This window comes from Paramisgurnus dabryanus, chromosome 12 (assembly GCF_030506205.2).
Source record: "Paramisgurnus dabryanus chromosome 12, PD_genome_1.1, whole genome shotgun sequence".
Lineage (NCBI taxonomy): Eukaryota > Metazoa > Chordata > Actinopteri > Cypriniformes > Cobitidae > Paramisgurnus > Paramisgurnus dabryanus.
In genome coordinates this window covers 1403558-1547736 of record NC_133348.1, presented here as the reverse complement: position 1 = coordinate 1547736, position 144179 = coordinate 1403558, and the positions used below count along the sequence as shown (strand labels likewise).

General features: G+C 35.8%; 1 protein-coding gene and 2 long non-coding RNA genes across 3 annotated transcripts; 2 read left to right on the top strand and 1 right to left on the bottom strand.

Annotated features, from left to right (window-relative positions):
• The first annotated feature begins 59852 nt into the window (after positions 1-59852).
• On the top strand, positions 59853-60363 carry LOC135749739 (uncharacterized). Its single transcript, XR_010532466.2, has 3 exons — positions 59853-59914; positions 60006-60085; positions 60272-60363. It is a non-coding gene; the product is annotated as an uncharacterized lncRNA (long non-coding RNA).
• A 6672-nt stretch (positions 60364-67035) lies between these two features.
• Positions 67036-70546, bottom strand: LOC135749698 (uncharacterized). Its single transcript, XR_010532460.2, has 4 exons — positions 70265-70546; positions 69916-70058; positions 69728-69824; positions 67036-67629 (listed from the first exon to the last, which is right to left on the bottom strand). It is a non-coding gene; the product is annotated as an uncharacterized lncRNA (long non-coding RNA).
• A 19084-nt stretch (positions 70547-89630) lies between these two features.
• Positions 89631-131935, top strand: ptchd4 (patched domain containing 4). The gene is made up of 3 exons (XM_065256102.2): positions 89631-91290; positions 93306-93786; positions 126255-131935. The coding sequence occupies exons 1-3, from the start codon at positions 90685-90687 to the stop codon at positions 127904-127906; spliced, it is 2739 nt and encodes a 912-aa protein (XP_065112174.2). The 5' UTR covers positions 89631-90684; the 3' UTR covers positions 127907-131935.
• The last annotated feature ends 12244 nt before the right edge of the window (positions 131936-144179 follow it).

Here is a 144179-nt window from a genome sequence, read left to right as displayed (position 1 = left end):
GCGCCATGTTTCAATTATTCAAAGCCCCCAATTTTCTGAAGTCTGAATAAATGAGACATTTTACACACGGCTAGATGGAACAAACAGAAATGTCAACAAAAACTTGTATCCTAAGTGGCTAGCATTGTTCCAAACAGTCTCACCTCACCTTCTTATTATCGGACAACAGCACCTTCAGGGATAAGTGACTTAAATCAAAACATCTCTGTAATGCAACGAAATTGGGGCTAATCTCAAAGAGGCCTGTTTGCTGCTGCCTTAGAATAAAAAATAGCCTGTGGACGTTTGGCAGCAGTGATAAAAGCAAATGAGAAAATCAAAGAAAGACAGTGGCGGCCTGGCTTTGGGTCCAGTATCCTTCGCCCTGTTGTTTTTGTTTTGTAAATGCATTTTTTGCAAATTGCCCTTTGCAGAAAAAATATTGCATTTATCATAATTGCGTAAGTTCATGGAGATAGAAAGTGAATTATAGATCCTCCATCTTGCTGAAGGGTTCTCCTCGCTTATTTGCTCGCGCACCTGCGCTCCTCTTTGGTAATGGCTTTTGAGAGAGGACAGCTGAGATATAGAGCGAGGTTTGTGAGCTGAATGATGCGACCCACCACAGATCCAGGGCCAGGGTGGAAATTACCAGTTTATAAGGTTAGCATTAGGTAAATATGGAGCATTTTCTTACTTTATTGACAAAGCACACTGACCTTCCATTTGGTGTCACTTGTAAGTGCCTCACAATTTGCATACTTATGCAAAATCTTACACAATATTTGTGTGAGTAATGTATTCACACCAAAATTGCAAAAGTAACATATAAGTTCCCAAATGATGCACTGCTCAACTGAAAAAAAGATTGATTTCTTAACATAAAGAGATGGGTCTAAATATAGTTTGTAAGCTATTCATCACATACATAACTGAACACTTTTCAGTTCACTTTTCAATTTCTGTGTAGTAAAACAACATTACATTTTCCATTTAGAATGACACTTTAGCTGTGTCTGAAATTGTGTACTGTACATACTGAATAATATAAAGTACCAACAGCTTTATTATTAAAACAGTATGTACAGTACAGTATGTGTGGGTGCAGTATGATTTTATGTCAGACATACTGCATCCCCCATCTTTTCATTGTCATGTAACCATCATTTACGTATGTGTTGTTAAACAAGTACATCAGGAGGAATTCATAATTTGTTACCTAAAACACTTAAAGGGGACATATGAAATCTGACTTTATTCAATTAAGTGCAATAATTGGGTCCCCAGTGCTTCTATCAAAATAAAATTGTAAAAAAAACAGTTACTTAGTTTTGGTAATCCATTCTCTGCAAGCATGTGAAAAAATTTGGCTCCCCTTGTGATGTCAGAAGGGGATAATACTGCCTCTTAATCTGCACTATCCAACCACGGCCATTTAGAAAGACGCACCCAAAAACGGCACATTTTTGCACACATCTACAAAGTAGCATTTTTAACATGCTACAATAAATTATCTATATGGTATTCTGAGATAACACTTCACATACGTAATCTGGGGACACCAAAGACTTATTTGACATCTAAAAAAGGCTTGTGAAATGTTTAAAGAGCTGCCTGGTTCATAGATTTTCTTTATTTTTATAAAATTCACTTTTTTGGCAGTGGCTCACCTGAGGTGGCCTCATGGGATAGTAAAGTGTCTATCGAATGCACACTTATAAATCGGAAGTAGTAGGTTATCTGGGTTTTTCTGCCTACTGTTTATCAAATTTTATGAATTCGCACATACACATACACAAAAATGATGTTGAATAGCACTAAAACTCATGCTATAGCATCACTTATGGTTCTGCATGAGTGCTACTTAAAGTGGTTCCCCTATGATTACGAGCCAGTGCTAACCACTTTTAGTGCTATTTTGAACTTTTTTATTTTACAGTGTACTACTCGCATACAGACTTTTGCCTAGTAGTATGGAAGTAGGCGAATTTGGACGCAATGTATCCTTTTAAAATTCCTGCACTAGACCGCTGAGTGCATACTGTATTGTACTGTTGTATAGGGGAAAGCGGGGCATAACGCCTTTTGGTTTTGGCTCAATCATTAAAAAACCCTAACCCTAACGTTAGTTTTTCCCCATCCACCCCTACTCTTAAAATGAAGGTGCAATGAGAGATAGAAGAACCATTTTTGATTCCTTAAAGAGTCATTCAGTCAAGGGTTTCCTTCTTACCTTTTTATAGTTTAAAGAATCGTTTTCCACTACAAAGAAGCTTTGAAACAAAAACGTTTCTGTGATGTTAAATTGGTTCTTTATGGAGCAAAGTTTAGTCTTCTATGGCACAGTGTACAGCAAGTGCGAAGTGTACAGTACATCATTTAGCACACATCTTTTTATTCATTGTGTAACTTTTTCAGCATTCCATAATCAGTAATGTTATATTCAATGACTGTTACATTTTATGTTGTCTTCTCTTAAGTCGGGACAGTGATATATGTAGGTAGAAATAGATGGAGAAATCTGTTCTCATTTCCACTGGTGAATTGCTAATCCTTAGTTGACATGCTCTGTGGACGTCTGCTCAGCGCTGATGCATCTTCAGAGTGTCAGAAATCCTATTTCACACACTCTTACTATACTTTATTATGTATGACATGCCCAAGAGATAAAAATGGATGGTGTGGAGCCATTTAGCCGTTCTGTCTCTTCCGTGAAGCATTGCTGAGAAAAAAAACTGAAGAAAATGTCAATATTGTTGAGAATAGCTTTGCACTTTCCTTGGGGGAAAATTGGTGTTGCATTACACAGAGGCACAAATTCAACTTTTTAACTACCTAGACCCTGTTGAGGAGCACATTCAGGTAATCCACCAAATTTTATATGTGGCCCTGGACTACAAAAAACAGCCAAATAGTAAGTCGCACGGATGGGTGATTCTCACGAAATCCAGACTTAGGTGTCCAGCATTAGATTTTTATGCAGCCAATTGTTTTTGCACATACTGTATAAGATTAAGGTCTGAACTTACTATAAAACCGCTAATGTTAATGTTTCAAACACTGTTTCGGGTGCGCCTACGGTAACGCGTAGTACACATAGCTCGGTTTCGGCAACTGAGTTAACACGGCCGACTAACTGGGTGACTATCAGGCGGCGTAGTCATATTCGATGCCCATCGAAGTCCCCCCTAGTAATTTCTAATAGATTCGACATCCTAAGCAATACACCGGCTGAGACATCTGTTAAAGGTGCTCTTGTTATTGGAGACTCGATACTAAAGAACGTTAACATTGAGGCACCAGCCACCATAGTTGACTGTATACCGGGAGCCAGATCGTCAGACATTAGATCCAAACTTAAAATGCTGGCTAATGCTAAGCGTAAGTTTTCAAAAATTGTTATTCATGCCGGCGCAAATGACACCAGACTACGCCAGTCGGAGATCACCAAAGATACTATTAAAGAGGTGTGTGAAATTGCAAAAACAATGTCAGATAATGTAATATGCTCTGGTCCCCTCCCCGCCTACCGGGGTGATGAAACTTATAGCAGATTAGTGTCTCTTCACCACTGGATGTCAAAATGGTGCCCTCAGCATAACGTAGTGTTTATAGACAATTGGAAGCACTTCAGGGGGAGACCTGACCTGCTAAAGAGAGATGGCCTTCATCCGTCATCGGAAGGAAATGCTATACTCTCTAGAAATCTGACCAATACTCTTAATTCTAATACAGTCTGACTACCCAGGGCCCAGGTCAGGAAACAGATAGATCGGCCTACCCGTCCATCTGTTAGCTGCTCTGACATGTCAAGATCACATATATCGCAGAACTTAGAGTCTATCTTACCAGAGTATCAACACATTTCAACTGTGTGCGTTCCTCGAACAAACGAATACAGAGCACCGTTTACCTCGTCTCGTACAAATCTTACTAACATAAAATTAGAAAACAATACGTTTACAGATGAACCTCGAATGTTAAAATTCGGCCTTCTTAACATTAGATCGCTTACCAATAAGGAACCCATTGTCAATGAAATAATTACTGACCAAAACTTAGATGCACTCTCTTTAACAGAAACCTGGCTTAAAGCAGACGATTACATTAGTTTAAACGAATCCACCCCACAAGACTACTATTACAAACATGAACCGCGATTAAAGGGGAGAGGGGGTGGTGTAGCTACAATATACAACAACATTTTTAAAGTTAACCAAAAATCAGAACTAAAATTTAATTCATTTGAAATAATGCTATTAAATATGGAAATAACTGATCGTAACCATAAACAGCTCTCTTTTGTCCTTGCTACAATCTATAGACCTCCGGGCCATCATGCAGATTTTCTTAATGAAATATCAAATTTCCTGTCTGACCTCGTAGTCACTGTAGATAAAGCTCTTATCGTTGGTGACTTTAATATACACGTTGATAACCCAACAGATACATTAGGATTAGCGTTTATAGATATTCTAAATTCTCTCGATATTAGACAAAACGTGACAGGGCCCACGCATACCCGTAGGCACACATTAGACTTAATTCTGTCACTCGGGCTCAATATTAATGAAATCGAGATATCACCTCAGAGCGATGCAGTTTCAGACCATTGCCTTGTCTCATACACGGTACTTCTAGATAGGATCACTCGAACCACAAAATGCTACCGACTAGCCAGAACAATAATTTCAACCACTAAATATAACTTTATTAGCACTCTTCCAGACCTGTCCCAAATGAAACATGTAGCAGATAATCCTGAAGATCTAGATATTGTAATAGAAAACCTGAACAGTATTTGTTCTAACACATTGGATGCCATAGCTCCAATTCGAAAAAAGAGAATCAAAGAAAAAACGCCAGCTCCATGGTACGACCATCATACCGCATCCCTTAAAAAGGCTGCTAGAAAAATGGAAAGAAACTATAGAAGCACAAAGTTAGAGGTATGGCGTGCAGCATGGAAAGAGAGTGTTAAACACTACAGACAGGCTATAAAAATTGCCAGATCTACGTATCTCAGCAATCTTATTAAAGAAAATCATAATAACCCTCGCTTCCTCTTTAGCACAGTTGCGAAACTGACTAGAAATAAAGAACAAACAGAACCCACTAATAAACTCCCACACAATAGTAACGACTTCATGAACTTCTTTACTAAGAAAATTATGATTATTAGGGAAAACATTGTAGGTACCCAAGCAGCCACCACTCTACGCAGTAATATATTTAACGCTAGCTTACCATACCAACATCTTGAGTCATTTAAACCTACTACAATAGAAGAGCTATCTAAATTGGTAGCGTCATCCAAATCATCATCCTGTATATTGGACCCTGTTCCCACAAAATTACTCAAAGAGGTATTCCCTGTAGTGTCTGACCCAGTACTAAATGTATTTAACTCATCACTAGAATTAGGCTACGTTCCCACAGCTTTCAAACTAGCAGTTATTAGACCGCTCATTAAAAAACCAAACCTTGACCAGGGAGATCTAAATAACTTTAGACCAATCTCAAATCTCCCTTTTCTTTCCAAAATATTAGAAAAAGTAGTGGCAAGCCAGCTACGTACATTCATAGCAAATAATAGTACATATGAAAAGTTCCAATCAGGATTCAGGCCCCACCATAGCACAGAGACAGCGCTGCTTAGAGTTACAAATGACCTTCTCCTAACATCCGATCGTGGCGAAATATCACTCCTTATATTATTAGACCTTAGTGCAGCCTTTGACACAATAGATCACACAATCTTACTTAATAGGCTAGAAAACTATGTTGGCATCAGTGGTCAAGCGCTAGCCTGGTTCAGATCGTATCTAACCAATCGCTATCACTTTGTTTATGTAAACGAGGAGGAGTCACATCACTCCCTGGTTAAATACGGCGTACCGCAGGGATCAGTTTTAGGTCCTATCCTGTTCTCGTTATATATGTTACCTCTGGGAGATATTATTAGGAATCATAACATACAGTTTCACTGCTACGCCGATGACACACAGCTTTACATCTCCTCACATCCTAGCGAAACACACAATTTTTCTAAGCTATCAGACTGCATCAGTGATATAAGTGACTGGATGGCACATAACTTTCTTATGCTAAACTCCAATAAGACAGAGATACTTGTTATTGAACCGAATCGCTACAAATATAATATGACAGACTACAAGTTGCCCATAGATGGCTGCACTGTGGTGCCAACCTCCACGGTTAAGAATTTAGGTGTGATGTTCGACAGAAATTTATCCTTCGACAGCCATATCTCCAATGTCTGCCGCACCGCATTCTTCCACCTTAGAAATATCTCAAAAATACGCCATATGTTGTCTGCATCAGATGCAGAGAAGCTTATCCACGCTTTTATGACCTCTAGAATAGACTATTGTAACTCGTTACTCGGAGGATGCCATGCAAATCAGGTAAACAAGCTTCAGCTAGTTCAAAACGCTTCTGCGAGAGTTCTTACTCGATCTAAGAAGTATGACCGCATAAGCCCAATTCTGGCATCTTTACACTGGCTACCAGTTAAATATCGTATACAATTTAAAATATTACTAATCACCTACAAAGCCTTAAATGGCCTAGCACCCTCATATCTTAGAGAATTATTATCAGAATACAATCCATCACGTGCATTGCGGTCACAAAATTCTGGCCTCTTAATAATCCCTAAAATATCAAAAGTGTCTAAAGGTGGCAGATCCTTTTCCTACTTAGCCCCTAAGCTATGGAATGATTTACCAACCGACGTCCGAAAATCAGAGACGGTAGATAACTTTAAATCTAGACTTAAAACTTTTCTCTTTAACAAGGCATTCGCATAGTTTGTTTTAGCAATAGTACTTATCTCCCAATAGCTAGCTTGTACAACCTAATAAATAAATAAATTAATGAATAAATTAAAACCTTTCTTTCGTCAACACTCCAAAGCATGGTAAATGTCATTAATACTCTTTAGTAATATGCTGAAACTTTGAATTGGTTGTCGATTGAGTCTTAATTGCCAAATATGGTCGGTTTGCAATTTTGGCCTTTTTCCCATGGCCTTAAAATAGTATGTCATACAGAACCGTTTGCCACTGTACGTTAGTATTAACGACGGCAGTGGGGCCTCTGGGCTTAGTCAAACGAGTTCTGTTTCTGTTTCTAAAATCATCAACTATATGTAATACACTTATTTCCCAATAGCTAGCTTGTACAACCTAATAAATAAATAAATTAATGAATAAATTAAAACCTTTTTTTCGTCAACATTCCAAAACATGGTAAATGTCATTAATACTCTTTAGTAATATGCTGAGACTTTGCATTGGTTGTCGATTGAGTCTTAATTGCCAAATATGGTCGGTTTGCAATTTTTGGCCTTTTCCCCTGGCCTTAAAAATAGTATGTCATACAGAACCGCTTGCCACTGTACGTTAGTATTAACGACGGCAGTGGGGCCTCTGGCCTTAGTCAAACGAGCTCTGTTTCTAAAATCATCAACTATATGTAATACACTTAACCAGCAATAGTTAGCCTGCCCGGAACCGAGCTGACTAAAATCCACATTACTGTGTGACACTTGCTTTTATGTGAACGGCCCCTACGCTAATAAGATTTTGTTTCTCTCTCCCTGTCTCGTCCTCGATCACGAGGACAATAAGACAAACAGATCCAGTTCCGGTAAATGTGAAAGTCGGCCGACTTCTGATCTACTGGCTGTTCTTCAACGTGATGTCCAGCTGATGCCTGACCAAAGACCACCGGCAGAACCCGCTTAATCTCCGCTTAATCTCCTTCCGTTTCAATGTGTATATATATATATCTCCCAAGGGTTTTTTCCTCCTAGGACTTTTTTTTACTTCCCCGGAAAAAAATCCGGGGTTTTTTTTCTCCTAGGGGGTTTTTCAACCCGGGGAGGCAGCCTTTTTGGGCTTAACTTCTATACGTTACATTAGTAATACGTTTGATTATAATGTTGATTTATAGCCACAGCAAATTTAGCTGCTTGTGCTATCGTGTATTATGTTATGCTATCTGTCGATTTTCTGTGCTTTTCACTACATCTATTATGTAAAGCTGCTTTGATACAATTACCAAATTGTGAAAAGCGCTATATAAATAAAATTGAATTGAATTGAATTGAATTGAATATAACCATTATTTTTTTGAGGATTTAAAAAATATTTCCTATAGAATTTTTTACATTTTTTAGATTATCATTATAAAAAAATGATCATTACCGCAACATGATATTACATTAAATATGCATTTACAAACTCATGTTTCGGTAATGAGAACTAAAAAGTTGTCTAGGTACTATGACAAACAAAATATCAACTTTTATCTGTAGAGGAAAAATAAGAACTGCTCACCTGGTAGCCATCTTGAGTGTCACAGTCAATTATGTCATTTCCAACAATTTTTTTTTTTGAAAATGTTAGTTCCTTGAGGGCTTAAACAATGATTGAAAATTGTTGCGGAGGATGAGAAATTTATTTTCCTTATTATTGTCTCTACATTTACCAATGATCACCAAATACCACATGTTTCCTTACTGTAAATGTTTATAGTTTAACATGCACTGAAGCTTTTTATGTTTTAGATTTTTTTATTATAAATATTTCCATGTCAAAGAACCCAAATCCAGTCATGGACACATTGCGGTAATGAAAAATTTCCCCTTAAATGTGGAAAAAACAACAAAATTGGTTTGTATGATGTCATTTGAAATCTTGTGCAAAATAGTATGTGAAGAGATGTTTATAACTGTATGCTTCTTATTTTGATACTCTTACTTTGCATTTACTTTTTTTATCAAAATGTTTCATAACACCTCACAAGTCTAATTTCGCAGGAATCACCCGGGTGTATTTCAATAGCCAACAATACATTGTATGGTTCAATTATAGATTTTATTATGCCACAAATCGTTAGAATATTAAGTAAATATCATGTTTCATGAAGATATTTTGTAAATTTCTTACTGTAAATATATAAAAATTGTATTTATCATTAGTAATATGTGTTGCTAAGCACTTTATGTGTTCAAGCATTTTGTCTGCACTTCGGCAAACACACAGAAAAGTTGCCTCTGTTTTTTTAACCTCACTAGTGGTTTCTAAGCAAATGTTAATTTAGTTTTGTTGAAACCAAGCTTTAGGGTATTCCACTGTGACTCAGTGCTGTTCTGGTAAATAAGGACATCCAAAGAGAAAATCAACACTCTTTGATCTATTCAGAGCCAAAGCAAGTGTGGGAGTTTGTGTCTGCTGCAGAACAGCGTAGGCATTGCGTTTACTTAAAACCATTGACTTGATCCAATTGAATTCTCTAAACACTTTCTAGATCAAATTTCACATTCATATTAAAGATCTTTATTGTCAAAATGATTCCCATTCCAAACCATTGTCTGGACAACCAGGCCACTCAAATAAACTGATTTAAAAAATCCAACGCATTTATATTCTTCATGGATTCATGACATTACATAAATGCATTTGGCAGAAAAGGGAGTTACAGTGCATTATAAGGTATACTTTTAATCAGTATGTGTGTCTCTAGGATCAAACCCACAACATTTTGCGCTACAGGAACTCTAATCAGCTTACGAAATCTTACAAAAGCCTATTTATAATTGCTTTTGCACGTCAAACTAGGAAAGAAGTAAAAAAATATTGCAGATTAACAAACATTTTATAGCTTACCCACTTTTAAAAACTGATGTAATTGGCAAACAAAATTACTTGCAGTATCTAAGGCTACAAATAAAGCGTTTGGCTTAAATTTGCTGCTACAGTAAAAATGTCACCGCTGTAGATGTTGTATAAATTCTGACAGCCAATTCCAGTCACTAAATGTGCTTTGTCATTGGAAATGGTCTGTTACTCATGCATGTAATTGTTCACCTTCACACCCGTGTCCACCTGGATGGTTAAAGAGCAGCTCAGGCCTTCTCTGATACGTTTATTTACCATTATACTCATGCTGTCACAACCATCTGTCAGCTAACGGTGCAACAAGGAGCCATATTCAGAGATTCTCTTTGGAATAGAAAAAGCTTTTACAATGCCTGTGAATAATGAAAAATGTCATTATCATTGGCTTTGTGAATTTATTTGGGAGGTAAAAGAAATCAATGCTCTGTTGATCGATCAATGGAATGATGTCATTTTGTGATATTTTTCTTACAGACTGTTAGAAAAGCAAACATGGGAAACTGCATAACTAACATGTACCCCAGGGAAATTTCTTCTTCCACTATGTTGTAATGGTGCGTATTTCATTCAGGGTTCCCACGGGTCCTTGAAATCCTTGAAAGTTTGTGAATCTGGGGGAAAAAATCAATGCTCTGGGAAGTTTCTGAAAATATACATACATAGATACAGGTCATTGAAAGTGCTTAAATCTATTTTATACAAGACGTTATCTGGAAAAAAATCCATATTATTCCTTGTGTAGTGGAGGATAATATCAAAAAAATTCAATACTTTTTAAAAAAAAAAAGGTGATAAACTGTTCGCTCGAAAATGCTTATTTCTTCTGTATGCGAATGTTAATTCACACCAAAATTTTTGCATAGTTGTGTTTGACACATGAAAAAATCTCGGATTACGTGTGTTACTGTTGTTCCATAAAAAGGGAACGAGACGCTGCGTCTCCCTTGCCATACTTCCAATGCCGTCTTTGGCAATATTTCAGATAGCGATATACTTCCTGGCTCTTGTGTCACCCTGTCTTGTCGTTAAGCCTCACCATTGGTTGAATTTGATATACACATTCAGACGCACTAACCCTTGGAGTCGTCCCCAAAGTGTTACCGCAGTGACGCAGCGCGAGTTCCCTCGAAAGGGAACTGTAACAATTGATCTTAAAAGGTAACACGATGTAACCTTGCTCTCATTTGAAATGGCTCCCCACATTTAGTCCTTGAATTTGAGGGTATTGGATCTGGAAAGTCCTTGAAAGGTCCTTAAATTTGAAGTTAACTAAGGTGTGGGAACCCTGTTAATTATTAAACATAAACTATTATTAATTTGTCTGGTCCTACATATTTCTTAAAGAGCACCTATTTTATTGCTAAAAAACAATGTTATTTTGTATATTTGGTATAAAACAATATGTTTGTGTGGTTTATGGATAAAAAACACATTATTTTCCATATAACGTACGTTTTCGTGGCTCCAGATTTCACTCTCTTTCTGAAACGCATGGATTTGAAATACACAGTGTGTCCCAGATTGGCCAGCTAATCTGTACGTTGTGAATGGCCTGAATACCTCTGAGGTCAGCTGGAAATGTGACGCTCCTTACCATGTTTGAAAGATTCGGTCACAGTGCAATCCCTACAGGAGTTAACTTACATAATGTCGGTCTTGTCTACATCACCAATCCCAGGAAGTAAACAATCAGTGTTTGTTGTAGTCCAAGAAAAGAGATTTACGTTAGAGACCATTAACTCACGTCATCGTTTACTTTGGGGAATGCATATCGTTAACATGTACTAATATACACTTATACACCAAAGGAAATGTAAAACGTGAATCGAACAATGGGTGCTCTTTAAGACTTAGGCTGGTGACACACTGGATGCGTGGCGTATCTGTTGCGTGTCAGTTGCGTGGCGGCTGCGTCGCGTTTTCTGTGTCTGTTCATACCAGAAGCATGCCTGACTCGGCGCTGACGCGCTGCTGTTGCTATAGGTGACATATATTTTGGCTGGAAACGCTTCCAAGACGCTTGCGTGTGGCGTGAAAAATAGGCGTCGGTTCTATTTCTAGTAAGCACGCGTTTTTACGCGCGTCTCATGCAGGCAGTCTGCAAGCTCTTACCTGTTAACATGGAAGCCGAATTAAAAACGGACACGCCAAATATTATAGTAACAAAAATCAGCATTATAGGATCTTTATGATTTGCAAAGCTTTATTCAAAGTCTGTGGTATGTATTAGTATTTTCTTATTACGTATTATTGAACGTTTAAGGAAGTTAAATTCTGTTGTAGATTAGCCTTCTTTGGGTAATCGATGTGTTTTGTAAGAAAAATAACCATATTTCAATCTTTATAAACTATTATAACTAGCTTCTGGTAACGACGCCATCTTGGAGATTTTAAGCGTAGTGCGCATTTGTTGACATGGGTACGTTGCGCAATGACTATTGTGATTTGCGTGAGTCCAAGATGGCATCAAGGACAGTCACTAAAATAACTCCAAATGTGTTCATCTGAAAGATGATGGACATATGTATCTCGGATGGCTTGAGGGTGAGTAAATCATTGGGTAATTTTGATATTTGGCTGGAGTATCACTTTAAAGCTAAGGGCATCCTTACACATGTGTTTTGTGTATTTACAACCCCGCCATATAACTATAAATCACAGTTTATCCAGTAAGCCATAATCTAACTTTGCTGTTAATAGCTGTATATTTCAAATTGCACCTGCAGTGTTTGTGTGCTGTAATTTCTGAAAGAATCCCTTATGAATAATGCAATGCGGTCTCCCTCATAATTTGTGAAACATTTGCATACCGTAGTCCCCAAAGACGACCGGGTGATCTCCGACGAAGATCGTGTGCCACAACTAATACATTTCTTAATAGCCGTAATTATGACAGACAGTTTTATCAATACATTTCTATTACAAAGCCACAGTCGTTCTTGGATTACACCAGATACCAAAGTGGATATCAGCATGTCACGTTGCAGCAGAGTTTTTTGTGGATTTATTTACAGCCTTCTAAGGTTTTTTCCTGATTAATTATTTAACGTGGCTTCCTCCAGATCCACCTCCTGCTTTGCTGAATTGGGGATTTTCTCCACCTGCGAATGCTGCAGTGCTGTCATGGTTTGCATTTTTCGGGTACTTTTAGGAAGTGAACTATCACCAGCTTATTAAATGTTTCCACTAGAAAGCGTCCAACCGCGTGTATACATGCATCACAGGTGAATTTCTTTTTTGTAAATGTTATGAAATTTTCATGGCATTTTAGAAAACATAATTTCTGTCACATCTCAAATTATGTGTCATGTTTGATAGCATTCTGTGATTAAAAGAATTACAATTTTAGATCGAGATTTCCAAATATACAAGGATAATGTGTCCTGTTTGTTCTAGTATTGTTAGATTTTTCTGGAATTTGTGCGTGCATTCACAGACATCCCGTAAAGATCCCATGAAGTAATGTGACATTGTAAAAATTCAAAATAATATTTTCTGCAGCGTCATAACTTCTTATTATCTGCAATTATTACTCTCTTGAAAAGCTTGTGTATTTCTTTTTTGTTTTGAGGATAAACTAGCATTTACCCTGGATAGTGAGGAGCTCCCTGATCTCTGCTTCATTCCAGTTTGCAGATAATGTAAATGTTGATCTGCATTTAAAACCCCTAGTAAAAACATTGCGTCTTTGCTACGACGCATGCGTCATCATTAACACACACCCTTAAAGCGATAGTTCACCCAAAAATGAAAATGATGTCATTAATGACTCACCCTCATGTCCTTCCAAACCCGTAAGACCTCAGTTCATCTTTGGAAACACAGTTTAAGATGTTTTAGATTTAGTCCGAGAGATTTCTGACCCTCCATTGAAAATGTATGTATGGTATATGGTCTATGTACAGAAATGTAATAACATCATCAAAGTAGTCCATGTGACATGAGTGGGTCAGTTAGAATTTGTTGAAGCATCGAAAATACAGTTTGGTCCAAAAATTGCGACTTTATTAAGCATTGTCTTCTCTTCCGGGTCTGTTGCGAATCCGCATGACACTGCAGTGAGGCTGTTGACGTACGACGCTGCTGACGTGTTATCTGGTGCGCCCAAACTTTGTTTACAATCTGAGGGATTAGGGCAACCGCAACATGCACACTTACGAACCATTAAAAAATATACCAATACCAAAATACAAACAATTTACAGTAGAATAGCTTGAATACAGCGCGCGTCTCCTTCAGATTGTAAATGTCGTAATTTTTTTTGGACCGAAATGTATTTTCGATTACAAATTCTAACTGACCCACTGATGTCACATGGACTACTTTGATGATGTTTTTATTACATTTCTGATCATGGACAGTATACTGCATGTACATACATTTTCAGAAAGCTCTTAAACTGTTTCCGAAGATGAACAGAGGTCTTACGAGTTTGGAACCACATGAGCGTGAGTCTTTAATGAACTAACCCTTAAAGGCACCGCACAAGTGGCCGCCGGTGAGTTCCTTTTTGAGGGCGCACGATGCGAAGTTCGTCACAACATGTATTTAGCCCATCATGTGTGTGGCTCGTCATTTCAAAATATGTGATCGGCGTGTCATGTAAACACGTGGCATGTCAAAATAAGTGCCTGCTGCACACGCGTCGAAGGGGTAAATGATAAAAGAGAAGCTCACGTTTGCCAGATACTCGCTTAATCTCCGTAATTAGAGTTTACTGTTAAATTAGTGTTTTGCGGGTATTTTGTAAACGTCTTTTTTATCATAAACCATTTTGACACGTATGCAACAGGCAGGTATTTTGAAATAACGCATGAAGCACATGGTTCACATGACGCAACAAACACATATTTTGACATGACAAGCAACACACATAACAGTCCGAGTACATATTTTAAATTTGCGCCACTCAAAAGAGAAGTCACCGTCCGCCACTACATTCCACCTCCCAGCAATGTTACTAGGTCCCCATCCCTGAATTCGATCCCAGGACATGTTTGCATTCACACGCTCGAACTGATTTTGCCAAGTGGTTGATGTCCTCAGGGCAACATATTGTGTTGACCCAAGGACAACATTTTTCTAAATAAAACCTAAACTCACCCCAAACCCAACCCTTACCATAAACATGATAAGTGAAAAACAATGATCTAAAAACAGCTAATCCTGGTTGTAAGCTTAAACTTAAAACAAACTGTAAACTTATTTCTGAAATCTGATCGGTTGATTGAAATGTTGTCCCACGGTCAACATAATGTTGCCCTGAGGACATCAACAACTTGGCAAAATCAGGAGAGCCTCATTCACACTTAAGGCACTCGATCAATTCTATTACCAATTTTCTGGGATCAGCGCTCTGTGTGAAAGAGGTTATAGCGTCTAGTTGAAGAAAAACACTTTAATATTCCTTTCTAGATCACCTTTTAAAAGACTCATGTATGGTGATATACGACAGACAAAGGTGGAAAATTTGAGATTTAACTATGAGAACATACAGCATGGCCACCAGCAGACGACTTATAGCCTGCTGAATTCGAGACAATTCAGCAGAGATTTTAAAAACTGCAGTCATTGAAGTTGTGATCGAGAGCACAGCTGACAGTGATGTATGAGCAGGCAGAACAGAAATACATGGAGCTTATAAAGCCCGTGGATGAATGGAGCAATATTTCAATATGTAATAGTGGCCTGTCACAGCCTCTTACTATGTCGCACATGCATCTGTCTCACTGTTTCTCTTAAAGTCTCTCGTCTGAGCATGTATGAAAGCAATATTAGACTTGATTTCCTATCAGCATTAAAAATGTAGCACTATATTTTCCTGTCAATAGGCAGTAGTGCATAAAGTGCTATTTAATGGCTTAATTGCAAGCAGTGATAAATTAGTTAGGCATTCTGATGCTGTCTGGGTCATTTGTGTTCCTGCAGCATTGCATTAGCAACACAATGGTCATGGGTTTGATCATAGGGAATACAAGAGTGATGTATACGTTAAATGCAATATAAGACGCTTTGGATAAAAGCATCTTAAAAATGCATAAATGTTAATTTGTCTGAGATGAGTATTATGTGTACCTATAATTGCTTGTGTAAAAGCATTGCATTAAGGTCATGAATTTGGACCCAGGGAACACACGTGCTGATAAAAAATTGTGTACCTTGTAATGCACTGTTTAAGTCATTTTGGATAAAAGCATCTGCCCATTGCATAACTGTAAAATAGGATAAAAAGTACTGTAAAATGACTAAATGGGTTATAGAGAAATCACTGACGTGACACATTTTTATAATTTATTTGTGCTCTTTAATGTATACCACAAGACACACTTCACATACTGCACAATTAAAATAAATTAGTTAAGGGAATTGTTTTCTCTGAACTCTTGCAATTCTTAAGATGGGTGTTATGCTTTATTAAATGCACAAATCTCATCTAGGGCTTTTCTCTGCAATGCGGGATTCCCCTGATGGATGGGCTTTCCCTGTTCTTGCAGTAGTAACACACAATGTGAGGTTTGCTCTCGTCTGTATCTGCTTGACTTCATCTTTTCTCGTGTCGTTTTATCAGCTGAAGGCCTTTAAGAATACATGACCCAGAAGGTTTGGTTAAGTCAGGTCAGCAATTCCAGCTACGTGCTTGTAGAAGTCTTCTCTCTAACCATTTTCCATCTGTTATGTTTTAAAGGGATAGTTCACCCCAAAATGAAAAGTCTGTTATCATTTACTTACCCTCATGTTTATTTATTCTGTTGAACACAAACTTAAGGATGGTAACCACACAATTGATGGTACCCACTGACTTCCATAGTATTTGTTATTCCTACCATGGAAGTCAGTGTGTACCGTCAAATGTGTGCTTATACCATCTTATCAAAATATCTTCTTTTGTATTTAAAATGGGTTTAAAACAACATGAGGGTGAGGAAATAATGGCAGCATTTTTATTTTTGGGGGAACTACGGTATCCCTTTAACCTCCAGCTAACTACAGTATTGCTCTCTTAAAAATAAAGGTTCCTAAAATGTATTTATTTTGCAGGCTGTATTTATTAGTAGTGCCAAAAGTCATGAATTCGAACTGTAAAGGTTCTGTAAAGAACCTTTAACCTTCAAATAATTTTTAGTTGCACAAAAGGTTATTTTTAGTGTATAAAGGGTCAAAGATAATAAAGTAGTGGTTGTTTCAAGAACCTTTGATCTAAAATGTTTATTTCGACAACCGACATTTTTCCTCATATGGCATTGCCGTGAAAAAACGTTTTAGAAACCATTGTTCAAATGAACATTCGCAAGCTGCATTGCAAACTTGTGGTTTGAACGACAGCTATGTGGTTAGGAGCATAGTTCCTTGTTATTATGATATATATATATATATATATATATATATATATATATATATATATATATATATATATATATATATATATATATATAACTACACATGAGTCTTGTTCACTACACAAGTAATTAATAATAAGCCACTTACATTTTAGACGCAACGTTGACTGTTTTTGTTGTTTCAGCAGCGAAAATAGTTGAAAGATAACAGCAAAACCATAACGTGTCAGTTTCACTGGAGCACTCAATCGTGTCTTAACGTTAAGCGGTGGCGCGCAAACAACTAAACATTTCCGCGCTCACTATTGACAAACCAATCAAATACGTTTAAAATGTAAATTTTGTAAATCAGACCAAACACATTTTTTTTTATTCAGAAGTTATATATGTACAAAACAATAAAAAACAAACCTTAGACTCACAGGGCGGGCCCGGCCCCCTAAAGCCCGCCCATGGCGCTGGGACTGATTATAGGTTTTTTTTGTAGAGAGCAATTTTGCAAGGTGCAGGTGTGTCACACCTGATCACATTCTCATTTGTTTAATTGCCTTGTCTCCGCCCACTTCCCATGCACCAATGAGATTAACCGAGGATTCATTGCTTCCAGCTGCGCTGACGTAGAGGAGAGATTATAAAAGCTTAGCATCACAATTGGCTTTGGTGAAACACAAAAGTGGCTGGTCAAAAGGGTAAAACGTTTTTATTAAGTCTCTTCCTTTCTGGGGTTTTGCAGTATATACAGTAATATTTTTCTGAGGGTTTTATTTAGTTTGAGACCATTCCTGTCTCTTAAGTGGGTGTTGTGTCCTCAAAACTTTTGAGACAACCCATTTCTTTAAATGGGTTTTGCTACTCTTATCCTTTGCTTATCCTCTCCTCAAATGATCCTGGTGCATGTTGCAATGTGTGACGCTGACTGTGAAATACCGGCTATATATATTTTAAATTTATTTAAATCGTTAACATGACCTTACTAAGTCAATATTAAAGATATCAAGGTTATATTTTCACACAATGTTCTTTAAATTATGTCGGATGATTTATCATACAATAAATTGCAAAAAATGACTTCATCTGGGTTTTACAGACCGACATATTGTATATCATGCATTTATACCACAGGGCTGTTGAATGCTTTATTGGTTTAGAAATGTTCCATGGGTATCCATTATTTTTCAATTAATACACACCTGTCTTAAAATGACCACCAGAGCAATGTCTGTGGTAAGCGAAATAATTGACTCTGGTCCTTTGAATTATTTTAAAATAATGCACACCCGCGGTGTAATGGATTACCACCTTGGGTGTGCATATTTTTTTAATAATTCAACGGCTCGTCGTCAGTATTTCCTTACATAAAACATGGTTTCCGATGAACTGTTGAACGTTTAGCAAGATGTCACAATTTTGCAATGAATGTGACTAATGTGTCTGCGAATAATGAAACACTAACATCATTTGATGTGACCTTGATGCGCAGCTGTCGTTGCAGACACTGCAGACCTGCTCCAGGCGTCTGTCACACTCTGTTGCTGTATGTATGACATGAGTGAAAGATTGTTTTCTATTCATATAATCTTAGCCTTGGGGAACGTTCTAGAAGGTTGATCCACAACAGAATTCAAGAAGGAGATCTCACTGACTGCAACTGCATGATTATACCAAAACCTTGAAAATCCTCATTTTCTTATTTTAACATCTAGTTTTTCAGTAGTTAAAATGTATGTGCAAAATAGTATTTAAAGCACGTAATCATAGGGGAACCATTTTTAGCACTATATAGCCCCTCTGTAGAACCATAAGTGGTGCTAAAGCGTGACTATAGCACCAAGTATGGTTCAACATAACACAATATGGTTCTCCACCGGTGCCACACAGGCAGGGCCGCATTAACACTGTAAGGGGCCCCTGGGCTTTACCCTTTTGTGGGGCCCTTCATCCACCAGAATTACAGCCTACATTCACACAATCTTTGTAATAACCCTGCTGAAAAAAACAGCATCAAACCAGCATGAGAATTATGCTGGTCTATGCTGGTTTAGCTGGTGGTCACCAGCATACCAGCACCAAAACACAACATATGCCGGTCTTGCTGGTATGACCAGCATGGGATGCTGGTGCTAATGCTGGTTTGGTGCTGGTATAGCTGGTGCTTACGCTGGTTTGGTCCTTGTTTAGCTGGTGCTAATGCTGGTGCTAATGCTGGTTTAGCTGGTGTTCACTAGCAAACCAGCACCAAAACACAACATATACTGGTCTTGCTGGTATGCTGTTTTTTAGCAGGGCACTAAGTGCAAGTTGTCAGGCTTTTATTTTGCTGGAATAAATGCAATAACAAAATATTAAAACCATATCAGAATGCTCACAATATACACAAATATCACTGCATAACACATGCACATAGTCCTAGCTAGAGGTGACCCGAATTCTAAGATTCGATGCTTTGACAGGAGAAGCCTGATTCGACTACTGCACAGTCGAATCGTCGCAGATGTGTTATAAAATGAGGATCATTTAATTTTGGCTGTATAAGAGTGCACATTATCTGATTTCACATATAACAGCTTTCTCCCAATATAAAAAATATACAGCCTATTATGATAATACTAAGTAAATGATATGTGAAAAAGTAGCTTTCAATAAATATTTTTAAAGTCTGTTAATTGCCTAAATCCCGTGACAGGGCTACACGTCTATATCCAGAAACCATTGCAAAGTCTCTTTGTTTCTGCAATTTAAAAGACAAAACAGGCAATTCTATACTTTTGTTATTTTAAAATTTATTTTAATATTTCTTTGTTTTTATTCAATTTATAGATTATTTAGTGTTATCTGATTAAACTATTTGTGGCTTGTGTTTTATTCCCCTGCGCATTTAGGCATTTTGCACCCATGTTCTGCACCTTATTGATTCTGACTTCATTTTGTTTTTATTTTTTATTAATTATAAAGGTAAATTCTGATCTAATTTAAGTTCTGTAAGTTTTGGATTGCTTTCCGTTGTGTCGATGTTACGCTGCTGCATGCTGTCACATTAAATTAAGCCGAACGCGCTAGGTGTTCTGCGTGATCATACTTAGGCATTCATCAAACTAAACATCAAAAAACAGATTTTTTCGACAAGTATAAGTTTTAAAATTTTCTCAAAAGTTGAGATACAAAACAGGTAAGCCGTTTTTTTTCGGTGATGACACCGAATATCTCTACCGAATCTGACACAATTGTCTCTCTTGTGATTTTATAATATGGTCGGTGTTAACTATCAAATGATAGAAAAGAGATCCCTGAAACAAATGTTATAAGAAACATCAGATGTTTCAAGTGAATACAGAGATGATCAAAGTGAAAGTAAGCAATCAGATATTTCTGTGCAAAATAATAAAGCATATATACTGTAGTGTCTATGAAATTATTAATTTCAGTGTTTTCTTGTTATAAATGAACCGTTTAAGGAATTGTATATAAAGCTTGTTTTTTTTATAATTTACAGTAACAAATTATATGTAATTTCTCGTCTTTTATTTTCTTGCCACGCTAAATCTCAAAATGAAATAATATTGCTGAACTTAGCCTTGGCTTCCGAGGCAGAATCTAATTTGTTATTTATTAGATTTAGTTATCAAAAATGTTTTGTGTAATATCTTTGTGTGCTGTTCTGTACATCTTGGCTTTAAAAATGTTACGAGGAATTATTTAATGAATGTTTACACGTTGTCTTTCATATTAAGATAAAAACGCGTCCTCAGTTTCGTCTTTGTTCATCAGAAATGCAATAATGGATATTTCAGACAGAAATTTTAAAAAGCTCACTAATGATTGCAGGGTAGCCTACAGTAAGTGAGAGATTTTCTTGCGCAGGAACTGCATTCACGCACGGACATTCAAAGCAAAGCGATTAAGCATCATTTTAAAGGGTATCAACTTTTTATAAAATGCGGTTGTTATTTTTTTCCGGCATCTCGGGGCCCTTTCCAGCCCGAGGCCCTGGGCTTAAGCCCAGGTAAGCCCATGCATTAATGCGGCCCTGCACACAGGTTCTACATTGGTGCAGTTTGACACTAAAAATAGTTCTCCTATATGATTATGAGCCAGTAAACCACTTTTAGTGCTATTTAGCACCATTTGTTTTGTGTAGAAAATCTATACTTTAGGAAAAATACCCTTATTATGTAATGCTTGATATCAATATATTTTTTTACTGATTTATTATGCATTACTTTACACTGTGGGGTGGGACCCTAAGGTTCTGTTTTGTACCTTTACAGGTATACTAAACATAATACAATGTAGTAACTTTTGGGGTACATTACTGTACCTTAAGGATCTATTGTGTACCTTTAAAGGTGCAGTTAACCTTTTTGTACCCCTACAATTTAATTGGTACAAAATTGCTCCTTTGGGTGCACAATAGGTCTTTAGGGTCTAATATTATACACCAAAAGGTACAACATTTTAATATGTATTCTATACTCATAAAGGTACAAAAATGAAACTTTTGGTACTACCCCAGTGGCAGTGTAGCAGTTAAATATGATATTAGTTTCCGTGTACAAACAAAAGGTAAAACTTCACTATTTCTATAAATGTATTTTTAGGAAAGATTTATCTGCAATAAAAAATTGCATCAAATAAAGGCGGGGTGCACGATCTCTGAAAGCCAATGTTGACATTCACCTAAACAAACACGCCCCACCCCAGTAGAATCTGGACCTTCTTTTGATAGACCCGCCCCACACATACGCAACCCAGGCAATGATGTCTGTTAGTAGACACGCCCCTTACTGCTGATTGGCTACAAGTGTGTTTTGGTACTCTGAATGACTCCCTTTTCCAAAGCGTTTCTCAAAAATCGTTTAATCCTAAAGGACGCCTTTAGGATTAAACAGAAGTCATCACTGAAAAAATTGATTCATTGAATTTACTCAATTTTTTAAGGTAAGTGGTCGCAATCAATTTATTTAAGCTAAAAAAAAAAAAAATTAGAAAACAAAACAAAAAACTTTTGTTTAAATGTAGCTTAAATAAATTGATTGCGACCACTTAGCCTACCTTAAAAAAATTGAGTAAATTCAATGAATAATTTTTTTTTCAGTGTAGGTAGAAGCTGAGATCTTCATCTCTAACTGCTTTCCACATAAAAGAGTACAGAGATCAACAAACCGTGCCTATTTTATACCCGATTTAAAAAAATACCCCAGTCAAGCACATGCATATTGATTGTGATGTTAAATTCTGCTTAACATGTTTTATGTCTCCGAGCGTTTCAGTGTTTTCAGTTTTGTGATTATGCATTCAGGTTACGTCTGAACTTCACTCCACAGTAGTTCACAATGTTTTCCCATTTTCACTCCCACCTCTCTAAAGCACTCACAATAGAAAGGGAGTCAGTATTGATGTTTTGGTTTGATAAATTGCTTGGTAGGAATTTATTCCATTGTAGCAGAAAGAAGACAACAGAAGATCTGCTGTTTCACAAAGCAAAAAACTGTGTGGTTAAAGGAATGTTCCTAGGTGTCCCAGGTGTTCGCTTCAGAAAAGCCACTTTGACTCTTTATTCTTGAATATGCAGTAATATTCTTTTGTTGTAAAGTGTCTTACACAATGGCACGTCTTGGCAGAGTTAATTCAGGTTATTTCTGGAGGTGTGGCTAAAATTACAAAGGAAAATAGTATTAACTTTTGTCCAAATAACTGCATGGGTTTTTCCACATGTGCTGCTATATTCTTCAGGTGCCTTACAGTTTGTCACCGAGTGCAGAAATGTGTTTGTTCTCTTGGAAGTATTTTGGAGTAAATAGAGGTGGGAAAGTCAAGTCATTAAAAAGAACACAAATCTTGAATGTGGCATTTAGCATGCTCCTGTATAGCCTAGTGGTACAGCATTGCGTTAGCAGCACAAAAGTTCATGGTTTGAAAAATGTAGTATACCTTGTAATGCACTGTCGATTGGATAAACGTGTCTGCCAAATGCATAAATAAAACAAACATTTTCCACACGGGTCTGACAATTTTAATATAAGAACCAAAGCATGTCTTATATATTAATTTTTCAAAGTATATTAATTTATTATATACACAAATTCTGCTTAACCAAGCAAGGCTTCTTTTACTTTTGAAAAGACAAATGCATTTGCATCTTTAGTCAAATAGCAAATTTGATTTAATGCAATTGCATTTTTTATGAAAATTTTAGTATTTTATAAATGAAAAGTTTTTTTCTTTATGTGGACTAGTATTTATTTTGCATTGGCATTATGAACTGAGACTTGGATGCACATGGATAAGCCCTCATGAGAGTACAGATTAATAGGAAATTTTAATGACCTCGGCATTGAAGGGAGCACATGTAATGTCCTTACCATGTAATAAGAAATTATGAGCTCAGGTTCAGTTCCTATAGGAGAATTTTACACTAATGCTTATAAGTCAGCAATGCTCCATTTTCTGCATGATGGATTTATTAAGTACAACATAAAATGTGTAATATTAGATTTCTGCATTTACATTCTTGATTGGCTAACTAAATGTTAAATTAATAGCAAATTGTATAATAAATATATAGTGAAACAACCATATATGAAATTAATTATTATTTTGTTTCATATTTTTAAGAAATATTGTAAAAATTATGTTTTATGCTTTATAGTTTCAAGAAATTAGTTATAAAAAAATGAAAATGCTAATGAAACAATATTTACATTTTTATTGCATTTTTTTAAATATACAAAAATATTTTTAACTATTTTCATTACTGTAAGTGCAAATTTCAGTTCCATAATGTTGTTTCTTCCTCAAAAGTGTGCATAAAAAATTAAATTAATATAAATATTATTTGTTCTTTAAAGAGCCGTCCCTTCAGGACTCTATCATTAAGAGTATAGCAAAATATGTTGGTAATAAATTAATTCTCTGGAAATTTAAATTTCAATATATTTCAATAACGCTGGAAGTGCTATTATGAATTATTAGCATATCATTTGATTTGTACCAAATAGTTTAACTTGATTCAAAATGAAATAAAATGTTGCCTTGGATTGTACTGTATTGCCTCTATTTCCCTTTAGTGATGAACACCCTGACAGCATTTTGGGGAGAAGTGAATGTGTGATACAAGGAGATAGCAGAGGACAAATGTTTTTACTATTCTCAATAAAACTCCCGTATGAGCACAGGTAGCCTGTCCTTGGGAATCAAGTAGCTGCAAGATAAATGACAACAGATTGCTGAGGGAATCCAGCATCGACTGAACCAAATAATAAAATCAATCTTCTGGAGACTCTAGAGCCAAAATGGGTCAGATCAGGGCACAGTTTATCACGTTCATAAAGTTACAAAAACAGGCATATCTTTCAGAATTTAGAAAACAGCCAGCAGCAAAGCAACTTGAGTCTATGCCAAATGTAGATATTCATGCCAAATGTAGATATTCATTTAACGTCAATACAAATTAATATAATGAACAGAGATGCTGTAGATGAATACATTTTTTGCATTTATATTACAATTATAAATTGTGTGTGCGTTCGCGTGTGTATGCACGCACATGCATGTGTTAATACCTATTTATTTTTATGTCTTGAAGGGGAGACATAAAATATTTTATTCTTATTTATAATTATACAATTTTAATTTATTGGTGCCTGATCATAAAATCCATAAAATGTATGTTTACCCAATTATTCAGTATACAGTATTGGAGAAAAAAGTGAAAAAAGTGCAATTTTTGCTTTAGTGCCCTCTTACTGCCTGGTTGCTGTAGATTAAATCTGAAATTGAGTTTGACACCTCTGATCTAGGACAAGATACTGCAATAATGCTATATATATTTTCAAATAGTGCATGTCTTCAGATCCAGTGGGAATAGGATCCCACCGGGGAACAGAATCTTGCACAACATCGGCAGTGATAAATATAGTTTGATAGCATTCAAGTAATTAAGAGACAGGTGTTATAGTCGAGCTTAGTGTAGTTTCCATGATCATCTTAACTGTTTACAATTAGTCAAAAGCCTGGGTTACAAAAGTGGGCCACTTTTTCCCATAATGCCTCACTCATGAGACCACTTCTTTTCATGCAGTCAAGAAACATGCATTTGCTTATTTGGCAGTTCCCTAGCTGGTGACTGTGGTACAAAATAGCTTCTCTTTAACCAGTGGAACAAACTAGATTAGTTCTGCCGCAGCCTCTAGACTTTCCTCTCTGCAATATCTCCTCCAACACACCGCTTTCCTTCTGCAGAGAGAAGATATCTGAATAGTTTACATAATGCGTTTTACAGTTGTAGCCAATGGATGTTTGCATCTATAAATGACTGCTAAGTGCACAAGGAACCTACTGTTTAAATGCTCCTTGTGGAATACATACATTTTTGTCCCTGAGATGAAGTTCATGCAGTAGGAGGTATTAGATGCATTATTTCTTGCATACATTAATTACCAGACTTGCAGGCATGAAAGAGAGCTTAATGTGTGCAGGGATGATGTCCTGCTTATGGTGCCATGCATGCAATAACGCAAGACTAAATTGTCTCATAAAAGACGAACATGCGACTCTTCCCTTGATTTATCTTTTCGGTTAAGAATGCCGCAAATGCAATTAGGCCGGGTTTCTTTTTCAAAAAAAGGATACAGCCGTTGTGCTTTGCATTTTTCTGCACAATTAAAAATCGTACCCTAACAGTTAAAAATGCATGATTAACTATTCATCTTTTTTTTGGTTGTGTGTTTAATCAATAGAAAATAATATGGAATTCCCATTACATACCATGCATGCACTTTACGAATATTGCTTTTGACGGGCAAATACATTTAATGACAGGGCACTGCACTGTGCTGTAATTGCATGCAGTACAAACCCTGTTGTCTCACCACTGCTTGGAGCAAATAACCTGTCATAACATTGGGCGACTCTGGTGTAACTATATTTTTGTTTTCTAAATAATATTTGCTACTGAACCGACAGTATTGTCTGCTCTGCTACGTTTTTACCATTCACTTTGTACCCTTAAAGCGGCAAGCTGATGTTGTACTGTATTTTTTAATCTTAATGCCATTGTTGCCCCCCAAACAGAGGGACCCAAAATAAACAAATCCCAATTTAACCTTTGGTTAAAAAACCCAACATTTTTCTTTTAAGAGAATACAGCTGTGTTAAAGGCTTGGCAAAAGAAATACTTCTCAAATAAGTGCTTTTCAATACAGTACTTACCTAAAAAGATTTAGATTAATAGCCTGCCTGACAAAGCAACTGAAAGGGCAGTACTGTAGTAGTCTTAATTTGAGACCAAAAAGTGGGTCATCATCATGTATTATTAATTCACTCAGGAGAGATGTGATTTCAAGAGCTGTTGATTTGAGGCCACTTCTCCACAAAAAACATTTTAATCATTTATCACTTTTATCTGATTTGAACACTGAATTTTTACTCAGAGCAACATCAATGATTTAAAGAGGGTTAGGAAAGAATTCCACAAGGGGCAAATTCCCAATGACTCATACATCGGGTTGTCCTGCAGAAGGTCTATGGCATAAGTGTTCCATAACCAGCTCTCAGCTGTTTTGCTTTTCCTCTCTCATCTCATCCTATTTTTGAGGATGCTTTGCACAGTCTGACAACATCATTTTAAGAACCCATTAGAAATTCTTTGAGCAGAGAATTCTACTGATGCCTGTAGATAGTATATTTTTCCAGCATGGTCTCGTGGGGAAACATAAAATGGCAATTTTGTATGAATTTGTCTGATGTACAAAAACGTATGCTTATAAGGAAAAACCAAGCATCAAGATTAGAAATGCACCAATTTTACATTTTCCACCGATAGCTGATTACTGTATCTGATATCTGCCGATACCGAGAGTTTGGTGGTTGCATTAACTTAATTCTGAAGATTACATTTTTTAAATGTTATTCATTCAAATAATGACCATTAATATTGAACATTAAACTAGTTATGTTTCATTACATTTTTATACACAGAGTTCAAATTCACTGCATTTTCCTGTTCTCTTTTGATTGACAGGATGTATTGGCCATGTCTATTGGCTGTTTTTTATTGAAAATATTGTTTTTAAATTATCATGTCTAATGAAAGTGTGAAAAATTGCTTTTATCGACTGATACCAATTATCACTCAAAATTCCGCTGGATTATTTTGAACCTAATTCTGAATAAATATTGACCAGAAAACATTTTGGGTTAATCAATAAATCTATTCTGGGTTGTTTAACGAACAAACAACCCATAATAACTTTTATTATTTTTATATATAATAACAAATAACTTACAGTAATACAGTATTTTCTTGTGCTTTTAAAATATGGTCAATTTGTATCACACAAAACAATGTTAAACAACTGCTCTGGATGCACAAACACACAAACCTTTTATAGTACATTTTGTTTCTAAAAACAAGTTACGTTAAGCCTATTTTCTAGCAATATCTGAGCATTTTGAAAATTAATTTAACGTTTGTTTAAACAAAGCAATGATGGCTTAAAATTAATTGGTGGATAATTAATTTGCATAAGCCAAGTGAACAAAATGGATTCACTAAAATGAGTCAGACTTTCCAAACCATTCCCAAAAACAGAGCGCATTTTATAATTATGCCTTTAGCTCGTTCTCCTGTAAAATTGCAGGCACAAAAATGTATTCAAAATGAAGCGTAACATAACATTTTGTCATGGTAGACTGCCACTCATTAGAGAATGTGGCTTGTTAAGTTTTTGACTAAAGCAAAAATACCACAATACATTGTTTCTCAACCGGGGGACAGATTTCCAAGGGGGCTTCTAAAATGATTAAACAACCAAAAATCAAGATTTCTTATTGTTTGAATATTTATTGTAACAAATTTACATTGTTTAGCCACACAGAACTCTATTTAATTTAGGAGAAGAGTGAAGGAATGGGTCTTTAAATATTGGGGGTGGGGGGCTGAAATGAAAAAGGTTGAGTTCCATTGCCATAATATGTTTGTAGATGTTAAGGAAACCTGGTAAGTTCACATACCTGTTTCTCCAAAAACCAATTATTCTTTGTGAAATGTGCATTCTGTGTAGGAATGTCTGTTTCTTGTTATGGTTGGTGTGATCCCACCCATTGCCAATTTACCCTGTAGTGCATTTCGACATAGTTTCCACTTGGCAGCCATGGAAGCAAGCAAACAATCTGAGTCAGAGATTGTAGATTCCACCCTTCCCATAAGCCTAGGTATCCATCTAAAAAACTTTATGACAAGAAGTACAATAAATCCTGGAGGTGCGTTTGAGGGGTGGAGACAGCAATATGGCCCATAAATGCGACCTCCGGAGGTGCAACCTTTGAAATGAGCTCCAGTTTGAGTCAATAAAATCCAAACAAGCTTTGTATTTGCAATAAAAAAAATTGCAAATGTATAGCAGATAAACTTATACGGCTTGATGCTTTGCATTGTCATGTAGGTGTCTGGCAACGCAAGTGTGCATGAATAAAACCTCTCTTATATTTTACATTTGGACTGCTGTACCTAGTTTATATCTCAATATCACAAACAGCACCTTTAAGTTACAGAAGTAGTGTCTCAACTGTATTCCCCAACACTGCGAGATATACTGGCAAAGTGAAGCACACTTTACGTAGCCTACATCCACCAAATGTCCCACAGAAAAGCATTAATCGAGTAAAAGTTAATAGATTGACATATTTTTAATGTACATGAACAATATGAACACAGCAAACCATTCCAGATGGCCCGGTCTTAATGAGAGCAAAGTCATTTTGTTGACAATAAGAACCAAAGATTTCCCAGTTCTGCAATAACCGTAAAATAAAGCTGCCACATTAAACCCCTAAACACCAATAGTCGAAGAATAGTCACTCTACTTAAGTCCAATACTCTTTGTATGGAATGCAGTATGTGCAATCTGCATCGTACTGTATACATTAAACAATATGTAACAGTCAAATTTAAGTGACATTCTGCCCTTAATTCAGAATCTTCAGTTTAATGTCTTACTCAACTGTAAAAATACAAAAACTTGCATTGCTGTGCATTTACACCATTGTACTTTTTTACTCTACATATTTATAGTGTTAATATAATTCATATGTCATGTTGAATGCTTTGACCATTAAACTTACAATTTTTAAAGCTTTTTAAAGCACAGTATGAAGAGAATTACATGGCATATGGATAACAATGTTTAATGCATCTAATTTTGTCCTTGACTTAGCAGCTCTGCAAGCCTGCGAAGAGGCATTAACATATTCCTTGCGTTAATGAGGAAACGGCAGATGGTGATGCATTATTGCGCAACTCAACACTTTCACTAGGACTTTGTGAAGAAGGCGTATTTATCTAGAACTGAGGAAAAACCCTCTGCTTAAGAATAGTTTACATTTGGCACGCATCATTAGTATTCATAAAGCTCGGTTTGCATTTCCTGGGAAGTTTGTGAGGTTTGTTGCCTCCCCGGCGAGACATGTGCTCAATATTTAGCTACATTGGTCACTGTCATTATCTTTTTTCTTCTCAGCATACACGAGTGGCTTTTTTCTTCCTGAGACTTAATGTAGATCGGTATAATATTCTGATTTTAAATATACCATTTCAACTTTTAACACCTATCGGTAACCCATTCACACACAGCACTTTGGTCTCAGAAATTTTTTTGCAGACAGAGGCTTCTGTGTAGGGATGCTCTGATGCGTCTTGTAAATGTTCAGGGATCTCTCCCTTAAAAAAGATCTAGTAAAAATGTCAAACAACAAAGAAACAGAAACGATGCCATAAGGGGCGTGCCGTAGTGAGGATGCGCGTCATCGCAACAAGAAGTTATGGTTCGGCTCTTTGACACAGGGATTTAAACGCAAATCAACATTCACAACGAGAAATGTCAGCAAACTGAAATGAATCCGAGATAAGGGAGCTCGTCACCAAATGCGCTGAAGCTGAGATCATTCACCAGCATGACAGCACATCACACGCTCCTTGTAATCTTGTCATAAACAAAAATTATTATTAGTGAATTTCAAAAGCTACCAAAGGCAGGACTTTAAATACATCACGTGTCTTAAGGGGATCTTTACGTTATGTGTGTGAATGCATGCACAGATTCTGAAAAATCATTGGCAAATGAACCAAAAATTAAACGATCTCGGACAAATCTGGACGCATTTTCTGTGTATTTTCCCTAATCTCTGCATGAAAAGGGCTTGTGTGATATTGGTTTTATTCTAGCATTAGATAAAGACTTACACACAGATGTTATCTGAACCTACAGGGATTAGGGTATTAGAGCAAAAGTAGCAATGTGATTTTTCTAAGACAGGCAATCGTTTCACGTTAAGCCATACAGGGCAAAATAGATTGAAACAGACTGGACTTAATGTCTTAAGGAGGCAGGCTTATTGTTCTTTTAACGCTTAAAAAACATCTAAAGTACTGTATGATTCATCAGACCCAATCCACCCAACCCCATCACACCTTTAATTCTTTCAGACAGATCTCACTTCATTTGCATTTACAGTACAGAACTGATCAAATATAGCTGTGACATCACTTCTGTATCTCTAGGCAGTTTGTGATATAATAATAATATTTGATTTAATTATTATAGATGTTTCAACCCATGGTTGAGAAACAATGACCCTGCAATTGAATTGAGTTAAAACAACCCAGCATTGGGTCATTTTAACCCATCATTGTGGTACAATATTGACCCAGCACTGGGTTAAAAACAACCCAGGACATTTTAAAATGTAATGTATTCACATTGAGATAAGTGACGAATGGAACTATGAACAGAAACCTCTGCCCGCAAATGCTTTTAAAGATTAAACCTCAGCACTCTATATTAACATGGTTGGTCAAGGGGAAAACAAATGCCTACTGTTGAGTCATTCAATAAAGCAATGAAGAAATTGTAAGTGTTCACTTTTATAAAGAGGCTTTTATGACAAAAAGCAAAAAGCTTGAGAATGGCCTACGTGAATTAATGAGAATAAATGTTATTTTTTACGTAAAGTGTGGTTGTACCACACATACACTGTACATTTACATAATATTGAGGTGTTGATATGACTTAAACATTAGTTATTTACGTATTAACAGCTTTACCAACGTGTACTGGTTTGTACATATTACTATTCAAATATTATTGCCATTGACGTTTCTTACTCATATTAAAGGTCGAATACATAGAATTTTTACCACTAGATGGCGGCAAAACAAAATAACATCAAATGACGTTGTTTAATGACGCTCTGAAGCAGTGTGGAATTATAGGATTTGTAGTCTTTAACTCAACGGCTGATGGCCATCAATCAGACGTGAACGAGAAATCACATTGACGGATAAGGTAATCAAGTCTTATAAATGTTGCGTTTGATGACATTGTTTATTTCATTATGTAAGTTTATATGTGATGTTCAAAACGAAATTGTTAGTCATAGATTTCACAGTAGTAGTCCAAATTCGATGGTTAACACAGCACAGAATTAAGTTTTCAACTTACAATCTACAATGATTTTTCACATAATGTATTGACAGTACAAATCTTATTGTGAAGTGTCTTAAAATGACCATTTATATTGCTGTACAATACCTCTTGATGTGCATATCGTCCACGGGAAGACGCACTGATTACAGCCTACACACTAATGTTGTGATCAATACAATGGCATACGTTTTTTGAAGGGTTACGAATCAAAAACAACTCACCCATCGCGTAAAACACAAGCAGGATCAGAATCTCTGTCTAGTTAAATGTTGTCGCGAAGCTCTCTCCATCCAGATAATGCAACACCAAATTGATCCTCATTCTTTCTCTCGTTTTGTTCCAAACTCTTCTTGGGTCGTTTGGTTGGCCCATACGTTTACGGGAGCTGTCTTTGCTGACACAACCAGCGGCAGCAGATAAAGTAATCCATAAGTCCATAAGCAAGCGCATAGCACAACAGGCGCTAACGCATAGTTCCGCATTTGTCCACGACACTGGCTGCGTCCGAAAGACTTGTTGCCTCGCTGCCTCATGAGGCCATGACTTTGGAGGCATGAAGGCAGCGAAGGCATGAAGGCAGCGTGTTTGAAATATAAACAGAGAGCGCCTTTGTGATAACTAATCACATATTTGAAAACTACAATACTTATTTCTCGCTAGAAATGCAATTAACTCTTTCACCGCCAGCGTTTTTAAAAAAAGTTGCCAGCCAGCGCCAGCGTTTTTCATGATTTTCACCAAAGTTTAATGCCTTCCAGAAAATGTTCTTTACTGTAAAAAAAATCTGTAGAAATAACTATGTTATTGCAGCTGGGTTGCCGGTAATTTACCGTAGATTTAAATTTATGTTATTTACTGGCAAGAGTTTGTTCAAAGTTAAATAAATTTTAAATATTAACAAGTCTTTATCTTTACAGAATAAAACTATACAATAACAGCCTCATGCAAAGCATTCAGGGAACCAGAAATCATCATCAACCTTTTTCTGTTTTTTGCTTCAGATTTTGTTTCCCAGAACGTTTTGCTTGATGCTGTTTTTTTAGTTTTACTCTATAAAGACAAAGACTTGTAAATGTTAAATGTTCATTCATCTTTGAACAAAATTTTGCCAGTAAATAACATAAATTTAAATCTACGGTAAATTACCGGCAACCCAGCTGCAATTTCTACGGATTTTTTTTACAGTGTTCTTTAAATAAATAAACATACAATATACCAAATGAAAGAACAGACCCTCTGCTTTCAAACAAAAAAAAAACCGTTTCATCCTACCTTTAGTGATTCTTTTGCAATCAGCTTTTGAATATGGGTAGGTTTTTGCAAAAACACCACATTTTGAGCAAAAAGCAAAAATAATTCAATTTTTGTGACGGACTTTTCATAGAGATCCCATTCAGAGCGATCTTTAAAACAGACACGGACATGCAGCCGCTTGCCATAGGGCAATACTTCCGGGTTTAAAAAGTTGTGGAAGGGCGCCACCTGGTGGATAATAGCGGTATTGCGGAAAGACGGAAAATCTCGTCATTGGCGGGGAAGCGTTTTCTCTTAATTGACGAGATGTCTCGTCAATGGCGGGGAAAGAGTTAAAATGTGTAAAAAGTGAAAATTTACATTTATTTACACTAAATTGGTGCTCCAGTCGCTTCCTTGGCCGCCATTTTATTTTTTTGAACTCGACCACTGTTGTCATGTGGTTTTACGTCAGTACAGGCGGTTACAAAGGGTCACATGGATATTAACGTTATTGATAGGAGACTACACTGCCCCGTGTCAATGTTTTGAATGGGAATTTTCTCATGATTTACAAGTAGTTGAAAACATTACAGATATTGATAGTAATCAGCTGGACAAAATATATAACACTGGCATAGTGGTTTTTGGACATTTTACTGCAAATTTCTTACAAATTGCACCTTTAATGACATGTTTACAATCGTATTTATTAAAGGCAGTTTACCCAATGAAATGACTTTCAGAGAATTACATAATATTAAACAAGACTACAGTACACTTTAAAATCTTAAAATGAATAACATTTCTGTAATCATTTTACCATTTTGTAATATTTAGTTTTGTTTGACATGACACACATAAGTGTTTTCCCCTATGCAGCTTTCTCCAATGCAACAATAAATGCACAAAAAACACAACATAAATTCACAAAAGATGTCAATTTTATTCCTTCACTGTAATCCACATCTTTAAATTTCATACGATTGCAAGAAACAAATTCGAGGATCCAGAGCCATATTGATCCCAGCTCTCAACAGCGACCGTAAAAGTAAAATCTCAAGTTCGTCATGAATTTAACTCTTTCCCCGCCATTGACGAGATATCTCGTCAATTAAGAGAAAACGCTTCCCCGCCAATGACGAGATTTTCCGTCTTTCCGCAATACCGCTATTATCCACCAGGTGGCGCACTTCCGCAACTTTTTAAAACCGGAAGTATTGCCCTATGGCAAGCTGCTGCATGTCCGTGTCTGTTTTAAAGATCGCTCTGAATGGGATCTCTATGAAAAGTCCGTCACAAATATGGAATTATTTTTGCTTTTTGCTCAAAATATGGTGTTTTTGCAAAAACCTACCCATATTCAAAAGCTGATTGCAAAAGAACCACTAAAGGTAGAATGAAACGGTTTTTTTTTGTTTGAAAGCAGAGGGTCTGTTCTTTCATTTGGTATATTGTATGTTTATTTATTTAAAGAAGAACATTTTCTGGAAGGCATTAAACTTTGGTGAAAATCATGAAAAACGCTGGCGCTGGCTGGCAACTTTTTTTAAAAACGCTGGCGGTGAAAGAGTTAAATTCAAATATTGCATTTCAAGAAAGTTTACGACACATTGACAGATTGGGACATATGTTGTGTTTCAGTCAATGTAAGTTACTTTTGAAATTTGAAATGCGCGCTTTGACCGAGTAAAGCCGGATTTATGTTTTCGTTGATTAATAACTTATTTTTCTGTTCTTCATATAGGGGAGAAAAGTAACGCGGGACGAAAGTAACAAAGCAATTTTTTCCGAGCCTAATACCACGTATTAACCAGGATGGAATGGCAGTTATGTGATTTATTACAAAAAAATTATGTTCCATTATATAATGAAACATTTGCTGCACCGGCCTGCGTGTGACATTAATTGGGTTGTGTAGTCACAGGGGCTGTGTGATTTACAATCTTAGGTAGGATGAGATCTAATAAATTTATTTTTTCAAACTTTACTGTGAGAAAAATCTTTTTTTTTCTTGAATTCAAAACAGAAAAAAGCTATACCCAAGTTTGGTCATTAAAACTCCATTACCAAAGGCTTTGGATAATGGTTGCTGTGCTACACCAACGGTATTAGACTTACTGTGCACATTTATACTCAACCGGCAGAGTAAGAAAAGCACAGCTAATGAGACAAAAGAACCCAAGGTGAGCGGGGAATAACCATGTATCATAACTGACCCTATCTAGCACTCATTCGCAAGCTATCAATTCACAGTAAAGCCAAATTGCTGTACTTCATAGTTCAATGGAGTGAATCAACCCTTTGTCAGAGGAAACCTCATGTGGCTTCAGTTGTAACGTCGCAGTCATCCTCTTCACACATTTTTTTATGAACATACTCGGACTGACACGCCCAGACGTAGAACATGCCATCGTTCAAAAGCACCCTATTAAGGAGACATACTGGTCCCAAGTCAGTGGATCAATCAACCCCAAGGGATTGACCAATGCACTCTGGTTGTCTGCGTGAATGGTTGACTGTAAAAACAGCATGGTGGAAAAGAGGAGAAAAGGTGCAGTTTGATGGACAAAAGCTATAATCGAGCTTACGCTTTCTGTGAACGTGGACCTGCCAGGGGAAACTACTGTAGCAGGATTGGCCTGCTAGTGAATGCATTGTTCGAGAAATAAATTATACTTCTCATGAAACCATCTTATGTAATCTCATCGCTCCATAAATAGGGTTCTGTTCGATTTAAAGATGCATATATTGCTATGTACTGCATATAGCACGACTACAGCACCACTTGTGGGGCTACATACAGTAGCACCATTTGACAAAGGTGCCGTACAGCACCTGTAAGTGCTATATTCCATGAGTTCAAGCCAATAAACCACTTTTAGTGCTATTGAGCATCATTTTACGAGTGTGGTTAAAATGAAAATTTAATAATAAAGTCTTATAAATAAAGGTGCAACATGATGACATAGAAGAACCATTTTTGGCTGTATGGGTCCACAAAGAACCACTAAAGAGCTCCTCTGGTCAGATTCACGATTTTACCTTGGTGTGTAAGTGTGTATTAGCACATGTTAACCATATGCAAAAAGTACAAAGCCCAAAGTAAACGATGACGCGAGTTATCATCGACAACGTAGTACAACAAACACACGGATTGTAGGCAACAGTTTACTTTCTGGGCCAACATTATCATAATTCCCAAGGTTGGGGAGTAACGGATTACGTGTAACAGGATTACGTAATCAGGATACAAAAAAATAGTAATTGTAATCCGTTACAGTTACATAAAAACATAGTATTCAGATTACATTCTGTAAAAAATTGGAATACAAAGGTTTACACTGATTTTCAAGCACTGCTTGACTGCACAGTAATGTGACCAGATTTTTCTAATAAAAACCAGGGACATGTCCAAGTTCAATAGTTAAAAGTATCATTTAAAATCTTATTTGTTATCACCTACGAATAAAAAAGGAGGACAAAACCTTTTTCGAATGTTTGTGTCTGCTGATTGTTGTTGGGTTACTAATTCAATTAATTTCTGTAAATCACTTTTTATTACTTTTTACAATGCATCAATATGACATTATGATTTCATACCACTATAAATGTGGAACACAAGGAATAATGCAAAATATAAAAACAAAATGCTCAGTACCACGTTCACTGATCACTTTAATTTAGCATGAGTAGTCTACTCACGATGTCCCTTCTCAATCTCTTCTTGCAGACATGTTAAAAAAGGTGTTAGCTGTAGGGAAATTACCACTGCCAACATCCCAAGATAAATTACGGCATTCAGTCAGCATTTTACAATAAACATATATTTACCTGTAGATTATGTAGACTTTGTTCAGACTTTTTAAATGTTGGTATAAGCTACAATTATTTAAATTTTTAAATTTATATATAGACGATTTCATCGGACGCAAGTGCTTTGACGCGATACAGGTACACGTCTGGATCCGAACTTCCGGTTTCGTTTTTTTAATGGTCTGACTAGTTGCTAAACTGATCTCTTGAATAAATGTCTCGTCGAAAATAACAAATGTTTTGGTTTCCTGGGTAATCTATGTGTTGTTTTTTTGCTTGTTATATAAATAAACTACGTTTAAAGAACTTTGTTGTTATTTATTCTTAGCGGAGTTTACCGGAAGTTACGTGCGACCACGACAGCCGCTTGTTTATGTTGTTACTGCTGAAACCGTCTATATTTTATAGCGACTTACAATTGCTATATATGTCAGAGGTCGCACGCCCCTGGAGCAACTAGGGGTTAAGTGTCTCGCTCAGGGACACAATGCTGTGTCACAGTGGATTCGATCCCGGGTCTCTTACACCAAAGGCGTGTGTCTTATCCACTGTGGCCATCACCACCCCTCATATATACACATTTGTGACCTTGAAGGAATCCTCATATATACACATATGTGACCTTGAAGGAATCCAAAAGTACTCAGATTACATTACTTTTATATTTTGGTGCTTGGATTAAGTTACTGAATGCTTTTTTATGAAGTGATTTGTAACTGTAACGGAATACATTTAAGAAGTAATCCTCTCAAGTCTGATAATTCCTCCTGCTTCGGACTCAGTCTGTAAGTTAAGTCCCGTTAGCATTGTATTGTGAGTGAATCAAACATGGTAAGTAGCATCATATTTCCGGCCATAAACCAAGCGAACACATTGTATTATACAGGGTACCAAATACACAAAATAATGTTGTTTTTAGCAATAAAATAGGTGCACTTTAACATCTGATTAACATTTCTGTTTCACAAAGGTTATTTTTAGCGAGAAAATGTTCTTAAGACCATAACATTTAAAAGGGGATGTGCAAAAATTTTCGGGATTAAATAATTAAGGGGCAGTTTCCCAGACAAGATTAAAATTGATCCTGGACTAGGCCTTAGTTATATTAGGACATTTAAGTCGTTTTTACAAACAAACCTTACAAAAACCAATACTGGTGTGCATCTTGGTGTGCATTTTTTACATTTATATTGCGCTTTTCTCAGTACTCAAAGCGCTTTACATATGAACCGCGGAATCTCCTCAACCACCACCAATGTGCAGCATCCTGGATGATGCGACGGCAGCCATATTGCACCAGAACGCCCACCACACAACAGCTTATTAGTGGAGAGGAGATAGAGTGATATAGCCAATTAGTATGAGGGATGATTAGTAGGCCAATGGGCAAGTTTGGCCAGGATGCCGTGGCACACCCCTACTCTTTTCGAAGGACATCCTGGGATTTTTAACGACCACAGAGAGTCAGGACCTCGGTTTAACGCAGGGGTGGGCATCGAGGGCCACAGTCGTGCAGAGTTTAGCTTCAACCTTAATCGAATACAGCTGAATGTAATTTCCAAACAGTCCTGAAGACTTCAATTATATTTTTCAGCTGTGTTTGAGCTAAACTCTGCAGGGCTGTGGCCCTCAGGACCAGGAGTTGCCCACCCCTGGTTTAACGTCTCATCCGAAAGACGGTGCTTTTTGACAGTATAGTGTCCCCGTCACTTTTAGGACCCACACAGACCACAGGGTGAGCACCCCCTGCTGGTCTCACTAACACCTCTACCAGCAGCAACCTGGTTTTCCCAGGTGGTCTCGCATCCAAGTACTGACCAGGCTCAGCCCTGCTTAGCTTCAGTGGGCAAGCTGTCTTGGGCTACAGGGTGATATGGCTGCTGGTTATGTCAAGATATGTCAGTACAAAGTGTTTTTAAATTAAGGCAGCTCAAACATGCATTTTAGTCTGGAACTAGGATAAGCCCTGTCCAGGAAAGCATCCCTAAGTGTTTTATTGCTGTGAGACAATTGTAAAATGCATGCTTTATATAAAGATTTGTTTTGGTCTAATGTTTTATTTCCTGATTATTTATTCATACACTGTACTGTACGGCATTCCTCCACCTAAAGTACATTTACCTTAAATGTGTTTTAAGGGTGCCTAAGGACAGGTTGTATTCTTTATAGATACAGTACGAGCTACATTTATGGGCCTATTTTGTGAAGTTACTGAGCTGAAGCAGAGCTTGGAAACAGATGGACACACTCACATGGAAAATTGAAAGTCCCTGGTGGAAATGTTCCTGTCCAAGATATCAAGCAAAATACAATTTTCTTACAAATGCATCACTACTTATTTACATACCGTACATCACAACTGAAGTGTTTGGTCTCTGTAGGCTAGGCAAGATCTATTTTTTTTTATGTTTACATATGAATGTTTTTTTTTATATTCATATCAGTTGCTATTTTGTTTGTGATACTATTAATTTTGTATTTGTATCAAAATACAAGTATGGTATACAGTACCATATACTAAACTATGCCAACTGTAATTTCAACATGTATAACGTGTAAAACATATAACATCTCTATATATTCAACATGTACTGTATAGCATCCCTCTGTAAATATTGTGTAACATGACTCAAGGGCAAATCCTAGATGTTTGGTTATCATTCAAGATTCTTGCTTTCCTCAAGGTTGGCATTTCTTGACACCAGGCACATTTTCTTAAAAAAAGTCTTCACTTGACAAGTGTGAAAAATTATACTGAATTTTTAGATACACTCTGCAGGGAGCCATTGGAAGTACGCCCCAGATCACACTAAAAGGTCATTTTCATCGCTGTAATGGAAGCGACGCATACTGTTATTGAAAAGAGAACCATTTCAACTCTTAACAGCAATCTTCTTTTTCATGGTATTGATTTACCTACTACTATGCAACAGGGTCAGCGCTTTTGGCCTTTAAATTGATTGGGTGATTTTATTGCACCCTTTCAATACCAGAAATGACCATCAACCTGCGTAAATACAATCCATTACGCTACGGCACAGCCTTGGAGAACCCATGAAACATTTAGTCATTCAGAATTAAGTGTAATTTTCTACAGCAAGCATAATTCATGCATAACTTTTTAAATAAATGATAAATGACAGCTGCGTAAGCCCACTGTTTCACAGAATATAAACTGTGCTGTCATGTATATAAAGCTGTATAGGTTTTAAACAGTAACCGAATGAATGAATTCAGCTGCATCTTGCTGTGGAGGGCTCATCATCATAATTCAGTGAGTTGAGCTTGCACATTTAGAGGTTACACTGAAGTGATGCACTGCAACACAAGGTGGAAATAAATGCTTGCTTTTGCTCTAGTTCAAACACTTATTCTTATTAACACTATTAGCCTTTAGCTTCATGATCTTCCCTGCAATGAGTCATTTAAATTATAACTTCCATGCCGCTAAAATGCAAATCATATCATTGCTCAGTAGCATGAATTAGAATTTCTCATGATAAAATTATAGCCTCTAAAAACGTAACCGCACTTCAAAACCGACTAAATTGTGCCTGATAGGGTGTTGATGGGTTAGCAAAAGAAAATACTTCATAGTTTGCTTACTTCAATCTGTAGGGATAATTTCACCACAGCGGGATTCAGCGATTAAATCAATTGTCGTATTGAGAGTTTGTTAGGCTGTTTTCCCTGATCGGATACTGAGTTTTGTAAAATACCTCGTGTGGCTTCTTTTCCTCATGAGTGATTCAGAGTTCATCTGGCAATCTATTGTCTCTCTCAATATAATCCTTACTCTCCATTTGTTTTGTGTATTAATTATATGAGTGATTTGGGAAATGCACACGAGATCATGTGCATGTGGATTAAGATTAGCTTTTAATTATTCTCTCTATTATTTCTTTATTTTAATAACTTGTGACAGATTTGGAGTTGGCAGTCTGCTGGCTTATCCCACAAAGGAATGTGTTCAGAAAAATTAAACATGAAAATATGCTGCTTTGCCAAGTTCTTGTTTCATTGTAGACATTTTTGGACTTTTATCCTTAAATAAAGCAAACATAGCTCAGATTTAATTTTACAATACACTCTAAAGAAGTTGGCTTGTTACATAGTTAGGTCAAATATGAACTAATCCAACAGTTAACAGTAACTAGAAACACTTAACCAGATTCAAAGATTTTTCGGATTGGTTGAATTACACAGGATTTCCAGGAGATGTGTGTGTCGTGATCTCGAAGAAGAAGAAAGCTGTCATGTTTACATCAATACCAGTGCTTCATTAAGATGGAATAAACGGGTGATTCTCACGAAACCATTGAAACACCACGGCACTAATGAGTTTAGCTATAAAATGTGTAATATAGTCATATTAAAAAGCATCAGAATTAACACAATACTGTGTTCTACCTTGCAAAATGTGTGATTTCAACATAAGAATTTATAATTTGTCAATTTTATCTCATTTTCTGCTGAAATTCTCATTACCGCAATGTGTCCGGCTGTGTTTGAACATGCGTTATGTTGTAATTGAATCAAATTAACACAAAAATATTTAGAAAAAAAATAAATGGATGTTTTGCTAGACTACTTTAGATGACAGAAAAAATATTTACTGTATATTCATGTATAATAATAATGAAGAAAAATTAGGAAAATGATGTGTCCATGCCTGATGTTCTCATCCTCCGCAACACTTTTTGAGAACAGTTTAAGCACACATACAGAATTTTAATAAAGTTTGATTTTGAGTGACCAAGCACATGGACCAGTTACTTCAAGATGGCTACCAGGTAAGATCATTTTTTTACAGTTAATTTGGAATATTGTCTTGTCAGAATGCTCACACGACATTTTGATTATCATTACCGCAACAGATGCTTATTTAATGTTAATTTAATTAATAGAAGCATAATACTTTGATTTTAAATGCATGTGCAAAATCTCCAAATTATGTTCTTTCAGGTTTGTCATGTCATTTTGAAAATATGTCAGTGTTGATGTTTTCTGACTGTTGCGGTAATGAGATTTTTTAGGACTAATTTTTTAAATTATGTTACAAAAAGTGTTAAATGAGAAGTAAAAGTGTTTAAATTAATATTCCCATTTACTCCAGACTTTGTTTTTCAATGTCTGTTGGGAAAAAAAGTAAATTTAAGCAATTTTTACATTTTCATGCTTGACATTTTTAAAACCAAGTTTTCGTGAGAATCCTCCAAATGCTGCATTTTTAAAAGGCTGCAAGGTTCACTGCATAAAGTCTTTGAAAGACGTAAAAGAGTTTTGCTTGAAGCAATTCGTCAAATCTTAAGGATATATTTCTTGTGTATGCGCAGTGACAGCTTTTATTCAATTTTTTCTGACAGTGTACCTTGAATTAGTGATTAGTGTAAATGCCAATACAAGTCGCTTTTTAAAAGATGATGTAAACGGGTTGTCAAAAAAAGTTGGATCTAGTTGACAAATCGGGATTGGGCATCAAGATCTCCAGTGTAAATCCATCCTTAGTTCAACAAAGTCAGCCGTTTTTAAAGAGTTTATTAGACATTAAGTACTGCCTAAGCCCTGTTTAAGATCCATCCATGTATGACATTGAACTCTGCAGCTTTGAAAAGGGGAGTGCGAGGAGCTTTTACTGTTTATGAGCAGGTTTATATTTTGGATCAGACATAAAAATGCGAATGTAGTTATTTGAGAATTCAAAAAGATGGGCAGTGTCTGTGCTGTATGCTGTATGGATGCTGAATATGTTGAACCAGTGGTGGGGCTACATAAGGGTCATGGTGGAACTGGCCCACTCAGATTGATGGCTGGCCCACCCAGTCAGCCCAGACACAAAATAATATTGTGTAAAAGCTGATGAAATCACGCATAAATGATAATAATCTCTTTAAAGGGGTCATATATGAGATTTTTTTAAGATGCAAAATATGTATTTGGTGTCCCGAGAGAGTGCATGTGAAGCTTTATCTCAAAATACCCCACAGATAATTAAATATAGCGTGTTAAAATTGCCACTTTAAAGTCGGCCTGAGCAAAACTGTGCCGTTTTTGGGTGTGTCCTTTAACATGCAAATGAGCTTCTAAAATGCAAACAGTGATCACAACGATGGTGGTTTGTTGGTGGTGGTTTGTTGCAATTAAACCTCAGTTGTGCTGCCAATATTTTTTCTCTCTTTTTCTCTCTGCATTAAATGGCAGTGCCGTGGTTGGATAATTCAGATTAAGGGGAGGTATTATCGGAATTGGCCTTGCTACGTACATCAAAAACAGGCAAGGTGAATCATACAAAAGCATACGATTATCATGAAAAACGATAATCCCCTATTATCCCCTGATATCCTAAAGCCCTTAACCCCTACCTCGCAGGAACAAAAGCAAATTGTTCAAAAATGTATGTGTGTGGTCGTACAAATTAATATGAATTAGTCGCCTCATAAAATATGTATTGCTACAGAATTTGTGATGAAAACAAAGCTTATTAATGCTTTAACACAATGATGTATGGTCTGTAAATAGTGGTTCTTGTGAGCAAAAACACCTGGACATTTTATAAACAAAGAAAAAAATGTAAAACAAGAGAGATTGATTTAAACAGACTTGTTAGGTTTACTACTTCAAAAATGAAAGATACAAAACAGCCATGACCAATAAGATTAACAAAAGGCAAGGTATAAAAATATTGAGTAGCAAACATTAGAATCAAGCTAAAATCAAGTTAACATTTGAAAAGTTTGTTCTTGTATTGATTTCAGCTGCAAAGCAACTCTATCTTCTTTCTGTTTTACTTTCTGCTCTCGACTCAATTCGGATCTCTGTTTAAAAGGATAACGATGCTATTTTCAGCCAGACTGTAGACATATTCTCGTGCCAAAAAAACCCTGCACTGAAAGTGGGCCTGTTTGTTCTATCATTTTCAATGAAACAACAGCAAAACAACCCTGACATCTTATTTCTTTAGCAACTATCAGCTCAAGCACTTATCTGGCAGTAGCCTGAATTTGTTTATACTTACCAAAGCATTTTAAGCAAGTAAATGTGAGTGAAGGGCCTTCAGTGTGACAAAAGGGGGGTTTAAGGTCATGTGGTACTGTGTGTTAAAAAACAGATAAATTTTTAAGCAGCTGCACGGTAAAATGACCATTACACTTTTTGAATTCAATACAATTTTATTTATATAGCGCTTTTCACAATTGTTTAATTGTTTCAAAGCAGCTTTACATTAATAGATGCTGGAAAAAAACAGAAACTTTATAAAACATAAGCAGCAGAATACAGCGGTTACGATTAACCATACTAGTGAGAATAGGTGTTTGAAAAAAAAAACCCTAGGAGAAAAACCCTGTGGGAAAAGTCCCTTTGGAGAGAGCCAGACATACAGTCTTGTTCAAAATAATAGCAGTACAATGTGACTAACCAGAATAATCAAGGTTTTTAGTATATTTTTTATTGCTACGTGGCAAACAAGTTACCAGTAGGTTCAGTAGATTCTCAGAAAACAAACAAGACCCAGCATTCATGATATGCACGCTCTTAAGGCTGTGCAATTGGGCAATTAGTTGAAAGGGGTGTGTTCAAAAAAATAGCAGTGTCTACCTTTGACTGTACAAACTCAAAACTATTTTGTACAAACATTTTTTTTTCTGGGATTTAGCAATCCTGTGAATCACTAAACTAATATTTAGTTGTATGACCACAGTTTTTTAAAACTGCTTGACATCTGTGTGGCATGGAGTCAACCAACTTGTGGCACCTCTCAGCTGTTATTCCACTCCATGATTCTTTAACAACATTCCACAATTCATTCACATTTCTTGGTTTTGCTTCAGAAACAGCATTTTTGATATCACCCCACAAGTTCTCAATTGGATTAAGGTCTGGAGATTGGGCTGGCCACTCCATAACATTAATTTTGTTGGTTTGGAACCAAGACTTTGCCCGTTTACTAGTGTGTTTTGGGTCATTGTCTTGTTGAAACAACCATTTCAAGGGCATGTCCTCTTCAGCATAGGGCAACATGACCTCTTCAAGTATTTTAACATATGCAAACTGATCCATGATCCCTGGTATGGAATAAATAGGCCCAACACCATAGTAGGAGAAACATGCCCATATCATGATGCTTGCACCTCCATGCTTCACTGTGTACTGTGGCTTGAATTCAGAGTTTGGGGGTCGTCTCACAAACTGCCTGTGGCCCTTGGACCCAAAAAGAACAATTTTACTCTCATCAGTCCACAAAATGTTCCTCCATTTCTCTTCAGGCCAGTTGATGTGTTCTTTGGCAAATTGTAACCTCTTCTGCACATGCTTTTTTTTAACAGAGGGACTTTGCGGGGGATTCTTGAAAATAGATTAGCTTCACACAGACGTCTTCTGTCACAGTACTTACAGGTAACTCCAGACTGTCTTTGATCATCCTGGAGGTGATCATTGGCTGAGCCTTTGCCATTCTGGTTATTCTTCTATCCATTTTGATGGTTGTCTTCCGTTTTCTTCCACGTCTTTCTGGTTTTGCTCTCCATTTTAAGGCATTGGAGATCATTTTAGCTGAACAGCCTATCATTTTTTGCACCTCTTTTTAGGTTTTCCCCTCTCCAATCAACTTTTTAATCAAAGTACGCTGTTCTTCTGAACAATGTCTTGAACGACCCATTTTCCTCAGCTTTCAAATGCATGTTCAACAAGTCTTGGCTTCATCCTTAAATAGGGGCCACCTGATTCACACCTGTTTCTTCACAAAATTGATGACCTCAGTGATTGAATGCCACACTGCTATTTTTTTGAACACACCCCTTTCAACTAATTGCCCAATTGCACAGCCTTAAGAGCGTGCATATCATGAATGCTGGGTCTTGTTTGTTTTCTGAGAATCTACTGAACCTACTGGTAACTTGTTTGCCACGTAGCAATAAAAAATATACTAAAAACCTTGATTATTCTGGTTAGTCACATTGTACTGCTATTATTTTGAACAAGACTGTAGCTGATTCTATAGAGGATATATTATATGATATGTACGTTTTTTTACTCTTTTATTTTATTTTATGGTGATTAAAACATAATATATATATGTATATATACACGGATAAGTAGATAAGATGGGGGGAGCTGGTGGTTGTGGTCTGACATAGGCTGGACATCATGTTGCATTGTTTGCGTTACATCCAATGATAACAGAAGAAATGAGTTCATTCAACCAGGTGTTCATTACATTTTCAGTGTAACACAAAATAGGGAAAGTCACAAGGGCTTTAAATAATACAGGGGTAAAAATGATGAAAGGTTTCATTTTGAAATGTGAACTATTTTTTTACTTTGTCCCCAGCTCTTTGAATCCATATGATAGCCCTGTGAGAGTGATGCAAAATGTTTTCGCAACTAGTTACTTGACCATTAATTCAAACTATACATATAAGTTATAGTATCTATAATAAACATTAAAGAGACGTTACATTTTGTGCTGCCATTTCCATATTTTGCCATAAATCGAGCAGTTGATAATTCATATGCCAAAATAAATATAAAATGGACAAAAATGCATTTAATATTTCTGAACTCCAATCTATTCTGCTGTCTTTCTGTAGCTATTGGTAGATCATTGTGTTAGGAATGGGTTGGAGTCCAAGGAAACACAAATATATAAAAATGTATAGAATCAATGTGCTGTAAGTAGCTTTGGATAAAAGGATCTGCCAAATGCACAAATGCCCCTGTGAAAATGGTTTGCAATGACATTTCATTGTCACTTATGATCCTAATAAACTTTGACACGCCCTTGCCCAGGTGACACCCAATGAGATCCAGTTTATTCAACTGTTCACAGAGCATGAAATTAGTTTAATTTCCAACCATGATTTAGACCCTGCAGCCGATAAATCATCTAATCTTTTGTCGTGTTTCGTGGACTGGACGTACTCTCGTCCAGTGACTATCTATCTATTTTTGCAGTACAGTAGCTCATTGGCCGGTCCCACATTTGAAGGTGCCATCAATATATCTGCCAGGTTACAAGCTACATTACCCTTACTAATCTGCTCCTACCCAACATACATCTTTGTCAGACAAGTGCCAAATCACACTTTGTATTACCCAACGGTGTTGTTTAAAATGATTAGTACAAAGCCTGCTTTTATTGGCCACAATACTGTAGCTTATGTTTTAGTGGTGCACTGACAAAATTAATCCATGACCTCTAAATCATATTGGGGCTGTTTCCCTAACAGGGCTTCAGCCTAGTTCCAGATTAACTTAAATGTTGCCTTGATTGAAAACAATTTGCTCTGACATATCTTAAAATATATATAGTGTGCGAGTTTTGTGTCTTAAGACGCACACAGTAGTGTTTATTTATAAATATATAAGTATTTTATATGGGTTTAAAAATTTACTTAATTTACTTAATTTAACTAAGGCCTAGTCCTGATCTAAGATAATCCCTGTCCATGAAACCGGCCCATTGTGTTTTTACATTTTAGGTACAATTGTTCCTAAAATAATATTTAAATAGCTGTTTATTTTACAAGTATACTTATACTGTACGTATTCTTTACATTCGTATTTAACAAATATTGAACATGTGTTTTTCTTATGGTCCAGATTGCTAGAAATATGTTTTTTTGCAATCCAAAAGCATTAGTTTTGCAGTAAAATTGCAGCAAATTTTAACACATTGTTTTGTGTTAAACTATTTAACACATTATGGGCCCTATTTTAACGATCTGAAACGCAAGTGCGAAGCGCAATGCGCAAGTGACTTTGTGGGCGGATCTTGGGCGCTGTTGCTATTTTCCCGGCGGGAGAAATAATTCTTGCGCCAGGCGCAAATCAATAAGGGGTAACGTCAATTAAACCAATCAGAACGCTATCCAACATTCCCTTTAAACGCAAGGGCACAAGTTCCATGGCGGGTTGCTATTATTATGACGGATTTACCAGGCGCACGCCAGGAGCGGTTCACAGCCGAGGAGGACGACGTTCTTGTAAGAGCAGTCAAAGACAGAGAAGTTGTTTTGTATGGGGATAGGAGAAACCCGTCCAAATCAGCGTAGGTTAAACAGGCGTGAGAGGAAATAGCCACAATTGTCTCATCAGCTGGCATCCCCATCGTTGCGCCAAGCGCTACAATGATGTTAGGAGACGGGGGAATCCCAAGCTTGCCAGCATAAATCGGGCACGCCGTGTAACGGGAGGTGGACCTGCCTCTACACAGATCTGCGTCCACCCTCACCGCTGAAAGGGTTTGGGGGCTTTGAAATCGGACCCAAGAAACGCAAGCAAGGTCCAACCCCAAAGAACACTTACAAATCAAGTTCATATACATTAAGGTTTCTTATGAAAACATTTAATTATTATTTACATAAAATAAACGTAATACAGCCACACAACAAACTTATGAAAATATTTTAATCGTTATTTGCATGAGAATTTTTAAACGCAGCCACACAATGAATAAAAACTATCACCACAATGCTCACCACTATGATTTCCCTTATCTCGTGTATTAATATTTTTTATTGTAACAATTTATGATTTGCAAAATGTTGCATCTGTGATTAGATAAGCAAAGTGTGCGCGCGTTGTGCACGCTATATCAAGCATGCTATATCAAGCATGCACCCTTAAAATAGCATAATGAACCACGCGCAACGCGCCTCTGACTTTAGACTAGTTTTTTTTGGGCAGTGGCGCAACTGTTTTTTGAAACTGCAAAATAGCATCAGGGATGGTTTGCGCCGCAACACTCCTCCTTTTTTGCGCTGAACCGCCCAGGGAGCGCAAGTTCATTCCCTAGTTTGCCGACGTGCGTATGTGGAGGAAAAAACCCGCTGTGCGCCGGTGCAAAATACGAATGACACATGCGTCACTGACAAAGTCAATTGCGCTGGGTTTAAGATATGGCCCTATGTGTCATTTCGTGTTGCTTTTGAGTTCAAATTAATGAAATGGACAACACAAGATGTGTTAAAACAACACAAAGTGTGTTATTCCAAAAATAACACAGAGATTAGATGTGTTGTCCCTTACTAGACACAAAATGTATTAATTTAACACCTTCAATTTAAGAGTGTACAGGTAACATAGTTTCAAATGTAAACTGAGTATCAGTGCATGCCTTTAAAGGCTTTGTCAGTAACGTTTTGATTCATGAGGGGTACAATGATAGACTATATATAGACAAAGCCTCTTTTATAACCAGCTCAATTAACAGAATGAATAAGTCTTTGAATTTTACTTCAAGTGGATAAGTAGCGTCTAACAGAACTTTTACAGAAAATTCACAGAACACTGGTTATATATAAAGATGAGTGATGCATAAAGGTACATACTGCTACCAAATCTGTACCTTATTGTACATATTAGGACCTTTGTAAATGGTATTGCCCCAGTGACAGCTGCGTTACATATTTTGACAAGTTGCAGAGGTAATATAACATCACAATACGGTGCAACATTACAAATAAAATGTCACAGACTTTATTATAATGGTTTGGCCAGTTCTTAGATAACTCCAAGCAGCATTCACATGCCATGGATAAATATAAGTTTATTTTTAATATCCATTCCCTCAACAAAGAAAATCCAGAGCTAAAAAAAGTTTAATTCTGTCTTACTTTAAAGTGCCAATTCTTTATATAATCTTACCAGTGTGTCCTCTGTAAGTTTTTGATGAATAATCCATTTATTTGTTAAAAGGAACATATTATGCCCAATTTTTGCAAGATGTAATATAAGTCTCAGGTGTGCCCAGAATGTGTCTGTGAAGTTTAAGCTCAAAATTCCCCACAGATCATTTATTATAGCATGTCTAAAATGCCACTTTCTGTAATTCCTGTGAATATTAACCCAATCTCATGGAAATTCGGGTTTATAGTTACAAAATATCTGATTAATGTATTCTTGTTATTGACACAAATTTTTACAGTTTTTCTTCCCACTGGAGCACGAATGTCTTCTTCGTGTCACCCAGGGTTGCGTTTCCCAAAAGCATCGTTGCTAACCTCTTAGCAACTTAGTTGGTTGGCAATGGGAAACTGCATTGCAACCAACAAAGTTGTTAACTTAGCTAGCAACGATGCTTTTGGGAAACGCACCCCAGTACGAATTTCTATAAATAGTTTTTCGTGTCTGTGGAACAACTTTCTTTATTGTGTCATTTTATATTTTGTTTTCTCATGGTTTTTTCCTATTTTTTTACCATTGTAAAATCATTGGAATTGGGGTTCGAATCATTTTCTGTGACATCCTAACCCAAACCCCAAACGCTAACCCCAACTCCAGGCAAGAATGTTTTAAAAGTGAAAGAAAACATGTTGAAACCAATGCATAAAATTACATCCTAATGCAAACCCCGAATCTAACCCCAAGCGACAATGATTTAAAAATAGGAAAAACAATGAAAAAAAATTAAATGACACGATAAAGAAAGTTGTGCCACAGGCACGAAAAACTATTTATTCATGAATATCAGCTGACGTCACTCACATCTCAAACTTTTCTTCCGCCATTTTGAGTACCAAGTGGTCGCAAAAGAACTAGAAGCTATGCCTTCAATATGTTGTGAGCATCAAAATCGCTTTTTTACAACACTAAGGAGGCTCGACACAACATGATACTTTTCTTAGAAATATCACCTGTGTCTCTACACATGAACGCGAGCATTGAGAACATTGTTTGTGTAAACAGAGTTTACTAAAAGAAAGTTTTAAACAACTAACTTTGGTTGTTTTGGTGTGCGCTTACTGCCATCTTGCCAGTCAAGCTGTGTCGATCTTCGAATGCGACGTAAGGAGATGGGAGAGTAAAGATGGATAGCTCCTAAAGCATAGTTCCATATAAATGCACGGATAATTCGTTGTTTTAATCTCAAGTGAAAAACAATATTGACCTTCTAGCTGGAAAAGGAGCCTCATATGAGTTTCATTTGTTCGCATTCGGAGATCGATTCTTTATGTCTGGCAAAGATGGCGAGCGGACACCATAACAGCCAAAGTCAGTTGTTCAAAAGCTTTCTATTTATCAAAGTCTGTTTACACAAACAATGTCCCCAGTACTCTTAGTGTTGTAAAAAGTAGTGGTAGTTCGGTAGCAGCGGTTGGAAGAACGCATCAGGGATCGAGTAGGCATCACACCCTAACAAAGATATTTTTTTAAAGTAGCGTTTATTTTCATGGCAGTCGAGATTAGGGATGTCAATTTATGCAATTTCCCATATTCGATGATCATTTAAATTAACGATCAATCAATCGAATAATCGTTAACAGTAATAGTGCATTAAGCCTTCACTGCAGTGGCATATAGCCAATGACATAAAAGTGTGCATAAAAACGACAGCTTCCTCACGCGAATTAAAAGATTTTATTTTGTCTAAATAACATGCTAGTGGGATTGTAAAATGAGTCAATGTAGTTGTTGTTTTGATAAAATCATCAATTTAAACTTATCTCGTAATGAAATATAATGACTAATAGACACAGTGTATAACTCCGCCTCACATGGGCACTCTGCAACAGACGCATGAAAATCCATGTCAAAATAACAGTTTTATTATCATCAAGTGTTATTTATCAAGTTGTTTACCTCGCTTTCTGAGTCGTTGATACACTGTTTGTAATTATATCCAAGAAGCACACGAAGGGCACTTTTCTCGTCGTCACCTCAGCTTAGACGTACTTTCAGCAAAGATGCTTATATTACGGAGATGGCAACCTTCCATTAGAAAACATGCAGCGCCTCAGCCAGTCAATAATGATGATCAGTGATATATGTTGCGGGCATTCAGGGTGTAACGACAGTCAGTTACCGTTTACATTTGACAGTTTCTTGCCATAATTTAAGATTACATTTTAATCTGTTCATTAAAAACGGCTTCTGGTCTCCTTCTCTGTATATAGCAGCGTTGCTATGCTAATTTTGCAGGCTTCCCTGATGAGGGTCTTTGCTTTCAGTATCCTAAACGTATTTGCATTTTCTGCGTCGGACCCTCTCAGATCCACTGCGGATGTCATTTCGTTGCGTTGGCAGCCAGCCAGCCTCGTCTCGCATGACGTTAAAAAGCACATGCGTGTGCTTGGCATCGAGCATCGTTCTTAGCTAGTAGTTTAACTTTTGCGCGCTCGCTTAATTTTTTTTTCTCCGACTGTATGTGTTTCGCGCAGGCGCCGCACACACGTGCATGATCTTGTTTTTCAACAATCGTTAAGTTTTATCGAGTAAATTCTTATCGACAATTAATCAAAGATCGATTAATTGTTAACATCCCTAGTCGAGATGCGAAATGTTGTCTTTTGTAGCCTTTTCCTCTATCCGTAAGAATCATAGACAGTAAAAGATAAGAAATCCGTAAATCGTAGCAAGCTAGCCAATGCTTATCAGTAGCCTACTGGTACTCGGTAGGTTCTCAAGATAGCGGCAGAAAAGATCGGATGACGTAAAAGGTCACATGACTGATATTCATCAATAGAAATTGGTGCTGGGTGACACAAAAAAGACATTCATGCTCCAGTGGGGATTAAAAAAGGAGTGGGTGGATTTGCTTCATTGCATGGAGTTTGTGTTCACACCAACACACATTTATGTATGTCTAAACACCTTGCAAAGGTGAATTTTTCATAATAGGTGGCCTTTAAGCAAGACATCGTTGTTATCTGCTTTCGTTGTTGGCTTTAGAATGATCTGTAGGAAATAAGATGCTCGAGCGCTTCATCGGTTTGTCAAAGAAATCTAAAAGTTCTCTGTAATGAAATGCTTTCTTTATCTCAAGGGCGAAAGATCAATTTGATGGGGCCTAACATCCTTATCAGAAAGAGATTACATGGGAAGAGCTGTTATTGGAGCTGTTTCCTATCCACCACCTAATTAAAAATCACAAGGAAGGTTGAGCCATACACTACGCTGAATACATCTTATGCGTTGAATTAAAGTCCTGCACGGTCCAGCGGGGCATAAATCTATATGAAAGAGCGCCATGTCCATCTAATTCTTTGACTTATTAATAATTAGGTAAAACTAATGGTGATTTATTGAATAGCTCTGTTGATTTGTGTAACGTGGAATCTGCATTTAAAGGAAAATTAATTAACTTTTTTACATGCTTTAGTGATTTCTAGCCATCATATGTCAAGGGCTTTGCAAAGACTTTGTAAATGAAATGTGCACAGAGGCCTTTGTATAACTGCACAAATATGTAAAGGGATAGTTCACCCAAAAATGTAAATTTTGTCATCATTTACAAAATGTTTGTAACCAAGCCGTTTGTGGACCCCATTGACTTCCGATAGGAAAAAAGAATACTATGGAAGGAAATAGGGTCCACGATCGGTTTGGTTACAAACATTTCTCAAAATATCTTCCTTTGTGTTCATCAGAAAAACGAAATTTATACAGGTTTGTAACAACATTTTCATTTTTGGGTGAACTATCCCTTTCATTTTCCAGCTAGTCAATATCCAATATTTTTTAATTTAGTTAATTATGATGTCTGTTTTCACACTTAACCCCCTCTAGAAAGACAACCACAGATGTGCCCAGCTTGTATTGACAGGTCAAAGCTGAGCAGACCTAAAAAAGTCCCACTGAATTTTTTCTTTCAATGATAACAGAAAGAATTGCTGCATGTTGACTCATCCTTATCAATATGCATGACATCATTTTTGGCCTGATTTAGGTGCACTAAATCCTCTGATGACGTTAAAGCCCGTGCTCAGTCCTGGAGAAACAGAAACTGGTCATGCTTTATTGCTGGAAGCCTCCTCAGTTTTTCTTAATGGACTTTCTTGTCGCATCAGTATTCTTTATAGACTTAAGTGCTTATTATAGTTCTGCGTAGGTCCTACGTCATAGCCTCTACACCGTAGGCTACGCGTCGGCTTTCATTCATACTTCTGCATTGTTGTCCGTGCCGATGTGCGATTACACATGCAGACTGCTAGTAGGCAGTATCCATGCAACTTTTGTTGCAGCTTGAGTTTATCACTCAGCTTGACCCATCTTTGTTTTTACTGCCGTAAGGGGAAATGTGATTTTTTTTGTACATGACAGAAGAGGTTCTAGTGGACCAATAACAGTGCTTGCGGTTCGCATAGAACGAACGCTTTGTCACATTTTTGCACGTCAGGTTATGCATAGCCATTGGCAGTGCTTCCCAATCCATCAGCTTGTTAGACATGTTTACCATTTTGGAAGGAGGCTGATTAGTTTAATCAGGTGTTTTAAATAAGGAAAAATATTGGGAAGAACTGGCCTACTGCATAGCTACGGCATAAATCCTACATGAGACCATAAATTGAGCTTTATTTAACTTTTTTCCTACTGTATCAGTCTAAAAATCAGTCTTAGCTGGTCTGGCTTGCTGGTTTTAGATGGGCTTTGCGTTTTCACGCTCAATACAGTACGGTATTTATTAGAGATACACTGATATTTCGGTATCATTAGATTTTTTTTAACTATCTGCTATAAGTAAAAGCCGATAGTCATGACTAGTATATCCTATCAATCAAAAGACAACAGGAAAATGCTAAGAATTTGAGCTTTGTGTATAGAAAATGTAAAGAAAGATCACTAGTTTTACTTTCAGTATTAAAGGAATAGTCTACTCATTTTCAATATTAAAATATGTTATTACCTTAACTAGTATAAAACATAGCGCTTTTCTAAGCGGATTTAAAAGAGTAACTATATTTTATGGCGTAATAGCACTTTTGGGAGTACTTCGACTCGGCGCAGTAACACCCTCCCTCTCCCATTATGAGAGTGAGAAGGGGAGCGGACTTTTCAGGCGAGTCGAAGTACTCCCAAAAGTGCTATTACGCCATAAAATATAGTTCCTCTTTTAAATCCGCTTAGAAAAGCGCTACGTTTTATTTTGTACCACCAAACTTGCTCGTATAACTACTCGTCTTAAATAGGAAAAACGTTGATGTGTTTGGTCACTTCTAACTTTATCTCAAAATGGCAGCATTGAATGAATGGGGCTAAGCTAAATGCTATCGTAGCGTCGCAGCGCGCTCCAGCGCTTATGTGCACACACACAGATGATAGAGGGATGATTCAACAGTTCTTAGTTAAGGTAATAACATATTTTAATATTGAAAATGAGTAGACTATTCCTTTAATGGTCATTTCATTATATGAAAATTTTATCTTCAGAATTTAGTTAATGCATGTTAAAGGGGCCATGGCATGAAAATCTGACTTTTGTCGTGTTTATATGTTATGATTGTGTCCCCAGTGCTTCTACTAACCTAGAAAAAGTGAAAAAGATCAACCCAGTAGCTTAGTTTTGGTAAACCGTTCTCTACAAGCACATGAAAAAATAGGTAGTTGAAATTTGGCTCTCCTTATGATGTCATAAGGAGCTCTTATTATAATAATACCACCCCTTAATCTGCACTATCCAAACACGGCACTGCAATTAAGTGCAGAGAAAGAGAGAGAGAGAGAGAGAGAGAGAGACAAAATATTTGACAGCACAATTGAGTTTCAATTGCAACAAATCACCATCATTGTGTTCAGTGTTTGCACTTCATCCGCTCATTTGCATTTTAAATGACACACCCAAAACGCCACATTTTTGCACACACCTACAAAGTGGCAAAAAAAGTGTCTCCGACGATGACAAAAGCGTCTCAATAATGCGTTACAAAAGCGTCTCAAAAATGCGTTTCAAAAGCGAGGGGTGAGCAGTGGACTGAGCCGTTGGTTGCAATGCGCAACCTCACCACTAGATGCCGCAATAATGTACAGTTTTCTGCTATTAGTTAAGAATCTTACAGCAGCTATTGGTAATTATCAGTATCGGTGGAAATTTTTATAACAATGCATCTCTAATATTTATCACTGCATGAAAAGAGCTGTATACGGACAAATACGGGATGGGAAATCTCTGCTAAACTTTAGGTTTGCCAGATTTTTGAGGCAGAGTGCTTGGAAAGGTAATACACCAAAGTAAACTCGTGAAACATCCAGAAACCTTACGTTTGTGGATGTATGTAGGAACTGGTGGAAGTTTCCAGGAATCCTTACAGCTGGTTGTGAGGAGGGGTGGGTGTGAGGTGTGAAGGGCTTTTTATATGTTAATGACCCACAGGTAGAGGTGTCTTCTTTGTTTTCAGAGCTGAGTGGGGTGGGGGGTTAATCATGTCTCTGTGAGACAGCACATACAGTATTGTGGTACATAAAAACTGTGTTTTCTAAATACGTTTATTATTAATATAATTTAATTAGTCTATTTAAGGAACTTAGCATCATTCAAAATAACTTAAATTCAATGGACACAATTACCATTTTAATGTGTGAAAATTATGTCTCTGACTCAAGAGAAATGCAACAAATGTTATTTCAGAATATATATTTCCAACACTTTGAAAACATGTCTTCAACTGCCCTAGGTCAGAATATTGTGCACGTATCTCTCAATGCTGCATACATAGTTTAAAAGAAGCCATTCAAATGACATCATGTAACACATTTTTGCTAGCTAGGATGTTGATAAATTGGAAACAAAAATATCAATAGACAGGTCCATAATCTAAAAGACAGTCTTTCACATATGAATGCAAAACATGTTGGGTGATACAGACTGACAAACTCGGGTAAACATATCTGCAGATACCTGTCAGCTACTGTACTTCTAATCCAGAGGTGCCCAAAGTTGGCCCACAATAGACCTTCAATTTGGCCCATCATGATATAAGGAAAAAGATGCAGATGTTCGTATTTTTTATTAAACATTTTCTAAAATGTATCATTTTTTGTTGTATTTTTACATTACAAAATGTAAATTAAAATTAAATGCAAGGGATTAAAGTGAATTTTTTTATGTTTCATGCATTCTTGAAGGTGTATAAAATGCATCACGAAACTTAATGAACTCGGGTACTATAGGCTAAAAATGAAGAGGTTGCGGCAGTGGCACACAGAGAAAAGGATATTTAAAATGATTGGCAAAACGATTTCTTTTTTCTACAAAAAGCCTTGGAAAATAAAACTGCATAAGTTATGCATAAAACAGAGTAATGTTTGCTTATTTATTTTTAAAATTATAAATTAGGGGTTATCAGGGCAACTTTAATTTTAATATAACACAACAACATTTACTTTTGGCCCACGGCCCTCAGTCAGGTTTGGCCCTTGTAAGGAAAATGTTTGGGCACCAATCAATGTTCTAGTCTATCTGAGGAGGTAACTTTTAGCATATGATAATGCATGCTTGTACAAAGTCAGTCCACATATTATAATGTTTGTCTTCAATCAATCAATTTAAATAAAAGAGATGGGGACTTTATAATATAATAAGGGTCAATATATCACAGTGAAAAAAGACATACATGCATTTTTACTTTAACATGAACTAATGCTGAGTTAAGGCATATACCAATCATAAACTATTGAAGAGTCATCATTAACTACAACAAGACATGTTTTTCATTGTTAGTTACACTCTGAGGCTATTTTGAGGATTTTTGCCTGGATTTGGCCTACCCAATTTCAAAAGCTTCCCATACCCACATGCAGAGGTGCACATACAAAAGTTTGGTATCATTTTACAGGAAACCCTTTGAAATTACATAAAACACTGTTAAAAGTGCTCAACATGGTTGTATGTGTTGTCAGTCCTCTAATAAACACAAAAATAAATAGGCGCTTTTTGATGTTTTTTTTCTAAAGTCTGTATTTAAAAGTGTATAACTCTGGCCCTGAGTGGTAATGAAACCTCCAGACAGTTTTGTTTGATTCCAGCAATTGCCAGCTTACAGAGGAAAAAGGAATTTTTTCTCTATCATAATAAATGCAAAAGTTATTTTACTCCAACTGATGGGAGGACTAATACGCTTTTTGTATACAATTTCTGCCTAAAAACATTTGAAGTGCTCCCATAACCACATACAGTGGAATAAATGCAATATCTTTATATCATTTTGCAAAAATCCCTTTGAAGTTACATAAAAAGCTGTTGTTTGTGACAAATAGTGTAATTTATGTGGTTTTTCATATGCTAAAACCCCAAATTTTCTTTTTTTATGTTGTAAATACTATCTTTGATAGTGTATAACTCTGGTTCTGGGTGCTCTAGCAGACTGCAGACAGTTCTGGTTGTTACCAGCAGCAGACAGTAAACACCCAAAAAAAGAATGAACTCTTTAGCATATTGCATTCAAAAGTTATTCTCATTTTACTGAAGTGTGCGAAAATAAATTTTTCATATAAATATTAATTTTTTGTTTTGCACATATAATAAATAGCAAGGGATTAATTATGCACACAACCAAAGAAAATGCTGTGAATGGACTCATTTTTTAGAGTAGGACCTAAAATAAAAGATGGTGTATCATTTGTGGCTATATGTGCTATCTGAGGCAGTTCACACTCAAGTTTCCCATATGTTTACAAAAGACAATTTTTTACCTCATTATTCATTCGATGATTGTTAGATAGGTGATGATAATAGGACAAAAATAACGCTGCAGACTTATTCCTGAGAATGAGAGCTTTCATTTGATATAAGACTTGCCCATGTTTGTCATACTTGAAAAACATGAAATATATGAATATTAAAAGATATTAAAAAATATCGGGGGGGTGATGGTGTAAATTAATTGTAAATAACTTTCTTACAGTAAAAGATATGTCAAAGTGATGCATATCTGCAGAAAGTAGAGAGTCTAAGCTTTCAAACAGTATCTCATATGTGGTACTGGGTCCATGACAGACCATTACAAATTACAGGAATATTTTATATTAAGTCAAAATAAGATAATTCTGGACCCGGTACAGGGTCCACAGAGTTAAAGAAGTTAATGCATTCATTTACAATAAATTAATTAGGCTACATGTCTTAACTCAGTATTAGTTTATATTTACTTATATTTAAGTAAGAATTCATTTAGATATACGTTAAATGTTTCCAATGATTAGTATGGCAGTTAATCCACTAAACCCAGACATAATTCCTGAGGCATGTTTATACAGAGTTTTCCCTTACGAAAATTAACCATGGTTTTACTACAGTTAAAACCAAAAAACCATGGTTACTGTAGTAAAACAATGGTAACCACAAAATAACCATGGTTTTGACAACTATAGTTTTAAAGAAACATGGTTAAACCATGGTTAGTGTAGTAAAACCATAGTTTTGCTGATAGTAATCAATACACCAAAAAACCATGGTTACTACACTTTTACCACAATAAAACCATGGTTAATTTTCGTAAGGGTTGTATTTCATCAAGAAAGTGCTGATTCACAAAGATTTTAAATGTAAGAAAATCTGAGCATCATTAATGATCAAGTATAAAGAACAATGCATAGTGTGAAAACGCGGATTATAAAAAAGTATATTAAGTGCGAGCAGAGGATCAAGCAGAAACAACGCCAAAGTAAAGGACTACATTTCCCAGGATGCATCTGCACCCACTCATCTGCCTTCAGGTGCGACCGCTTTACCTATGGGCTTGACGGGAAGATTCAAAATCGTGAACCGTTACTGCATGGATTACTCTCGGTCTCTTTGTTTGCTCATCGACATTACGGTAAGTTTGATTTAATTCATTTGTCTGCATCACGCTGATCGGTTGCCTATTTGTTCATATTATGTTATTTACTATGATTCGTTTTTGTCTTTATACTAGAACTGTTTGAATTTAAAGCACAAACAGTAAAACTTTAAGGGTATACGTGGTACACAGCGTTAAACATGAGGTTAAAAATACGCGAAGTAACATTCAAACCAGGCTGTTAGAAGAATCAATTCGATGTTTAAATTTTTAAAAACAAAACTTTAAGCCAAGATGAGACGTTCTTTGCGTAAAACAAACAAATCAACAGTAACTTGTGTGTTGGAAATGTTAGCAGCTAGCAAGTGTCTCTCTGCTATTTTATGCAGACGATCTTTTGTTGTTTAAAAGCTCATTGCTTTAGTTCTGGTTGATGCTGCTTATTTTTCAAGACTGTTTTAATAGCTTTATATTGATTTGTAACAAAGCCAGCTTCACTTTGAGAGAACCTAGATGCTAATTGTAAAGAAGCTTGGAGTCATAATATATTTTAACGTTATATGTTTGATGTTCTTCATCTTTTTAAATATGATGTCTATTCATGTTTGTGTTTACAGAGGTCATGTACACTATGGTCAACTTTGTGGACGATGAAGAGGTTTCTGGGTAAAGATGATGTATGTTTATACATTCAATTTTAAAAATCAAACAAGTTAAATAGTAAACAGATATGTTATGATGTATGTGATTTTGATATTTAATTCTGTGTTTGCCAGAGAAATATAATGAAGTAACAGTGGAGGCAAAACATCAGACTGATCCAGACACTGAAGAAATTGATGTCACAGCAATCTGGCCAAAATGATGTAAGTTTAATAACGAAATTATTAAATTAAAGAGGTTAATAGATGTGTTATGATGTATGTGATGATATATTTTTTATTCTGTGTTTGATAGACAACTATATTGAAGTAGCCTACTGTAATGAAGCTGCAGAACAACACAGAGACTCTGAGGACATCAACACAGAAAATGAAGTAAGAAGATGTATATTATGAAGTTCTTTGATCATATATTGCTGTATCTTTGTACAGTTTAATGTAAACTTTCTAAAATGTACAACTTTAATTATATGTCATTTGATATGGCGTGTGTGTGTATATATATGTATATGTGTATTAGTATTATGCCAAATACTTATATGTACTTTTATATTTCCAAAGGGCTCCAAAGAGATGTCTGTCCAGATGAGGGTGCATCAACTTTACCTTTGCTGACAACAGTTAACTTAACTCAAACCATTTAAGGAAATCGGTTGCCTTAAACCATTAAAGGAATAGTCTACTCATTTTCAATATTAAAATATGTTATTACCTTAACTAAGAACTGTTGAATCATCCCTCTATCATCTGTGTGTGTGCACGCAAGCGCTGGAGCGCGCTGCGACGCTACGATAGCATTTAGCTTAGCCCCATTCATTCAATGGTACCACTCAGAGATAAAGTTAGAAGTGACCAAACACATCAACGTTTTTCCTATTTAAGACGAGTAGTTATACGAGCAAGTTTGGTGGTACAAAATAAAACGTAGCGCTTTTCTAAGCGGATTTAAAAGAGGAACTATATTTTATGGCGTAATAGCACTTTTGGGAGTACTTCGACTTGGCGCAGTAACACCCTCCCTCTCCCATTATGAGAGTGAGAAGGGGAGCGGACTTTTCAGGCGAGTCGAAGTACTCCCAAAAGTGCTATTACGCCATAAAATATAGTTCCTCTTTTAAATCCGCTTAGAAAAGCGCTACGTTTTATTTTGTACCACCAAACTTGCTCGTATAACTACTCGTCTTAAATAGGAAAAACGTTGATGTGTTTGGTCACTTCTAAAGGCCGCGGTATACTTTTTTTCCGCGTCCGCGTCCGGCTCGCGCGCGCACGCGTCCGCGCAGCTTTTCGAGTATACTCCCCGCGGCTACACGCGGATGGCCGCGTTCGACACTATACGCAATACAAATGATTTCTTATTCAAATTATTAGTCTAACAGGCTGTCAGGGCAGCACTGATTTGGCGACATTTACAGTACATTAAAACATTAGGATAGGAGAAGAAAAGTAACTCATCCACCATTGCAAACACAGTTTAGAACAAACAACAAGACAACAGAGAACAGGAATCAAACAAACATGCTCCAGAGCTTTCTGTTCTTGGAAGAAGTAAAAGTTAAAGAAGAAAAACGATAGTGTGTGTGCAAATGCTGTCTATTTCCTTTGTATAATTGTTTATAGTGGAGTGCACTGTCTAAATATTTTCACGCGCATGCGCTGTTGTACGCGGACTGTACGCGCACTGTCCGCGCGGTCTCAAATTTTGGGCTGCACGCGGACCCTCTTGATGACGAAAATGACGTCATGCGGACGGCGCGCATACGCGGACGTCCCTAGTATACTTTCGGCTTAACTTTATCTCTAAATGGCAGCATTGAATGAATGGGGCTAAGCTAAATGCTATCGTAGCGTCGCAGCGCGCTCCAGTGCTTACGTGCACACACACAGATGATAGAGGGATGATTCAACAGTTCTTAGTTAAGGTAATAACATATTTTAATATTGAAAATGAGTAGACTATTCCTTTAAGTTTTAAAAAACATACATTTGAGTACTGTGAACTTAAGTCTTGTGCAATTATGCACTTTTATTTAGGTAGTGTGAACTTAAATATAAGTGCATAACTGCATGTGACTCAAATTTTTTAAGTTCACAGTACTCAAATCTATGTGTTTTAAAACTTGAATGATTTAATGCAACCGGTTTTCTTAAATGGTTTGAGTTTAGTTAACTTGTAGGTTTTACAGTGAGAAATGCTTGAATAATTCCAAGACAGAGCTCTGCAATTGAATCTACACTGCAAAAAATCACTTTCTAACTTAGGATTTTTATCTTGTTTTCAGTAGAAAAACTAAAAATTCTTAAATCAAGATGTATTTTCTTGATGAGCAAAATTACCTAAGAAAATATGTGTAGGTTTTAGACAAAAATATACAATTTAAGTAAATTTGTGCCTAAACAAGAAAAAATATCTTCACAATGGAGTGAGAAAATTGTGCTTAAATTAAGTTTTTATGAAAAAAGAAAACGTAAGATTTTTTTTCTCACACTATTGGCAGATATTTTTGCTTGTTTTAAGCACAAATTCACTTTGTGTGTGTGTGTGTGTGTATTTATTTATTTTGTCTAAAACTAGACTTATTTTCTTAGGTCATTTTGTTCATCAAGAAAAAGCATTTTAATTTAAATAATATTTCTACTAAAAACAAGACAATAATTCTATGTAAGAGTCATTTTTTGCAGTGTAGGACTGATTTCTTAAAGCAAGATCAATATAGTTGTTGTTCATTTTATTTAGATATTTACTACATTACAGTGGTGGCTGGTGACTTGTTTTTTGTGAGCACTTGATGCGAAGTTTGTCACAACATGTGTATATAGCCCGTCATTTGTGTGGTTCCCAATTTCAAAATATGTGTTCTGCGTGTCGAGTGCGTGTATGTGCATCACGTGTTTTGCCTAAACACGTGATGCACATGGTTTACATGAAGCAACAAACACATTTTAAAAACACAAGCAACACACATGACACTCCGAACACTTATTTTGAATTTGCAACCGCCAAATTACATTGTACTGCTTTGAATGTAGTTTTCATTGTTGCTTTGATTTTGTTTTATTATTCTCTAATATTACTTTCTCTTGTCTGTATATTTATGAGTTTAAATAGTATTGTTTATGTATGCAACTTCTAATATTTATGTGTAATATATTTTTGTGATTGTGAAAATTGTGGATTGTTCAGTTTTTTATTAAATAAACATTTCAAACTCAATTCAAGTTTTTATTTTTTTTAAGGGTTTTGTATAGTAGGATATAGTGGGGGGGGGGATTGTAGTCTATCTGCATAGCAGGCAAATAACCAATCAAGTCACTAAACCATGAGGGCTTGGGTTGGGCTTAATACAAAGTGTAACCAATCAAATCATCTCAACTGGAAAGTTTCAAAGTTGTGTCCCAATACTTGTCAGAGTTTTGGGAGGGGGTTTTAAAAGCAACCAATCAGTGTTGGGATTAAACACCAATGGGGACACTAGAATTGTGCAAAGGTGTGAAATCACAGTACCTCTGTAGGTGTGAAAATGTCCCCTGACAAAATCTTCAATGGGATTATTTGCCATGGCAACAAATGGCTGCATATACCACAGGAATATCCCCTCAGCAAGATACATCCGAATTGGTATCATTACGGGAGTTTCCTAACTTGGTGGAATTAGTAGTTTACCCTCAGTGGAACTAGTAGATACTTCCGAAAATCAGTGGTGTTTACAGGAGTTTCCTAGTACGGATACACCTCTTTTCATGCAGTGTATGATATTCATGACTCAACCCCACTTAAAGGAAGCAGAAGTTATACAGTAACTGATTAGCTAAAATGGAGCTAAAATGCGCATAAACAGAGAATGAAAGAATAGGACAGAAACCTGTATTCAGTTAGGATGCATAAGTTTTAAGAAGAAATAGCGAAGTTACTTTTCTGCAGACACAAGAATAAAATCAAAGATAGGAACACAGAACCCATTAATGTCCTGTAATAAAAATAGGTCAGGCATCATATACACATACTGTAGGAGAAAGAAATGCTGAGTTGCAACCTTGCGGCTCTATACGTTGGGTGCTAAATTAAGGTTTATTGATTTTTTTTAAATAAGAACACAATGATCAAATAATACCACGAGGGTTCAAATACATTTCCTCCTGAAAAAACTTGTTTTCTGTTACTAAGCAATGGGTAGATGTTCTCACATACGCACACACAGCAGACACATGCTCTCTCAAGGGGCCGTGGAGCATCTGCTGTGTTGTATCACTCTCCGGCTTCTACATAGTGAGTCTTCTCCAACTGTCAGTTGAAAAGATCTGCCGTCTAACAAGTGCCTCTCAACTGAAGTGTATATGCACCATCTTAAGGAAGATGTAATTTAATGAAGGCCACATTGCTGGCTGTCATTTCTGTTTTTAAAGACCCAAAGTACAGATAATTAAGCCTAACATTCAGGCTTACTTGCTAGGCCTGTGAGATTTATAGCAGCAAATGGCTCCCAAAAGAAATTTCGGGAAAACTTTAATTAAAGGGGTGTTCATAAGACTGACATGACACATCCATAATTATGACATGACACGTGTCATAAACATGATGGAGATTTTTGCACATTGATGACAATTGTCATTAAGTGTCATTTGTTCAGTTATGTCATTTTTAATGTAAGATGAGTTTTTTTTCTTTGTTATGACAACTTGAAATAAACCAATACATCATAACTTGTCGTAAACCTGACAGAGCATAATAATTATCAAACTTAAGAAACTACCAAGCTTTATGGGTTAACGTTACATTAAACTGTCATTTAAATATCATTAAGTGTTAATACTCTGTCAAATAGTTTTACCCTCAAACGCTCCTCATTTTTCTGTTAACAATACTGGCCCTTGGGGTCTATATGACCCCAAAATTGAATGCATAATTGTAAGAAAAATATAAATTTTCAATAATACAAATAATATATCATTTTTTCTTTACTTCTCATCTATACATTTAAGCTGTGTTTTAGGAGATTTTAAGTACTTTTGTACCCATTTACCGCTAAACTCCTCAACTACACCATTAGCTTGCCTGAAAAATATCAAATTTTTCTGAAAATAATCTAAATTTGATTTAAATTGTTTTAGATATTGATATAGGTGTTAGGTGTTGAATTCAGCCATCTGTTTTTAGAAAAAAAAGTTTAGGAAAGTTTTACTGTTTAGGAATTAAATCATTTTAACCAGCAGATGCCCATAGAGACCAATTCATTTTATGGCAACTGCTCGCATCACTATTTTAGTGAAACATTTGTGGATTTATGTTTATATAAACATTATAAAGGACATTTAAAATAAATATTATTTCAAATAGTAATTTTTGTAGTTTAAATGTATTTTGAAACACATGTGCGCACGCGTGCACATGTGTGTGTGTGTGTGTGTGTACATGTGCGTACATTAGGTCACACCACTTTATATCTTATTTTAAAATAAAAATTTGTGACTGATTTGATTTGCCAAATTCCATACAAATGCACTCTGTGTGTGTTTGTGTGAGCATGTGTTTTCTGCATTGCATTTGTGCACAAGTACCAGGCCTTCATTTCTGTGTCAAAATTTTCAGATTTATGCTGGATTTATTGATATTTATTTTTTGACAAATGGAAAAAAATTGCATTTCCCATTCACTTTCAATTGGGGTCATATTAACCCCAAGGGACGGATTAATATTTTTTTTTACATACCTTTACAATACCCCAATTAAGCCTAGTTTTTTTGTGTGTATGTAAAGATAGTTTATTTAGGAAAAGTCACAAAATTGTATATTTCTGAGATGAAGGGAACCTTTTTTTTAACTAATGAAATGTTGTTTGGGGTCATATAGACACCAAGGACCGTTTGAGGGTTAAATACCTTAAAAAAATGCAACAGACATATCAAAAGATTATACATGTATGTGTACAATACATAAAAAACTGACAACTAACAGACTATGTTCTTCCTCACACAGTGGGTTCTGAAAGTTTCTGAAAAACAAAAATTAAATGAATCAAATTAATTTAATGTAATTAATTTGGCAGCAATATGGACTCAACACTGCATGGCTTTACCCATTATTGTACTGTTTTCATTTAATTTTAGGTGAATCGGTCTCCAAATGCAATAAAGTATAATTTTATCCATTTTAATTATTATTATTATTGAATAATAGTTTTTTTTTTGTTAAACACATGGAGGAAACTTAAAAAAACATTATGAACTAAAGAATATTTATGATGTTGTTATAAAACTATTTGACTATTAACACTTAATGACATTTTAATTATATAAATTATATTTGTACCACTGAAGTTGAGGTCAAGAAAAATATTTATGACGCTGTTATAAAATGACAGAGTATTAACACTTAATGACATTTTAATGACAAATTCAATTTGTATCACTGGTAAAAAGTGGTCAGTTAAGTTGTCTTGGTAATGTCAAGTTGTCATAACAAAAACATCTCAAACAATGTCATCTTTGGATTAAAAATGACATAACTGAATAAATGACACTTAATGACAGTTGTCGTAAACATGCAGAAAATCTCCTTCATGTTCATAGTATGTGTAATGTCATGATTATGAATGTGTCATGTCAGTCTTATGAACACCCCTTCAAGTAAAGTGTTACCGAAATGTCTATTGCTCAAAGGATTTTCAGATACTGTAGCTCAAGAGACTTGTGCCTGGTGGGCTCAGTTTTGTTTCATATTTCAATATAGCTTTTCACAGATGTTTCTTCTAAAATTCACAGTTGGTATTAAGGATATAAAAATATGTGTGATTTCGATAGGGTCTTAAATGGCACTATTGTGCTCTTTTACACTGAAAAAAGTGTTTCATTGGATCAAAGTAAAAATTTTGCGTCAACTTGTTACAACTAATTACTTTACTTTTTATCAACCTAAAATTTTTACTTTGAACAAAATGAACTATCCATTACTTAGCCAAAGCAAAAAGTATCTTTGAATCAAATACATTTTTTAAGTTTAATGAAATGTCAAATATACTTTGTCTTAATGCATTAACCTAATTATTTTACTTTACATCAAACCAAATATCCAACCAAATACAAAGTAAAATAATTACGTTAATGCATTAAGACAAAGTATATTTGACATTTCATTAAACTTAAAAAATGTATTTGATTCAACAAGTTGACGCAAAATTTTTACTTTACATCTAACCAAATACAATTTAAAATATTAATTTAATATAAAGAAATGTATTTACTTTCAGAATGTGTAATTTTACCATCTGTCTAAGATGAATGACTTCAAGCATCAAACTTTTGACAATTTATTTTGTCATATACATTTTTTGTACAAATACACACTGTCTAACAGTGTCAACACATTATAATCTTGACAATTTGTCATAAAACATTTCAACAATATGTATAGTATTGTTATAAAAACACATACTGTATAACAGTTTTTAGTATTTGTAGACACACTGGATAAAATGTAAATTCTAAATAAGAATCAGTTATGGTTGATAGATAAACCATAAAACTTAATCAAGATAAAACAAATCAGGTTTAGTAAACAGTATTACAGTTAATGTTGTATAAAAGGCTCAAAAATGTACCTTCAGTAGCTGGGTCAAAGGAAACAAATTTACTCCTGCAGTTTTGAAGAGGGGTTCTGCACCCTTCGGCTCATCTGCTTACTGTCTACGTCCATGACATTTTTTTTTGAAAGGCTTTAAAGGTATATTTGAGTCCATTAGGATATTTTAAGTTCAGTTCAAATGAGTCCAAACATGCACATGCAACAGAGGGCAACTCATTTATTACTCCACATCATCAATGAAAATGTCCAGTGCAGGATTAGGAGCATCACTTTCACGGATCACAAAAAATTCCATGGTGGTCTTTTTGAATTCCCTCTCCGCTTCTTCCCTCTTGTCAGCCTAAAAACATACAAGAACAGAGACCAATTTAGGGACTGTGCATATATATGTACACTAGATGTCGCCTTGGCTACGGCAGTTCATTGGACCGAATGCGTCAAACAGAGCCGCCATCTTGAAACAGGGGAATCCCGCATCGGCGTCATTGTACGCAATGGTGTAACAGAAATAAAATCACCATAAATCGCCATGAACGCGATTTTCTTGGTTTTCTTTTGGTTCGTTTCAACAGTCAGACATGTTTTTAGTACAGGAAAAAATAAGTTTTGATTTTATGAAAATGTACTTTTTCTAACTGTAATGCATAGTGCTAGTAGCCCTTTCATCCATGCGCAGCACAAAAGTCTGGCATCGTTCATGAATTCGAAGTACAGGCGGAGATAGCTGCTTTACCTAGATACTTCCTATGACAAGACCCCTGATCTAAGATGGCGGCGGTTTTGACGCATGCTCAGAACCCCAAGGCGACAAAAATTAGTTTCAGTGCAGCTTAAAGGGCTTTAAACTATACCAGACGAGGAATAAGTGTCTTATCAAAGAAATGATCGGCCCTTTAAAAAAAATACAACTGTATTTGGTTTATAGACACAAATGATCGCCTTGCTTCAGCTTTCTGTATTCTTCAAAGAGCTTACGCTGTATGTCCTACGCCAGGGCTATTCAAATCTTACCCTGGAGGGCCGGAGCACTACAGAGTTTAGGTCCAACCCTAATCAAACTTACCCACCTGTGATTGTCTAGTGATCATGAGGACCTTGATTAGCTTGCTCAGGTGTGTTTGATCAGGGTTGGAGCTAAACTCTGCAGTGCTCTGGCCCTCCAGGGTAAGATTTGAATAGCCCTGTCCTATGCCTTCCCTATTCTACTTACAGAAAAAACAGAACTGGTGCTGCGAGCGTTTGTTCCGTAAGTAGAATAGGGAAGGCGTAGGACATACAGCGTAAATTCTCTGAAGAATACTTCAGCCATTTGTGTGTAATTGAAGTCCACCATATGGAGAATAATCCTGGAATGTTTTCATCAAAAACCTTAATTTCTTTTATTTAGTTAAGAAAGAAAGTCATGAACATCTTAGATGACATGGACGTGAGTAAATTATGAGGAATGTTTAATTCAGAAGTGGGCTAATACTTTAATTGCTGTAGCGTGCATATGTTAAGCATTTAGCTTAGCACCATTCATTCCTTAGGATCCAAACAGCATGCAGTTACACCATCATACCTGACTAGTCCCCCTTTTTTTAGAATTTGAGGGAGAGTTCTGATGATGTTACTGCGACCGAGGTCAGAGTGCTGCAAACTAAGTGCCCTTCCGCCATACAATATAGTTCTCACTTTTTATCCGCTTAGAAAATCACGTTTTATTTTGTGCCACCATACTTACTCATGTTACTACTCATGTAACAGTCTTTAAATAGGGAAAACATGGAAGTGTTTGGTGGCTTCAAAATGTATCCCTGTTTGGAACCTAAGGTATGAATAGGGCTTGGCTAAATGCTAACACATTTACGACACACTGTACAAAGATTAAGTGTACTTATTGAAAAAAGATAGGGATGGATTAATTTGTCTAAGTTGAGGTAAGAACATAAAATATTGGAAAACTGTGGTGTTTTCCTTTAAAGGGATAGTTCACCTTAAAATGAAAATTCTGTCATCATTTACTCATCCTCATGTTGTTCTGAACCTGTATAAATGTATTTTTTCTGAAGAACACAAAAGAAGATATTTTGAGAAATGATGGTAAACACACAGCATAGTGTTCATTGACTTCTATAGTAGGACAAATATTTTGGAAGTATTGTGATAAATGAAGAAAATATTTTGATAAATGACTAAGCACACAGTTGACGGTACCCATTAAATTCCATCATATTTTTTTATTCCTACTATGGAAGTTAATGGTCACTATCTGCTGTGTGTTTACCATCATTTCTCAAAATATTTTTTTTGTGTTCATCAAAAAAAAGACATTCATACAGGTTTAGAACAACATGAGGATGAGTAAATGATGACAGATTTTTTATCTTAAGGTGAACTATCCCTTTAAGGCAAACATGGTTGGAGAAAATTTCAGTAGTTTGCATTGTCAACATTACCTGGTATTCTTTGATCAGACAGCTTGCATCTTCACATGAATCGTACATGAATCAGGCACTTCAGCAGGCTTTCTCTTCTGATTTCTACGTCCAGACTCTACAAAATGTTCAAGATGTATTGTTTATTTTAGACCAAAATACTACTAAATTAATTGCCACAAGCAATTTTGTTCGCATGCAACCAATACCTGATCCATAACTTTAATAGTGTCCTTAGTTTTTCATGGAGGACTCCACCGTTGCTCCTAATAACATGAGAGCTCTGTCTGTCTAAAGAGGCCATAAATCTTGATTTTCAAGGTAAGATCGTGATGCGCAATTCTGCATTAATCTGAAAGTAAGAGAAACAGAAAATACACTTCTGAAAAAATTATTTCTAGAACTAGTTGTAAAATAGATATACACACAAAACATTGAATGAATATATAATTAGAGCATCTAAGACATTTTCAAAAGCACTACATCCTATGGTAAAAACTATGGTTAATTCAGTACAAGTCACATTTTAACATTTTATAATAAAATAAATGCTTTTACCTCCTCTGGCAATCTTTCTTGCAGTTCTTGAACAGTAGGTTGGTTTTCCACAATCTCTTGTCTGCGTAAGGCAAACGTCTTTGTCATAATGTTTGCTGATGTCTCTCCAGGGATGGGATATGATTGGCCTGAACAAATAATAGATAATTGCTAGACATTTACATGTTCACTACATCTTGTGACATAAACAAAAGTTTTTATTTAAAAAAAAGAATACTTTGGAGATCATTTTGTTTGTATGGACCCTGTCAAGAACCGAAAGATTTTATGTTTGCTCGTCTCTCCACGTGTGTATGGAAGGTTTTTTTGGTCTTTTTTAAATTAATTAATTAAATTATAAAATAATTAATTAAATTATAAAATAAAAAATAAAATCGCAAAATATGTCCCAAATTTGAAAATTAAATGCTAAAATAAAAATTAAAACATTATATTAAATTATTTCATTTTCATTTTTAATGTGATGAAGCATCATTCCGGCCAAATTAAAAAAGAAAATTAAATTGATGATTTGACATTTCATTTTCAATATAATCTTGAGTCAAGACTGACAATATTAAAATAAAAAGGCAAGCTTGAAAAGGAATCTGTAAATAAAATTTTTTAAAGGCTTTTTATTCATGCCCAAGCAATAATAGGGACAAAATTAAAATGTAAAGTTCAGTTTTAATTTTATGTTCTGTTTAAATTATTTGTTTTCATTTTCTTTTTCGTTTTCATTTTCATTTTCAACTTGTATGCAAATTCAATGTTAATCAATGGGTGGCGTTTACTTGCTTAAAAAAAAGGGGATTGGCTGAAGCAGCGTTGCCAACTCAGCGACTGTGTTGCTAAAATAGCGACTTTATTGCTACATCTAGCGACTTTTAGGCCCATTTAGACAAACTTAGCGAATGTTTGGATGAATGTTAGCTTCACATCTGTACAGATAGGCTACTGTACGCTTGTACTGGCCCACGAGTGCCGGGTGGCGCTGTCCCGGTGAAATGTGCGTCTGGTGTCTCTGTGCATGGAGCTGGGCAGTGTAGGAGCTGACGCGTGGATGAGATTCGCGTACATTGTTTACATTTCAAAGGAGGAACAAACAATAAAAAGTGGCTGGTCCGCTGTTATATATGTGCGTATTTTCACACATCTGGTCCGGTGAGGCGTCAGTTTAACGAGCTGATACACCGACCAGTCACTTACTTTTAAATGAACATTATCTGTTTATTTAGCCTATGTGTTGTCTGTACAAGTATCAGAACTTGCGTCCTCTGTGAAATGCGAGTCTCTCGGAGTCTTCTGTGTACACTGCACTGGACACAACATACAGTTCTTCTGACCATAGCTGAAGCGTGGAAGACGAGCTACGCACATAAGGGCTGTGACGATATCACAGTAATACTGCATCACTGCTGTAATAAGATGCCAGCCGCGGTGATGTCACGGCCGCAACCTTATAAAGCACGTCATGCCCAAGTGCTCTGATTTCTTGAACTGTACCAACTCACTCCCTGGTTTTAAACCCCTGCGCGAATAACAACATCTCTGCAAGAAAATGTCAGAGCCATGCCCATGAAAGTTCATGTGCAAGGAGTCCGAGCCACGCGCATATTAAGCTTTCTCATTCAAGGAGAAGCACTGTGCTGGTGATGATAATGACAGCATAATAATAATTTAAAACTATAATGGGCAAACATGACAACTATCGTTATGAAGGCAGGAGCGCGTATACTGACAGCACAACTCGTTATTTGGTTGAATGCTGTGCTTATATCTGGAGCTACTGTAAGCGAATTTCTGAAAGCAATGATTGGAGTATCCATAAGTTTTGCGCAGTTATTTACGTAATGATGCAATTGTCGATTTCGTTTTGTATCCACTTTGAGAAAATCTAATTAAACATAATAACAATAATAACATTAAATAATATTTATTTTCTATATCTTTTGAGTTTAATATCAATTATGGAACAGTTTTTGTCATTGTTTGTAACCCATTTTTTGTACAATAAATTATTAAGAGTTTCAACATGTTTGGAGAAGTGTGTTTCTATTCACGGAGAGTTTACCGAAAATGAATGTCTAAAGAAATAGGAATCAGGTTTTACACAACTCATCAGAAACAATCTTAAACTCTGCATGTTCTTTCTGCAGGTTTTCAGGTTGTTATTCTATGAAATGTATTGTATAAAATGGGTTATAAACGATGACATAAAAGGTCTATAAATCATTGTATATTCAAAAGATATAAAAAACAGAAGTTAACATATAGAAATACATATTATTTCACATTGTTATTGCTAATATAATTTGTTGTTTTAATAATATGGGGTGGGTTGTTGTGCTAACAGTCTAACCGCGTGATTCTGTTGCTTTTTCACCACGGTAAAATAAAATCCCGTACGGTCACAGCCCTACTCACAAATCAGCGTTACAAATGAGGACCACTTACAAATACCACAAAGGCTGAAGGTCTGCTCTGCCAGTGTGCCCGCTGCAAAAGTAAGTGACTGGTCACTCATGTCCATTTTCATGAAATGCATACAAATAACACGCAGTGTGATTATAGTGCTATATATACGCCAATTTTGCGAGCATATGATACTCCAGTCCTTAACGGATTTTGGCATAATTATGTATTGCACGATAATCACACTGTGCTATGTGTATGCATTTGATGAGAATGGCTGACGCCTCACCGGATCAGATGTGTGAAAATACGTACATATATAACAGCGGACCAGCCACTTTTTATTGTTTGTTCCTCCTTTCAAATGTAAACAATGAACGCGAATCTCATCCACGCGTCAGCTCCTACACTGCCCAGCTCCATGCACAGAGACACCAGACGGCATTTCACCGGGACAGCGCCACCCGGCACTCGTTGGCCAGTACAAGCGACACAGTACCCTATCTGTACAGATGTGAAGCTAAGATTCATCCAAACATTCGCTAAGTTTGTCTAAATGGGCCTAAAAGTCGCTAGATGTGGCAATAAAGTCCCTATTTTAGCAACACAGTCGCTGAGTTGGCAACGCAGCGTTAGCCAATCCCCTTTTTTGAGCAAGTAAATAAACGCCACCCACTGATTAACATTAAATTTGCATACAAGTTGAAAATGAAGATGAAAATGAAAACGAAAAAGAAAATGAAAACAAATAATTTAAAGAGAACATAAAATTAAAACTGAACTTTACATTTTAATTTTGTCCCAATTATTGCTTGGGTATGAATAAAAACCCTTTTAAAAATGTTTTTACAGATTCCTTTTCAAGCTTGACTTTTTATTTTAATATTGTCAGTCTTGACTCAAGATTATATTGAAAATGAAATGTCAAATCATCAATTTAATTTTCTTTTTTAATTTGGCCGGAATGATGCTTCATCACATTAAAAATGAAAATGAAATAATTTAATATAATGTTTTAATTTTTATTTTAGCATTTAATTTTCACATTTGGGACATATTTTGCGATTTTATTTTTTATTTTATAATTTAATTAATTATTTTATAATTTAATTAATTAATTTAAAAAAGACCAAAAAAACCTTCCATAGTATGAGGCAAAGTAGAAAAACTGTCGCTAAAGTTTACACATCAAGAGTTCTGATCTTTGAAGGGCATATAGACACTTTCATCCGCATGCGTATATAAACTGCCCACTTTAGCGCCTTTTTGCTGTGAAATTGTTTAAAATCACTTTGGTATTAACATCTGCAAGCCTTTAAAACACGTGCAAATGATTAAACGTTTCCTATTTTAATTTGCGCATTAATCCGCGAATCGCATGTGTGCCGAACCGTCATGCTCAATCAACTGCGATCCGACCGGTACACCACTAAGTAATACTAACCGTATGTAAAACAACAGTACAATCACACATGTATAATGTTAATAATACGCCAAAACGTATGTTTAAAATTACTTACCAATTTTCTTGAATCCCATTGTACGACGCGGAGTTCATCCATCGGTGCAGTGTATAACAAGATGGCGGAAAGCTGAACTTCAGCTGAACGTCCTCACGCACGACCAGGATGACGTTACGTAAGTCACGTGACAATGGAAACTAATATTTTTACTTTAATTTACAGAAATTTATTTACTTTACACCAACAGGACTTACTTTTAATTTAAATCAAACACATTTTTTACATAAAACTGATGGCTGGACAGAAAATGTATTTTTTTGAGTTAGATCAAATATAAAAACTTCTTTAGAGTAATGACATGCGTTGTGCACTTTTTTCAGTGTACATTCTAAAATACTTATAGTATATTACACTTATAAAACGATTAGTTCCGGTCCTTGATTCTAATTGGTCAATAGCTGTCTTTTATTTACAATAAAACACAGCTGTGATCGCTGCACGCAGCAATTTTGTGTATCACTGCGCATCACCCTTAGCAAAATAAACAAATGTAAAACACTCTGTTGCTGTTCACAGTTGATCAGGGACTAGTTTTTCCTGCTAAATATATTTTTTATATTTGCATTGTGTAGTAACCGTTTTATAAAAACAATAAGCTACTCAAGGCTAAGTTACTTTATGCCTAAGAACGCCCTTCAGCCACAACGTATTAAACATCACAACCTCAAATAAAATATTTTGGTGTTTTCTAAACAACTCACAACACAGATTGTAGAATAAATATATAAAAATTTCTCTCCATCACAGTTTTGCAAATACAGCCTAATTTCCACAAGGGTAACACTTGATTTTCAAACAACTCTATCACCACCAGATTTTCCCCTCGAGTTCAGAAGCAAATCTGTCAAAGTGATGTTTAAAGATCTTCGGCTGTGGATATTCCAGATTGTTAAAGGCTGGAATACATGGCCTTAAGCCTCGATTTGACCTTCATCTAAAGTGATTGTTTCAGCAGTATTACAAAACCGGACCAGTCAGATGAGTCACCATCATACAGCAGAACCCACTTAATGGGGTTGGGCCAAATGCACCAACCTTTAACTGGAGGCGCTTGCTAGCGTTAGTTACTGGGCAATAAAATACAAAAGCCATGCCAATGAAATACATTCGGCCTCTGAGGCAGTGTGAAGAGGTAGGGGGAGCTGTGGATGAAATCCCTTGGCTGAAGGTAGTATATTCCCAGAAATGCAATGTCAGCGTAGTGGCAAACACACTTTGACAAGTAAAATGATTAATGAGCTTTGAAAGACTGTTGTAGACGTTTAACAAGGCGTAATATTTTTGATGATGGTGCTTTGGGGTGGATTTACCAAACAGTATAATTATAAGAAATTGCTGTATTATAATATTGTAAAGCATATAGTACGTCACTGTGTATAGTAAAGTATTGTGCAGTGTAATAGTAGAAGTAGTAATATCAGAAGAATTTGTAGTAAATTTATTTATTCCCATATATATATATATGCTACCGATTTCACTTTGCAATTAAAAGGTAATTAATCAGTAATTAAAATGCCTTTCCACACAAATTTAACTGTAAATGCACAAATGTAAAAAAAAATCTCTTTTAAAAAGTCTCCAGTCACTCTTCACTATTCTTTTTACTAAAGGAAAAACATAGAAAAACAGAATGACAGGTAACACTTTCAGCTGTTTTGAATGTCATAATAACTCAATAGACGGAATAGCCGTTTCTTGATATTACCGTTTCTTGGTCACAAAGTGTAGTTTTAAGATTACATCAGTTGAGAATATATATGTATACTATTCAAATCTGCAGTCGATTTGTAAAGATAGCGCCTATTTGAACATTTGCTTAGAAGGACGTCAGTGTTAACTCACCCCGCTGACCACAGCCTGATCTTGGCTACATCCCTGACAGGGATTACCTGGCTCTGATGTAGGCCTATCCAGGGGCAGAGCGGGGGGAGCCCCAAATGTTTTGTCAAAAGCCCCGAATCTTTGCAGATCTGTAAAAATGAATTCATCCAGTACTCTAGATGGCGGCATTCAGCTTTAAACTCTCCAGTCCTCCACAAAAAAGAGATTCTAGTTGAAGGCAAATTAACCCTTGTGCCTTGTTCCAATTCACTACCCTTTCGTGTTGTTAGCGGCCAAAAAAGGCCACTAAATTAAACGGCTGTAAAAATGTATCATATTAATATTTTTTTCAAATTTTTTTGCATAAATCTGTTAATCAACCTCAGAACTGATCAAAACTACCAAATGTTTCCAAAAATTTCATGATTTTAACTCTTTAATTGCCAAGCTCATAAGTGATGCCACTGATTTGAGAAAAAAAAAAACACAAAATCACTGATTTTCAATATAAAAAGTGATTGTGGACTGAATTTTTTTCACCCTTTTCACAGTCTTGGGCATGCCAAAAATTGGTAAAAACATTGGCTTTGATGCATTTTTAGTTTTTGTGCAGCATCAGATTAAATTTTTTTTCTCCCTCATTTATTGTTTGTGGCCATTTTTTCCCCATTGACTTCCATTATAACAACATTTTTTGATTGCAGAGCCATGACACCTTATTACCATGCATTTTTGATTCTTTGTGGTTTTAGTTTTTGCAAAGAGGTAAAATTTGTCATTTTTACTGTTGATCACCATGTGGCACAATTAACCCTTTAGTAGCCTGTGCAAAAATAGAGCTTGAATTCTGGATTGTACATTGAGTTATATGGACTATAACAGCATATTAGAGAGAGAGAGAGAGAGAGAGAGAGAGAGAGAGAGAGAGAGAGTGTGTGTGTGTGTGTGTGTGTGTGTGTGTGTGTGTGTGTGTGTGTGTGTGTGTGTGTGTGTGTGTGTGTGTGTGTGTGCGTGCATGCTTGCATGTGTGTGCGTCTGTGTGGAAAAATCTGTAAAAAATCTTCTCTTCATCAGATTTATGAACAACATTTATTATGAACCAAAATGCAAAAACAACTTCAAATAAACTGAACAATGAAGAAAGAGTAGAGGATGGATGGAGAACTAAACAATCAAACTAATTTTTTGGTGTGTATATGTGTACGTGTGTGTGTTCAGTCTTTTTAGCAGGACTTGCAGCATATTACTTGGTGCTCTCTGCAAGTGTGTCTACCACAACGGATACAAATGCTGACTGTTCTTTTTTTGGTTCTGTACACCACTTGCATGTTCCCCTCTTCACTCCTGAGCTGCTGGTGCCTGCTGGTGTCTGTGGATTTGTGTCTAGAGGGACAGCTACAGGAGGCTAAATCCCTCTCACCAGTGCAGCACTAACTGGTGCGCGAGGGAGGTGCTCTCTCCTCAATACTAACACTAACCCTACACACACACTCGTACACACACACACTCGTACACACACACACTCGTACACACACACTCGTACACACACAATGGTTTTATAGTCCATATAACTCAATGTACAGACCAGAATTTATGCTCTGTTTTTTTGCACAGGCTACTAAAGGGTTAATGGTGCCACATGGTGATCAACAGTAAAAATGACAAATTTTACCTCTTTGCAAAAGGAAAAGGCACAAAGAATCAAAAATGCATGGTAATAAGGTGTCATGGCTCAGCAATCAAAAAATGTTGTTATAATGGAAGTCAATGGGGAAAAAATGGCCACAAACAATAAATGAGGGAGAAAAAAATGTAATCTGATGCTGCACAAAAACTAAAAATGCATCAAAGCCAATGTTTTTACCAATCTTTGGCATGCCCAAGACTGTAAAAAAGGTAAAAGAAAATCCAGTCCACAGTCACGTTTTATATTGAAAATCTGTCATTTTGTGTGTTTTTTTTCCCCAAATCAGTGACACTACTTATAAACTTGGCAATGAAAGAGTTAAAATCATGGAATTTTTGCAAACATTTGGTAGTTTTGATCAGTACTGAGGTTGATTAACAGATTTATGCGAAAAAAATGTGAAAAAAATTTTATCCGATAAATTTTTACAGCAGTTTAATTTAGTGGCCTTTTTTGGCCGCTAACAACACGTAAGGGTAGTAAATTTGCCCACGGTATATTGTTAAGTTTTTGAAAAATTTCAAAGCATTTTCTTAAAATATGTGTAAATATAAGATTTGTCACCAAAAATCATTCCATTTGCTGAAACACAGAGAAAGTTGTGGCCAAATTAAGACAAAAAAATTGCAAAAATTGCCAAAAATGGCCCCAACAACACATAAGGGTTAATATGCTGAGGCTGTTTCTCAATTCTAAGAACGCAAGACCTGTAGACTGGTCTTGCCAGGCGACCTTGGAAGAACGAACTCGGAAGGTCGCCAGAACACAGACCGCACTTGTGAGAATTGAGATGTGTGCGATCTTCCTGCTGGTCATCTCCCCAGATTTCAACGCGCAAGTCTGCACTCGATGCATCCTCGATATCAACAACTCATCCGGGTATTTTACGTCCTCTGTACTTGCGTTCTTGAGAATTGGAATTGAACATTGACTGTTAATGATGACGTAGAGCGAGGACACAAGGACGCAAGATCGCTGAAGAACGCATATTGAGAAACAGCCTGATTCTCCCACAGTAAACACATTTTTCATAGTGTTTTTTATTACAGTGCCTTTGTTATTACTGTAAAAGTGTATATTTATACTTATGTGATGTAAATACTGTTAAATACCGTCAACTGATATATTATCTGCATGGTTAACGTCTACTTTGATCCTCTGCTGCACACTGTCGTTGGTAACATTTAATCACAGTGAATTCAAACTTTGAATAAAAACTCATTGCACATATCATCTATCTCTTTTTTATAGATGGATGTACGATTTTTTAGATGTCAGAAGTAAGAAGGTGAGAAAGTATATAGTTACAGTACTTAGGCAGCTTATGTTTGCCCAAATGCATTTCAAGGAAATTCGCAATGATTTTACCTCAGAAATTCATTGACAAAATGTGAATCCTCAATCTCTTACATTACAATATGCTTATGTGTGATAATTGTTAGTGCAAAGACGGGAAGAAAAGGGTGGAGAGAGAGAGAGAGAGAGAGAGAGAGAGAGAGAGAGAGAGAGAGAGAGAGAGAGAGAGAGAGCTTCCATTAAGCAGGTCAGAAATTGTTCTGCTAGTGAGGTCAAAATTGTAAAAATTTTTATTCTTTCTTATGTAGCTTTAGAGTTACTGGATTACAGCAAACATATTTTGCATATTTTTGGATAAGAGAAGTTAAAGTCTCATTGTCAAATTTGTTATGTTACAGTTTCAAAATGATAATACAGAGAACACTTAGATTAAAAAAATGGTTTATAAAGCTTTTGTAAATGGAGAAAAATTATTAGCAGGGGACCATGCTTTGGAACCCCTAGAATTTGGCTAAGCCCCCAATGTCTACATTGTCTGGCTCTGCCCCTGGGCCTATATGATGGTGAAAAATTTGATCAAACCAGTAGTAATTGTTGTCTTGAAACTAGGACATTAACATTTTACGGCTGATCACTGTCGAAAAAGTTCAGGGACAACATCCCAAGGATGATGGCAGCAATGAGATTGTTCTTAATACAGGATAACAAAGTAAGCGTTTTGATTAATGCCATTTAATGTTTATTTTTTATCGGTGTATACCACTATAGTCAACAAAATGTATGCACAATGGCAAAGATGAATGCACATTTATATATTGAATAGATTTATAGCATTTTGAAAAAAACACTTGTCATGGATTTATTGTGGAAAAAATAATCAACGTTTTTAATAAATCTTTGTAAATCAAATTATGGATTGGATTTTTTTAAGTTATTATAACTTAAAGATTCTATGTGAAAGTTTGTAACAGAAAATAGTGGTTTTAATCTTGTCACTTTCTTGGTATAGAAAACACGTTTTTACTGAAATTAGTCAAAATGGATTTATTGCGTTCTGAAACCAAACTCCTCATAAATATACTGTATATGCATTATTCTTGAAACTTTGGCAAAAACATTTCCCACTAAGAAAATGCTAATTCTGTTGGAAATTAATAACATTTTCATGAAGAAAAAGAATCAATGTTATAATCAGGGGGTCCTTTGCACATATGTAAGATTCTTTTAAAGGTTTATTTTTTATTAATTTAATGATCATATGCTGGCCCATTGCTTTCAAAATCAGCTGTCCTCGGTTAAGAGATAATCATTTCAACTTGATTAAAAAAGCCAAAAGTAATAATTGAATTGAATAATATATTTACCACATGAAAGAGTACTTTGTAATATGAATTAAAAACTACAAACAGAGAGTTTTGACAAAATTTACTATTATTTTGTGTTTGCTCAAAATGTGTCCCACATATTCGTCACCACCGTCAGATATTTATAAAAAGCAATAAAATCAGGCAACTACAGGGTCAACTGCATTCCTGAGGACCCCATTTTCAAACCTTCAGCTCTACTGCATGCTTCAAGATCACTCAAGCTCCTGTATGTTTCCTATTTTCTCTTAAACTTCGTCATATTTTTGGACACTGCTACTGTGACAACCATATATTTTTTTTACAAAGATGACGGTGTTGACATGTTATAACATGTCAACACCGTCATCTTTGTAAAAAAAATATTAGATTATGAAATAAATGTATCATTTTTAAGAAGAGGTCTGAAGTAGCTAGCAACAGAAGGGAAACAAAGTGGCTAATGTGAACAACTCATTTGTTTTTTTATCTATATTACGTTTTTGTCACCACCGTCAGATGTCACCACCGTCAGTTTTTCTCTCTTTTCTGTCAGGTTTTATGTATTTTAGGAAGTTATGATTTGATATTTGTTCATCACAGTGCTCAGGATTGTTATTTTTTGGACCAAATATTTACATAAAGTTTAAACAAGAAGCCATTAACTTGAGTGGTATACATTTTGGAATAATGAGGCCAATGTCACCACCGTCGTTTTATTTGTTTTAAATGAATATGCTTACAATATGTTTCTTCAGTGCTGTTGAGTTATTAAATTAATAGTCTCTATTAATACAAAAATATGTTTATTAAATAAAAAATCATAACTTTTTCTATTTAGGCTTAAAGTAAATGTTGTATGAGTAATAACTGGAAAAACGCCTATTTTATGAAAACAATACGAACAGGGGAGGTTGCACCAGTAAATTGCTGAACAGCCAAGACTTTGGTCTATAATGATATACCTTCAGATTTTGTAATTCAACTAACTTTTTTTTTTTCAAAATTTAAACCTGTTTTATCCAAATTCCCAAGAATCACTGTAATGTGTTAACCTCATAAGAACATATTTATTACATCTTGCAAGCTCTTACAAGTCTTATTAAATAGTAGCTCTTTTGAAGTGTGTCTGCAATTTTGATGCAGTGGTAATCCTGCATACAGTTCAACACAAAGCAGCATTGACAGAGAGGACGCCCATGCCGTCTTTTACCATTACAGCGGGTTATACCGCCTCTCCTCTTCAATGAAGTCTTACTCAGGGAAATTAACATCAGATTTGAACAGCAGGTGGTGCTTCCTGTTTTTCTGAGTGAGCGCCAAAGCGATTCATGACTCAAGGTTGCACAGGCTCTGCTGGACACGCGGCACATTCTGCAGCAGAATCATATGAGGGCCATTCATAATACTGACAACAATAGCAAAGCACACTGTCAACTCAGTGAGAAGTCCCGTTTCTTTCAGCGATTCTTTATGATTTAATTTATCACATCACACATCTAGAACAGCCGGGGACTGACTTCACACTCTGTGAGCTGCAGTGTACTCATCTTTTTGAGTTTTGGTGAGCTGATGTTCATCAAATGCATGTTTTTACCGAAAAAAAACATGGAAAAAAAATGTAGACGTATGGTGGCAAGCTATGATGATTCTTAGATGCCTGTCATTAAATAGATATTTTTAAAGAGGACATATCATGAAAATTACATACCATGTACTTTTTCCAAGTTTAAGTGCTATAATTGGGTCCCCGTTGATCCTATCAGCCAAATGTGAAAAGATCAACCCAGTAACTTAGTTCTGAAAAATCATTCTCTGCAAGCATGTAAAAATTAGGTCATTGAAAATTTGCTCCCCTTGTGATGTCAGAAGGGGATAATACCGCCCCTTAATCTGCACTATCCAACCACAGCACTGCTTCATTTGCATTTTAAGGGACACCCAAAAATGGCACTTTTTGCTTGCACCACAAAGTGGCAATTTTAACAAGCTATAATAAATTATTTGTATTGTATTTTGAGCTAAAACTTCACATATGTACTCTGGGGACACCAATGATTTATTTGACATTTTAAAAAAGTATTGTGAAATGTCCCCTTTAAGACATGAAATTCAGGCTAAAGTTTCGTAACCTAATAATGAGAGGTGTTAGATTTCAATCATTGATTTCACATTGATGGTCTTACTCATTATTAAATGATGAGGTCTTGCAACTTAAAGATATCAAGGTTATATGTTCTTTACATTATGCAGAATGATTTTATGTAGAAAACAGTAAATCACAAAAAAATGATAAATATTTTACTATTATATAATGATCCTAATTGTTGTAGTATATACATTTTTCTTCTTTATTGCAGTAAAACAATGCTGGTATACAGTACAATGATTTTGTTAAAATATGCATACAATTAAATAAGACATATGTAATAAATAAGACATACAGTTCACTTAAAATAATACAACCATGACATGCACTCTAAAAATGGCTGGGTCATTTTGGACCCATAATGGGTAAATATTGGACAAAACACATGCTTGGTTTAAAAATAAACCCATGGGCTAAAAATTACCCAATGTTGGGTGGTTGTTATGCAACCATGGGGTATAATAACCCAGCAGTTGGGTTCAAACAACAACCCAGCATTGGGTTGATTTGAACCCAGCAGTGTTTTCTGTCTAATATTTACCTAGCCTGGGAAAACCCAGACATCTTCTGGCAGATTTAGATTTGCTCTGCAAGTAGTCTGGCAGAGTCCATTCAAGCCCATTTCTAATGGGGAGAAATCACGGCACCAATCAGAAACGTTGGGGCGGGCTTTACACGATGACGACAGCGCAGCGACGGTGAAGCAGATTTTGTACATTACAAAAATGGATGCCGTCGTGAAACATCACTCGTTCGAATTTGCTATTGCGGATGTTTTACGCTTTTAAACCTTAAATTTAAACCTTCCCTTTTCATTTAAACCCGAGCAAAGAACAACACTCAAAGCCTTCATATATAAAAAATAGATGTTATCACTGTCTTACCGACTGGATCCGGCAGAAGTCTGATATAGCTCGGCATACATCATTTCCTTCATCGCTGTGATTGGTTTTAGGTCTATCCAATTGGACACAGAGGCATTTGAGTGACCTCCGTTGGTGATGCCCCTTTGGAAATGATTTGTCTATGAAGCTTTCCCAGACCATAACTCAGTAACTACTGAGAATGGTCTGGTTTTAACCAGGCTAATATGGGTCAAAAATTTATAAATACTTTAAACTTTGAAATATATATTTTCTTTTTTATATTTTTTTAGAATAAGAATATGAATCTTTCTATTACGGGGAAAAAAGAGGATTTGATGTTTTTGATTGACAGTTTGATTTTCACTCTGCAGAACATGACACCTCCTCAGTATATCCAGCAAGGCCCCAAGGGCTGATTTTAAATCCATTTAGCTATTTATAATTCATGGGATTACTTATTCTTATGAATTGGATGTATTGACAGCAGCCGAACATAGAGAACATGCTGGCTTCTCTATCTAATGAAAAGTAATTCATTAAGCTGGGTCATTTATTTTCTCTCGGATGCAAACATGAGCCTTGTATCTGCTTACAGTACAGGGTATATGCATTAAGACCACACTCAGATGGACAAAGCTTTGCACAGGGGATGTTTGCAAAGTAAAGTAAAGCCATAAGCCAAACTCAAAGGAATAGTAATAAGATTATTTGCAGCCCTGTCTTGCTGTTCATAACCCTTAAAAGGAAAAATAGGCATCTAATAGATGTTATTAAATGTCAAATTTAGAAGACTTAACCAGTCTACTCTATATACACTGTATAAAATACCCAGCATTTTGTCAAATCAACAGATATTTTAAAATGGTCCTCCAAAATATAACAACCTCATAGGTTGTTTGTGCAAGCACCTTATTAAAACGTAAAGTGACGTACAGTATTAAGGGATTAGTGTCCTCTAGCAGCATTAGCTTTTACAACCTGTTGTTACATTTTAAGTTTTTTGCCTTATACATCAGATTAGACACTAAATGCATCTATTGGTCGTATTTGGTGAAATGGACAAACGACCAAAGCAATCGTATGGGTTGGAGGATATGTTGTATATTTTTATGTTACTATAAATAATAAATAATAAGTTAAACAATTTCAACTTAATTGTTAACTTTTCACAAGCCAAAACTTAAAATAGTAGGACGAATTGACTTGCGAAACCAAGTTGTTGTAACTTCATGCTGATTTTTTTTTTACAGTGTAACAATGCTTAAAGACTTTAGTATGTATACAGTATTGTATTGCGCACACCATGATCTGTGCTTGTTTACGGTGTAATCACACTTAAAAAGATTAGCATCACACGTGTGTTTTCATGTGTTTTTGTGGCACCCAACAGTATTTGAAATGCATATGAGCTATACATAATAAAGCAAATATTGGCTTATATTTGGGATATTTAATTGCAGATCACTTGCAATGTGCAACACAATCTGTATATTTAACATGCTTCCATTCAATGTGAAGTTGCATAGTTAAAAAATCAAAAATGTTACTAGACTTGAATAATTTAGGACTATTATGTAATACAGTATAACACTCTGAATTTTGGATTCCCATTTCCATTAAAAGTGCCCTGTGATGACTGTTTTAGGACTCACATTTGAAAAAGCTTTGTATTTTTGCATTTTGTGTTTGTTTCAGGTTTTGATTTCTTTGCAGATCTGCTTTAAGCTGTGTGTGTGCGAGCGTGTGGCCTGTTATTCTTTCAGAAGCCCACCACCTGGCAAATGCAACTGGCAGAAAGTGCAAATGAAGCTTTAACTGCAGTCCTATATCTACAGAGACTGCAAACAATCTTCCTCTCAAACATGCAACAGTCTGTCCCATTTTCTTTTTCCAGCACCTTCTCCAACTTTAGCTATATTTCTCTCTTATCAGTTCTGTAGCTTGTACTTGCTTTTTTCCTTGTCAGAGCTTAAATGTTCCCATTTTTCAGTGCTTGCAAGAGCTGAAAAGCATCCCATTTAAAACATTCCTTGTGCTGATTTTACAGTAGGTCTGTTACTGGGTCATTCTAAAAAAGTGATGACAAATATGTCCCTTGATATGTCAGTCCTAAAAAAAGAAATAATTGTTTTAAAGAAATCAAATCTATCATTGTAAAATATTTTTTTATCAATTAAAACATTTTCAGTGTGACTGTTATCAAAAATGAAATGTTTAATAGTGTAATATATCGATTTTAGTTTAATCAGTGGTGTGGAGTTTGAAATTGAAACATTTAGAACAAATAACTAAATTCACATTAGCAACATTTTTCGTTTTTTTTTTTTTAGACTGATCCTTCTTATACATGTAAAGGTTAAAATTGGGTTAGATGTCTTGCTGAGAAAAGAAGAGCACTTGCAGCATTCAGTAATGGAAATAAACTAGGACATACCATAATAAAATGTACCAGTCTCCATTGCACCCTAGTTTTAGAGTTGTGTGCTGCTTTCTGCCATGTCACTTTTACATAGGGATGGAGGTGTGGTCTGCACCATTCATATAATTCATGTGCGTACCCAAGGGGGCGGAGTTTAACTGGCTGGCGTCAGCAAGTCTGCCCCTGCATGCTTCAAGATGCTGTACCTAAAACCCTTATGCAGGCAAAAGGCATCGTTTCTTCCACCGATGAGCCATGCATTTTAATAAAAAAAAATTAATTTACATATAAATCACAAAAATCTAATTATGTTTCAGTTGATGTTTTGGTATTGACCCATTATTTAGGGTGGCTCTTAGCAGTGCCACATAGATGTGTGCTTTTTTCTCCTTCAAGAATTAAAGCATACTGTAGTGTGATCAGTCACATGACATCTACGACTCTGAGCTGATTGGATCGTGACATAAAAGGATGTCTGCTGTCAAGCGATTGTCATTGAGATAAATGAGACAGATAATGTATAGTTTTCCAGGGGTTTTTGATCTCCTATGGTGTAGCATTAACTTTACACCATAGGCAGTTTATTCTACAGTAGCCTATAAAAAAATGTCTTGTTAAAATTAACACTCTTAAGTTCCTTAAAGGTCATATGTAGTTCTTTTTATTCTCAGCAAGTCACCAAATTACAGTCGGAGATTGTAAACACACCACCATCCACAGAAGTAATGAAGTGGGCTGAAACCGAACGGTGTTACAGGTCATCACTTCAGTCACACATGACCGGTGGTGCGGAAAATTATTTTATGAGGTGCTTCTGTAAAATAATGCACAAAACACAACGAAGAGGTGTCTCGCTGATTTGTGTTAGGTTATTAAAACTACACTATATGCGGTCTTGTAGATTTATAGATTCATTTTACTTCACCATTTAAAGAAAACATCAGTAAAAGACAAAAAACAAATATAGGGAGTTGTTGTAAATGTATTCTCCACTTTTTAACTGAAGGGGAGGGGGCCTGACATGACTTAGGTCTAGTCCCAAAAAATGCATGTTTGAGCTGTCCTAACTGAGACAGAGTGACATGTTTAAATGGCCATTTTTTTATCAGACTCTTAATTGATTCTGCTAACAAACCGGTATTTCTGAATGTCCTGAGGACTGAATTAAGTGGATTATAGGTTAAAGTTTTTGATGAAGGAATAATATGTGATTAATATCATACATCTCATTTTTTATGGAGGTGGCATTTAGAGCAGTGGTTCAGTGGGCAGTGGCTTTCGCATCCGAGCTTCTCTTATCTTAACCTCCTAAGACCCGAGCTTTGGTTTGTCTTTTTCAGATTTCTTCCAGCTATTTGGGGTTAGGAACAGTGTTGGGGTAACGCATTACAAGTAACACGCATTACATAATATTATTACTTTTCTGAAGTAACGAGTAAAGTAACGCATTACTTTATAAAAAAAATTTTTTTTAAAGTAATGCAAGTTACTTTTCAGTTTAATTAATTCAATTTAAAAATAAAATAATGTACTGAAATAAACTGAACATATTAACATAGAATTACGAACTCTGTGTGCCTGAGGGGGAACAGTTTAAGTCAGAAACGGAGATGGCACGCCAGAGCTTGACATTTTTGCGATCACCTGCAAGGCCTAAAAGAGATCAAGCCTCAGCCAAGTAAGAAAAAGTAACGCAAAAGTAACTTAAAAAGTAATGTAAGCATTACTTTCCATGAAAAGTAACTAAGTAACGCAATTAGTTACTTTTTTTGGGAGTAACTTAATATTGTAATGCATTACTTTTAAAAGTAACTTTCCCCAACACTGGTTAGGAAGAACCAATAAATATAATAAGCAAGTTTTTTTCTTTGAACATGAAGCAGTGTAATTGTCCACATTTGTGTACAACAGGTTCCAGTTACACAGATTTAATCATAATGGTGCAAACAACAAAAAAAAGGTCCTAGGAGGTTAACGTGCATCAGTGAATCCAGCAGAATTTAGAATGTGTGATATATCTTACGTTTACATGTGAGCGGCTATTTACATAAACAGACATTACAACCTCTCCAGTTTCAAAAATAACTTCTTTGACACGTACCCTTATGCCGTCAAGAGCATGCCAAACGAGAAGCTAGGTAACGAGAAGCTCAAGCCCACGTAAGCCAATCAGAATCCCTTCCTGTTCCTCTTTTGGACAAGGTTGCACTTTTGGCATAGGTGCGAGCTCTGGCGCATACTGTGAAGTTGGCTGCCTAAACATCCGTTTGTCTAAGTTTACATGCAACCGTGTAACCGAAGATTTTCCAAATCTCCACTCTGGCTGGAGTTTTTAAAAAGAATCGGATTCAGAGGCGAGTTCCCGTTTACGTGCAAACGAAGGGCGCAAAAGAAGAGATGGTCCTCACTGCGGAACACAACATCCAGAGGGCGGGGTTGGATCTAGATCCAACTCCTCCCACTTTATATACTTTGTTCCGCCAAATGAACCAGTATATTTGCGTTGTTGCAGCCCGCAATTAGTTGCAACCTGTGGTCGCCAACGTTTGCTCTTATCAATTTAAGTGTACGTTTGATTAATAATATAGTTGAGAAAGATTCATAATTTAGAAAGTATCACAGTTAGGTGTAAGGAGAGGTACGGACACGTTCCCGACAGTTTGATATCACTGAAGGGATTTATTTGTACATTATCCCACTTATTACACAGCTATTCCTATACGAGTAAATATAAAAACAAATTTATTTGATATCTTTTATTAGCAAATTTTAAAAAAGTAAACCATCTACTAGGGAAAACTGTTTCCTAATGGCTGTAAGCAAAGACGCGTTAAAACAAGTTCAAAGTCCATACAAGATAAATATTCAATTTATTAATTTCTAAATAACATGCCATAGCCTATATATTTTAATAATTATGCATATTTATACTGTATCCATTAATAGGTCTTAAACTGCATGTGGTAAGATTACTCGTAGTAGGCTTACCCGAAATGTTTTACTCCAAAAAATTATAGCAAAAAACTTACATTTCACCCTAAAGGCACTACTTTTATTGTAGTCATAAGTAAAGTTATTTTTTTATGTCAAAATAATAACTTAATTTAGTTACGACTTAATGCGGAAATGGTAACGCAGCAACACGTGTATGACGTGTCTTGTGGTAAAACTGCCGACCAATGAGATCTCTGGATCAGGATCCAGCTCCACCCCTGGATCTAAATCCAATCCCGCCCCCTGGATGTCGTGCTCCGCAGTGAGGCGCTACTGCAAACGAAGGGAAATGTCTCAGTTTTTTAAAATAACCATGTACGTAAATAGGGCCTTATAGTGTACGTTTCTCAAAAGGATATTAAGCATTTTCTTAAAGGGGACATTTCACAAGACTTTTTTAAGATGTAAAATCAATCTTTGGTGTCTACAGAGTTAGTATGTGAAGTTTTAGCTTAAAATACCTTATAGGTAATTTATTGTGTGTTGTCTTAAATGCAAATGAGCTGATCTCTGCACTAAATGGCAGTGTCGTGATTGGATCATTTATTTATTCATTCATTCATTCATTCATTCATTAAGGGGCGGTATTATCCCCCTCTGACATCACAGGGGGAGCCACATTACAATGACCAATTTTTCACATGCTTGCAGAGAATAGAATGGTTTACCTTAACTAAATTAGTGGGTTGATCTTTTTTCACATTTTCTAGGTTGATAGAAGCATGGTGGCCCAATTATAGCACTTAAACATAGAAACAGGTGATATGTCCCTTTTTATCATGAATCTAAATCCAAAATAAGCATAACCTCTGATTACATATGATGTTTTACATGACATGTAACAAAACTCTTGTGAGCTCAAAGGATTGTTTTCAGTAAATATGGTACAGTGTCTACTTTTGTTTCTGCACACATTCTGTGCAGGATCTCTTTAAAACTGATAATAAAGGGATGTGGCTTATTTGTAAAGAGAAACTTGTGTCCCAGTTTGCAGAGAATGCAAAAAAAGGTTTTGACAAAATTACTTTTGCAATAATTTTAGAGACCAGAAAAGTTCAGTAAGTTAAGTGTTATCCAGCCTATTTTAATATTGTTTAATACATTTCAATACCACCACACATTTGTATGTATTCTCTAGCAAATAAAGTGACAGCGTGACATACAGTATGGATATATGGAGACCAATATCATGTTTAAAGTACATATACAATGTGTGTAGGCCTATACAGCAAAATATGTTATGTGAGATTGTTTTTTTTTACTTTGTTTGTTTAAAATAGTTTGGTGTTGTCGAGACGTGGATAACCATACATTCCCACTTGAATTCACAGTCCTGCAGATATGCAAAGGCACTTTATCAGCCAACTCTAAAAGACATTCAACGTTACGAGCATATTTTATTTGGAAATAAACGATTTATCGTTTAGTGAATGCGTCTTGGTCTTGCGAATCGGTGTTGCGAATCGGTCTCGCGCGTGGACCACGGCCCACGAGCTTCAGGATGACAAAACCTCATTCATTAGTAATCGAGTCGCTATTTGAAGAGGTGAGTCCACGATAAGGCTCGGAAGCGCACGATCTTAAATCGAGCCCCCACCCTCTCAGAATTTCCACGTCGTGCGACTCGTGCCCGCTCGCATCCACACAGCAGCACATGGTTACCATCAAGCCCATAAATCAGGCGGTGCAATAGTCGGAATTGAGCACACATGCACATCAGACCGGGGTTGGCTGCTGTTGCAGCAGAGGACGCGAGAGATGCGCAGATCAGTGCTTTAAAAGGGGGAGGGATGGACGGCTCGAGATGAAACCAAAAAGCCTGTATGGTGATCAATATCTGAGCGTTTTGTTGCATATCGCCGCAGTACTTTACAGGTGTATACTCGAGTATTCTCATACGGATTGACTAAAACGGAGCCACATGTCACATGTGCTTCATAGGAAGAGACGGGGCATCATCTGCTGCAAGCCGGATCTGGAGGAGGATGCTGCGGCAAGTGATACACAGAGGGTTGAAATCTTCTTTCTACTGGCTGGGTTTGTTCGTGAGCAGGCATCCGGTTTTCTTTCTCACCGTCCCCGCGGTGCTGACCATCATCTTCGGGTCTACGGTGCTCAGCAGGTTTAAACCCGAAACCGACCTGGAGATCCTGGTGGCCCCGACGCACAGCCTGGCGAAGATCGAGCGGAGTCTCGCCAACAGCCTTTTCCCCGTCGATCAGTCCAAACACAAGCTGTACTCGGACCTGCACACCCCCGGCAGATATGGCAGGCTCATACTGCTGGACAGATCCGGGGGAAACATCCTGGAGCTCGCCGAGCAGGTGCTCCGGGTGCACAAGAGAGTCCTGGATATGCGCGTCAATTACAAAGGCTTCAATTACACTTTCGCGCATCTCTGCGTCCTGAGCCACCGGGACAAGAGATGCTTGCTGGATGATATCATCACCATATTTGAAGACATTCGGTTGGCTGTTCTTTCCAATAGCACTTTTGCCAAGGTCCCTGTGAGCTATCCTAATACGACGTTAAAGGTGAGAGACGCATTCGTGCGCATACTGTATGTTGTCTTTGTATAGACAGTGCTGGAGCGCAGCGGCTGTGTTTCAAGATCTAGTCAGCTGCCTACAAAGACTGCATATTGAAGGCGCGTTAAATCGAGGTAGCTTTTGCGCGTGGTGCATCTTCAGCCAACGTTGCGACCATGAAACTGCAAAAGCATCTCATTATGGTGCGACACTTGCCTAAAGTAAGCCTTTATAATTATGAATAGACTGATGCTGTGTGTGCCAAACCAGTCTGTGCACAACAGCTGCATACTGCACTCTTAAATCTTTCCTGAATTTATTAGACTGCCATTATAAATTATAAATGAATCGGATTTGTTCGCGCGCACACACACTGCACGAGTAGTTTGTCATACTCTCCAGAGATATGTTAAAGAATGTACATTGTGTGTGTGTGTGTGGTCAGTTGCAGAATTGTTCAATTTCATAAACTGACATACAGATCTTGCATGCAACTTGTGTTCCTGGAGCTCAACTGGTAGAGCATTGTGTTAGCAAAAATTATAGGTTTGATTTAGAAAACACACATACTGATAAAATGTATTGTTTGCATGCACTGTAAGTTGCTTTGCATGAAAGCATCTGGCAAATGCATAAATGTATCCTTTCAGACAAACAATCAAAATGCTGCAATACAGACAAAGGCTAAATATAACACAACAGCACATCAAGCCAGGCATCATATTGTTTTCCAAAGCTTACGTCAGTGGGAGTAAGAACAAGATGTGTGCGAATGAGGCGCTCACTGTGGCCTCAAAGATTAAGTAAGAGCTCATTCATATTATGCCAGTTTTTTTCTCCAAACACCTTGTGACTGTTGCTGCATTCAAGTCTACAACATTCTTTTAGTAAATCTGTGATGCACACTTCACCTCATTGCTGGATACTGAAATATTGAGCATCGAGTTGATGCACATCCTTCTCTGAAAATGCAATATTAACCAATCTGTTTTATTCATTCTGCATTGTTTCCATGTTGTTCAACTCTGGAGGTTGTTCTGACAAATTTAGCAAGCTTCATGCTGTGGTTTAATATGTTCTCGCTTGTTTTGCCTGTCTGACATTTAGCTGAAAGACACTAAGTACACATTGCTTCTTTGCCTGGCATGCTTTGGTTGAAGCCTTTTTGTTATGGATGGCCATTTTAATACATGGGGAAAGTTTGTTGTAATCCTTCAAATTAAAAAAGTTCACATTAACAGAGCTGGTCATTAGCTGGTATGCTGACCCTGCAAGTCACACATTATTATTATTATTTGCAATTAATACCGATTTTACACGGCACGAATGGAGCAGTGAACCATTGCCATACTAATACATTTATTGAACTGTACTGCATACAAATGCAAAGAGCAAACAATATTCATTTTTCGGTAACATTTTACAATAAGATTGTTTTTGTTAACAATAGTTAATGCATTAGCAAGACGTACTAACAGTGAATAATACTTCTAAAGCATTTGTTAATCTTATTCATATTAATTTCAACATTTACTAATACATTTTTAAAAATCAAACGTTGTTTCTGTTAACATTAGTTAATGCACAATAAACAATTGTATGGGCATTAATAAAGAAGATAATTAAATGCTGAAAAACTATCGCTTATTATTCCAGTAGTTCATGTTAGCTAATGTATTTACTTATGTTAATAAAAACACCCTTCTGTACTGTGTTACCTATTTTGTTTTTATGTTTGGTGCATACTTGCTGCATTTTAATCATAAAACTATTTGAACACAGGTTTCTATTCCCATTTCTACCAGCAGGCCATATTACAGATCTTGGCTCATTTGTTAATCAGTTTTAATATTCCTCAGATGTCCCAAACGTACCAATTATTTTATTCAACATATTTTCAGACAGGAGTTGATTTCTCCTGATTGCAAAGTACACTTGTCGGATTACTTTGACGATCAACTTCAACTTCAATTTCACCCAAAACTGTTTCTGTAATGAAAAATGTCTTGTTTTTCCTCCAGGATGGTCGAGTGTCCTTCATTGGCCATCAGCTGGGTGGCGTGGCCTTGTCGGCGAACAGCCGTGACCAACAGGTCAAATTCGCCCGCGCCATCCAGATCACGTACTACCTCCGGAACCTCGGCCCAGTCGTACAGGACATCATTGCCGAGAGGTGGGAAAGGGAATTCTGTAAGCTGGTGCACCAGCTGGCTACGGACAGCCATGAGCTACACATTCAGTCTCTCACATCCTTCAGCTTGTGGCGGGATTTTCACAAGACGGGAGTGCTGGCCAAGAGCGAGGTTTTGGTCAGCTTGGTTCTGGTCCTCCTGGCTGCGACCATCTCTAGCTCCATGCGGGACTGCTTGCGAGGGAAGCCCTTCTTGGGTCTGTTGGGCGTCCTCACCATCTGCATCGCCAACGTGACGGCAGCTGGGATTTTCTTCATTTCGGATGGGAAGTTTAACTCTACGCTGCTTGGGATACCCTTTTTCGCCATGGGTAAGTGCGCAGAGCGATTGTGATTGTATGCAGGATTACCATAATTGCCTTGTGACTCCTCAGAAGAGGGGGGGGGGGTGAAATTGTTTTCAATGGCAGTCATTGGGGTCAGTGCTACTGCAACAATGGGCTTTGTCATTACAAAGGAAAAATCTGTGATATCATAACTGCTATTGTAGGAGAATTGTGAATTTTTTTTAAACGTTTGCCTCAATATGATTATAATGGGAGAAATGTCAAGTTTATATGGCTATATACAGTAGCCTACCTTGGTATTGCATTAACATAACTTGAATATCTGATTTTTTGTTAGTGGTGGGCATCGATTAATTGTGATTAATCGCATACAAAATAAGAGTTTTTGAATATATATATATATTACATATACATATATATATATGTGTGTGCAAGAACTTTATTATGACGTAAAGTGACGTATTAAGGTAGTGTCCTCTAGCGGCAGTAGCTTATAAATACAGTAACCTGTTGTTATGTTTTAAGTTTTTGCCTTATACATCAGATTAGACACATTTAATTTTATGATTTTGTAAATGTAGAAACTGTTTCATAAACATTTATGGTTTTAAAGATATTTTGGAGCATCTAACCCCACACTCACACTCACCCTTACCCAAAACCCAACCACTTCTCAACCATACAAAACACAACACGCAAGTAAAAGTACAGTCAGGTATTTATTGCATAAAACAGTATAAAAGTACTACAAACCATTCGCATTGCAAACCTTGCAAACTGAAGCCATACGATTACTTTATATGAAGAACTCTGTGATCAAAAACCACAGTCAGATCTCATTCAAACATAAAACAGCATGAAGTAGTGGTCGCCGGTCACAAGAGCCAATAGCGCTTCACATTCTTAGCTAATCTAATGATGCAATCGTTCACGAGACACACAAGAGCCAATGCCTTTTCACAATCATTGATGACGTATCATCGCTTCTTCTGGCGGCAGTTTTTGAATCAGTGTACACCAGATCTGATATTTACAGAGGATTGTCATCACTTTTGCATCTTTTCTTCAAAAAATCGATCGCTTGACCTTGGTACACTTGGAATATTTTAAGTACATTTTTAAAAAGTTGTGACTGTTTCATATGCTGTGTTTTGTATCATATAATAAATAAATAGGTACTCTATTTGCCCTAAATGCCTGAATGTGTAATAAAATACAATTAATCCTGGTGGTTCAAATTGAAAATGTTATCCCTTTACATATCATCATAGCAAAATTATACCCCAAAATATCATTTTATACCCTAATATATTAAGTTTCACCTGCTGCCAGTAGAGGCGCTAATTTACTAAATGCATCTATTGGTCGTATTTGGTGAAATAGACAAACGACCAAAGCAATCGTATGGGTTGGAGGATATGTTGGTATTTTCTTGATGAGCAAAATGACCTAAGAAAATAAGTCGAGTTTTTACACAAAAACTATCAAATTTAAGTGAATTTGTTCTTAAAACAAGCACAATTATCTGCCAATGGGGTGAGAAAATTTTGCTTAAATTAAGTGTTTAAGAAAAAATAAAACTTTAGATTTTTTTCTCACCCCATTGGCAAATATTTTTGTTTGTTTTAAGCACAAATTCACTTTAATTGTATATTTTTTGTCTATAAACTAGACTTATTTTCTTAGGTCATTTCGCTCATCAAGCATCTTAATTTAAGAATTTTTTAATATTTCTACTGAAAGCAAGACAAAAATACGAAATAAGAAAAAATAAAAAAATAAAAAAATAAGTAAGAAAGTCATTTTTTGCAGTGTAGTACATATTTAAACACAAAACATTTCAGAATTTAAAAAAAATTATATATCATTGTTTTTAATTTATATATAATATATAAAAGTATAAATAAATAAACAAATAAATAAATACATATATTTATTTATGATAAATGTGGATAAATTCAATTGTCCAAAAGTCCATATTTGACCCAACCATGGGTTAAAATCAACCGAGTATTTTTTTACAGTGTAATGCCTATAGTAGTTGAGTCTCTTTAGTCACAGAGCTAATAATAGCTGTGTAAATCCAAAGACTTTTTTAAGATGTGAAACCTGCCATTGAACTGATAATTATAGTGTGAAACTCACATACAATGTGGTGGAATATTTTAGTCTGCTTGATGTTTTGTTTGAAAGCATTTAAATCTGCTTTATTGTTTATGCATTTTGGAAAAATAATATGGAGTAGTCATTAATTTCCGGCAGTGTTGTGTTCAGTCTGACTGTTATTTTGTGGACCCCTGGGAACAAAATCTTGCAAGCTAAGAGAAACTTTAAAATTTAACGAACTTCGTTTCAACACATCTCGCAGGTGTGAAAAACACGCTTAGATTTTACACCCGTCTAGGTTTTATTGGATGCCCTTAGGTGAAGACTGTCACAACCCTCAACTGAGAGAAACTAATTAGCTTCGAAATCAAAACATGTAGATCTGTTTTCCTCCCGTGGAGGAAGATTCGTGAATCTCTCCAAACAAAAATATACAACCTGCAGAGAATCACCTTATACAGCGTTCCTGTTGTGCTACATAGTAAATCACAGCAATGGGTTTTTTTGCATTTACTGATTGGCTTCCGACAATTCTGCATGGATTCCCGATTTAATAACACTCTAGCATTGAAAATAAAGAGACTGTATTGAAGGATTTTATGATCATGAATGTCCTTGTGGAGTTTGTGGATCAAAGGTAATAATGTTTGGCATTGTATAGTCACCTCTTAAGCTTCAGCTAGCCATTTATGATGTCCCAGATGATGTAAAGCCCACAGATCCTCAGTCTTATTGCAAGGGTAGCCCGGTGTGAAAGATTAATTGCTCCCTGACCACTAGATTTCGAACTCGTAGCTTGAATACCAGAGGACCTGTGATTTACTCTTCTTTGCATTTGAGTTTCACCGAAAGGACAATCTAAAATAATTGATTTTGTCCCGCCAGTAAAGATGAATGGCTACTTTATACGGCCTATCACAATGGGCAGGTGTGTCCGGTGATCCAGTGTGGTTCTGATGGGTTGGCATACTGTCGGATTTGTGCTTTAAGTGAGTTGTAAAGACTGGTATTGTTTCACAAACACTTGTACATGATTGGGTTATTGAGTTCTTAATATATAAGGAATATAAAATATTATAGCAATATGAAAACACAAAAAATAATTGTAAAATTATTGACATCATTTTTATTTTTTTGTATACATTGTTTCAAACCCATTCCAGACAGCAGACGATTCCGGGCCGGATCCACAGCGGGACTGTTGACTTTGGAACGGATCTGGCCCGGAGTTGTCTGCATCTGGGATAGTTTTTCATGTACTGTATTTCTTTTTTTGCTAAAAAAAAGTTGAGGAACATTTATGCAGCTTATCACATGTAACCATAATTCATAGTGATCACTTATGTTTAAAGGCAGGGTCCATGATCTCTGAAAGCCATTGTTGACATTTGACCCCAATAGAATCTGGACCTTTTTTGATATGCCCGCCCAACACATACGTAACCAAGAAAACGATGTCGGTTAGTAGACATTCCCCTTTACTGCTGATTTTGAAACTCGGCCCGACTCCCTTTTCCAAAGCGTTTCTCAAAAACCGTGCACCCCTTTTTTAACTCCAAAAAGCATGATGTGTCATGCATTTGATATAAAATATGTTTGGTTGGCTACTGAAAAATAAAAGACAACATAAAACCAGTATTGATGGAATATATATACAAGTATACACAAAATGTGCAACACTGTACTAAATAGAGAGCATTACATCTTCAGTATAAGTTTGGAGATTATTTTTATTCAGACCCATTAAGCAAAAGGCCTATTTATAGATGGACATGGTTCCTGCCATGTCTTTGTGGCAGAGTGGCGAATGCTTTGTTCTTGTTGGATAAATGACAGGATGGGAAATCAATGTCAGATTACTCGCTTACCTCCTGAACTCAGTGTACATAAAAGCTTTTTGGTGTCGTCACAATTTAGTTATAATTTTCATGAGTTTCCAAATCGGTGCTTATCAAAGTGCTTTTATTCTTTTACAGTTTTATATGATTCTTTATATTCTTTATTTGTATGTTTATTATTATTTATCTACTATATATAGCTTAATTATATGGATATGTATATGTTGTATTTCCTATAATTGTTTACCTGTATGCTATTGTTAGGTATCTTCAAGCAGCTCTTTCCATAGAGCAACAGTTAAGCTGTCAAATGTATAAAAATAGAAACAGAAATGTCACAGGTTGGGCAGGAAATACTTTATTAAGCTTATACAATGATTGAAAAAATATGCAAATAATCAAAACAAACCTAGAAGATAAAAATGGGTGATTCACGCGAAATTAGACTTATGAGGTGTCATGAAACATTTTGATAAAAAAATAAATGCAAAGTAAGAGTATCAAAATAAGAAGCATACAGTTACAAACATCTCTTCATGTACTATTTTGCACATGATTTCAAATGACATCATACAAACCAATTTTGTTGTTTTTTCCACATTTAAGGGGGAAATTTTAATTACCGCAACGTGTCTATGACTGGATTTGGGTACTTTGACATGGAAATATTTATAATTAAAAAATCTAAAAAAAATAAAAAGCTTCAGTGCATGTTATACTACAAACATTTACAGTAAAGAAACATGTGGTATCTGGTGATCATTGGTAAATGTAGAGACAAAATAAGGAATATAAATGTGTCCAAGACCAATTTTCTCATCATCCGCAACAATTTTCAATCATTGTTTAAGCCCTCAAGGAACTAACATTTAAAAAAATTGTTGGAAGGGACATAATTGACAGTGACACTTAAGATGGCTACCAGGTGAGCAGTTCTTATTTTTTCTCTCCAGATAAAAGTTGAAATTTTTGTTTGTCATAGTACCTAGACAACTTTTTAGTTCTCATTACCGAAACATGAGTTTGTAAATGCATATATTTAATGTAATATCATGTTGCGGTAATGATATTTTTTGATAATGATAATCTAAAAAAATGTAAAAAATTCTGTAGGAAATATTTTTTAAATCCTCTAAAAATAATGGCTATAGTAAGTTCAGACCTTAATCTTATATGTGCAAAAAAAATCCAGTGTATTACATCTTATTGAAGAGTACAAATGAGTAAGCAAGCTAAACTTACAGGTATCTCTATTTATAGTCCATCACTTTATTTTTCACCATGGTTCAAAGTCATGAACCTGTCTCTCAGTGTGTGGTGTACTTGCCAAAGATTTAGGGTTTCCAACATCTGAAACCCCCTTTACAACCCATGTGTGTTTGTCTGCAATGAGTGTACCATAAGTGTGTTTTATAGTATGTGTGTGTGCGTGTGTGTGTGTGCGTGCCTGCGTGCGTGCAATGGTGCAGTCTTTCCCCGCCATGTCAGTCCTATTGATCGAGCTCGATTAGGGCCACAGACTGTGGAACAGCATGTGCCCTGAAATTCAGGCCGTCTCTCTGCAATTCTCTCCACACAAGTATGATTGTGTCTGGTCACGGCCTATGCACATATCGCACGCGGGAAGCATGATCCCGTCTCAATCACCATTCCTCGAACAAACAAGTACACAGCGGCGAGGTCTAGACCCGGCCACTTTTTGCTGTCTCCCACTGTAAAATATAGATGATGGGGTGTTAGTAGATTGAAGAGCGGCCATGTTGAATGCCATTGATTAGCCTGTGTGCCAGAAGGCAAAAGAAAGTCATGAGGAAGAGATTAGGGGTCTTACCAATGGACTACTTATCACAGATGTCTTCAAGCGTCATATGTTACATGCCATTAGGCCTGTGGCTGGATAATTTGCCATTGTCAGGAGGAAGAATCAGGATGAGAGGGTTCAAAGCGGTGTGTTGGAGATCCTAAGTCGGAGAGGAGTTTAATTTGCATACCGTGTACCTTGGTCAAGCATGACCAATGTTAGATTACGGCAATGAATGAATAGAAATGAATGAAATTTATGCAAGATTGGAAATTGTGAACGAATTGTGTGTTAGTTTCAAATGAAAGAATTAGCAACTAAAGTGTTTTGAAATCTCTAAATTGAGAATATTTTATTCTTATATAATACAACACAAAAGCAGTAGTGTTTAGTGTGGATATACATTTGTTAGGAGAAATAGATTTTGCAGTGAAGACCTTGAACTCAGTGACATACTGACAGTGGGATGTTTTACAATAACATGAAGTCCTGTGATGGATGGTATGGTATATTTTCCCATGAGCTTTTGTGACTGAATCCACAGCACATAGAAAATGAGTGACAGGAAAGGTCAGGAGCTATTCACCCACTTCCACCACAGGAACTATCAGTAAACGCTTTCCATTTAAAACTGAAATATTATTCAAAGTCCTTGATATTTCGTAAGATATTGAGTTGAATTTAACAGTGATTACATTATTTGCTTTAGCTCATCATTTTTATGATATCAAAGTAGCTGATAAAAATTACAGTTCAATTGTCCTTCAAGTGTGTTTGAGGTCAGGACATCTTTATAAACCAGAGCGGTGTTTGCATATTTAATAATGTGGCCTATGGCACAAAAAGGGCATTTTGTTCAGCCCAGATTAGACATTTAAGCATAAAGGAGGGCCATGAGAAGGAACACTATCTTCAAAGTGTTCATATGAGGAAGATACAAAGTCCAAATGCTTTTTATTACTTTTGTCTATTTTTAGATGTGTCATTTATGTTGGATACACTTTAAACTCCTGTAGATGAAAGATCAGGACGTTCAAACATTTCTTCAATCTAGTGAGATCCCTTGTTGGTCTCTGTCTTCCAAGACAAAAACCTAAAACATAAAATTGTCTGATTAGGAAAAATACATAGAACGGATTTTGGACACACAAATATCACTCTGCATGAGAGACTCATAGGGTGCCCCAGAGATTTTTGTAGGCAAAACCCGGAGGTGAGATAGCATTTTAGCACTTCTAGTTCCATTATCCCAAAGTCAGTGGGTTTTTTGAGGGTTCAAATATGTTCACGTTTTATTCTATGCAGGGCTTTGAACCAGATTTTTTCCCAATTGGTTCTTTCCGAACAGAAACAGTATTTTAAATTTTCTGGTTTTCACTTCTACCCTAACAATTACGTTTCCGAATCAGTTAGAGCAATAAAATAAAGTTCCCAAACCGGTTAATAACGTTCCATGTCAGCTGTGGGACATACAAATAAGTAGGCTGATCATTAGGACATTACAATTAAATTATTAGTCTACAAAATTAGTCTCTATCTTGTCATCAAACATTAAAAAGGCTACATTATGTAAGCGGCGTAATTGTAATTCTGACATGCCTACATTTGTTGAGTGCACTTAAACATGCACACACACATAGACGGAGGACAAATTCCAAATGGCGCTTCAGGATGAAGATGCAGCATAAACAGTCGCTCCATGTAAAGTGAAAATTATGTTGTTTTTCAGTGCTTTATTCACCAAATGTATTTCAATGGACTACAGTATGAGACACAATAGTGCAACTCTCTTTCAATTTTATACATCAAGAGTTCTGATCTTATAGGGATAATCACGTTTGATTGGAGTTGGACCGGATACATTCAACCGCATGTGTGACTGTTCGTACAGAGAATTGCTCACTTTAGCGCCTTTTTGTGGTTAAATAGTTTAAAATCACTTAAGTGTTAGCATTTGCAAGCCTTTGAAACACGTGCAAATGATCAACTTTCACCCTATTTAAATTTGCGTATTTATCCGCAAAGTGCAAGCAAGCCGAACTGTGGGTCATGATCTCCCTTACGAAAAAGAAGTTTATTCAAGTGTGCTATAAGTATACTTCTTTTAAACTTAAAATAAAAAAGTATACTTTCAGTTTACTTTTTATGTACCTCTCTACAATGTACTTTAGGTACTTCTCAGAAATATACTTAAATTGTACTAAAGTATACTTGACCTATACTGACCGAAATGTCTTAAGTATATTTGGCCTATACTTGTTTACTGACATGTACTTAAAAGTATTAAATGTAAATGGCTAAAAGTAAAAATGCAACAACGAAAGCTACATCAAGAAAGCTGCAAAAAGCCATATGAATAGCCCTGGTGAAAAATAAATATACATTATTGTATTTCAAGTATATTTAACTTTAAATGTACCAACTTTGAATATATTGAAAGTATGCTTACAACATATTTGCTTACAATTAAACTTTTAACATATTTCAAAATAATTATAATTTTATATATTTTTAAAAGTATACCTTAAAAAAATATACTTGGAGTTAAAGTTCTGTGCAATTTTTAAAGTATACTAATTTGAACTTATTTTAAAGTTTATTTTAGGTATACTTTATCTGTTAAAATTATCATTATAATAATGCACTGACAGCATATTTATAAAATACATTATTTAGCATCCTTTAGAAACAGTATATTTTAAGTACATTTTGAAAGTACACTGTAAAAAACAACCTATAGAATTTACTCAAAAAAATTGTTGTAACAATTTGCACTCACTTTGTTTGAGTAAATTATATCCTATATATTTGATTAAAAAGTACCTAAATTTAATTACTATGATAAAGTAAAAAAAAATAGTTAAGGTCTACCTATTTTTTCATAACTAATTACTTATAAAAAAATGAATAACATTAACCCTATTGGTATTAAGGCACAGATCTATTAAATTATTATTAATAATGATAAGCCATTAAGAAACATTACATATTACTTATTCAGAGAGGGTTGAATAAGAAAATAGTCATGCACAAGATTGCATAAATTGCTTGCTTTATTGACCAAATAACATTCTGTAAACATTTAAAACTAATTATTGGACGTATAATAACCCCAATACATTTCAAGTGAAATACAACATATCATAGTTTTACATAAAGCTTCTTGAACATATTATTTCATAAAACAAAATAAACCAAGGCTTCATGAGATGTTAAAAAACCATTAAAAGCAAGATTCCTAAATACTGTTCTTCACGTTATCATTAGAAAATTAAAGAAGACAATAATATGAGAGGAAAAACTGATCTCATTTACCTCAGTAGACTAGCATGCTATATCGATACAAACAAACATTTCAACTTCATTTAAAACTTATTAAGTGCAAAAATACAACTTCATATTATGCTATAACTCACAGTACACGTGCATAAAACATTGAACACTAACAAGAAGTACTTACATTCAATTTTAAGTGATTCAACTTCATATACAAGTCTCCAGGCCAGCTGACAGTCTTGCCTGGGCCCGGGACAAGATAATCTTAGAGGGCCCCCCACCCCTTACTTTTTACTGGTAACAAGACATTTGGCATTATCAGATTCAGGACCCACGAATATTGCATATTATACATTGTATAAAACATTTAGTTAAAGGTGCTTTTCGTAATTTTTAGAAGGATCTCTTGACAGAAATGCAAAATAATATACTAAACTATATTATCAGGGGTGTATAAAGACCTTTTTATAATGAACCGTTATGTTTTTATTACATTAGAATGAGACGTTTTTATCTACATACACAGAGGGTCCCCTTACGTGGAGGTCGCCATTTTGTGCTGCCATGTTTCTACAGAAACGTTTAACAGACAAACTTTTTTTACTAAGTTGTCTCTGACGATGACATGTTTTACTGTAGCTTATCTATGCGTTTCAAAAGCGAGGGGTGAGCAGTGGATTGAGCCGTTGGTTGCAATTTGCAACCTCACCACTAGATGCTTCTAAAATTTACACACGGCACCTTTAAATGTAGTACACTGAAAAAAATATTCATTGAATTTAATACATTTTTTAAGGTAAGTGGTTGCAATCAATTTATTTAAGCTACATTTAAACAAAAAGATTAGTAAAGTAAAATAAAATATAAAACTTTTGTTTAAATGTAGCTTAAATAAATTGATTGCAACCACTTACCTTAAAAAAAACGGATTCAATTCAATGAATCATTTTTTTCAGTGTACTGACGCTGTATACTGAAACAAAATATCATAATCACGTATGAATTATGAACAGACTATTGGAAATATCAGTAAAACAACTTCAGCTAATATTATGCTGTGTTTGGACTAAAAATTGAATAAATATTACTCCTCTCTTTAGACATTTGAAGTAAACATATAAAATCAATCAATATTTCTCCAAACATGCACGCCTTTGAACCAAAAGCCCAGAGGGGTATTATTTTGTAAAGAGCTTTCATGATGAGCATGCATTAGATTTTTCTCAATGAATGCGACTGAGGGTAGAGCCCTGCATTTCAGCCCAAGCCCGACCCGACCTTTTTACACCCCTCAGGTCGGGTTTCGGCCAATTTTAACGTCACAGCTGATACGCGGGCGGACCTCGGGCTTATTTAGGCTTCTCGATCTTTTTATATTTTTCAATTTAATTAAAATAACATTTTGACAGACGATGATTGCAAAACAAACGTAGTAAGACTTTTAACCTATAGCACGAGTCCGCTATAAGCACAGCCAGCCACACATTTACAATGCAGCTGTTGCTTATTTAACAGCAGGACCTTCAGCTCACCGGGAAAAAATATTAATGGAGGACTAGATTAAAACCTTGGATACTGCGCATAATCTATGCAAACAGCATCCAAGACATAATCTATAATACATATATATATGCATAGCGAAGTTGTAAGATAAGGCAGGTTGCATGTTTATTCGGTTTCATGTTTATTTCGTTTCGTTTTGTAGCTATAGCCCTTTTCATTTTTTTATTTCTGCACCCGTTGCAGCTGCGAGCAGCAGAGCAATCTGCCTCCGCTTTTTAAAAATAGTGTGTGTTGATAATAAACGTTTAAACTAACACTGTGATATGCTGAAAATATATATTTTATATAGTTGTTATTATAGGCAAGTGAAGTGTTGATTTGAGAGTTCAATTCATCAAACATGTCGTCAACTTGCTGTCGGCTGCGAACCGCTTGTTGGAACAAACAAAAATACTCTAAAATGTAAATAAAAAAGAAATATAACTATTTTGCCATTTAAAACAAATCTGAACTGCTTTAATTGCTGCAAGAGTAGTACAGCTGTGTAAGGAATCTGTGTAAGGAGTTATTTTTTCTATTTCTGCGGATTTCTTTTGCAAAATCTATGCGGAATTTTGCAGAATAATTAAAAATGTTTTAAAACGATCTGAGAGAATGTGCGCTGTGAATATTACAAAACAATAAAATATTTTATAATTACATTTTATTAAAGGATTACCCTGAATTAAACTGGACCAACATGAACCAACAGATAATGGACAATGTGCTGTCACGACCATAGAGTTTTATATAAATTACATATATTACTGTCTACAGTGTAACAGTAAAAAGAAAAGGCTTCTCATAATGAATGGAGCCTATATCAAGATAATTTAATCTGTTTAACAACACAATGTATATTTATCTTGTAAACGGATTTGAAATAATAAATAATTTTCGCATCACTTAGCAATAGAAACGATAGCGAATTCATTATCTTCTCCGCGGTAAGTTTTATTTCAAATTCAAGTTTTACATATTAAATATTAAATAGTTTGTGCTTTCTCTCATAAAAACCTCACAGCAAACAGCACAGACTTCTAAACACACGCGATGCAGTGACTATATCTGCGGTCACAGATTCCTAATGGGAATAATTAGGAATTCTATTTTCCTCTATAAGGCCTATATTTTCTTCTTTTCTTTTCTTTTCTTTTCTTTTCTGAGCACCGGACTTGTGCTGAGTCTGACAGGACATTTTGAGCGTACAGAACTTCAAATCAAATGAATCAAATATTTTCTTTATTTTTTATCAATTATTCCATAGGTTCCAGTTCTGGGCCCCCCTCTGGGCCCCACCCCACCCTGGGCCCGGGACAACACACCCGTTTGTCCCCCCCTGTCGGCGGGCGTGCTCATATATAACATATGAACTCCGAAATACTTTTTTGAACAGACATTAAAAAGCGAAAGGCAACGTTAAGTATATATCCGTAAATGATAATAATAATAATAATAATAATAATAAAATGGCTTCATAAATGGATCCCTTCTAAAACAAAACTCAATATATTAACAGATAAATGCAAGAAAACTTTTACAGTAATTATCTAGCATCGACAGCTTTACCGTTGTTTGTTTGTCTGCTCGACGCCCTCCCGTCTGTATCGTACATCAACCGTCCGCTGCTCTCTCTCGTCACGTGGCTTGCTCAAGTTCAACCACTCATATTGAGCAGCTCCGCTGTTCACGAGATTCAGACATGTAAATAATAATAATGGAAGTTAATATTTTAATCATAAATATGGATATTTATTCGTATTCGCAGGTGCAAGAACTGGGCGATGTTTCATTCAAAGCTAACTGACATATTCTAACCTATCAATCTGTCAACAACAGAGACAGAGAAGCACGCAAATGACTAAACTTCTGGTAGATTTTACAGTTAACCAACTTAACATTTCCATTCATGATGATATCAACAAGTTAAATAAAAACTTACCTGTCAACAAACCGCAGTTCTCCCGCCGATATGATATGAAAAAAATGGTGACTCGAGTCCCGCCTGGATGTTGATTCATGCGCACTTTGCGGTGCTAAGGCCAATATTTTGGGGTATATGTTACTTATTTTTTTAGTATTGCAGTTATTACTGTTAAAAATTGGATAGTGAAGGTAGAATATACCCATTATTTTTTATTTTACTTGCTAGCTTATATACTTAATTAAATTATAACTAATTTTCATGGGTTAAATTTAACACCCTCCAGAGTAATTTTTTACAGTGTATATTTAGTGTACAAATGTATATTAACTTCATGGAGAATCTTTAGTGTTAGTAAACTAGTAGGTTATTAATTTGGTGCTGCAGGTATACTTGCAAGTATTCTTTTACTATACTTTTAGTTAACTAGTGTACTCATACTGAAAGTGTATATGCAAGTGTTCTGTTAGTGTACTCTTAGTAAACTAGTAAGTTACTAATTGTGTGCTGCAGGTATACTTGCAAGTATTCTTTTACTACTTTTAGTAAACTAGTAGTTTACTACTCAACTTTACTTTAAGTGAACTTAACATCATACTATAAATATATATATTGCACTTAAAGTACAATACATTGTTCCTGTGTATAAATTTTTATACTTGACATATACCTTATAATTGTACTTTCAATTTTAAGCTAAATCTTTCGTATGCTATCAGTGAGCTAATCAAACAAAAATAAAAAAATTATATATATATAATGGGACACTACAGTGGGACACTGTAGAAATTGTGAGTAAAAAAAGGAATGGAATAATTTGCAAATCTCATAAATTTATATTTTATTCACAATAGAATATAGAATATCTCTGCCCATCTTGACTTCTGAGAGGCACTGCCACACTTTTTAAACCCAATCATGTTGCCAATTAAGTTGCAAATTGGTCCTTTAGTTGTTCCTTATGTACATTTAACTTTTATACTCTTATTGCTACCTGTCCCAACTTTTTTGGAATGTGTAGCTCTCATAAAATCCTAATTGAGCCAATATTTGGCATGACATTTCAAAATGTCTCACTTTCAACATTTGATATGTTATCTATATTCTATTGTGAATAAAATATACGTTTATGAGATTTGTAAATTATTCCATTCCTTTTTTACTCACAATTTCTACAGTGTCCCAACTTTTTCTGATTTGAGGTTGTATATATATCTATATATATGGCTGAACCCCCTGAATATTAACTTTCGTTCTGCACTCCATTTCCCATAATCCCGCATGCCTGGACTGATTAGTCTGCCACCTGAAACTCATTGGACAGCCTATATAAACTCAGTCAGTGCATAGTCTTGATTTGAACCAGTCATTGCTGAGTGGTTTGCTTGCCTGCATATCTCTCTGTATTTATTGATTTTATCTGTTTTACCCGGTTTATGAGTATGTTGCCTGTCCTGACAATTTTGCCTGTTTCATGACTACGAGATTTGCCTGCCCTACATTGCTGTGTTTGCTGTTGTTTGACCTTGCCTGTTGGAATATGAGTGTGTTTAATAAAAACCTGCAGATGAATCCTCAGTGTCAAAGTGCTTTGTTACACAAGCAGTATACAATAAGTAACATACTAGTTTACTAAGAGTACACTAACAGAACACTTGCATGTACACTTGAAGTATATGACTAATAAACTACTAGTTAACTAAAAGTATATTAAAAGAACACTTGGAAGTATACCTGCAGCACACAATAAGAAACCTACTAGTTTACTAAGAGTACACTAACAGAACACTTGCATGTACACTTTCAGTATATGACTAGTAAACTACTAGTTAACTAAAAGTATATTAAAAGAACACTTGGAAGTATACCTGCAGCACACAATAAGTAACTTCTAGTTTACTAAGAGTACACTAACAGAATATTTGCATGTACACTTGAAGTATAAGTCTAGAAAACTACTAGTATACTCATGAGTTCACTTGCATTACAAATGAAGAACTAATTGTGCACTAGTTGTACACTTAAAGTTGACTACTCTTACACTTATAGTACACTTAGAAGTATACTTTTATATACTAAAAGTGGGCCAATTTAGTCCCAAGCGGTATTCAAGCAGTACACTTACAAGTATACTACTAGAACATAAATGTTAGTACACTTACTACATAAAGTATACTTAAAACTATACTCCAACATTACTTAAGTATACTTCATAAAATTAACTTGAAGTGTACTTCTTTTTCGTAAGGGCTGTACGGATCACGGATCAATTGCGATCCGTTACACCACTAATTAGTATTAAAAAACAAACATCTTGAGATACTTGGTAGCCTACAATATTTACCTCTTATGATTGAGTATAAGAGACTTTTGGCAAGCTTCTCATATCTCTGATGAATCAACGACGACCGAAAGTGAACTTCACTGAGTAGGCTATTGCACAGAAATCTTGTCGAAGCACAAAAAAATAACGGTATTAACCGGTTACCATTATTGTACATAAACGATTTAAAATAACGATTTAAATAAATGGTTTCGGAACATATATTTTTTGACAGTTTCTGGTTTTGTTTCTGTTCCTTGCAAAACATCAAAAGTTTCTGGTTTTCGTTTTCATTCCATGAACCGTTTCAAAGTCTGATTCTATGACAAAGCACACAAGTAAAACCCCCACTTGTGACCTTTTAAAGTTTTCAAGTGTCTTTTAGAGCAGCCATTCCCAAACTGTGGTCCGCGGACCACTAGTGGTCCGTGAGGGTACTGCAGGTGGTCCGTGAAAAGGCAAAATCAGAATATGTATATTTTAATATACAAACTCGTTCATATTTTGGGCGAACGTGTACTGCTGCCAAATAAACGTTACTGTGAACTCATTCATTCTGGTGCCTGTTAACGGCACGCTCTCTCAGTTTAACGTCGTTCAATAGGGTGCCAGATTTGTATATTCTTCCAGGCGAAAACCCGACTAAAACACACTGTAAACAGGCCTTAATGTGTAGCGGAAAAAACACCCAATCTGGCAACACCGCCACCACTCGGTGTTCACCAGTCACGCTGCATGCGTCATCACAACAACACAGACGCTGGTGGAATTCCTGCCGCGCAACTTAAATAGTTTAACATTAAATAACATCATATTTGTCCTAAATCGTTAACGATTAACATAGGCTGCTAACGCATATTCCGCATCTTGAAATAGACTTTGACTAAGCTCACGCTATTTAACGTGCACGTGTGGTGTGCAATACCTGCAAGTTGTCATACACGCAATGCCTCGCAGCTCTTCTCGCCCGGGGTGCGACCCCCACCCAGCTAGCCTTTCAAGGTATGTGTAAGCAAATACAAAAATTAAAAGACAGTCAATGCTAATGTAAACACTGGTTGGATAAGGATTTAAAGTTGGACATGAAGATGAAATCTGACGCATTTAGCTTCAGTGTTAAAACTGATCAAATAATTGCTGTCTGTGGTGGTTCTATATGGGCTATAATGGCAATCATTTAAAAATAATAATATGGGAAAAAATTACTATAAATTAGTTCATTTTTGGAACTGTGACCTAGTTTAACATTTTCAAATATGAACTATGAACTGAACTAGTTCATTTTAAAATTTGTGAACTGTGAACTAAACTAGTTCATGTAGAAAGTGAACTTTCCCAACACTGAGAATATGTATATAAGTAATTATGATATAAGGATAAGAAACCTGTTGTACTGATGTGATGACCAGTTATAGTTTTAGTGCTAGTAAGCCTATTTTGATGTGCAGATTAATTCAGGACTTTGTGTAGACATATTTTATAATAAGTATTATGAGGTGGTCCGCGAAAATTCTTGATTACAAATAGTGGTCCACACACACAAAAAGTTTGAAAACCCCTGTTTTAGAGGGTAGTTGCTTGCTAGCAAGTGGCTACATGGGACTACTACAGACTTTGTCGGGACATTAACCATCATCACGCATAAAGAGCTTAAAAATAACACAATTCCCGACAATGGTTCATCCACAGAGAATTTCCTTATCAGGAAACATGTTTTTCAGGCAACAAGCCTGTTGGTGATGACGTTGATGTTGAGAGACCGTGGTGTAGTTTGCCTAAGGTTAGCTTTATATTTCTAGTGAATGCATTTAGACTTCAATCAAAACTCATAAAAAGTTGTGATCATCTGTGAAGTTTATCTTGTTGGTCAAAACTAGGGTGGCCATAGGTGCCATTTTCGCCGGACATGTCCTGGCCAGGATTTCGGGTGCGTCCTCCGGAAGTCACATTGGTCGACCTTATACGTCATCGAGGTTCTCACATTTCAGTTAAATACATTATACAATTAAGATTTATTTCTCTTAAGACATACAATCATTGTATTTTCATTCTTACCTTGAAATGTAACGTTTGCTTTTTTGAAATAGAACCTGAAACATTAAACCTCGATGACGTATGCGTACGCTTTATAAAAACATGTGCAAAATCTATAAATGTAAATGTAAAAGGTTTTCTCCAACATTGTAAATGTAAACACTAGGGGTGTAACGATATTACGAACCGAACCGACCGATCGCGATACACCACCCACGATACGAATCGCGAACCTCCCGTGTCGTGTCGCGGTACTCTCACACCTCCTGCTGCCCATTGTTGAGGTTAATGTCACTTATCTCTGACTAACTAATCTATTTATAAAAAAAATGTATTTGCATATATTTGATTAAATTGTATTAGTAACGACTAATAAGAGCTTTTTAAATGCTGTTCTAAATAGTATATTCCAAAGTTACTGTTTTCCAAGTTCATGTCATATCATGTCACGTGACTTGGGAGTGAGCGCAGGTCACAGGATGCACTGCTCCGCCTGAGATTGCAGATCCCCCGGACACATTTAAGTCTCTTGTGTGGGAACATTTTGGGTTTCCAGTGGAGCACAGGAATGGAATTCGTGTTGTAGACAAATCACACACAATCTGTCGTAACTGTGTGCGTGTGCTTGCGTTCGCGTGTGTGTGTGCTTGCGTGTCAGATCGGGTTAACCGAAGTGAAATAGACGAGCGCGAGATCATTCTCCAGAACAAAAGTAAAAATGTAACAAGACGTCGTCTGTCTGAGGTAAAAACACGGGGTTTACACGTTTGGTGCTATTTTAATCGCAACAGAGATTTGATTTGTTTATTTTTGCCTGTTCAGCACAAGTTCGCGTGTTCAATCGCCTCCGCTGTCACTGTGAGAAAAAAAACATGAATTCATCTGTTTCATGATGTTAAACATGTAAAGTGATGCATGGTGTCTGTTTATCTGTTCTCTTCTTCACAAATAATTAAACACATTTTAACTTGAATGCCTTTTTTGTAAGTCCATGATTAAAAATGAACATGTAAACAAAATTTTTTATAATTAAAGCATGAAATGACGAATAATAAGTGATGGCAGAATTTTTAAATGTGAAAGTCTAACGCGTCCTCTGGTGTGTGTGTGTGTGTGTGTGTGTGTGTGTGATGATTACCTTGATGAGTTCATTACTGATAATAAACCCACATTATACTCAGATTTACAGATTCATAGTACATTTATTTCATGCATTAGTTGACTTCAACAGTAACATTTTCAGCATTTTAGCTAAGGAATGATATTCATCACCTGATAAACAGCTAATTACAGTCCTGCATTACTAAAGTTAAAGTTTAATTGATTTTAAGTTTGTTTGCCAAAGTTAATAAAGAAAACGTCAAGTTATTTTTGTTGTTGCTATTAAGTTAAGTTAATCTATTGTTCCTTAGCATTGCTGGTAAAATGACAGGAACCCTACATCCACAGCAAACCGAACCGAATCGGACCGAACGTGGCTCCAAAACCGTAAACCGATCCGTGCCGTGCAATTGGTGTATCGTTACACCCCTAGTAAACACCACTGACAGGATTAATTTAACTATAATTAAAAAACAAAAAATCTTTGCATACTTCAGGATTGTTTATAGCATCCACAGCAGGTTTGTTAAGGTCTGCTCTAATGAAATTACATGCGAGCATCCCTTTACTCAGGCGAGATTTACACACAGTGCATTAGCACAGAGGCATTTTCATTAAGAGCTGCGGAAACAGCAGATGTGGTGCCACAAAAAAAAAAGAAACAAGCTTTCAATACGATAATTCTCACTATGACAGAAGTGTCAAACCGTTCACTACATCTCCCAACCGCAATCGTTTGACCGCACAGAACACCTTGCTTTCTACACAGAAACTGTTGTGTTGTGCACATCGCACAGCTAATCCTGTCCTAAGGAATTAACAGGGCCGTGCTGTGATGTGTGCATGTTAAGATAACAACATGTTCGCTGTCAACGGAGATGCTATTTTTGGGCACTTTTGTAATGCAGCAACATATTCTTGTTTGAGTGAGTAGCAATGCCCCAGTTTATGCTGATGAAATGTCATGCAACTTATTGAGGGCGTAGGTTAAAGACAATTTCTAAAATATGTTTTCTTTCTTTAGGAAAAGAATGTGTAAATAACTAGAAGTAGCCTACATTGAAGCAGAATACAGTACATTAAAGCTATATTTGTTGACATTTAGAGTAATGTGCATTTCAGTGAAAGCAAAGAATCTGACCTTTTATACAAAGGAGTTTATATATCTATACCGTCAATTTGTTTATTTGATTTGTGACCTGTTAGTGAAGGTCATTTTGCATCATTCAACGAACATTTTTTACTTTTTTTTCAGAAACTCCTTAAAACTAGTCTGTTTCTCCAAAAATTGCCAAACATGTATTTTTGCATTAAAATACCTTGTTTGCTTTTATCGGGTTATCCTTGGTTTTCTGCTTTTGCAGTCATACTGTAAAAACCACATGTTACTTTACTCATTCATTTAGTAAACGCTTTTATCCAAAGCGACTTACAATTGCTGTATATGTCAGAGGTCTTGCTCAGGGACACAGTGGTATGTCACAGTGGATTCGAACCCGGGTCTCCCACACCAAAGGCGTGTGTCTTATACACTGGGCCATCATCACCCCTGTACATATGTTTAACTTTATGTGGCATTGCATAGACTGATCAGCATGTGTCATCAAAAACAGTACTGTTGCGCAGCCCTTGTGATACTTCGTTGTCGTACACTTCGATGTTGTCTAAAATATAACATAATCTGGCCTGCATTTTGTTACAGATTTGTTCGTTTTTTAATTTACGCGTTTATACCGTTCACATGTCATGTCTAACAACGCGTGTTAAAGACGAGTCAAGATGTTTCTGACTTTCCAAAGCGCTCGGGAGATTGCGCTCCCGTGGCGTCTTACGTTGCTTTGGAATCATGAGCTGCCCTTTCCGTGATGGCGAGGAGGATAACTCAATGCGTGAAGTAAAATTATATGTTCAATAATATAATTTAAACCAGGGGTCTCCAACTTTTTTGTGAGCAAAGGCTACCACAATCTCTGTAAAAAAATTCCTAAAACTAAAAAAACAGCATCAAGCATAATATTCTGGGAAACAAAATCTGAAGCAAAAAAACAGTAAAAGGTTGATGATGATTTCTGGTTCCCAGAATGCTTTGCATGAGGCTGTTATTGTATAGTTTTATTCTGTAAAGATAAAGACTTGTTAATATTTAAAATGTATTTAACTTTGAACAAACTCTTGCCAGTAGATAACATAAATTTAAATCTACGGTAAGTTACCGGCAACCCAGCTGCAATAACATTGTAATTTCTACGGATTTTTTTTACAGTGATGGATAAAACTTGGAGGGCTACTTTTTTAATATAGTCTACTCTAAACTTTTCTTTACTTGCTGATTATAATTTTATTTTACTGTTGATATGTTTTATCATTGTATAAAATGTTAACATAAAGAAGCCAAGCTAAAATTTGTAATAAATAAATATTAAAATTGAGGCTATTAATAGAATGTGCTTTGCAGGCAACTCACAGACTCTGTGTGGGCTTCCTGGTGCCTGCGGGCACCATGTTGGAGACCACTGATTTAAACAGTACATTTACAGAAATATTGTTATTTTTTGAATGTTCAAATAGCTCTGGGGGCCTCCAACGAAATGTCAATCTCAAAAATGGCTCCAGGCCAGTTTGAGTTTGAGAACCCTGCTTTAAGAGAAAATAAAATAGAAACAAATCATACAATTGTTTAAATACATTAAAATTATGTTTTGACTTTTTAGGTAAATTATGCATTGTGTAAATTTAATAAGAAATGTTTGAGCTCAAATTGAAATCTTCAGTATTGACTTTTGATTGCAGACTTGGCAAATCTGACCTCAGTTTGTGACATTGTTAAATCTCTTCTGAAACTCTAATGAAGACATTTGTGAGATTTCTGAATCTTTATCTAAGGAGAAATGTCTGAGACGAAGGGCAAGTTTCAATTTGCTCTCCATTTAATCTCACTGATGTCTTGGGAAATGGGTGGAACCCAGATCTTTACTGTGTCCTCGGACTATATTGATTGTATATATGACGAGTTTGCTTCCAAAACGCAATAAATCCATTTTGACTAATTTTAATAAAAATGTGTTTTCTATACCCAGAAAGTGACAAGATGAAAACCACTATTTTCTGTTACAAACTTTCACATAGCATCTTTATGTTATAATAACATTAAAAATTTAAATGCAAAAGCTTTTCAAAGATTTATTATAAAAACGAATTATTTTTTTCTGCAAAATGCAATAAATCCATGACAAGATTTTTTCAAAATGCTTTTAATTTATTGAATCAATATATAAATGTGCATTCATCTCTGCTATGTAATATTTGTTTAGTTGACTAGTGGTATACACTGATTAAAAAAAGAAACATTAATGGCATTAATCAAAACACTTACTTTGTCATATTAAGAACACTGTCATTGCTGCAGTCATTCTTGGGACGTCGTAGTCGCTGAAATTTTTTGAAAGCGATCAGCTGTAAAATGTTTTGGTCCTGCTCGATTTTCGTTGACTTCAAGTAAAATAAAGGAAAGTTTTTAATAAGATCCCCATAAAACCACCACAGGTTTACAAATGCCATCAAAAGTATTTTTTTGTATTTGTTTATTCAAAGTACATGTAGATGAGGAAAACTAGGATTACTTGTGTATTCAATGCGCCACCACTGTTGTTTACAATGCATTGAATTGTGCGCTGTGATTTGTGGAGCGGATTTATTGCATTCGGCAGAAATCACATTTTGGAAGAAAAAAATGTAGAAAAGGTGACAGAATAACACTGCGGATGGATGTTGCGTAAAATGTACTTTTAAATACTGAGCTGATATAATACCGATTTTAGTGGTTACTAATAAAAAAAAAAAACTTCAGTTTATCGCGTTTTGGAACCAAACTCTTCATATGTACATGTTTTACTGCAAAGATTAATTGAGTATGGAAATCTGTGTAATATTTTTTCAGTTTTCTGTCACAATTGGACATGTTTTATGAATGGTGCGCTGCAGCTGCACTCTGTTGAAGTTTTAAAGCAGTAATTGTATTAAATGATTCACCTCACTGCAGTGCTGCTCTCTATATCGAAGGCGTGGTGTAGCTTCCCTTTGGTCTGTGAATTGTCTACTGGAGTCCTGTGACAAACTGCCCTCTAAAGCTATGTGGAATGTTGTACCTGTCCACCAGCACCCAGAGACATGAAGTACAGTCTTTTATTTCTGGCTTTAGCGCTTGTGAGACCTGCAGGGAACATTGCTCTATAAATTCCCTGGGTTTTCCCTCAAATAAGCATAGAAGAAGGGCTCTCGATCTTCTTGCTGGTATAATATATTCTGATAATGTTGATGCACATGTACACTGGATGATTGTAAACCTTTCTTCTGTGGGTTGTGCACAATTTTGAGTTGGCTCCCTTTCAATTCATGAATTTAAATTGAATCGCCTCATAGGATATCGTGATTGGAATGACAGGAAGACAAATTTACTGAATTGTCTTTTCTTTTAACAAATTAGACATATTTCTGTTATGTTCAGTACTGTTAAAACCATTACCGCAGGCAACAAAATAGATTACAATTTTGCCATACAATAATTTTTTTTTTAAAGAATCTACCATGTACCATTATTAGCAAGTGTATTAATAATAAGCATGCATTTAGAAAAGTCTATACTTTAATGTTGTTTAGCTTTTAATGTTGATCTGCTTAGTTTGGAGCAGATCCAAACAACTGATAATAATGAAATGAAATACAAATTAAGACATTTGTACACATTTAGAAAAAAGGTACAAGAAGGTACAAAAGTTGTCACTGGGGTGGTACCTTTTTAAAAAGTACTTTTGTACATAAAAGGTGCATATTGAAAGTCAAAGTAAAATGACGTATTTGTCAATGTATGGTAACCTGTACTTGAAATATGACCTCTGCTTTTAAAAGGACACTCCACTTTTTTTGTAAATAAGCTCATTTTCCAGATCCCCTAGTGTTAAACATTTGATTTTTACTGTTTTGGAATCCATTCAGCCGATCTCCGGGTCTGGCGGTACCACTTTTAGCATAGCTTAGCATAATCTATTGAATCTGATTAGACCATTAGCATCGCGCTCAAAAATAACCAAAGAGTTTCGTTATTTTTGCTATTTAAAACTTGACTCTTCTGTAGTTACATTATGTAATAAGACCGACGTAAAATTAAAAGTTGCGATTTTCTAGGTCGATATGGCTAGGATCTATATTCTCTTTCTGACATAATAATCAAGGACTTTGCAGCCGTAACATGGCTGCAGCAGGTGCAATGATACTACGCAGCCCCCGAAAATAGTCCGCTTCTATACTGTAAGTAACCAAGGGGACTATTTTCGATCATTGCGCCTGCAGCTGCCATGGTACGGCAAAATATCGAAACTCTTTGGTCATTTTTTAGAGCCATGTTAATGGTCTAGTCAGATTCAATGGATTATGCTAAGCTATGCTAAAAGTGGTACCGCCAGACCCGGAGATCGGCTGAATGGATTCGAAAACAGTAAAAATCAAATGTTTCACTTTAGGGGAGCTGGAAAATGAGCCTATTTTCCAAAATAGTGGAGTGTCCCTTTAACCCAATCAGTGAATACTGAACACACACACTGCAAGTCATGAACAAACACACCCAGAGCAGTGGACAGCTATCACTGCAGTGCCCAGGGAGCAATTGAGGTTAAGGTGCCTTGCTCAAGGGCACCAGTTGCAACCCACCAGTCATGAGCCTGGAACCGGTAACTCTCTGGTTATAAGCACGACTAGACAAGGTTACAACTGCCCCATTGGTATTGGTACACAATGGTACCTTAGAGGTACAAACACACTCTAAAAATGGCTGTGTTATTTATTATTGGACAGAACACATGCTGGGATAAAAATGAACCAATGTTGGATTGTTGTTATGCAATCATGGGATATATCAACCCAGCATTGGGTCAATTTTAACCCAGCGGTGTGTTCTGTCCAATATTTACCTTTTATGGGTCAAAAATAACCCAGCCATTTTTAGAGTGCAGGTACCTCAACGGTATTCCAAAATGGTACATTTTAGGACCTTTTTGAAAGGTAGGCTACCTTCCCAGTGACAACTTTTGTATTTTTTTCTGAGAGTGTATGATTACACATTAATTGCAAATTTGTGCTTTTTTAATAGTTATGTTCATTGGACTCCTAATATACTACTAATATGGAAATACAATTGTAAATCCTTGGCTACTTCAATTTGATTTTAGGAATTCAACTGGAATTTAATAAGCACTTAGTTAATTTCTTTATGGCATATGCTTCCTATGAGTACAGTCAGTAGTCGTCCGCTGTCTGTGTCCAGGGGCATCTGTGCTCCCAATGGCCCTATTAGACAGGCACCCGGTCCGGAGGAATGATCTCAGATGTTGTTGAAATGGTTTTATTTTGAAAGCCTCAATAATCTCTGTCCCAGCCTGTGATTTATGAGCGGCAGGAGGAGGCTTCCCTTCTGCCAGCTCACGTATCTGTGCTTTCAGTTTTTAATGCACTCTATTTGCTATTGCTCTCCCTAACATTTAAGCGTGTCACTCTTGTTATTGTGATGTGTTTTTGCAGTTTTAAGTGCATGCACTTCTTGTATATTCCCAATTTAATTTACACCCCTGAATAGATGGAACCCTAAGAGGCAAGCTTGTTTTTGGATTGAAATATCCATAAGATACAAAAAAGAAACTGTCCGAAAGTGGAAATTAAAATTTGTCTTTATAGAGGAATAAAATACAATTATATTAGGTCATTTGATAATAGAAAATATTAAAAATATTATTGCTAAGCATAATTTAAATATTATTAAATCACAATAATAATACCACTGTTTTATTAGGAACTTTGGGAAATGAGCACTTTTATATATAAACTGGTGATTTAATCTTAGTCCACTATAAAGTAATTGCCGGTCGAAGAAAGATCCCTAGTTTTCACTGGTGCAGTACCCTTTCGAAAAGTACACCTAAATGGTGCATATACGTACCTAAGAGATATATATTGGTACCAAAGAATGCATGTTAGTACCTCAAAGGCTGGTACCAAATGTATCCATATATAGCTAAATGGTCCATATTAGGATGCCCAGTGACAGGTTGGTTTGACCATTTTTTTTTCTGACAGTGTAGTCAGAAAATAAATTGACAACTGTATTTATTGCCCAGCGAAATTGTTATTTTTGTACAACAGCCAACAAAAAAATCAGATAAAGTAATATATGAACGGGTAACTAAGTCACTCCTTTAACTAGTAAAATGAAATCAGGTCGACATCACAACTCAAAACAGCTGTATGCTATGCTCAATATAAAAGCAGAATATTTAAATAAAAGATCATCTTCATGTTTTCGATGTTTAAATATTTACCAAATCATTAAGTTGGCAGCAAGCAACCGGTCATTGCACAAGGTAATGTTGATGAGTTCTCAGTGAATGAGATGTTTGAGACTGAACTCAAATGGAGCTTGAAGCATTAGCTGTGCTTCTGGTACATGGATCTGAAGGTGGACTCGCTGAATCTGCCTCTAACAACCGAGGCAATATTGTCTTTAGTGAAAAAATTTGGTTTCATCTCTGTTTAGGCAGTGTAATGAATTTAAACTTTATTTACCATGCAGAATCACTGTTAACATTTTTTTTTTGGATATTGCAAATAATAAGTGTCTCTTACAGTACTTCATGCATTTAATTAATCTTCATAATTGCGAGATATATTAAGGGAATTGCTCAAGCAATGACAGTGTTATTCTGGAAATGGCAGGGTCAGGTATTAATCACACATTATATTTTTTTATGCATAGGTTTTGTTGGTCTACAATTTCTTAAGCAGTGACTCATGTTAGCACATAGATCTATCTATCTATCTATCTATCTATCTATCTATCTATCTATCTATCTATCTATCTATCTATCTATCTATCTATCTATCTATCTATCTATCTATCTATCTATCTATCTATCTATCTATCTATCTATCTAGCTGTCACTGGGGAACCCTTTCAAAAAGTAATGCTTTGTACATAAGGAGTTCATATTTGTAGCTCAGCGGTACATATTGTTACCAAAAAAGCTACTTAGTACCTCAAAAATACATATCTGTACATAATGGTACTGGTTGACCGATACACTGTAAAAAATACAACTTTAAAATGTTCATTCAACAAAGAACATTAAGTAACTTGAACAAAGATTTCTTTGTTGAAGGGTGTCAGTTGATTATTTTGTGTTCACTGAATAAAAAGAGCATAATCATTCAGCTAACAAATATTATTTTGTTGACTGGACTTAGATGTAAAAGGTTTTGTCCAATTCGTTCACCCAACTTGCCAAACTGAGTAATCTGAACAAGCAATAAAAAAACAATGGTCGGAATGGTTCCCAGCATGCATTGCGACATGTTCACTTCTTTGGTTAATATTTACTAAAAAAGATGACTGTTTTAATGTTTGCTGGCTTTATTTATGTTGTTATGTTGTTAATGTTAGTTATATGTTGTATTTAGAGTAATTTTTAAAGAATGATGTTTGTTCATTGTTACCATGATTGAGAAGTGTGTGTTCAGTGTAGAGGGCAGCACAATGAGTTAGCGCGCATCATTGTTGCCTCACAGCAAAAAGGTCTCTGGTTTAAGTCAGACAAAGACTTTGTTTATGAGACCTTTCTGTGTACACTCCCACAGTCCAAAACATGTAGATAGGTTAAATTTGGATATACTAAACTACTCTTTACCCAACTTAGTCACTAGTTGAGTAAACATAGAAATTTGCTGATTACCTAATCAGTTTAAGTTGGTTCAACTTTTTGGTGTAAGTTGACATTACTCAGTAAATTGAGTTAGGTGAACTACATCATCCAAGAGTTGAGTAAACTCAAAAAAGCTGTGCAGCAAGTTGCCTTGAAAATTTAAGTTAAGTCAACTTTTTTTCTTTTTTACAGTGAGTGGATTTTACAGATACCGCTAACTAAGTTGGTCCCAACTTGCAGATAACTGATTAATTGACAGATAATTTTTAAAATATATACTAGATTAAAAAATTAAAAACTAGGGATGCACCGAAATGAAAATTCTTGGCCGAAACCGAAATAGAGGAAACCAAGGCCGAAAACCGTAACACCGAAAGAAAATATTATGCCAATTAGTACCATTGCATTTATGGCTATCACTTTGTACTAACTTTACTAGGGGTGTGACAAAACTCACGGTTCAGATCACATTACAGTTTTTGAGGCACAGATCAGATTATTTTTCGGATCAGCAAAAAGGGGGTGGGAAAAATCTAATAACAAATAAAGAAATTGCAAACATTTATAAAAATAAAATAAGTTGCACATTAAATAAGATTAATAAGGTAAATTAATCATAACACTGTCTTTATTGTATAAATTAAATATAATTATTATTTTTCAGAAGTGATTTTCTCTTTGTCTTTGGTTGTTTTACTAACATTAATGACACAGACTTAAGTAGGTTAATTGAGGTTACTGTCTCTTTAAGACCAAATAAGCACACACTGGTTTCTGACTTTAATCTATACATATACAGTACACTTAAGACATAAACTAATGTTTTTATTAGAAAAAGAATACTGTGGATATCATTTTGTTTGTATGTGCCCTGTCAAGAACAGAAAGATTTTATGTTTGCTAGCTTTGTGAAACGCGTCTCCGTTTATGCACTACTGAGTGCCCTTAAACGTGCGTTGCTTCAGACAAGCACGTGCAGGTCGCGGTTTCTGTTTGTGTCAACACAACATATCGTCCGTGTTGTTTCAGTGATAAAAGTCTTTTGCCCGAAAACCGAAAATACTCTTTTGGGCCATTTTCGGCTGAAAATTTCGGTGGCCGAATATTCGGTGCATCCTTAATAAAAACAAAAAAAGATGTAGCTTTGGTACATTTCTCAGACCAGAATTGAAATTCTCAAAACTACCTGTTCAATCTTCACATCGTGTCACCTGTGCACATCACAAAAGCCATTTCTAATGTCTTTAAAGAAGTTGCAAATGATTATGTACAATTATCTGTTGTTTCCTAACGTTACCAATTGCTTATGTCATGTTGATCAAAATGTATTATAATGACTTTCTGTTTAATAGTCTCACCCCCCACAACATTTAGGTTCATAGCATAAGTCCTTACATGCAAAATGGTTGAACATATTATGTCAAGTATATTTCTATACATTTTCATTAGACTTTTTTTCTAAATCTGTTTTGAATTGGTAAATTGCTCCCAGGTGAATGTCGACTTTCTCTAACAGACAGGACCATCAGGAGGTGTAGGAAGACTCCACTGTAATTCCTACCACACCGCATGTACAGTTTTCCCTAAGGAGATTTTCCTATGTTCACATTTCTACTTTTTTTTTGTGCTATGCAATGCTGTCTTTTCCTTTCTGTATGGCAATGACATGAACTGTCAACAAATTACAGTACAACAGTAAAAGCGTAAATGTGAATCTTGTGCAGTCTCTTGCAATCAAACTCCCGCATAGAGTTGTATATAAAGTGTATATAAAATTTACAATAATTGTCACTTCAGAACATCCCTCCAGAGTAAACTGCAATGGTTCACTTGGCATCCAGGATCTTATATTTTTGTACCACTAGGCCACCGCATACATGCCCACCTTAACCTACTGTATACACAAGTTGGTGGACCTGTTTGCCTCTTAGGGTGTTTTCACACATGCACTGTTTAGGTCGGCCCAAATGACGTGTCCATCCGTTTACGTTTTTTTTGGGTCAGTGTGAACACAACAGCCGCACTCTGGTGAGCACTAAATGGCCGCTCCGACACCGCTCTAAACAGGTGGTCTCGGAGCGGAACTCTGCTGCGACCCATCTGTGGTGTGAATGCTGCTCGACCTTGGGCCGAACCAAATACAGGAAGTTCTCCACATGTTTGAGCCACTGGGCTTCCGTCGAGACGTAAGCCGGGTGTTATATTTTGGGTTAATGACAAACAAGGCAATCTTGTTCCGTTGCAGAGATTCGCTGTCTCCTGGGGCCTCATTTATCAAGCGTTCGTACGCACAGAAGTGTGCGTAAAGTGTGCGTAGGAACAGTTTTACGCAAAGTGTGGAATTTATCAAATTGCACTTATACGTAGAAATGTGTGTAAATATACGCACACCTCGGAGTATGCGTACGCAGAGCATCTAGTGGTATAATAGCGATACTACACAGGACCGTCCATCCCCAGTGTTAAAAGAACACTTTGTCTATTTATTATCCACCCCCAGGTGTTAAAAATGATTACTGTTAATAAAGTAACTGCAAATCAGTATTGAAGTTAATTAATGAAATGTCTAACCCTATGTAAGAAAGCTCCGTCAAATGCTTGACACAGTGGCTTATCTTGCATTATTGGAAGACTTGGCAAATCATCCATTCCGCCGGGAGCGCGTTTTCAGAGATCCCGCCGATGATGCGGGTTATGCGGCTGTCCAAGGAAAGTTCTGTCATTGTCTGTCCTCAATTTCCAACAGATTTCACGTCGGTGTGCTGTGACGCGTTTTTTTTTTTTGGCTGATAATTTAATTTCAAACCACTTTTTTATTTCTAGAAGTGTTCTCATACCCAACGAATTAAACTCACTGGTAACATGTTCCCATGCAGATTTGTTTTCTTTTGTTAGTCATTCCTCCCGTACTAAGTGAACCAAACAGATGTGTTATTAACCTCATCCACCAGTAACTCAATTTCTGTGTCTGTAAAGTTCCTCTTTTTCGCTCTCTTTGCCATTATTGCGATGAGGGAAAAAGCACAACCACGTGACTTATAACGGGAGGTGTTGTCACCATATATGGTTCATTGGAGGCGTTTCGGAATGCAAATGACCATGAACGTGCACGAGCATGGTGCTTAAGAACAAGTGGGATTTATCATCAAGGATTACTTACTGATGTGCGTACGAACCCCGTGCGCACGTTTGATAAATCCCGATTTTTTTGTACTTAGGCACATTCTAAATTTCATTCGTAGGTACAAATATAGAACATTTTCTACGCACTGTTGATAAATGAGGCCCCTGGACATTTCAGCTGATAATTTTTTAAATGTATAACTGTCCTACACACACACAAATAGTGATGGCTCCGTGAGAAGGGAACAGTTGCGCAATTTCGCATTAAAGCAAAGAAACTTCACAAAGACGTGCATTGTTATCTCCATATCTTGCTAGCTTCGTTCTTCATGTCATGCTGGTTGTCGTGGAAACGTGGGGGGTGGTCATGGGTTAAGAGCTGTCAGAGACCAATGACAGCGCTGACTGTTGTCACATGGTGTACGGTGCTGCGTTTCGAGTACAGTAAAAACAACATTTGTGAACACGAACTGCATTAACTGAAAAATGATACAATGTAATTTGGTGTGCTCTGAGGCTGCACCACGGTGCGCACCAACATATGTGAAAACACCCTTAATAAAGCCAATAAAAGCAGTGAAAGCCACTCTATCTAACTCTTACATCGCTCTAATCCTTTATGGTTAATTAGATTCTTTCTCACAGGTCAATGGAAATGCATGATTATGTAGGAGGAAGTAAGAGAAGAGATTTTGTGATGTGTTCTTGACAGCGAGAGATGAACTGTGATGTCCCTGATTCCAAGTGAAATATTCAGTGGATGGATGAAAGTTAAATGTATTAATATCTTCAAAGGCAAACGTAAGCACACAGACTAGTTTAAGTGCACAGAATAAATTCCTGCTAGAGGAGTATTTTGAAGTGCAGCTTAGCAAACTATTGTGAAAAATTTACTTTGGCAATGTGAAAATAACTTGTCTTTATTTTTTTCATGTTAATGCAGATGTTGATGTCTAGTGGCCAATGCTTGATCAAATTCTCATGTATAATGCACTTTATTTAATTAAATAATAAATGATGGCAAATGCTTCAAATAAAAAAGTGAAGTAGGTCTCTGCGGAACAAAAAAGCGGCATTCCCAATTTTGGGGCATTTTCAAACTGGGATTAGCCGTTTTTAACCATCCAATCAAAAAAGTACGGAAGCCCTGAAAAGACACACATCATTATTTTGTAACACCTATTTGAGTTTCAAAACACCCCAAAATTGGGAAATGCCTCTTTTAGTTCCGCAGAGACCTCCTTCTCACAAATGCATTTGGGAATCACCCACTCAATTTGAGCCAATCAGACAAAAAGGTGGAAAAACACCTATTTTTAGTTTGAAAATGCCCCAAAATTGGGAAACCCTCTTTCTGTTCTGCAGAGACCCCTGTCTCGAAAAGTGACACTTCGGTAACACTTTTTAAAAGGTTGTATTTGTTAACATAAGTAAATGCATAAACTAACATGATCTAACAATGAACAATATATTTTTCAGCATTTATTAATCTTTGTTAATATTAGTTAATGGCAATACAGTTCATGTTAGCTCAACTTTTGATAAAAACATAAAATAAAATTAATAAATGCTGTAGAAGTATTGCTCATTGTTAGTTTATATTAGCTGATGCATTAACTGATGTTAACAAACACAACATTATTGCAAATTTATTTTATATAAAAATATTTTATATAATATTCAAAATTTAAAATGGTTACATTTAATCACATAAATATTATAAGTATTTAAATAAAGATTCTTCGACGATTCATAACAGAAAATTGTATATAAGTGAACACTTTTTAAATATCATTTTTATTGTTTGACATTGTTTTGTGTAATACTTATTGTAAAAAAATTGAAACAATTTGTGACCCAGTCTGTGACCCAGATAAAGTAATTTTTTTGTGATTTACTGTTTTTTCCATGAACTCATCCATAATATAAAGAACATTCTGTCAATTTAACCTTGATATCTTTAATATTCACTGAGTTAGATCAAGTCAAAGATTGAAATAAATATCAAATCATTGAAAGAAATCAATTTTTTGATGCTTTAAATATTAGATTACGTGGGTTTAACCTGGATTTCACAGACAAGGTCACATTTCCCAGCAAGCAATTTTGAGTTTAAAAGACGTCTAATAGCCGTCCAAACATATCCTGACGCCTAGGCTAAAACAAGGAAAAATTTGGTCTGTCAGTGAATATTTAATTCATAGACATCCAACCATACCCCAAAAATAAACAAAATAAATAAATGAAACCAAGCACCTTTTAATCACTTGTGACTTTGTTTACATGAGGTATTATCATGCCTCTCCAAGTTATTTTGGCAAAAACGACATGTAACCAAATTTAAGTTTATTTTGGCTAGAAGTGGGTTACTCATAGCCAGACTATATCTGGTCTGTAGTTAACCTAGACGGTAAAATGATGGCAATTGCTAGCTGGGTAGTTAACAGGAAATGTCTGTTGTCCAGTATTATTTTGGAACTGCCTAAAGAGAACTACAACCTCTGCTAATAAGCCAAGTTGACACAGTAAATAACCAAATATCTGACAAATATTGGCTTGGGTGATGTATGGCGCCATCACTACTCATGCTTCACATTACTAGATTATACAGTACTTGACATTGTTTAGTTTTTGTAATCCCTATACCTCTTTCCAAAATATTCTGTGTTTTCTGTTGTTTCAGGACATGGAACCAAGGGGGTTTTTGAACTTCTGGCCGGCTGGAGAAGAACCAGAGAGAGTTTGCCCTTCAAAGAGAGAGTGGCGGATGCTTTTGCCGACGTGATGGTGTGTTACACCATGACCAGCTCCCTCTATATCATCACATTCGGCATGGGCGCCAGTCCGTTCACCAATATCGAATCCGTGAAGGTCTTCTGCCAGAGCATGTGCGTAGCTGTCCTGGTGAACTACTTCTATGTCTTCTCCTTTTACGGTTCCTGTTTGGTATTTGCTGGGCAGTTGGAGCAGAACCGCTATCATAGTGTATTCTGCTGCAAGATCCCCTCCGTGGAGTACCTCGACCGTCAGCCCACCTGGTTTAAAACCATGATGAGCGACGGTCACGACCTCTCCACGCACCACGACAGCGTCCCGTACCAGAACCACTTCATTCAGCACTTCCTGAGGGAGCATTACACAGAATGGATTACCAACACTTACGTCAAGCCTTTTGTTGTTATCCTCTACCTGATTTATGCCTCTTTTTCTTTTATGGGTTGTTTACAGATCAGCGATGGATCCAACATTATTAACCTGCTAGCTAGTAACTCGCCCAGCGTCTCGTTTGCGTTGACCCAACAAAAGTACTTCAGCAACTACAGTCCGGTCATTGGCTTTTACATCTACGAACCCATCGAGTATTGGAACTCCACCGTGCAGGAGCACCTGAAGACGTTAGGCCAGGGTTTTAATAAGATTTCATGGATCGATAACTACTTTCACTATCTAAAGGTCGTCAATGTCAGCGCATCAACCAAAAGCGATTTTATTAACATCCTCAAGACTTCGTTTCTCCGAAGCCCCGAGTATAAACACTTTGTGGACGACATCATTTTTTCCAAAAACGGAGATGAGTATGACATCATCGCGTCCAAGATGTACTTGGTCGCCAGGACGACCGAAAAGACCAGGGAGGAGGTCGTGGAGCTGCTAGAAAGACTTCGACCACTTTCCCTCATAAACAGCATTAAGTTTATCGTTTTCAACCCGACCTTTGTGTTCATGGACCGCTACAGTTCCTCCATCGTCTCCCCCATCCTCACGTCAGGTTTCAGTGTGTTGACCATCCTCATCCTCACCTTTTTCCTGGTCATCAACCCGCTGGGAAACTTCTGGTTGATCTTGACCGTCACTTCTGTGGAGCTGGGCGTCTTGGGTCTCATGACGCTCTGGAATGTAGACATGGACAGCATCTCTATTCTGTGCCTTATTTATACTCTCAACTTTGCCATGGATCACTGTGCCCCCCATCTGTACACATTCGTACTTGCCACTGAGCACACAAGGACTCAGTGCATAAAAATTTCATTGGAGGAACACGGGGCGGCCATTTTGCAGAACACCTCGTGTTTTGTGATCGGGATAATGCCCCTTCTTTTCGTGCCTTCTAACCTGACCTATACGCTGTTCAAATGCTCCCTGCTCACGGCCGGATGCACAGTGCTGCACTGTTTCGTCATCCTGCCCGTGTTTTTGACGTTTTTTCCGCCCTCGAAAAAACGGCACAAGAAAAAGAAACGAGCCAAAAGGAAAGAGCGGGAAAGAGAGAGGGAGAGAGAGGAAATTGAGTGCATCGAAGTCAGGGAAAATCCTGACCATGTGACCAACGTTTGAAAGGCACGTGCGAGTGCAGGTACAAACAGAGCAGGTCCTGTCCACAAGGGGGCGATGCCACGCAGCATAGGTCAAGAAGTGACCAAGTTGTGGCGTTCGCTCTCTCTCTCTCTCTCTCTCTCTCTCTCTCTCTCTTTCTCTCTCTGCTGGGGTGGCACTCACGACCCCAGTGATCAACAGCAGAGTAAAAACAACCCCACACATCTTGTGCACCCTTCATCCAGAACAGTGTATAACATCTGCAGCTGCTAGCTTATGTCGGCCATTCATTTGACAGGCTCAAGAAGGTTGTTTAGATAAAACTAGATGAGCTAAGACTTACTATCGAAGGCATAAAATGTTTCACTCCAAAAATTCCAGCATGAATCCAAGTAGAGATCGAACTAAACCTTATTTCTAGATCTACACCATGTATGCTTATCTGTAATGGTTTACTTGCGTTTTGTAAGAGCAGACACAGTGCTCTTATTTAGCAACAACATAATTACTTTTTTTGATCAATCTGTTGTTATGCACCTCACATTTTTCCAGCCTTGTGCTTATATAATAAATCCGATTCAGACCGATTCTATTTAAAAGTAACTTAGTAGCAATCGGAAGTAGCACTCTTCAGCCTCCATCAAATTATGCAACACTCTCCTAAAAATAAAAGTTGGCATGCATTTATCAAAATATCCTGTAGCAAAATCTAATAGTATGTTTGACATTTCTCCTGTAGCAGTTATGTAGACATATTTACTGAGATTAAAATTAATGCAAACTCACAAGGTGACAAATATTTTCCATTATTAATGGACGATAACAATAACCTGAATAGGGTGCTTTTTATTTGTTTATATTGAATTTTTTTATTCTGTCAAGTTTGACATTTAGGTGCAATTCAGACGAATATATATATTTTTTTCTCTTCAGATTAAACAAACAGGGTTGTGTTGACAAAAGGTGCTTTCTGTAAACACCGCCAATATGACATCACTAAAGAGTTTTACCTGTATATCCCATTTTTAAAAAGATTTACTAAAACACCCAAGCTTCTCATTCACGAGATAAAAGATGTGTAGCATGTTTTAACGCTGCATTAATACAGTTTGTTAGTTAGTTAGTTTGTTTACTTGCTTGTTTGTCACCAAATCGTAAACTTGCTTAAACTGAAACACAAAAAAGACAATGAATTTTACTTTTTTACTGTTATTTTTTTGCAAAGCGATTCACTGATGGATGTTGTCTAAAATGTGTTGAATCACATGGGAAGTATTGTTATTTTAATGTAGCATGTGTTTTGTCTGTATTTGTTTGTTTGTTTGTGCGTTTGTGGGGATAAGCAATGCAGATGATATACACTGTGTTCACGCTGAAGAAGATATCTTGCACAAATCGATAAAAAGATGGTGGAAAAGAGTGTCTGTTATGTCAAAAGTGTTTGCAGGCGTATTAGACAATAACATCACACAATGTTGTGTATTAGCATAGTAGGCGAGTTGTGATCTATGGGTCCTAAAGTACTGACATACAGCACCACCTGTTGTTTGCTTGTGGGGTAAGAGAATACAAATGGTAATGTAGAAAAAAATGTCTTCATTGATCTTGCACAGATAAATGATTTCAATGCTCTGCAGAGATGGCAAAATGAGATCCTGAAGTCTCTTAATGTTTTGATAATCACAGATTAAAAATATTTCGTATAAATATTGATTCAAACTCTAATTGTCCTGATTAACATATTGGAATAAACAGTGCAATGCCAAATCAAACATGCAGCACAACTGGTTTTGTGCCTTCCAGTTCCTAGGGTGTTGAAATGTATGCCTCAACATAGTGTAGATCGCTGGCCAAAAATTGTGGGAAAATCCAAGCGGCATGTATACCCTACACATTTTATGATCATTCGACTTTGCAAACTTTAGTTTTTTTGTGTGTGTGTGTGTGTGTGTATGACATGTGCTAGCCAGAGCCTTATTGATCCAGTTTATTCACTGGCGTCATTGTAAAGTCATTCCAAAGGCGAAGGGTCTTTTGTTGAAGTTTTTACTAACCAGAGTTTACTTGAGAGGTTGAGATAAATGGACCAAATGTTTGGCACAGTCTTAAAGCAGATTTGCATGGGAAAAGAGAGATAAAGTCCATTACAATCCACAATTGGTTCGCTACAAAATGCTTCATTAACAGATGCTGAGCTAATGCTTTTATAGACTATTTAAGGACAAAAAGTTACAGATATCGGGTACCTCTAATAAATGGCCACTTTGTTAGATGCAACATTCCAATCAAAACAGGTTTCATTAGTATTAGCTACTGTAATAAACGATTTATGTGTACAGTAGTGTCTAAAATGATGACATTTCATGTTTTGTAAGAGCCATTAAATATTTGTGTTGGAAGGGGGCATGGACATTAAAAATACTAAGGTAAGAGATACATAATGAAAATTATGAAATTCATATTCTTCCCAAAATGACTGTGTATGCATGTATGTACGTATGCATGCATTTGTGTGTAATTTACTTTTTTGAGCTGTAGAGATGCTCAAGTAGACTTTTTGATTTAATGCATTCTTGATTCCATCTCGAGGCGTATATGTTTTGCATTTTTTCTAAGCCAGTAGGAAAAATAATGAATTGTAAAATAAATGTATAGAATTTTCTATTTTTTTTTAAAGAAATGACAGATAAGCGTTTTTAAAATGAGTCAAGCAATATAAAAAACAGATTAGTTTTAAGCTGGTAATATGGAATGTGTTTTTGCATTGTCAGCAAATCAGTTTTCTCACTACATTATAATAGTTTTCTTAATTTAAAATATCTATAGCCTATATACAACCACACTGTAATTATATAGGATACAGTATCTCACCCTGCTACAGTAATACAGTATGGTACGGTAATCCATTTCTTCATCGGTGGCCAAAACTGAATCATAATTAAAAATCTAATTATAATGCAATGTAATCATAGGTGTAGAGACTTTGTAAGAACTTAAATATGTTAAAACATTAAATAACTACAGTATGGTGACAATTCAGGACACTTAATGAAGTCATAATAATTATGTAACCCAACACCAAATATATTATATCTGCAAAACGACTTATATATTTAGTTATAGCGGCATAGATAAAAATCTGTATACTGCTTTTTTTGTTGTGATGCATGTTCTCCAATCGGGCCATAAATCACTTAGCCGACATCCTTATTATCTGCTTTATTTAACTTCAATGTGGCCCACAAATCAAAGTCAACACAAAGTCACCAACGTTTTTAGCGAAACTACTGACTTCAGTTTTCAGGCAAGCAGCTATATTTTCTAAGGACCATAAATCAAATATGCACTTTTGGGGCTCCGATGTCTTTGACACAAGCATCTTAGATTTCGCCAGCTAAACTGATTTAATATCCAAGTTCTTTTCATTAATACTTGTCCGCATATTTTATTACAAAGGGGCCACATGTGAGCCACATGTGAGCGATTGCTTTTACATGGTCAGATGTGAAACACATACTATAACCTATTGTACGTTGCTCTGCGATCTCTGTAACATTTATACTCTGTCATAAGTGGACATGATATCCACCGTGTACAGCAAACCAAAGCATAAATTTGCAGTGTAGAAAACGTTTAAAGATTGGGCAATGCACAAGTCAGCATTTTTGGACACAGAAGTTGCAGGAATTTCATTGCATTAGATAACAAAATTTGAAACTAAGTAGTGTCTGCAAACAAATGTTACTTGAGCTTGTGAGGTATTTTATTACCTGTAACCAGCTAATCCCAAGAGAAGTATAATTTGCCTCGAATAAAGTCTCAAAATGGCAGGGTTGTTTTTAAGCCATGTTTGGAAAATATTGGACAGAACACACCGCTACACTGTAAAAAATACTTTGCTGCCTTACATTTTTTTGTTGAATCAACTCAGATTTACAAGTGATGTCAACACAGATGAGTTGTCACAACTTACAAAATATAGTTGAAAAAAGTCAACTTAATTTTATAAGTTATAACAACTCAACTGTAGTTATAACAACTCATCTCTAGTCAAGATAAATAATAGTAAGTTGAAATGACTTGTAAATCCGAGTTGATTCAACAAAAATTTTTAAGGCAGCAAAGTATTTTTTTACAGTGTAGGTTAATATTGATGCAATGCTGGGTTGTTTCAACCCAACTGCTGGGTTATTATAACTAAGGTTGGGTCGATACCAGTTTTTCATGTCTGATACCGATGTCGATACCACAGCCTGGAGTATCTGTCGATACCGATCCAGTACCATCTCTATCGGCCTTTTAATCAATTAAGTTGCAAATAACACATTTGTTAGCCATACAAAAAGCTTAAACAGAGCTACAGAACTCAAACATTTAGCTGTGCAACAAATGACTGTGCAAATTCAAGACTCAATGAAACATTGTGCAATACTGCTGCTTTATTTTTATTGAAATGTTTTAAACAGACTTGTAGCAGCATTTTTAGTTTGTCAGCACAAAAATTCTTTAGACAATTTAAAGTTAAACTTTGTGCAAATTCATGTTGCTTAGCAAGTTGTGGTTTACGCCAAGTTGTCACGACAAGGTCCATTTTGGTATTGTACTCCCCACTTCTACAAAATTCGATCTGGCCATTTTCGCCAATATCGGACTAATATCGATACGGAATACCGTACTGGCCCACCCCTAATGATAATCCATGGTTGCATAACAACAACCCAACATCGGGTAATTTTTAACCCATCATGTGTTCTGCCCAATATTGACTCATTATAGGTTAAAATATATTTTTTATAAATGCTGCTTGGTTTGGTAGTTTGTTATGTTACATATTGCAAGTAGTGTCAGTGAGGGATTTTTCCATTTTGTCACAACTCTTTTGTTTTTAGGTCAGAGTTGGCTGTGTTTAACTCATTCCCCGCCATTGACAAGATATCTTATCAATTAAGAGAAAACATTGGCCTGAAAAAACTTGTTCCTAATGAGTTTTTATGGTTATCTGTAATACCACGCACTAACCCAATTTATAAAAAAAACTGAAGCAAAAAGTTATTTATTAATTTTACACTATGTTTATCTTTTGATTATTGTTCAGAATCTGATCTCTAACAAAATTCACAAAAATTCAATTATTTCAGCTTTTTGCAAAAAATTTTGTATTTTTGAAGAAAAATACTCATATTTAAAAGTTTATGAACAGAGAAAAAAATAAAGATAGGATGAAGCGGTTTTCCCCGTTTTGTTTGTTTATCGTTTTTTTGAAAAAAGAGGGTCTGTTCTTTTTTATTTGATATATTTGTGTGTTTATATATATTTAGACGAAAAATGTTCTTCTAAAATTTTCCACAAAAATGCTTCAAACTTTTTTAAAAAAGGCTGGCGGGGAATGAGTGTGTGTATGTATGTATGTATATATATATATATATATATATATATATTATGGCAGCATACACACTGCAAAAAAATGACTTTCAAGAAAAAAATATTAGTAATTTTGTCTTGTTTTCTTGTTTTGATGAGCAAAACGACCCAAGGAAATAAGTCTAGATTTTAGACCAAAAATATCGAATTTAAGTGATTTTGTGCATAAAACAAGCAAAAAAAATCTGCCAATGCGGTAAGTGAATTTATCTTCAATTTAGTGTTTAAGAACAATGTTCAAGATTTTTTGCTTACCCCATTGGCAGTTTTTTTTTTTTTTTTTTTGCTTGTTTTATGCACAAAATCACATTTATTTGATATTTTTGGTCTAAAAACTAGACTTATTTTCTTGGGTCGTTTTGCTCTTCAAGAAAAAGCATCTTAATGTAATATTTTTTTGATATTTTTACTGAAAACGACAAAAATACTAAGAATTTTTTTCTTGAAAATAATGTTTTTGCAGTGAATGTTCCACGCATTACCAAGGTTGAAGTCACTGCAATAAAATCTCAGATAACATTCTGAATCGAAACTAGGACGATGAAATACTGGATTTGCATCTGTTTTTAATCACCAGCATGTTGGATTTTTTATGATCAGGTAGCTCATACTACAGAGCAATAATCTGATGCAAAGTTTCAAGTGTTGTTTTATTCTCCACAGACATACCTCAAATACAAGTCTTCGCTACTGTTAGTTAGGGCTATTCAGCTATGGCAAAGGCATTTATAATGGCAAAGTGCATTCTCTGCTTTTCAAGTGACGTTCTTAACTAAATTAAATGAAGCAAAGCATGAGGCCTGTTTCACACTGAATGCGTAAGCAGTGCATATTTACTTCAGTGCCCATATAAACAGGTTAAAGCCGGCAATTTCAGCATAAGCACCGTGGGTTGTGTAGCAAAAATATATATGCATATGTAATTGAATCATTGAGCCTATGTTTGCTGCAGGTAACAACATAAAGAGAAATCATTCAGCCAATAAAGACTGATCATGTGAAGGAACTCCTTTAAGTCTGTTTTCCTCAATGCAAGTTACAGACACTGTGACACTGAGAGATAAACAAAGCAGTATTTGTTCAATATATAGTCAGTTTATTGCTACACTTTGTGGTTTGCATCTAAATTTAAGTCCTCGTGTTAATTGGATTCTTTGACGATTCATTTTATAATAATTCTCAATGGCCCACTCATTATAACCATTTAATAATTTATGAACGGTATTAAAGGAGACACTGAATGGTGAAACACTGAAATGAATTTAATTTCGCAGGCATTGCGAAAGCACAATAGACGGATGCTATTACGTATCCGGTTACAAATCTGCTTTGCTTACGCATCACTTCACGCGTGCAGTGTGAAACAGGCATTAATCTGTTGCCAACTTTCATTCACTCAAACAGGTGCACGCTGTATAATAAGCTTTTGAGTATTAAGACCTTTCATTTATGAGAGGTTGCGTAATCCGTAACCTCAATTCAAAAGAGCCCAAAAACATTTTTGTCGACGAACAATGACAGAGCATCTTCTGTACATTGCTTTAGGCTGCTGAGCAAAAAAAGCTCATTCAATACTGTCTCTGTATAAACTCGTGTGCTCGGTTTCAAAACCGTCATCTGGAATTTTGTGGGAAGGCAAGTATTGGAGTTTTAGAAGTGAATTGGTGTTTTATTAGCCAATGATAATTGACGGAGCAGAAGGAGTTTTAAGCAACTGTCATTTGAAGATAATGTTTTGCATTTTATGTTTAGTAGTTTGGGTGGCATTTATTTATTTTCTATTTAAGATAATGGTAATTAAGCACTCGAGCAATTAAAGGTGCAGTGTGTAATTTTTAGAAGGATTGCTTGACAGAAATGCAACATAATATACAAAACTATATTATCAGGCGTGTATAAAGACCTTTCATAATGAACCATTATGTGTTTATTACCTTAAAATGAGATGTTTTTACCTACATACACTGAGGGTCCCCTTAGTCGCCATTTTGTGCCGCCATGTTTCTACAAAAGCCCTTTACGGACAAAGTGTTTTACTAAGTTGTCTCCGACGATGACATGTTTGTCCAGTGGCGGCTACCGTAGCTTCAAAAAAGAGAGGTGAGCAGTGGACTGAGCCGTTGGTTGCAATTCGCAACCACACCACTAGATGGCGCTAAAATTTACACACTGCACCTTTAAGCCTTATATGTGAACCTGCACCACAAAACCATAAGTAGCATAGGTATATTTGTAGCAATAGCCAACAATACATTGTATGAAGGCAAAATTATAAAAATTACATTTCCTCCCAAAAAAGTATTTATCATTAGTAAAATGTGTGGCTAAGAACTTAATTTTTCTGCACCCTTACATTCCAGATTTTCAAATAGTTGTATCTCAGCCAAATTGAGTCCTATCCTAATAAATCATGTTTATTGGGTGCATAAATCTCAGTTTTAAAGAAGTTACCCTTTTGATTGGTTTTGTGGTCCAGGGTCACATGTAGTTGTTTATCAGACATTGAGCATTGAACTGTATCGCAATTGATCCCACATTATGGCTTTTACCATTTTACTTTATACAATCAGAGATCCCCATGCTCATAATATTTGACCTTTCAAAGTATAAAACATTTTAAGTTATTCACTTTTGTGGCCGTTTTTGTATAGTGGTAAATCCAAGGGCACATGTTAATGTGATTTTTCGGTAGCACTTTATTGTACAGTACGTGTACTTACCTTGTACATTTATGGTAAATATGTTGTACTTGCAGATAAATGTATGGTACTTACTTTTGAGTATCTACATGGTAATTAAATGGTATCATTACTGTAGTTACCAGTAGTTATTATTTAACTCTAGATAAGTACTGGGTAATACTCGATACAGTACATACTTATAGTGTATGTAAACTGTAACTAACAAGAAACACTACTGTAGTTACAAATGAATATACAATATAAATATTTAGTTATTACATGTAAGTGTGGGTTAATGACAGGAACTTACAGTGTATATTGTATACTGTAACTAATATCAAACATTGCTGTACTTACAAATTGTATGTACATGGTAAGTGTGTGGTACATACAGGCCAGTGTACATTAATGACCAGCACATATAGTGTATTTATACTGAACTAACGGGAAACATTAATGTTCTTTAACTAGTAAAACCATAAAATAAGATGCATTGTTGTCTATAACTTATATTGTACATTCATTTGTAAGTACAGTAGTGTTTGTTATTAGTTATCATATGTACACTATAAGTACCTGTCATTAACCCACACTTACATGTAAGTACTAAATATTTATATTGTACAGTCATTTGTAAGTACAGTAGTGTTTCTTGTTAGTTGTTAGTTATACCTACACTATAAGTATGTAGCTGGTATTACCCAGTACTTATCTAGAGTTACATAATAACTACCTAACTACCTAAAGTATGTACCACTGGTAAGTACAGTAATGATACCAATTAATTACCATGTAGATACTCAAAAGTAAGTAGCACACACTTGTCTGTAAGTACAACATATTTACTATATATGTAAGTACACGTACTGTAAAATAAAGTGCTACAGAATAACCTGTACCTAAACTTTTACATTAAATAACAACACACACCAATAGTACCTAGTATTTAAACAATGAAAGAGTCTTTCTGTTGTCTTGTCTCTATTATTTAGTACTGTATATCGGTTCTATGTTAAAGAAATTAAAGACGAGGAAAATTCAAGTTGTAGTCTCAAAGCAGTAAATCTATATGGCAGCTCTATTAATGTAATTAGCTCATGCGTTTATTGAAATCCAACAACCCATATATTTAAAAATAAGAAACATTATAGGAAAGTGTAATAAATGCAATGCCTAAATGTTGTTTTTATTAGTAAACATGCTTTTTTCAACAAAAAACAAATGCAGCTCAATAGCAAGTATGTATTCAAACACACTCTCTTATGTTGTTTTTTTTTTTTTAGTTACACTTGTGTACAACACTGTGATGCTTTATAAACATGCTTGCATTGAAAGAGGATTGAAGCCATTGGTGTACAGTGAAAACGTGGAGCCTAGATATTGCACCCAGTATTGGTGGTATAGACGCATTTATAAATGGATCAAATGAAACTGTGATGTTTGCAATGGCTTAAAGCTAGACAGCGTTATGGTATTGTGGCCTAACACATCCCCGTTATGTCATTTTTACTCTGTGATTACTTGTGAGAATCTGAATATGTGTTCATGTACCTCATCCCCTCCTTTCTTATTCATCACTGCTTTGCGCTCGGCAGCTCCAGCGCTTAATTCAATGAACTGCCGCAAACAGGTTACATAACCTATCTGCAGTGATAGCGTATTCTTACCTGATTACTTCTGTGCTTTGTTTAAACAGCGTGAAGAGCCCTACTAGCAGGGCAAAGAAAGACTGAGAAATAAAGAAAGCAAGCATTCCTGTAGCTCAGCCGGTCGAGCGTGGTACTTGCAACACCAAGCTCGTTGTTAATATCTAAAATGTAATATCTGAAGTTGTTTTAGAGAGAAGCGTCTGCCATAAATGTAAATGAAAAAATTGAAGTTCACTAACAGCAACATTGATGTCACGTAAAGATTGTACGTCTGTGCAGTTGGGTGTATTGCCGTTTTTTGAGTTCACTGTGAAGTGGGTAAAACGTTAGATTCCATTATGATGAAGTGACTTTGGACTTTGTTTTATACGCACAACACAGCAAAAAGGTGATAGTACAAAGGACCCTAGCATTCAATGACTTTGTCTTCCATTAATACTGTATAGCGTTCGGTTTGTAACATTGTGCACCAGAACACTGTTTTATTTTTATTTCGTTTCATCAATTCAGTACATCTCTGCAAGGTTGTGAGAAACATGAATTGAACCGATCAGCCAAAAATCGAAATCATACAGAAACCCGATCATTACCAGGAATGTCTAAGTCTGAATTTGTAAGAGGTATGCATTTGAATGCTTTGAATATTTTCATTGTAAACTATTTTTTACTGCCTGCTATGTCGAAGCTATAAATATTATGCTGATGTACATTTTTATATGGAAACATGGAAATATGGATTTTTCATTAAAGCCTTTGTCTATGAAACTTCATGGCATAATGACTGGAAGGCTTCTGTGTATAATGTTTTTCTGTGGGTGGTTGAGAAACTTTAATGTCTTTTTTTCTTTGGTGACACAGAATGATAAATGAGAATTTTAGTATTTAGCATTAGCGTGAATCAAGCTAATGTTGTTAGTGTCATGCCTAATGTAACAGTTTGCCTTTTTGTCTTTATAGATTCCATCTGTTACTGAAGCATCCTCTTATATTAATTTAATACAAATAGATTTATATGACGTCATTCAGTAATACAGTGTGAGTATTTTGTACAATTATAATGAAGATAAGACTTGATAAGACAATTTTTACTTATTATTATTACTGCATATAAAAGTGAACTATCCATCAACATCCATCAATTGTAATGATGCAAAACCCGCTAAACGCCACCTCTGTCAATAATGATATTATTCAAAGTCTCGGCACACGTTATACCTTCATTAAATAGTTTTGCTTCAAATCTGCTTATGTTGGCAGCTCCAGATCTATTTCTATCTGGGTACAGGAAGTTGCATCTTTAGGAATTTTGTAACTTTTCACTATGTCTTGTCCAATGAAGGGCATGCACCACAAGGGTTTTTCAGCGAAAAATAATCAAATCAGTTAAATGCCAATGAAAAGACTAAAGTGGCATTTGTGAACATAAGGGACTTCAAATACTGACTAATAACCTTTTCATTGGCATACTGAACCTAAACATATGGCTCTGTTAAAAAAGGCTCATATATTAGAAAACATGTCAGACGCATGCGCTTCGTATGCTCTTATTGAAATACAGTGGATACATATGTGACCCTGTCTGTTAAATCCAGCTAAAGTCTCATAATCTAATTTTGCATATAGCAGTCATTTGGGCGGTACCCTTTTAAAGAGTGCACCATTGGATCTAAACGGTGCATAAAACTTTAGTAAGTGCGTAATTTTTTATGTTATCTCGTGGCAATTTGTACATATTTTACGAGGTGAATCGTTCATTTTAATTCGTATGACCACATTCATACATTTTTTTTACGATTTACCTTGACCCATGTGACATTGGGGTTAGTGGTGGGGTTTCGTTATAGTTTTTTTATGATAATCATACATTTTGGTACGGATTCATACGAATAAGCCAACACATAAAATATGTACGATCAGGCTGTAATGTCTGATGATCAATACACATGTTGAGAAAGTAGACTCTCTTCAATGTTTTTAAAGCTTTACATTGTGGTAAAGTATTAGGGGTGTAACAATACATCAATATGGATCGATTCATTGATTTTATTTCTAACAATCCGATGCATTGATGCCACACATAAAAAATCTATTTAAAGGGACAGTAAGTAGGATTTCCCCCATCTAGTGGTGAAATTGTATTTTGCATTCAAACGAACAGTGCTCTCTACCGCCTCGCTTTTCCAAATGCGTGTTGCAACTAAGGTAGCCGTTATGTACTCACTGTTTTCTTTGTCCGTTTCACGTGTTCTGAATGAAACGCGTGGTGGAAACGTGTTGGTAGGCTAGTGCTTTTTGTCCCTCTCTGCTATTATAGTTTATCAATATGGAAGCCTCCTTGGACTTACCCGTTCAATGTAAATAAAGAGAAGAAGTTCTAAGCTTACAAAGAAAAGTCAGATAATTAGCAGAGGTCATTTGACACCAATGAGGACATATTTATGAATAAAGACATTGATTTTGATTAATAAAACATTTAAAATCCTACTTACAGTCCCTTTAAGGTACCTTTATTTTGATACTCTCCACGTCATCATTTCTTGACGAAACGTCCATCTACACATTTCCGCCAAAAAAAATCTCGCAAAAGAGACCACTGCAGCACTTTTAGATCTGATGCTGTGTGACCAAATTAAAGTTAAGTTTTTATATTCATTTATTTTTCAATTTTATTATTATTATTATTATTTTAATAATGTTTTAGTTAAATTTTTTAAACTACCTCAGTGATTGTCACTTTTGCACATTTTGGCAAAAAATACTGAAAGACTTTGACTGTTGCCATCATAAGCTTGATTTTATGTGCCATTTTGTCCCTCATTGATCATTTTTCTTTATTTAAAAAGGTGTATTTTTGTTAGTTTGTTGTTGTAAATGTTTCAATTGGGACAGAAATTGTGCCATTTTCAAAAAGTTTAATTAAATGTTCATGTTATATATTTGGGTTGCATTTGTAAGTAAAAATGTAACTGCTTGACTAGGTACGTAATTTAAAAATATTGATAAATTAATCTAATCGGATCAAATTGTAATCACATCAAAGAAGCGTTTGATGTATCGTTAAAAATTCCACCGCTGGCCTAGAAAGTTTTTTTTTTTTGATCGAATCGTAATGAACGATTTTACACACCTATAAAATATTTTTAGGTATAAAATATTTGAATTAGGATTCTCTTTTATACTGTTTTTTTTGTACTAAAAATCTGCCTTTCTTAATTGGCTCATGTCTTAGATGTAATCCTAACAAAACAGAGTAAGCATGGCATGCAGTGGCCTGCTGTGGATGTGATTGGTTTATTTCACACCATCAGAAACAAAGGTATGAAACTCAGATGGTACCATTCAAAAAGGTCTCAATAGCTTTGAGGTTTACCAATATGAAGAGCTCAGATGCAAAAACCTTTAAGTGTGTCTGAGAAGTTTTCTTGTAAATTAGCACATGTTAATCAGATTTTTTTATGGATTCTGCCAACAAACCAGTATTTCTGAATGAACTGAGGCAAAGATTAAGGTGAACGTATTTGATGAACGTATAAACCATTCCGTTAATATCATCTCTTGTCTGACAGATGTGGCATTTAGTGGCTTCTCATCTGCACCCTTTTGGTATATTGGTGTCCTTTTTAAAGGGTAGCGCCCCAGTGACATCTTTTGTCTCTTTTTCGGTGTACAGTACAATTTATTATTGCCTTATTGCTGTCATTAAACTCTCACAATACACATTTTGAATGAATAAAACATTTAATAGCCCATTTACAGAAATACACTACTGCTTAGAGGGAATAAAAAGTGACCTCTCCAGATTTTTCAACTAAATTAGTAACTGTAAATAGAGTCATTTGTGCTAATTGTGATCCTCATTAGGTCCATCTGATGGTGGCAGTGAGGCAGAAGTGTGAAACTGCGGTCTCATCTGTTCTGCTTGTTACTCTGAGCAGAATCCCTCTCAACAATCAAAAATTCATGGCGAGTGTGAAGTTTTATCTCCTGCCAATCTCATCGCCGCCCCATTGAAATCATACTGTTTACTTGCTGACAGTAGCTAACTCAACAGTCTAAAGAGATTAAAGAAATGAATAGCAAATATTTATCCACCATTGAAATGATAGATGCCCTTGAAATGTGGTTTTATTAGAAATGATTTAATTGATCAATCATGTTTGCAACTACTGCTGTTATTATAGCGAAATGGGATTAAAGCAAAAATGTCATACACTGTTATTTACTGTACATAGAAAATGCAGCAATAAGATATTTTTATGTACATTTTATATGACATCAATTAGCTGATTTTGGCAGTACTTCCATTGACTCTCTCAGGAACGCTTAATAGTCTTCGCACAAACCTTCCTGTATTGACATTTCTGTAACAAAATTACAGTTACTGCCAAAACATTGTCCATTTGATTTCACACTCGACTGTCCTTGTTCAGCGATCACAGTTCATAGTGAACATCTTTTTTGTTTACTGCACCTCAGCAAGAATTTTGCTTGCTTTGGGAGCTAACTAGCTGACTAATGGTTAAAATGGCCCCTAGCAGCCACTGGGGTATAAAATGTCCTAATATGTACAGATACATTTAGGTACAGATACTGTATTTTACATTTGGTATCTCTGAGGTACTATTCTTTGCCAATATGCACCTCTGAGGTACTATTACACTGCACAAAAATTGTCTTTCTTTCTTAGTATATTTGTCTTGTTTTCAGTAGAAATATCTAAAAATTCTTAAATCAAGATGCATTTTCTTGATTAGCAAAACGACCTAAGAAAAAAAATCTAATTTTTAGATCAAAAATATACAATTTAACTTAAAACAAGCAAAAATATCTGCCAATGAGGTAAGCAAAAATAATCTTTAAATAAGTTTGCATTTTTCTTAAATACTAAATTTAAGAAAAAATTTCTCACCCCATTGACAGATATTTTTGCTTGTTTTAAGCACAAATTGATCTAAATTGTATGTTTTTGGTCTAAAAACTAGATTTTTTTTCTTATGTCATTTTGCTCATCACGAAAATACATTTTAAGATTTGTTTGATATTTATACTGAAAACAAAACAAAAATAATAAATAAGAAATTTATTTTTTGCAGTGTATGCACTCATTATGCCCCAGTGACAGCTATTTTCAAGAAAAAAACATCTTAGTATTTTTTCTTGTTGTCAATACAAATATCAAAAAAAAAAAAAATTTCTTGATGAGCAAAATGACCTAAGAAAAAAAGTCTAGTTTTTAGACAAAACGTATCAAAATTAGTGAATTTGTGGATATATATATATATATATATATATATATATATATATATATATATATATATATATATATATATATATATATATATATATGCCAATGAGGTAGCACATTTTTTGAATTGTTCTTGAAATAAGTTTTTAAGAAAAAAGTTCAAGATTTTTTTGCTTACCCCATTGTCAGATTTTTTTGCTTGTTTAATCCACAAATTGACTTAAATTTTATATTTTTTGTCTTAAAAGACTTATTTTCTTAGGTTATTTTGCTTATAAAGAAAATGCGTCTTGACTTGAGGATTTTTAGATATTTGTGCTTAAAACAAGACAAAAATACTAACTAAGAAAATCATTTTTTGCAGTGGACTGCTTTTGACTAATCCAAAATATCTTTAAGGGATGTTAAAAGTTTTGTTGAAATACAGTCCATGCTTTATGTCAGCAATTTCTTGATATTATTTTATTGTTTGTCCCAGGTGGGGCACTATATCACTTCCTCCTTCAACCCTACGGGACATTTATAGAATAAATACTTTTTAAAATACTTATTTTAAAAGAAAATACAATGGGTTGCTAATCATGACTGCCACAATTTATTGTCGTCAACCCAGCTAAAAGCCAAATTCCGGCCATTATTTCAGTTGAATCAGAAAAACTCAGCAACTCTTCATACAATATATATGCAAGAAGTATAAAGTAAGCAGATTTAAACCATTTCTTACTGTTTTGTCTTTTATTGCGGTTGATATATTGAATCACAATTGTTTACATGTGTACACAGAAAATACAAAATAATTCACAATTACAGTAGTTAAACACAAGTCTACAGTGTATATCAATGCGAAGTATATAACGTATTGTGCTATATACTGAGAAACACAATGTTCACATCTGAAGCTTTGTGCACTGCACAAAATTGCAGCATTTTTGTCAAATCAACAATTGTCAAAAGTTAAACCATTTCAACTTGAATTTATAAGTTATGTCAACTTTTTTTAAGTCAAAACATAAAATAGTAGGTTGAATTTACGTTGTTTTAACTTCGGGCTAAACATTTTTTACAGTGTGGCTTTACATTCAACATATGAAATATCTCTTAAAAATCCTGATTAGAAATATATTTTGGTGATTTGTAGATTTGAAAAGTGAAAGCAATGTATATTTAGTTTTAAAATGAAGTAAACCCTGTTTACCATACTTGTTACAGGTACCTGCTATGTCATTTTTTTACCTGCAATAAGTTGACATAACGTATTAAAACAAGTTGAAATTGTTTAACTTTATTTTTAAAGTAAG

Excerpts from the sequence above, each read along its gene's own strand:
- ptchd4 (XM_065256102.2), top strand. The coding sequence starts at position 90,685 with ATGTGCTTCATAGGAAGAGACGGGGCATCATCTGCTGCAAGCCGGATC. Across the intron at positions 91,291-93,305 it reads ATCCTAATACGACGTTAAAG|GATGGTCGAGTGTCCTTCAT; the intron begins GTGAGAGACGCA and ends TTTTTCCTCCAG. Across the intron at positions 93,787-126,254 it reads GATACCCTTTTTCGCCATGG|GACATGGAACCAAGGGGGTT; the intron begins GTAAGTGCGCAG and ends CTGTTGTTTCAG.